Below are 121,896 nucleotides of genomic sequence, written 5' to 3'. Positions count from 1 at the left end.
CTTCTGCTGTAGAAAAAGCCCAGACCACAAAATCTGAAAAAACTTCAGTGCCCCAGATTCACTGGATGACTCAAATGAAAACCAAACTTCACAGACATTCCTTATAAAAAAGGGCATTTCTTAGAAGAAGAACCATTTTTGGTTCCCCAACATTTTAAGAACCATGTAAAAGGTTCTTCACGGAACACCAGATGCCAAAAAAAGAACCCTAAAACCCATTCTAAGAGTGTAGATCTGAAATAAAAAACAACATAGAACCATCTTTAAAATGAGACTTTATTGAAGGACAGAGGAAACGCTGCAGCGATCAACACGCAAGTCCCCCAGTCCCCCAACATCATCCGTCATAGTGCGTAGTGAAATGAGCACAGGTTACAGGTCAGACCGTGTGGAAGAAGCTTTCGAACACTGACTGGCTCACGTGTGTGATGCTCATCTTCAGTACTGTTGAGCCAGCTGTCAGTCTTGTCAATAAGTTAAGATGAATATAAATATTTCTGAGAACCTCAAACATTTTGTTTATTCAAGGGTCTCGGAGCAAAAGGCGGTCATAAAATTACAATACTTTGTGACGGTACATTGGACTTGATTAAAAGTTCTAGCAAAGTATGTGTATATGATTTTATATAAGGCATTATATGTATTATATTCAAAGGCTAATATACATCCTAAATTCAATTTTAAGAGGTAGACAATGCAGTTTTTGTTCTGACAACATACCACACATCTTTTTAAAGGTGTGATCAGCTGCAGTACTACATTTAGCCACAAGGGAACACAATCCAACCGTTTTTTTCTTGGTGTCTTGTGCTACTTACTATGCACATCAGCCAAAAATAAATACAAATAATAATAATCACTGTGCGGGATTGCATATTTCTCATACTTCCAATGGATCCTTTTTGCATAAATGACACTACAACATAATGTAAGCATATTAAGGCAATGAACAGCTTGGACATCACATAATAAATATTAAAAATGGATTTGAAACGATCAGACTATAGTTTTGCAGTCGCCAGTCTCTCACAGCTTTATCAGTCTCTTCCTTACAAGGTGAGTGTTGTCTCTCGAAGGTGGAACAGGTAAGAGCAGTCAACAGTGAGCACAGATGTATATTAGCTGTCTCTGTGTTACCAGAGGACCGGACAGTCAAAGTTACTGAATCCAGGCTCTTTCCTTAACTCCCAGTAAGTGTTGTTGCTCACCCAGGTGTCATCTTTGGACTTTCTGTTGGTGATTAAGCAGACAATAGTTTTAACAACTAACTGGATTTGTTTATGCACTGTATTTTTCTTTAAAAGACATTAAGTAGGGTAGTTTGTTCATACTGGAAGAATCGAGGTTGATGTGTCATGTGGTTGTCCTCCAGGACTCTGCGTCTCTCTCGCTGCAGCTGTTCGATCCTCTGCTTCTGTACCTCTGCAGATTCAACGTCCCCTTCCTCCAGTAACCTGCACACACAAACAGTCTCAAATGAAACGAACCGGTCCTTGAGTAACATGACTGATGCATCTGAGCTGATGGTTCTGTGTGGTTTCATCAGCCGTGTCTCCAACTGTGTATGTCAAAATTACTCGTAGCATGGTTTTTCTACAATATCAGTAGTTTTTGTCTTGCGTCGTTATGCAAGTTGCAAAATTCTTACAATGGCAACAGCTCATCTCATCTCATCTCATCAATATTAATTGGATCATAGTTATTAGTGTGCACTCAAATAACTTAATATTTACGGCATATAATTATTAATAATCACATTTTAGTTTCTTCTGAGATACTGAAATATCAAAGCATTGCTAAGTGTTTCATTGGTATCGATTTTATCTGCTGCAATATTATTAAATCAAACATATATTAAAACGAATACAATTATTTTTATTAATTGAAAAAAACAATTTTAATGAAAAAAAATCATAAAAATTAGAAATGTTGTCTTGGCAACTAACGGAAAAAAAGTTTAAGTACTAAAATTACTAAAACTAAAAAATGAATTAAAGCTAAATAGTGATATTTTGAAAAATAAAAACAAATAAAATGACAAAAGCACAAAGCAAAACTACCCAAAACTTAAACTTACATTTTAAAATTAAAATGTTAAAATAAAAAAATGTAAATAAGAAAATACAAATAAAACATTAGAAATGATAATAAATACTAATATAGTATATAAATAATACAAAAATAACATTGATCTACTTCCCACTGGAAATTCTGACTCTAAATAAATCAAGGTCAAGACAGTTTTTAATATTTAATTTAGTTTTAATTATTTATTTTATTTGGTAAAGGTTTCATTTATTCTAACATTGTTAATTTTAGTTTATTTTAAATTTATTTAGGCCAAAGTTGCACCAACTGGTATAATTTTAAAATGTTTAACAGCATTACAGTGTAATTTTTCATTTCAGCATTTTCATTTTCAAATTGTGTATATATGTATATATTATGCATAAGAAGCTAAAAGTAAATTTAATTGATATATATATATATATATGTATGTATAATATTCAATTCAATTCAAATAATTAGGTCTAATAGTTCTAATTCTGTTATATAAGCTTTCATTGGACCAAACAATCCAATGTAAGTTTTACCTCTGGTCGAGTCGTAGTCTGCTGTCTGTGGGTGGAAGAAGTGGTTTGGTAGGAGGATCGAGCTCATTGAGCTCCATAGCAAACTTAGTGAAACCGTAGTACTGCTCATAGTCAGGAGGCATGGGATCTGTACACATTAACATACACAAATAAAGGCTAAAGCAAAACTGTTTTCATTTAAGTACATTCTGAGTCTGGGAACTACATCAGCCAGCGGGCAGCAGAAAAATGTGGCACATGTGAAAAAGAGGGCAGGCTCTGTGTGTGTGTGTGATTCGTACTCATCCTCCAGATGCAGGTAGCAGAGGGTGGGCTGCCGCAGTACATCCCCTCATGCCATTTCCCAAACAGCTTGTGCACGACTTTCCCTTTATGATCTGTGACAGCTCCCTCCACCTCGTTCATGCTGGAGCTCCAGTACTTCGCCTGTGAAGGACACAAACATGTCTGATCCGAGCACTCCTGAACAAAGAAGTGTTTACATATTTACACGAGACCAGCTGGGTTAATTATAGTGATACTGAACGAATGAGTGAAAACACAGAATTAATTCACCACCAAGGTATCACTAAAGTGGCGTTATAATGAACTTTGCTATTTAACAGCAAGGTCAGATGAAGGAGATCTCCAGCAGATGTCATACTTGAGTCAGTCGGTCTTTTTCCCAATGGACAAAATGGACAAAAAGCAGAGGCAGCTGACCTTGACGAAGGTGACTTTACACTGGCATTTTTCACTGTTGGTGTTTTTGATGGAGATCTCTCCGTAGTGCTCGATCCAGCGCTGCCCACTCAGAATGTTGTGAATACATGATGTCACTTTATTCCATTCATAGTGATCTCCAAAGCTGAAGGTGAGAGGAAAGTGTGAGCGTGTGTCTACCGTAAATGCATATTCACTAGAACCAGCCAGACTGATATATATTGTCATTCTGAGATGACTGGATGATAAACATACTAGGTTATCTGAATAACACAAGGCTTAGTTATTAGTGTTAGTTAACACACACCTGTAGTTTTGTAGGGTTTCAGAAAGTACAGTCATTAGTAATGTAACTAATTAGTAGCACTGACCATTTTTGAAAAATGTATACGTTTTCATTAGAGTTATATAATTAAATGTATAACTGTAGTAATCATATTTTGCAAGTAAAAACAATTGAACTGGATGACACCTGAGACACGGCTGGAGCCTGAAACTGCAGACTGGAATGTGTGTGAATTTAATAAAGCGATAAAATCTTACCCAGGGAGAACCAGATGCGTTGTTCCAACAGGTACGATCTCCATGGACTTTCCCCAAAACTTATTCCTCCACCTCACATCTAAAATCAGTCACATATAACACACTTAGCTTCATATCTGCAGACATTAGCTGGTTTAAACTGACTAAAACTAAGCCTGGTGTGACTTTACCTTGCCAAAAGATGAAGTTTTTCGATTCGGCATGACATGCTGAAATTGGGGGGTGGTGGCTGACCTGAAGGACAAAAGCAGAGCAGCTGTGAGAGCCGTATACACATCTTCATACATCTGCTCACAATTACAGCGTACACAGAGCTTCCTACCTGCTCCGCCACGAAACAAAAGCCTTTGTCTGGACGATCACACTCGTAGGTCTCACCCAACACTGGATTGAAGGGTTTTCCTCCTGCTCTGTAGTAACTGGAAGCATAGCCGGACACAGCAAATGTAGCAATGTACACCTATAAACAGAACACAGCACATCTAGTTAGTTTTGAATGTTGCCCATTTCATGAGACTCCTTATTAAAGGGATAGTAAGTTCATCCAAAAATGTAAATCTGCTGAAAATTTACTCAAAGATGTATAGTGAATAAAGTTGTTTCACATTGGAACAGATTTGGTGAAATTTAGCATTACATCACTTGTTCACCAATGGATCCTCTGCAGTGAATGGGTGCCGTCAGAATGGGAGTCCAAACAACTGATAAAAAACAACTGATAAAAACATCACAACAATCCACAAGTAATCCACACGACTCCAGTCCATCGACTAACATTTTGTGAAGTGAAGGACTGCATGTTTGTGAGAAATAAATCCATCATCAAGTCCATAATCTATAATAAAGCTTCCTCCAGTAAAAATATCCATCCCCTGTTGTCCTCTCACATCAAAATCCAACAAAATATTTGTTTAGGACTGTTTAAGTCTTGTTTAGCTTGTAAACAGTGCGTGATCCCTGCATGTTGCTCTCCGGATTCAGATGAGATGATTGGAGAAAGCAATATTATGAATAGAGGACTTATATTTTAGCCAGAAGCAACATTTTTTATTTAAAAATGTCTTTACTAGAGGATAGTCATGTAGATTACTTTTGAATTATTGTGATGTTTTTATCAGCTGTTTGGACTCTCATTCTGACGGCACCCATTCACTGCAGAGGATCCACTGGTGAGCAAGTGATGTAATGCTACATTACACCAAATCTGTTCTGATGAAGAAACAAACTCATCTACATTTTGAAATGCCTGAGGGTGACTACATTTACATTTTTAGGTGAACTGTTTCTTTAAGGCTTTGTTGAAATGACATTGTCACTGATCTGTCAGGCATGTGAAACTGAATTCATAACTTATGTTATTTACACAATCAGGCATGAAACTAAATATTCATCAAAACATATAGTCTGGACTTGTTTTTGTCTATAGGGAATAGAATGGTTTCTGAAAATTGTAGACCTTAATGTGACTTTACATTTGATAGTGGAGGACAAGTCCTCGTCTGAAACACCTCCAGCACGCCGGAGGCTTTTTGACAGGCATATGAAAGCTGAAAGTCAAGTTCACCCACGAGAGCATCTCAAAATATCCCAATAGTAATGTATTTGCTATTATTGCTGTAACCTTTCTTATATTCATCTTACCTGGCAATAAATGACTGTGATGACCAAAGAGCTCTAGTTCACCTTCATTTCCATTCAATACCAGAAACATTTTCTTTAGTCAATCAACGGAGCGAAAATCTGGCCTATGTGACATCAGCTCAAATTGAAAATCATCGGAGGTGAAGAATGATTTCTGAACATTAATCATGCTCTCATGAGTAACAGTGGATCCCAGGATCATCAGCCTGGATCAGACAGGCTTTCAAAAGAATCACTCTACTCCTAGACAATCACATCACAATCACATCAGGCTAATAAACTCTAACGCACTGTGACATCATAAGTCTGACTGTGTGTGTGTGTCTGTGAATGTTACATTATAAATAGCAAAAAATATAATATACAATGTCATGATAATTGTACCATTAATATAATATTATTGTAAAAATAATATTTTAATAAGGTATTATTATTATTATTTTAACATAATAAAATGCCAACTTGAATATTGAATATGAAAGTGAGAATATCACAACACTAACAATATGCAATACCCAAATTATATATATTAATATAAAAATACAATATAGTATTGTAATATTTTATTATGCATAATTTGATATTTCTTTAATGTTATATTATTGTAACATAATAGGGTTTTAAATTGAACATGACAATATATTTTTGAATATTATTAAGCAATAAGGATATATTTCTCTAATTTCTTCACTTTCATGTGATATTCTAAGGAAGGGCATTTAAAGCTGAGAGCATTTATTTCACATAATGAAATAGTTATTAATTTCTGTTGTGGCCCTTATAGTTTTTATGCTTGCATTATGCTTTTTATGCAGATCTTCAGCTCTCATCTCTTCTTCAGTCATATTTCGTTACATTAGCTTTGTATGGACATGCAAATGTGACCATAAAGTGAAATCAGTACGCTTTGCATTCACAAATGCCTCTTGAGAATTCATATTTGCACCAAAAATGTGCCAAAACACATTTCTTGGCATTTCTAGCATTGACTATTCATAGTTGTTTTTATGTGAAAGTGCATCATTGACTTTGATTAGCTCAGATAACAATGTATGTTTATGCATGTTTGAATCCAAACACTTAACATATGCAGATAGGTTTGTGCAATTTGGTGACCTCTTCCTACCATGCGCTCAAACGGGTCCTGTGTGTGTGCAGCCTTGTCCAGCAGCTCGCTGTACTCCAGTTCCTCACACAGTCTCTGCAGTGTGTTGAGCGGCTCGTTGAGTTGAACAGGCATGGCTACTTTAGACAGGTCCTTCCCGATGTTGTTCTTCAGGATGTTCCACAGGCTGATGTTGCTGGTATTGGGACTGGGGGAGGGAAGACAAGACCGCCGCTGATCTTGAGAACCACCGTTCTCTACACAGCCTAAAAAGAAAAGAAAAAAATGCTTGTGGATCAATTCCAGCCATGTCTCTGGAAGTTTCAGTTCAGGAAAACAGGAAACAGTTTTCCGAACACACCAAATTCCTCATCCAGCTATAAAACAGCTGTCAAATGTAGATTCTCACTGGATCTTTGAAATAACATTGGAATGACTTGAGGAAAAATGTGGCCTACCCACCTGTATTGAGTCTCTCATTCTCCACCTCGTTGCTGAAGTTATCCATAGACACGTTGTCGCTGATGTCACTGATATATGAGTCATCTTCCGAAGGCTAGCAGGAAACCACACATCATCATTACAGGTGTTTGGGCTCTTTGACAATATCAATGTATCATAGCTAGTCTACTGACCATCTCCATGTGCATCTCTCTGCACCCTCTAATAAACCACATGATCAAAACCGTAAAGATAGAGCAGGTTTCAGTGTGCCTGTGTGTCCATCACTCAAATGCAGAAGATGAAGAAGCCTAATTCTGCATTAAGTATTTTTAGAGAGAAGCAGTTATTTCAATTTTCATATTACTTCTGCTACAGGAGACGCTTGAGCAGGTCGGCATCAATGTGAGGCAGAAAGGCAGAAATTAAGTTCGAGTGAGAAAGCATACTAGATCCGTAGCACTTACTACATACTTAGTATAATTAGTCTCTTCCTCTGTCTCTTAACAGGGTGTTCGGTTCAGTGTCTGCCTGAGGTCTATTGGATGATTTGCTAGAGCTAGGTGAAATGTGTCAGTCTGTGGAGCACTTTAAAAACCCTGACACTGTACTATAACCGAACTCTGTTCTACATACTTCCATTGTTCGACTCATGTAGGTCACATCTGGTGCCCAGCTTTACCCCCACTGCATTGACACTTAGAGTAGCACATTTATGGGACTGAAGGAAAAGAGGGGATTTTATTCTCACCTCATTTTCTGAAGAGCTAGCTGACAGCAGCACTTCCTGTGCATCAAAAAACTCTGATAGAGATTCTGTAATGGAAGCTCTGCTCTCATTGGACGCCTGGTGAACAAGAGGACGGGAACCATCGCAGGAGTCTTGCTTCTGTTTGAAGAAAAGGCATGGTTTCAAGACACATAGTGCCGAACATCACAGAAAAAAAAATGTGGACATACTTGACCCCAAAAGAAAAAAAGCAAATTACATTACATTACTTATATAATTAGTTCTATAATTATATATATAATTCAATTTTTTTTAAACATTCAATGTTTTTTTTTCATGACAATTAAGCACACTATCCTACAAACTTGTCATAGCTGTTACATGCAAAAAATACTCCTAACTAATATAACAAAGTAATAACTCTCTCTCTCTCTCTCTCTCTCTATATATATATATATATATATATATATATATATATATATATATATATATATATATATATATAGTGATAACCATTTTTTAAATGTACATTGCAATACTTTATTTGTTTTAAGACAACTTTGAGTCAGGTATCAACTGAGGCTTTACACATGATATTATGGTTTTGTATATATATTTAGCCTTTTTCCCAAATCACACTTTTAACATGGTAAATTGACTATGCATGCATAAATAAACTATGGATAGACAAAAGCTATAACAAATAAACTTGAACTACAGTAATAAAAGTGAATGTAAAACTAAAATGGTAATAACGCAGTAATGATCAATGCATTTAAATGTTTGCACAGTCACTAATTTATGAAGACCGCATCGATCAATTATGTTTTAAAATATGGTTTTAGTTGGAAAAAAAGTTTTGACTGTTTTATTAGATCACGTTCCACTGGGTCAAAACTGATCTGCAAAATCTCTGAGCTGGTTTTGAATTAATTGTGAGGGAATTATTAAATGCCACCATCATGTTTTAGAGTAAGAGTAATGAGAATGAGATTTTAAACACCGCTATAAGAGTTATGATTTTTATACATTACAGTGGGCCATGGAGATCTGTTATTATGCACCAAATTGCATTGACAATCCTAATAGAAATATATCACTGGTCTTAAAATATGCTTAATTTTAATTCTTACTTGTTTATTTTCATGTTGAGATTAAATATTTACCAGATATTTCTTGGCAGCTTTCATGAGAGTCACCTCATTAGCTCATGTATGAAGCAAAAAGGACACAACATCCCAACAGATGATAAAAAAAATGAAGAACGAGGGAGAATATTTCTTATCAGCCCAAGACAAAGTAAAAAAAGAAAAACAATCAGCAAACTTGTTTTTAATCATGACTAGTAATGAAGCAGTCAGACAAAAAGGAAAAGACAGCTTGCAGAGCTTTACAAGCTAATTAGCGTAAAAGCATTATGTTGACTAGAATATCAATTAGGGAAGTTGGTTATTAATGAAGCAATTCCACAGGAACACATCACAGATAGCATGTGAAGTGTGGGTGCTGTATATGCAAGTTTGTTTGAGAGTAAACTATCCAGAGACATGATTAACTGACTCAGCCTCTCTATAGAGTATATGCGTATTCAATTAGCATAAATCAACTTAAGCCATGGGTTTTATCCCGAGGTAACAGCAACTATTCGGTTGACAAATCTTACACTAATTCTTTCTACAATAGTGAATTCTCCACAAGTAAATAATGAGCTATGACTAATGAAAAGTATGGTTTGTGGCAGCTGTAGAAATGATCCCGTCTTGATAAAGGCGCTGATGATAGCACATTTCCCAGACCCACCTGCAGGGGGCCAGGGCTGAGGTTTATATGGACAGAGGGCTCAGAGATGTGCGACTCAGTGTGGATCTTGCACAGACGCTCTTGCAGCTCAGCGTTCTGTATTACAGCCTGCAAAAGCAACCAGCAGATACTCACATGGCATCCACACAGAGCTCCTAACTATTAAAACTGAAAAGAATTATTACAGGTAATTATTTATTCAGGGGCAATTCACAAAGAATGTATTTTTCCATTCCACTGCGCTGACCACTTGCGTCTTTTGCAGCATCTTGTGCATGACATGGCATAAACAAATTTGGGTGATTATGATTTAAAAACTGCGCTTTGAGACATTGCACCCCCCCACCCCATTCCACTGCATTTGGAAATACATTCTTAAATCTCACACTTATTCAAATGTGGTGTGTATATATGTGGCAACATTTTTCATGTAGATTACATTAAATGGGTTTGCTTCTTTAGATTTTCATAACTGATGAGGTTTGTGGATCGTAACTCTCAAGTATGAATAAAGGGTGTTACAATTATATTTATTACTGACGATAACTGTGATTATAAAAAAATCAAGTACTAATATCCCGTTAATATTACACTTACAGTAATACTGTAAATAATCCAGCACCAGTAATTTGGTTCACTCAAAACATAGGTTTGGATATTCTCTCTATCTACTACTGCCGCACAAAATCATGTTGGAGGAGATGACAGGCGAAGGCAAACATGATTCATTGGTCAAACAAAAGAAAACAAAGATGAATTAGATACATTTTCACCCCCCCAAAAAATCTATTGATACACCTAGCAATATGTTTTTTTATTACAGTGAATTGCAGTAATATTGTTATTGTGATTCTCTTAGCCTCAATAAATGTGCATCATAAATCTGATAACATGACAGCCCTGATTTGAATATGTAAAAGTGAATTTGAGATTTAAACAGCCAAAATGAGAATGTCAATGAAGAAGGTTTGATTTTTCAGGTACTACTTTTTGTCTTTTTTAGAGCTTGACAGCCCTGATTTTGCGGTAGACTATTCCTTTAAAATACTTGAGCAAAACATAAAGTTCAGCAGTTCAAAGTTACTACTAGAGACAAAACGTGACCAGTTAGGATGGAGCTGGACTTTGAGTTTCAGACAGATTTCCCTGCAGTTGTGACAGATAACAGATGTTCGTTGGGCGTTTATTCTCAGAAGTGTTAGAGTGGGGGTCTGCTTCACAATAACGTGACTCACTGAGGAAAATTAGTCATAATTCAGTGTTACAGCGCTCGATTTAGCACAGACTGTTATTAGCATGTGCAAATAGTTGCTGGGAGGGTCAACGCTATTGTTCACAAGATTCCTTAGAAGCTCGACAAACTCATTATACTACAATAGCACTTCCACAGGTAATTCTCTGCACTTTATTAGAAGGCACGTCTAAATATTGTCTTTGGCCATTTAATTAATTGATATAGGAGCTGCGTGTTTACAAAAGCACCGAACAAGAGCTCAGGATGCATGCAATGCTTTCAAGTGAAACAGTATTTAGGCAAGAAACTGAAATATTGTTAGTAAATCGTGTTGAGCTTGAGGAAATGCACAGAGAGGAAATGTGTGTGTGTGTTGGTGAGCGTACAGCAGACAGGGCATTCTTCAGTCCCAAAAGCTGGGCCGAGGGGGCAGGACAAGACTCGTGCTCCAGCATCTGTTTAAGTCTCTCTTTCTCTGTCGTCAGCATGCACAGGGCTGATTTCATGGTTGTATGAACTGGAAACAAACACATTAAGAAAAGAGTTAAGCATTATTTAAGGAATATATAAGGACAAATCCTTTTCATGCATGATTTATTCAAACATGATTTATGATACACAATCTGCTTGTTATTAAAGGGAGTTTACATATTCATGCAATGCCTTATAATCTCTGAGTCATCTCTGAGAAGAAAAATGTGTATTGTAGTCTCCACTTTCATTCTAGCAGGAGTGTAAAGGCGGTTTCTCACGGCTTGCAATTGATTACCGTATGTATACACTTGAGTTCAAAAGTTCAGGGTTTAGGTCATTACTTTTGAAAGAAATTAATACATATATTCAGCAAGGATGCATGAAACTGATCACAGTAAAGGATTCATTAAAGTGTCAGTAAAGACTTAAATTTTTACCAAATATTTCAAATAAATGCAGTTCTTTTGAACATTTGTGTCATCAAAATGTTTTAAATATTTGATATAAAATAAAAAAAAATTTAATCACATGCTTTAATGTATATACTTTGATCCAATAAAGAGAAACTGTAAAGTATTCAAAATCTTTACCAAGAGTTGGGCAGTTTTAGTAACTAAAAACGCAGGACATCTCAGACACTGTAATGGTAAACCCTTTCATTTTTATTTAGTTTAGTGTAGATTTCATCACTCCACAAAACCACACATTGGGTCTCATTCATGAAACACGAGCAGAACGAATTTTTGTGTAAATCGCGTGTAAAGTGGCTTAGGCGTAAATTTTCGGATTCATTAAAACGTTCGTATTTTCCAAATGTTAGTTGGTACGAAAGAAATCTACACCTGCTCCCAGCCACTCGTAAATAGTGCGTTTAACATCTGAACATTTTGCTCATTAATACGGCTGCATTTTAATTCACCTTAATCGGGTACATATTTACACAGCATTTTGAAAAAAATATTATCTATATTAATTACATACGGTTTTTCTTTTAACTTTTATTATGAGAGCCAGTAATAGGATCTGTAATATGCTGCCAAACTTCCTTTTTTAGGACCTGATACGCCACTAGTACACTTGAAAATAAAATGTGGCATTTTGAATGAACTTCTGATCATTAAACTTCAATTTCTGCAGCTGAGAAATGTTTCTTTTTCAGTCGCTTTTGAGAAGACATGTTGAAATCCTTCGTTTGGTGTCATAATATGATCATATATAGCTCATATATAGTTGTCAGTCGGATTTAATAGACGGGATTTATGGTAATTGAGAGTGAGCGTGCACGCGCGTCCCATTTACGACTGATTGGAATTCATTAACACACACATTTCACTATCACATCTGACGTTTACGAAGTTTTTGTGAATCAGGAGAAGAGTTTTCGGGAAGTTCTCTTTACGCGCAGATAATTCAGATATTTACTCGTATATTTATGAATGTTTCATGAATGAGACCCATTGATTTAAAGCTGTGTATCATGTGTCTTGTAGTAGTGGTTATATTTCTCTCTAGCCTTAATTGGCAACTTTAGAAACAACATCACAGAGCCACCACTTAAAAACAGGTATATTGTACTGTACAACAGAAGTTTGATTATTTGCATGTCACTGATGTTGCCTAATTTACAATGACCTACCACCTGCAGTAAATAATGGCTTTTCAATTTCAATTCACGCCAGATTTGCAGGTCTGGAGCCACCAAATCCTTTGAATGGATATCAAAAGACTACCATTTGCATGAAACGCTGTGCTGGTATCACTACCACTTATTCACTGGCTTATTCACCTAGATACACAACATTTGGTTATCAGTATTCACTAGAAATACCATATTAATCCATAATGTAGAACAGCACCAAACCAGTAAAATACTCCAGGAACTAGCATGGAAACTCATGCAGATCTAAGTGTTTTAGTATATTATTCTTGCTGGTTGGCTTACCTAGAGAGGTCTTAAAATTGTCCAATCAAACCTTTTGACTACTAAGGGACCAGCTGGGTGATTTCTCTGACAATGACGATACTGATTTTCATGCAGATAAAGTGCATAAAACCATTTGAAATCAACATCTGTCACATTCTCCCGAGTTTTAGCTGTTCCCTCTGCAATTTCCTCCTGATGACATGTATTTTATCCGCAAATAGGACATTCTGAACCAAAAATGTGGGATTTAGGGGTGAATGATGAGGTATAATTTGTCACATAGGATAAATGGTGCAGTGATAAATGGTGGTTCTAGTGATACATCACTAAAAGTACTTTTCTGTAGCAGAACTCACGGTTGTTTGCGACACGGCAGAAGTCTTCCTGCAGTTTGGATACATCTATAGGTGAGTCTAAAGTTTCATGGTATGGCTTCTCATTGGTCAGGTCTGCTAAAGAAAGGTTGGGATTGGACGCATGGAGACGGAAAGAGCCTGCTGAGATACAGCTCGGAACCTTCAAAATATTAGGAGAAAAACCAGGTCAACAGTCAGTGATGGTGCTATTCATTTTGGCATGAGATAAATGGCTTGGGGAAAACATGATAGGTTTCTAAGTTTCTCTTGCATGCAGTAAAACTAACTAATGGTCCTTTGTGTAATACTTAAGAGACAATAAAACGAGGCGTAACTATCATTGTCATCACACTATTCATGCATGTAATACATCAGCAAATCAGCTCTATAAAACATTATGTTAACATTAAAAATGCATGGCGCTCCAGTAATTTGAAGTATTCATGAAGTGATTAATAACTGCCGTGTGAGCTACAAAAAAAAAGCCTTTTTAAAACTGGTTTTATGTTTTAATATCTGCAAGTAGAAGGTCACGGATCACCTGAAGGGTTGTTTTGTTGTCTTTCCCGTAATTCTTGGGACGCCATTTTCTGGGATGTCTCTTCTCTTTTTTGGGGCTGTCGTATGTTGACGCCTATACAGAATGAAAGATACTGAAACTCAGTATTTATTTATTTTTTAATTCCTATCATTCCCCTAAAACATACAGAAAACATTTTAATCAACTAAAATAGATTCGTTGTACACATTCACAATATATATGCACAATGTCTCGGTTTAATGGTTAGAGAGTTAACCCGAAGGTTGTGGGTTTGAGTCTCAGATCGGTGAACCCCCAGCTGCTTCCTAAGTACCACAGCAATATGGCTGTGGCAATATGGCAATATGGAAATGTAATTGTGCAAGCTCGTTTCCCCATATTTTTACATTTAGATAGCTTTGCTATCATCTAACACTCATCTAGCAAATTTATATTTAAACACTAGTAATTTAACAACTAATGTTCTTAAGCAAATCTTGAAATAAATATCAATTTTCATACTATGCAATTTTGTGATGCACAAATTCACGTAACGGTATTAAATACTGGCCATTGGTTATTGGCCATAATATGAAAAGAGTAAAAAGCCAGATGACATGAAAAACAAACCCTGCAAGCTAGCCGAGGACAACATTTACATTCACAGCAGCCAAAGTAAACAGCAGTTGTAATAAAATAAGGCGGGCCATTTGGCAGATGAAAGGACAGCTTTCTGAATCATAGCTCATCTGTAACAGCAGTTATGTGGAATAATTTGATCATGACTATCCTTGTGAAACGGTGGTATCAACTGAATGACTGTTTGTCAGTTAACAGCATCCACAGGCACAGCTGGACCACTGCCTGAGGGACTAAGACTGGCCTTTTCTGAGGGCAGCGGTTTTAAAGTTTTTGTCTAAATTTAAACTTTAGCTCCCTGCATTCTTTCTTATCATGTAGAAGGTTAACTAAAAATATGAATAAGCAATATAGCACATAAATTTATAGTTTTTTTTTTCTAGCTGACTAATGAGTTTATGGATGCAGAATGGTTATTGTGAGGTAAATGTTTGTTATGTTGCATTGTTTCCAGCAGTTTGAAACACTGAATGAGTGGTTACATGAGACGTTTCAGTAAGATGTACTGTATCTTATAACACCTTTTGATGTCCATTCATGTTTATCTCATAATATATTTGTAAACGTTCCACTTGAACAAAGGAGCGAAAGTGAGGGCTCATGCCACATTAAAAAGCACCAATATGTTATGTTTGAATTTAGGTATGAATTTGGCAAAATCTTAAAGCTGATACTTTGTTTATTAAAAGTTAACAGAGCATAAAGCTTACTGTGACTATTGGACAGCAAGTGCGCTACAAATATTATGAAGTTCAGCAATTTACAGAACACAGTATATCTTGATTCAAGTTAAGAAGCCATATCTTCTTGTAATGACAAGAAGCTATATCAGTATCAATTATAAACAAGAATTGTTAATGTCCACGCAGCGGACCTCTTTACTTGATGTAGTTTCAGTTGTGCACAAAATAGACTGCTTTTCTGCACTTTTACTTTGCACGGTGTGCCGTCAACGCTGTTTTTTGCCCGCTAAAACTTTGACGCATCGTCTCAGTTTATTACGTCAACATAACAAAAGATGTGATCACAAAACAAGCAGGGAAAAATGCATTACATGCACATTTTAAAGTTCACTTGCAAATTAATATGTGTGGTCGCAAATGTAACGCCCGTTTCACACATACTCCGTCTGCGGTGCGTATGCGTTGCGTAATTTTTAACGCACCCATGTTAACGGATTCCAGCGTTCACACTGCACGCGTTTTTGTTTTTGCTGTGCTGCATTCGCTGAATTAAAGTGACAGCGCATTGTTCGCGGTAAAAATGAACATGGATTGACACGGAAAAGCAGTCATTTCACAATAAATGTATACTAATCAAAGCCTACTGTGTTTCACAAGCAACACATGAGTTTTGGCTTGATTTAAAACAGGAAAAAGAGCAACTTTAAAGAAACAAGGCAACATTATATATGCACTTTTATAGAGGCAGAAAAACAAAGGTATTTAAGACCTGTTGGATTGCGTGTAATAAAGATTTAAATGCAAAAGGCACGAGAGTCGACTGTTTCTGTAAGTGGTGAGTTTTAATTTTAAATGTTTGTGATATCCTAACAAGAAAAGTAGGCTAATGTTGTGTTTAAATGTGTTGCAGCTTGTTTCAGCAACTTATTATAAAAACCTAGCAGTCAAATGCATGCGTAATACGTTGTTTATATTTGAATTAAAATATGTCTATGAAAGATTGTTACTGTACTGTGATGAAAGAGTATCACAATGCTGAATTTTTTTTTCTTTCTTTTTTTTTACATGCTTTGATATCAAAATAATGGACAGATGTTGTTTTTGTGGCTTAAACCGACGCGGATCAGTAGCGGACTGCAGACGCGTCCTGTGTGAAAGCACAATGAGTCCGTGCTGCTTCAGCACAACATACGTAACACACTCGTACTGCAGACGCACTGCAGATGGATTATATGTGAAACAGGCGTAACTGTTTTAGGCGCAGTCTGATATATGGCTTAACTATAGATTGTTAGCAAAAAGTAAAATATATAATGTACATGTAATTACTTTTATAAGACTGTTATAATTTTGTGTGTGAGTGAGATGTAACCTGCAGAGCGTTGATGGCTGGTGCAGAGTAGGTGCGGTGTAACACCTCCATACTTCTCAACAAGTGATTCAGTTCTAGCAGCTGAGCCTCACATACTGAGAGTTCTGAGAAGACAAAGAACACTGTGCAGTAAAAAGCTGCAGGCACAGCATCTTCAGAGTGAGATGGATTCATAAATTAGTGTGCGTGTACCTTTGGTGCACCTGTCCATGTCATCAGAAGACTGGAGCCAGGCGGTCACCTTGGCCTGGCTGGCAAAAGATGCCGGCCATTGGAGAGAGGACTGCTTTACGAGCGAGGCACGCTACAGAAAATGATTGAGCAGAGAAAGAGAAAGAGAAAATAAATGCAAAAGTACAACCCCAGCTAAGTAAAACAATAATGATATAATAATAATATATGTGGGTGTGTATGTGTAATAAATGGATATACTGTACACTGCTGGACATTGTTAGTGGACAAATTAAACTAGTCACAGTGTGAAACACTTTTTTGAGAGTCTATTTTGTAAAAGTTGCTACAAATTGACAGTTTTTAACATCCTCTCAAAGTTAAAGCACTTGCACAGTCATTATAATTCTTTCTGACATTTATCTTTCCGTCTAAACCCTCTACATGTCCCATGGCATTACCTTTCTGATGGACTGACTGTCAGGTATCGTGGGGGAGGAGGTGAGGGGGTAATGAGGGTGGAAGAGCGTTTTCTCGTGAGGGAACATGGCGATCTCATTCTGCCTGTAAAGTCTGTGGTGACGGAGCTTAGAGACCCATTCATCAAACAGCTCCTGGGACTTGATCTGCAATACACCACAGTTAAAGATTCAGGATAAAGGAAACCTACTCAATCATGATTCAGAAGCTGTTTTCCCTGACGTTGTGCGTGTCTGCACTTTAAAATGGTTTAGATGAAGGTTGACCTCGTGATTTTGTATCCGAAGGACCTGGTTCCCATTCCTGAGATCAAAAGTTCAAAACTCACTTAAATGAGTCTCTTTAAAAGAGGATTCTCTACATGGAAGCAGAATTTCATGTGAGAGTCAAACTCTCTGTTGGGGTTTGTTTCATACTGACATAAAAAATTGCTGCTTCTAGAACTAATATTTGAAGGTTAAGGGTAATACATGCATTGACAATTTGAGTTCAATTCTAAACTGAATTAATGTAATTATTAACTACTGTAATTCTATTTAAATTATAAATACGAGAGCAATTTAAAATGTAAGTGAAATTACACTTCAATTTAATTCAATGCACATTTTGATGCATATACCATCATAATCCTTTCAGTGCTACTTTAAGGCTAAAGCTAACCTTGTGTACCATCATAATGAAACATGTTCCAGTAAAACTGCAGCTAAATTACAGGATGCACCAGTCTCCACTAATGCTTTTCCTGTGACCGCAGAGCATTCTGACTCCGAGGTCAGTCTAATATTATAATTGTTATGATACCTTCAGGTGATAAATGTTTTCTTCGGCGTCCAGATCAATGCACTTGGAATTCTTCTTAATGGCCATAACGGACAACCCCACATCAATGCAGCCATGGAGCTTCCCTTTCTCGACCTGCACACAGCACAGACAGGAGGTTTAACCCATAAATATCACTGCTACCTTGTCAACAGATGCCACTTTGTTGCAACATACTTAAATTACTACTGAGTAAATATGTTTCTCCTGGTTAAGCCTCAAATGAATCTAGATTCAAATTGAATTCTTGGCTCTTGTGCTTTTCCACAAATAAGGAAATCTACTGCATGCTTTCAAAAATACAACAGAGTGAGACAGCCCTAGTCATCTCATCTTACTGTGGCTATTTCACAGGTTTACATGAATGGCATAAAAGTAGGGATGAGAAATGTGAAGAATTTACGGATTTGGTTACATTAATGAAACTTTCAGTATTTATAAGGATAAATATTTAAAAAAGAATGACATTTACATTGCCAGTTACATTTAATAATAAAATTAAATACAATACTTGCAAAAAATACATATAATCAGACTTTTTAACCTGAATAAATGCAATCCAACAATAGTCCTTAATGATATATAAAAAATATATATGTAGTAAATATGCATGTACTATGTGGTTTTAGAAATAGTACTGACAAAACAAATGATGTGTATCTTTAACTACACTGACATATAACTGACCAGTCAATAACTACTGTACACTGATTAGATAAAATATTACATAAAAATAACTTGCTCATAAGAGTCATTTATTCTGTAATCTGACTAAATTCTGAATTTGTAAGCATACAGCGCTCTGTGAGCATACTGTGCATTCAAAACAGTAAATTTGACAATAGGTGACAGGTTTGCAGAACTTTAAAAGCAAGCGGGCTTCAGCTAATTTCGCTAATGCATAACCGTGTCAAATTCAACTAGTGCTTATCATTTAGAGACCAAAAATATATATGGCAGGTTAAATATGTACTTTCATTATAATTTAATACCCTGGCCCCTTCATGACGCTGTTTAGGACGGCAGACTAGTATGAGGAAAGGCAACCACGCAATGTGGTATAATAGTTTCTGTTCTGAAATTACCGCTTTACATTTGCAAACTATCTGCTGTAGATAATGCTTTCAAACCTTGTGGACATTAACTTTTATTTTACATACCCACAGCTTGATGCTTTTATCAGCAGGAAACATATATTGACAGAAAGACGGAGATTTAGGGCCTCTAAAGATGAAGAGCTCTGTGAAGACTTACATGATGGGGAACTGACCACTAAAAGTCCTGAGTGCTTTAGTTCAATAGACTGAGTGTGTGTGTGTGTGTGTGTGTGTGTGTGTGAGGCCTTTTAGACTCACATCAGCTGCACACTTGGCATACTTCAAAATGCCCTTATCCAGGTAGAAGAATCTCTGTGAAGAAAGAAGCACAGAAACTTGGGTCAGATTTATTTGGTAAAAGATGAATGTCCTGAGTGTGTGTGTATCTCTATGCTTCTTTTCTGTCCATTCTTGTATTTACTCTTTTTGGTTGAAGGGTATTTTTGGAGAACAAACCTTTGAATGGCTTACTTTGTATCTGAACGTCAAACTGGCACAGAAGGAAGTATTTTTGTATCAAAAAATGCTCATTTCATCTTTGTGTTTGTGCACTTCAATTGAACAGAATGAGTGCTTTAACTGTCAGACACACCACACTGAAAAATGTCAAATGTGAAATGACTGTGCCGTTTATTTAAAGCGTGGTTTCTGGTTTAATTCAGTTTGGCTAAAAGCAAAAAGTACTCCTCATTAAATCAAAAAAATTTAAAGAAACAACTTGATTTGCAACTTTACTGGCTACAGACATTAGGGTTTTATTATTTTTTCTGGAGTTTTTGTTGCTGTTAGAACATGACAGGCAAGATGATGCATACTTTTTAAAGATATCACAATAAATATTAAGGTCTTTCTTCTTAGTTTTCATATTATAGCTAATTTAGCTTTTGTTTATGGTGAAATAAGTTATAAAAAGCCCTAAAATTATTAAATAGACCCATAAATTAACATGTTGTCTTGTGTATAAAGAAAATTTGATTAAGTGTGATCTTTATGATCAATTATTTCTGTACTCTGTATGAATGTTTTGTCTGTGAAAATATATATTTTCGATTAATATGAAATCAAAATTTGAATAAATATAATTTGTTTTTTTCAGTGCAGGGTTCATCAGAGTTACTGAATGTGTTCAGACAGGTTAGCATGAATCCGCTCAGTTGCTTTGAGATCTGGAAATCTCTGCACTAATCTAATTATTCCACTTTTTCCATTTCTACTAAAACATAGGTAGAGGAATTGATGCATGACTGTTACCTACATACCTTGTGCCAGCCTTTCATGGGCCACTTCCTCTTCTTCAGCATGTAGCCGGCCTGCTTCTCTGGCTCCTGAACATTGGAAAGACCACCACGCAAACCCTCAATGATCTCCCAGCTGTCCTGTACAATCCAGTTCAATACACATGAACACTGTACAATGAAACTTAATTGACCTACATTTAGTGTTTCTAACTCAATGCCTATAAAAAAAACAGGCATTAATAATAAATGTGTCAACTAGAGACACTGCAGTAGATATAATTAGATGTCTATTATTAGATATGACTGCTTTACATTATTTACACACAAGAAGGATGTGAAAACAGAGATTTAACAAGTCAAGACAAAGTGAGGAAATAACCTGACAGATTAATATGGGATAGGCATTACCATATGATTAATACAAATAGTTGTTTTTTCAATTATATTTCATGATATATGACATAAATATAATTAAATAAAAGATATCAAAGATTTTGGTCATACTTTTATTATTTATTTGTATGATGAATAATGCAGAAATTTGTGGATTTTGATGACAATGGAAAACAAATTGTACAGAAAATGTTTTAGAGGAACATGAAAAATGGAGCTGCTGCAAGCTTATGATTCTTCCGGAACAAGGAAAAAAAAGCTCATTCAGCCATTCAACTTAGTTATAGGTTTAATGCTCCTGCACGCAGAGATAGTCATTCTTTATTTTACTGGAAATATTTGTAAACAAAAGCAGAAGCAAAAGTGAAAATCATGGATTATCTATACAATTCAGAACCAACAAAAACCATATCCTGTATTGTACTGTACTGTATTCTATGTGCATACTCTTAACAACCAAGATTAAATTCAGAGAGAAGAGATATTCTCTTTATTATTTACAGTGCTGACAGATGGGAAAAATGTAGGTCTCATTCTTTCTTTAGCATTCTCTGTCTCTTCCTCAAGGCGAGAACCGCACTGCCCAAATACTCACTAACACTCTCAGCAGTTCACTACATCAATGTCAACTTTTAAAGACACATCTCTATAGCCAAGGACAAAATCCAAACATGCATCAAGAACCACAGAGTGAGACTAATGAAACCAACCTCTCTTACACAGCAACTCAAATCAAAGAGCAACACAACCTTCGAGGAATACTGTGTTGACAGAGAAACAGAGCAGATGATCAACCAACCCTCGTGAAAAAGAAGTACACTTTAGATTACTTTCAAAAAGAGTATGCCCACTAATTACATAAATAATATGAATAATATAAATAATACTGATTGTAGTGTTTTCAGAAATCAATTGCATATTAATAGCAATTTGAAAGAAATATATATACATACATATATACAGGTACTTATAAATACATTAGAATGTCGAGGAAAAGTTCATTTATTTCAATTGTGAAACTCATGTATTAAATAAATTCAATGCACACAGACGTTAAGTACGTTAAGTTTCAACAAATTAGAATACTTCATCAAACCAATAATAAAAAATAAAAAACATTTAGTGAATTGTTGGCTTTCTGGAAAGTAGGTTAATTAACTGTTCATTTATGGTAGGGGCTTGGTAGGGGCTTCTTTTGCTTTAATTACTGCTTCAGCTGAGCGTGGCATGGAGGTGATTTCCTCTTTGAAGTAGTACAAACTCTACACGACATAATTCCATGATGTTGGTATAGTAATGTCTGCCACACAAACAGTAAAACATATCTCAGCTTAGAAGGAGTTATGAGCTTTACACTGCCACAACAAACACCAACAAACTTTGAGTCAAAGAGTCTAGTTACACTGAGTCTACAGCGAATGCAACAGTTCACATCCAGTGTAGACAGCATCACTGATTGTAATCAATAGAACTTCTTTGTATTTTGTTGTAGAGATAGTGTAACATCGGGGAAGTCTGACTGGGGAAGAAATGGATGATCCTGTAGCCACAATCAAAACTTTACTGTTATTTAGGGGTGACCCCGAATAGTCAATGAATCGATGCTTTGATTCGAAGAGCCTGATTCAACTACCGCTCTAACAGTCGAATATGGAGTGTTATTGATTATGCTATTTTGACTATTTTAGAATTACTGGTTTTCTCCCAATAAGTTATTATGATAAATTGCCTGTTATGATAAAGCTATAAGAATCTGAAAAGAAAGAAGCTTCAAATTAATATTTGAAAGTGCGTGAATAAATCCCACTACCCCTATAGATTTATGTTTCACTTTCCATAATCCCTTACCGACAGAAGAGCATCTTGGCGGCAGGGATTTAAAACTCAAGACTCAAACTGACACAGCCAGAGACTGGATTTTTTAGATTAGGTAGGGTACAAGTGATTTCAAAACATTTCAGCCGGTGTATATATATCGTGGATATATTATTTACCTGATATAAGATGTCTTTGGTTCAGTCAAGCGCTTCATTGTAGTACAACGGTGATATCTCTTTAGCGCACAGAACGAGCAGGTCAAACTACAATGCAGAATATTAATAACTTTGACTGGGACTGTTATATACATACTATTATGATGAGAAGACCATTATACTAAAACGCTGTGAATTTTTAGAGTTTAGCTGCTGTGTTTCAGCACATTGTTTCGTGAAGAACGCGTCCACAAAAAGAGTTCATTCAGAGCCCCGCAGATATGTTCATGTGCATTCTGGCTCTTTTTGCAGATAGCCTATAAGTCCTAATATTAAAATTATGTTGTATAAATAACGAAGCGTATTCTATATGAAATTATGAGTTTAATCCCATTGATTAAAAACTTGCTTTCAAATGCGTCACTCTACTGGTCATCTTCAAAACAGAAATGCAGAACATTAACTGCTAACGTTTTAGGCTAACGTTATAATGAGAGCACCATTGTAAAAAAAAAAAAAATTATTAATTAAAAGGATTTGTTATGGTTTCGCCGACGTTAAGTGTTAGCTATCTGTTAATCAAAACATAAAACATTATTTACCCTGTTTATATCTGCAAGGTGTTCATTACACATTTTCCCAGTGTTAACAGTAATTATGGCTGTCCAATGTCTGACTTGACTCAATGTATTTTGCCCCGCCCCCAAACATATGATTTGACTATCAGTCGAATATCAGCAAGATTCTAAAATTCGAATGAAAATCCTTAGTCGGGGACACCCCTACTGTTATTATTGTCTTTCTGTGACATTCTTTGCCAGAAAGATGGTGAATAAAACGAAAGAGACCATGGTTGAAGCTCACTTTGAATGAAATATGTGCATCATCGTGGAAACGGTTCATGGCGTTTGTTGCCAATTGTTGGAAAATCATTTCAGACTTCTCAGACATTCCACGACCCAACAAACACAGATTAGGCATGTTCAGTCGGGTGAAAACAAACTTCAACAAATGCCAACAGGGGATGATCCAACAACTCGTGTTTGTCGGTGTGGTGTGAATTGGCCTTATAATGCTACCAAATGATGAGATTAAAGATTATATACTCATAATCAGGTCGGCGTGTTCATTTGAGGAGAAGGACACCCATCCACCCTCCGGAGCTCACAGCATACTAATGCACACACCTGTAGGTGAACGTAATAGTAATAATAATAATAATAATTCCTTAAATAGCACTTTTCTGGGCACTCAAAGAGATTTACATTGTCAGGGGGTATCTCCTTATCCACCACCAGTGTGTAGCATCCACCGAATATGTTAAGTCTATACATAATAGGAACAAATCTGTGAACAATGGCTGAAGACATGTAATTTCATCCAAAGGTCCAATAGCAGACTTCTAAACCCGGCTGTATTTATCCTTCATTTCCACAGAACGTGATTAGTTTTCCACTAATTGCCTTGCACAAAAGCCTCAGGAAGTGTTTCAGAATTGCAATAAATGAAAGGGCCTGATACATTTTTATTCATCTGGTGCTCAAGGCTCATTTCATAGATTTGTTTTATTCATATTTCTTACAGTCATCTGACAGAGAACAGAGATTAATACTGTGTTTCTGCACAGTGGGTAATGTGACTGATGAACATAAAGTGGAAAGGAGTAGCTGAGAAAGTTTTGGGTAAAGTCCAGAAACATTTTGTCTAGTCCACTGCATTCTGCCTCACTGCTTTATCTGTATGTCGGCCAGTTTTCATAAAAGCAACTTAAAGGGGGGGGGGGGTGAAATGCTATTTCATGTATACTGAGTTTTTTACACTGTTAAAGAGTTGGATTCCCATGCTAAACATGGACAAAGTTTCCAAAATTAAGTTGTACGTTTGAAGGAGTATTTCTGTTCCAAAAAAACCTCTTCCGGTTTGTCACAAGTTTTTGACACAAAAGTTTTTTTCGAGTATGGCTCTGTGTGACGTTAGATGGAGCGGAATTTCCTTATATGGGTCCTGAGGCACTTCTGCCGGAAGTATAGCGAGGCTGAGCAGCACAGACATTTCACTGATCAGAGCGATTCACTGATCAGAGCGAGAGCGCCGCGAAATGTCACAAAAGAAGTGTGTTTTTGGTTGCCAGGGCAAGACAACCCTGCACAGATTACCAAAAGAGAAACAGCATTAAGGGACCAGTGGATGGAGTTTATTTTTACAGAGCATCAACGGAGTTGTGCAAGTGTTTTTGTTTGTTCCCTGCATTTCGAAGATGCTTGTTTTACAAACAAGGCCCAGTTTGACGCCGGATTTGCACATCGTTTATTTCTTAAGGATAATGCAGTCCCAACGAAAAAGGGTCACGATCGTGTGTTGGAGCTGCATGCGGTGCTTCAATGCTTCAAATATTGTGTTGTTAACTTAGCTATTGGCGCGTAAGCACATCAAGTAAACACCATGCGATGTTTTCATCAAACTGCACTTTCCACATGTACAGCTTAAAAAAAAAAAAAAAAAAAAAGACGACATAAAGAGGAACTTAGTCATTTTCCAAAACCGCTAAGCAAATATATACAGTTTCAGTACATACCACATAGCATACCGCCTTTGCTGATGCTGCTCTTGTTAAATTTCAGCCTCTGGATCTGTGTCACAGCTTCCAAACGCTCTCAACTCAAAAGCCTACTGGCACTCGTGATTCTTTAGCTCCGCCCACACGTCACGCCTCTAGGCGCTCGTGTTTTTCCGGGAAAAATCGGTACAGACTATCTTTCTCTTATGAATATAATAAAACTAAAGACTTTTTGGAGTTATGAAGGATGCAGTACTACTCTATAGGTACTCAAAATTAACAGGATATTGAGTGAAAATGAGCATTTCACCCCCCCTTTAAAAAAAACCTAAGCACTATAAATATTTGTACTCTTAAGGTCCTTTTTGTATGAAGCAGGCAAGCGTATCATCCTAAGATCTATAAACAGAGCTTCAGCTCTTAGAATAAACATAGCTGTCTTATGTCCCTGAATTTAAACTTAAGCTAATGTTAAGTAGAAGCGTGTATCAACTGAATTTTTATTTGATCAACATCAATATTTTAAGGTTAATAATTTTACATCATGAATATAAAAAGGTATATTTCAGTCAAGACAACCTTTGGAGTAGTTTAAGTATATTAATTTATTTAGTATGTTAATTTGGTCTTAAAATACCTGATCTACTTTTCTGCTGCTATCACTGCAAGAGCAGAGCAAGTAGCCAGACATACACACAGACATGCAGCTGCTGCACAAATATAGATATATAAAATGGCCTATAGCTGATCTAGGCAGGTGTCTCTGAACCAGACTATTTAAATGTTGACAGAGTAAGCTCGGTGGGTGCAGTTACAGCTGAAGCCAATCAGCTTGTGCCATATAGTAAACAATGTGATTGCTAGCAGATTGCATGCAAAAAAAGGTATGCACTGAGCACTTTATTTTATGGTCTCTGAATAAAGACTGACGATTTCTTCTAGATTTTTTCTTGAAGATCATTATGTGTAGGCTTCCATACTTTTTTAATATAAAAACAGTTGTAGATGATGTATTTCATCTTACACCACAGCAGGTCAATTTCCCAGAAGTATTTTACACCAACTACCTATTTACAGTATCAGCAGGACAAATATTAAACCTGAAAAATCAGCTCAAAGGGGCCAATCAAAGGGTGCCATCCCAGTGACCACCTTTGTATTTATTTATTTTATTTTTTTTGAGAGTGTACCAAAGTGATACTTCTGTAAATGCAGTTCATGGTCTTCCAAATCAAATGGATAGACACTTACCTGTCTGCTGTCATGTTTGGAGGAGGAACTGCTATTGCTGTGAGAAGGAGAGGAGATCTTCTGGGACATGGTGGAACTTTTCTCCTCTGAGCTCATCTCCTGCTTTCAGTGAGAGGGAAAATGTAAAAGGAAAGGAAGAGGTGGAACTGGAGGAGAGGAGATGCGGGTGCGAGAACTGACAGCTCAGCCGTTGTGGGTCTCCATTTGCTTGTTCTTCCAAAGCTTGGACACCGTGTTCGAGACTGTGGAGAGATGAAGAGAGAAAGAAAGGGCTGATCAGGAGATGTATGTGAAAGGCAACCTCAACATGATGTCAGGCTTTCAACTGTGCAGGTAATGAACACCACTCACCCACCACAGGATATCAAATAGCAGAATTATCTGAAAGTATAAAGGCTTGGTCAACAGGACACACAATCTGTGGGTTGTGTTGAGGAAAGATGTCAGTGTGAATCACTGGACATACTATAGATGTCATCCCCGGATCGTCTGACTCTCACTCAGCTTCTTCTTATTAAAGTTATGAAAGTGTGGGAGCTACACTGAACAAACACTGTCTCTATGAATCCGTGCTTAATTTATAGCAGCAACAGACATCAGAGTTCACTACTCTGTCTTCCTCAGAGTGTGCTTCTCACATGAATGGAGAACAAAATGCAAATGTCCTCTTGCTTTGTGTCTGTTTAAGTCATGTGTCCCAACAGCACCATATGCATACTTGTGTTACAGCACCTGTGCTGGTTATTAACGCAGGTTACAGGGTGTGAGACATATGTCACACACACACACACACATTTTATCTGCATGAATTTACAAAACTATCACAATAAAGATTCTGCAATAAAGAAATAAATACACATATAATGTGTACTGTGATTTTTCCCGGCATCGTTTGATTTTGGTTCATTCACACCGCAGTGATTTTCCAGAATCTGTTCGTTCACACACCGTAAAGTCATGTGACGTTGGACTTGACATGTGATGTGACGCCTAACGTGTGATATATCACCAAGGCAGATGTACCATATTTTGTATTTCTTTTAAATTAGTTGCACAATTGTTATTCAGGTGTAACTTACATTATCACATACATACGTTTTTTACTTACCATCAGCCACCAAAATATCCAGATTGGTCAATTACGAACAACACAACATTATATTATATACATTATATATTACATACAGTATTTGACCTTTTTGGTTTATGATTTGCAGTAGCGAGTCTTATGTCTAAGGCATTTTTTTGTTTCTAGCATGCCTTTTGATAGCATTTTGAAAAGCATATTCCAGTCTGTCTCTCACTTTTCTTCATTATAAGCAGCAGCACAGGTCCCAATGAGGGACACAGGAATGCAGCAAGGTTAATTAGATTAGTTTTGCACACAGTAAACCAAACACCCCTTCATTTCCATCGGCCTGTGAAGTGAATGTCAGTAAACACACATCCTTTCTTACAAATTTCTCTCTCCCTTTGTCTCTCACTATTTCTTTATTAAGGGAAATTATGCTTCAGTTCAATCTGTCTAAAATGTATCTTCCCTGGGAATAGAATATAACACAGGGAAATGTGAAAATGAGCAATATGTTGACTCTTCAGCTAATGTGCATCAGCATCATGCGTCAGCTGCACATCGACATACTAAGATTTAATCACTTCCCGTGAGGATGGAGTAATCTGAGCTTCTGAATGCAACAGTGTGGATGAATGACCTGAATCAGTGCTCGTGTCTTGTGTTAGGCTCATTTTACCCGACATGCTATGACATGAATGACTAAAAACCTTCATAGACAAGAGGAACACATGCTGATATCCTGTCATTGAAACATGTCCTATGTTATAACATCCTTCTTGCATCCAAAGTGGATAGTCAAAGACAGGTTGTCATTTACACATTATATTGCCTTGCACTGAAATGTTTCTCCAGTCCCCACTTTATCAATGAGAGGGTCTCCTAGTCCTACAAGTCACTACAAGCACAAAAAAATGCTGTTACACCCAAATTGTTTGAATTATTTTCTCACCACAAATGTGATTGGATCACAAAATATATTTCCAATATATTTACACCTGCAATTACAGAAAGGGTGTTTTTTAAGCTCTTTAGTTGGCTAAGTTTTATTATTTACACTTTATACCTTTACAAGGTTCTGTTGCGACCTTGAAAACACCAAGAGAGATTTGTAGTTTAATTGTAGATGTCATTTTAGCTGAAAAAACAACTGGATATTCTTATTTAAGTTTCTCTTTTTACACTGGAGGTTGTGCGATTTGTTTAATCTCAGATGAGTCAAATCAGTTAGCGTGAAGACAATTGTTTGAATTGTACGACATCTTCTCAAACCTCTGACTGAGCGATTGAGGATACAGATATGGCTAATTACGGTCGCAGCATGTAGTCAGTTTAAGTAGCTGTGGTGACTGGTTTGTTCCGGTAAGCAGACTCCTGGGTGTGAGTAAATGGCACTCTCCACTGCTGCCAGTCTCACCTCACCCTGCGCCACTTCAGAAACCAACAGAGAGCAGCTGCCTCCATGTACTGCCCCCATTATTTATTCATTCACTTTCCACTGATCACACTAAACACACACACATACTTATTATGCATACAGCTATACATGTAGACACTTACATACCCACATACATAAATACCTGTATTATGATATACAGTACCCCACCTGAAACCTTTTCAATTGTATTCTTCTAATTGTTTATTAGAATTAATTCTAATACTCATTCTTGATAAAAGATGATAAAAAAACAACTATTTTCAAGGCATAGAGTTTTCTGGAGGTCTACTGTTTTTCATGAGTTCTTTCTCACTTCTTTCAGGAGTTTCTGCTGTGTTCTTTACAGGATGTCCACGTTAGGGAGAGAAGAAAGCAGTCCGGATCTTTAGCAACCCTCAACATTGTGAGTAAATCACTCGCATATGCGACTAAATCTTCACTATGGGCGACTAAATTATGTCTAATATTAGCCAATGGCTTATAAATGATCAGATTTTACTCGCCAATGTGTGAGTTGGAGGCTAAAGGTGGTCGCACACCGGACGAGAAGCGCTGAGTCGCGCCACATGTAGGACAACTCAAGGTATCGCACACCGGACGAGCACATTCTATATGCGCGAGCTCAATTTCGCAGCAAGATGGGTTTAACTTTTAACGTTTTAACTTCATCTATTATTATTATTTTAAATATATGATTTTAATTGATAAAAGCTGAGTTTTGAACGTTAATTAATGAAAAGAATCTGTGTTATAATAAGTCTGTTGTTGTTTTGTTGTATCTGTTGTCTAGGCAACTGTGCAGCCTGACTGAAAACGTAACCAAACACTTTGTAATGTTTTATTTGAATGAAACAAATGTACTGTATTTTAGTTTCAGTTTCAGTTACTAACATCTGCTATGTAGATGGCGCTCTGTGGCGCGGCAGAAATTTGAACAGCATTCTGAGTCGTAGCTGGGCGCCGCGGACAGACGCCGAATGGCGCCGCCGGTGTGTGTGAATAATGTGTTCGAATTTTAAAGACGAGGCGCGACGCGGCACTGCGCTTCTCGTTCGGTGTGCGACCCCCTTCAGTATTAGTTAAGCACAGATATATTTTATTTTCACTCACAGAACACCATGACTAAAGCATTTTTTTCTGCTTAAATTGGTGGGATGATCTTTAGCTGTTATAGTTTGCATGGAAAAACTCTCTGTTCACTAACAGAGACTGCAAAAACGAATCTGAAGTAAACATCGCTCTAAGAGATACATCCACCTGGGATCAGTTAAACATAAAACCAGCCTAATTATACAGCTCAGACAGATTGAGAAACATCAAACGTCTTTTAAATCAAACTGCACAATATTTATATTAGCTAAGACTTTGCTCATCGTTGACAACACTGACTGCCGTCACCACCTTATTTACACATCGAATTTGTTTTGCCTGGAAAAGAAGGAATTTGTGAACGGTCCATACCTTCTTTAAAGTGAACAGAACAGAATTTTGTGAAGAACATTTTCAAATATGCAATCTTTAAATAGATTGCAAAACTCATATAGTGTGCATCAGGCTTAAGACCAATTAGTCAACAAGTCGTTTAGGTAATTCATGAACTAGTTGATTTTGAAAATGTGTATCGCTGTAACCTAAAATCGACATGTTCATCTACATCAAAAAAAAAAAAAAGAAATGGACATGTTATGCATTAACTAACCTTACACAAGCAGAAATGCGCAAACACGTATGCGCACACAACCATATAAAACCATATAAATCATGCAAACACACACACACAATAAGCATCATACAAAGACCAGCAGAAGTGCAATCACATGCACTCTAGCTTTATGAAGCAGGCTGATTGTCTGAAGAAAATCTCTCAGCAATGAGTCACATCCTACTGTCATGTGTACAGCACAGAGACAGTATGATTTCAGTTGTAAGCATAGATGTTGGATATCAATTTAATCTGAGCTATTTCTGCTTTTCCATAGCGTTTCTTAAGTGCTGATTGATGCATAAATAGCACTTCTGTTGTGTATTTGGTTCAAGAGTTCACATTCATCCTGTAAGAACCTTTTCAGTTGCAGCTTGCCTTCTGTAATCAAGGGGCTCAAGCTCTTGACTTTAAAGAAATAGTTGAACCAAAAATAAATATTCTGGCATTTACACCGCCTTATATAATTTCAAACCCATTTAACTTTCTTCCATGCAACACAGAATAGAAATTTTGAAGAGCTTTTTCATATAATAGTATGAGAATAGTCTGTGTGACTCGTAGACTATAGTACATATATTCTGAAGCAAAAAAAGTGTATAATTTTTTTGTTACATAACATTAAAAAAACCTAAAATGTTAAGTGTCACATAAGTCATTCCAGGTACGTCCATTTATGGTTCTCTATCAGCTCAATCCAGAGATTTACACATAGCAAATCAAAAGTTACTTTGATATGTGAATCTCTGGTAGACTAGATAGGGAAACCGGACACATCATATCATAGAGCTCTAACTCACAGCTTATTTACTGCCCGTAACGCCCGAGGCGCACAGGGCACCCACTCACAGACAGCCGTTAAACTGAAAGATTCATTAATGCTGTGGGCAATCCCAGACCCTCTCAGTCACACTACATCAATTATACACACAGTAATAACAGGCAGATACACAGACTCTTCATTTCATTCTTTAATCAAAACTCTGTCGTGGCAGGAAAAGTGGCAGCTGTTGGTAAGCACTATTTATAACTTATTCATTATTCATTAGGGGAGCAGGCGAAAGGAAAATGGACTAACAGACTGTTTTAACAGAATTACAAGAGCAACTTACTCAGTCTTTGCATTATACACATATTCACCATTGCAGAGAGACTCCAGACCCACTTTAGCAACCCACTTAGCAACTGTGTATCTACAGAATTTTATAGTTACTATTTTCAGTAATGTAATGTATATGTATATGTGTATGTATATTTATATATATGTGTATGTACAAAAAAAACTTTGTAGTTACTATACTCATTATTGTAATGAAAATAATGCAATGAAAAAAATAGCATATAAAAATGATATGAACTCCAGTTTTAAAGTAATTAACTAAATTAATTTATCTAGCATTTAAATAAATTATGTTATTTTAAGGGTTCGATTAAAGAATTCTGAAATAAAACCTTTTTTTTTTATTCATTATTCGTTATAAAGTTTTATTATTCATCACTAATAATAAAACATATTTCTTGATCACCAAATCAGCATATTAGACTGATTTCTGAAGGATCATGTGACACTGAAGGCTGAAGTATTGTAATTGTAAATTTTTAGTTTTGCAATTACATAAATAAATAAATTACATTTTAAAAGATATATATATATATATATATATATATATATATATATATATATATATATATATTATATCATATTTTGCAGTAAACTATGTCTATAAAATATCATTGCACTAGTGTTATTTTGCATATAATACATTGTTTAACAATACTTTTGCACACTCATCCAACTGTATTTATTACCACTGTTCTCACGTTGCTGCTGTTCATAATGTGTATATAATACTACATTGCTCTGTTCATAATGTACATACAAATTATCACGATAAACGATAATATTGTCGTTCTAAGACCAGTTTCAAGCCTTGAATTTCAAGACCAGCCTTGATGAGCATAAGAAACTTCTTTCAAAAACATTAAAGAATATTACAATATTACCCCAAAGTTTATAATTCTTTTTAACAAGAGCAAGATTTATTACAGAAATTGTGCAAAAAAAAAGAAAAAATATTTATTGCTTAATCTAATTAATCCAGACTATTACTTACACAGCTTTGAAATATTAGCCATCCTGCTGACATAATAAAACTAATTATCAGCTATACCAATGCATTCCTAATAAATACTACGTATGACAAGAGAGTGACAACTCCCATATAACAATTCTTATTAAATATATACAAGGATACCAAGTGTGACCGAGAAAATGGGCTGCAACACCACCAAACCCACTCAACCCAAATTTTCCCTTAAAGGGGGGGTGAAATGCTATTTCATGCATACTGAGTTTTTTACACTGTTAAAGAGTTGGATTCCCATGCTAAACATGGACAAAGTTTCAAAAATTAAGTTGTACGTTTGAAGAAATATTTCTGTTCCAAAAATACTCCTTCCGGTTTGTCACAAGTTCCGGAAAGTTTTTTTTCAAGTATGGCTCTGTGTGACGTAGATGGAGCGGAAATTCCTTATATGGGTCCTGAGGGCACTTCTGCCGGAAGTAGCAGTATAGTCAGCTGCAAATATGTCTTGACCCCAAAAAAATTCTAACAAAAGGTTTCAGAGAGGTTTACAGTAGTATCAAATGTACTTAAAAACATACTAAAAGTTTACCAAAGTTTGACTCCAAGAAAGGCCCCGTTTTTCAAAATGGCCGCCACCAGGTCCTTAAAATGACCATTACTCCTTTGTATTCCTCCTAGACCAGAAATATTGGTGCCTGATACATGTTTTTGCCATGTAATATTATAGCTAGCATATTTGCATGATAGATAAGTGATTACAAGTCCAGTTATATATAAAAGCAATTGGTTACAAGCATATTTATGGGGAAAATATGTACAATTTCCCTTAAGTACATGCAGGTACATGTAAAAAAAAAATTGAATTTCATGGAAAAGTTATTTATTTTTGTAATTTAATTTAAAAAAGCAAACCTTTTATATTCTACATTTATTGCACACGTACAAACTGAAATATGTAAAGAGTTTTTGTTTGAGTTCTGATGGTTACGACTTACAGGTTCAGTATCTCCAAAGTAGGTTTAATTATGCTATCAATACTTGGTTAGGGCTCCTTTTGCAATTACTGTCTGTGGTACTGCAGGTTGTTTTGATGGGGCCTTCAGCTCCTCTGTATTGTTTTTCAGATATTACTTATCTTCCTCTTCACAATACCCCATAGATTCTCTGTGAGGTTCAGGTCAGGTGAGTTGGCTGGCCAATCAAGCAAAATAATATCATGGTCAGCAAATCACTTGGAAGTGGTTTTGGCACTGTGGGTAGGTTGTGAGGATTTTGCACTTTGTTTTATGTTTTGTTTCTTGTGTCTAGTATCAGCACATGGCTTTGTTAATTGTTTTCTCGGCCATGTGCTCCTTTAGCCCCTCCTCCTTGTTTCCTGTTTACCACACCCCCCTCGTCAGCCTGGTTAGTCTTATTGTGCTCAACTGTCCCTCATGTATTTTCCTCCTTATTTATAGTGCCCCTTACCCTTTTTTGTTTGCCGGTTCATGGTCATTCACACCCTCTCCGTCTCTTTATGTGGCTGAACACGCACCCATGTCTCCTTGTCTGGTTGGTCTTGTGTAATTTGTTTGTTCTTTTGTGGCTTTTATTTGTATCTAGTTTTGTGTTCGAGTTCCTGACCTGTCTCCGTGTGTCCTGCCCTGGTTCTACCTACCTGGCACTTGGTCTGTTTCAGATTCAGTGGTTAACAAGTGTCTGAGATCTGCTCTACGGTGCCTTGTGTGGTCTTCTCCATCAGCCTGGTTTTGCTGCTCCCTTTGTTGCCAAGTATTCTGCCAGTTGTTTCCTGAAGCTTTCCCAGTGGCCTCCCCTAGCTGTTCCTGTTAACTGTTATCCTGTTGTGCTATCTATTGTTCACTTCACTACCCTCTTGTCTCCATCTGTTTTGTCAATAAAACCTTATTACCTTCCAATGAAATTGGGTCTTCCCTCCTAGATCCCTGACATAGGTGCTAAATTCCTGCTGCAAAATTAAATCAGCATCTCCATTAAACTTGTCAGCAGATGGAAGCATAACGTGCTACAAAATCTCCTGGTAGATGGCTGCATTGACTTTGGACTTGATAAAACATAATGAACCAACACCAGCAGACGTCACGGCACTCAAATCATCACTGACTTCAGAAACTTCACACTGGACTTTGGATTCTGTGCCTCTCCAGTCTTCCTCCAGACCTTGAATTCCAAATGAAATGCAAAATTAACTTTCATCTGAAAAGAGGACTGTGAACCACTGAGCAACAGTCCAGTTTAGGGATGTCAACGATTAATCGATGATCGATTAATTGTCGATAAGAGATGCAATCGATTAAGGCTATCGATGGTCGGTTAACCGATTCAATGTTGGGCTGCGTGCGGCTCATGCGCACTCAACACGTGCGAGCAGCTGTGAGTGACGGTGACGATATATAAAAGCATCATCATTCATTCACAATGTAAAAATTAAGCTTTTAATGTGATTTAAACTTTAAAGTACATTAAAATAGAAACAACATAAAAGTTCTTCAACATTAAATGCAATAGAAATGTAGTTACTAATCATTTCATCAGATAACTGTTTTATATCGTGCGCTTTGCAGGGCTGCGGGACACAGTGACAGGACATGTAGTCTATTCATTCCTACAACTTGTTAATTCATTCCTACGAATTATTAATGTGGCAATTGTCCATGTTTCATTAATTTTGTTCCCTAAATAACCCATGATTTAAGTGAAATAAGGGAACAAATTAATAAATCGAACGAATTCTTAATTCATGAAATCTTTAATTTCCCTTCCCATGTTTACCACAGTAAGAGATGCGAAAACAGTTATTAAAAGCGAAAGATAATAAAATAAACCTGGGAAATTAGAGGGTTAGACTATGAAGATTTAGGAAAAGAAACAATGCCTAAATATACTGAATTTGTGGAAATTCGTGACCAACCGGCAAACCAGAACAAAGCCGCGTAAATGAAGACTATGGGGTCCAAAAGCATGGTCGCGATCTAACATTTTCCAGTTAACCTATTATTCCTCTAATAAACAAAGCTTTTATACCACACTTGTCATAATCAGATCTTATCATTTCTAAATAAATAATTGCTGGATTCAAAACAGTGATTAATAGGCGCTGTGACCGACACATTCCTGGAGCATTCAGTTTAAATAGACCGTAGTATACCGGTCCACTCTGCTGTTATGCCAAGGACGTTTTTGCTCATATGAAGAGGATCATCTTTTCCGTCTATATGCGAATGCGTGTTAAGTACAAGCCTAGTTTACATTATAAATAATAGTTTAACATTCAAATACATTGCGAACATGGAAACATTTCGATTTGTGCCGAATGAGACATGAGCAATAACCTCCAAATAAATCTAGCCAAAGCCGCGCTCGCTCATCCTCGTCTGCACGCATGCACTGTCACGATCTAATGCACTGTATGCCGGATTTTTAAAAATCTGACATTTTCTAGAACAGAATCCAGCAGGATCAAATTAATGTGAGCAACTGTGTTTTGGTGCAGCAGCGCCGATGTAGTTCACTTAATGTGCAGCGCAGTCACACGCGCTCCACATTTCGGATAATTTTATACAATAATGTCAGTTGAAAACATTGCAATTGTGCTTTAAAATACAACAACGAGCACCACAAAACCATTTAAAGATGCGCGTTCAGCGTTCTCCGTGCGGGATTGGAAACTGTCAACAAAGTAAAATGACCTCAAAAGTATGGCGCGCTCTCTTCATTTTATCAAATGATCATAATCGCATCTATTCATTTTATAATCCTGCTACTAGCATTTTATTCAGACTAAAACCTCTTTAATTCAAGTGAGAAAGCGTTTTGTGTGTGTGTGTGGCTTTTGCACATCCTGTCATACCGCTGACTGCGTGCCTGCAATAGACGCATTTTGCAGTATTATGGTTAACGATTAATCGATTAATTGATCGTTAATTTAAACGACGATCGATCATGGAAATAATCGAAATTTGACATCCCTAGTCCAGTTCTTTTTCGTCTTATCCCAGGTGAAATGCTTTTTTAGTTCAGGAGTGGCTTGGTTTTAGGAATGTGACTGCTGTAGCCCTTTTCTTGAAGATGTCTGAGCGTGATGACTCTTGATGCACTGACTCTGGCTTCAGTCCACTCCTTGTGAAGCTCTCCCAAGTTCTTGAATCTGCTTTTCCGAACAATCTTCCCAAGGCTGAAGTCATCCCTGTTGCTTATGCACCTTTTCCTACCACACTTTTTCCTTCCAGTCAACTTTCTATAAATAGATTTTGATACAGCACTCTGTGAACAGGCAGCCCTTTCAGCAATGACCTTCTGTGGCTTAACCTCCAAGCAGAGGGTTATGATGATTGTCTTCTGGACAACAGTCAAGTCAGTAGTCTTTCCCATAATTGTGGTTGCATGTTCTGAACTAGCCCAGGAGGTACCCAGTATTTATACTAATAATTAATAAAACTAATCAAGCTCAAAATGGAATATTGAAATTTTTTGAGATACTGAATTTTTTGTTTTCCTAAGCTGTAAGTCGTAACAAACAGAATAAAAAATGAAATAAAAAAGTTTACTTTTTAAATTAAATTACAAAAAATGAAGAACTTTTCTTTTAAGTAGCCAAGGATGAATTTTGTTTAGGGGGTTAAACACCAAGAATACTTGACTAAGTCAAATAATGAAGCAGTTAGGATATTTTAAGGGCTCCCCCTTAAAACAGCTGAGAAACCTTTTGTTAGAATTTTTTTAGGGTTAGGTGTTTTATTTTCATATATGCAGCCGTCTAGTATAGCAGAGCAATGAGAGCACAGACATTCACTCATCAGAGTGAATGTCACAAAAGAAGTGTATTTTTGGTTGCCAGGGCAAGACAACCCTGCACAGATTACCAAAAAAAAACAGCATTAAGGGAACAGTGGATGGAGTTTATTTTTACAGAGCATCAACGGAGTTGTGCAAGTGTTTTTGTTTGTTCCCTGCATTTCGAAGATGCTTGTTCACAAGGCCCAGTTTGACGACGGATTTGCGTATCGTTTATTTCTTAAGGATGATGCAATCCCAACGAAAAAGGGTCACGATCGTGTGTTGGAACCGCAGGCGGTGTGTAAAACTGCTTCAAATATCTCTGCCTTCTTGTTAGTGCGTCCCCTCCCATGCCGGAGACCCGGGTTCGAGCCCCGCTCGGAGCGAGTCGTTGCTGCTGCTGCTCTCGTTCAGTTTCAGCCTCTGGATCTGATTCTGGATCATAAATAAACAGCTGAATCTGACTGTTAGCCATGGTTTGTTTTGGATGTTTTTTTCCTCACGGTAATGTCACAGCTTCCAAACGCTTTCAACACAAAAGCCTACTGGCGCTCGTGATTTTTTAGCTCCGCCCACACGTCACGCCTCCAGCCGGTCATGTTTTTCCGGGAAAAATCGGTACAGACTATCTTTCTCTTATGAATATAATAAAACTAAAGACTTTTTGGAGTTATGAAGGATGCAGTACTACTCTATAGGTACTCAAGATTAACAGGATATTGAGTGAAAACGAGCATTTCACCCCCCCTTTAAGATCATGCATAGATGCAGCTCAGCAGAAAGACAACCACCTCTGCAGGTTGAGACCCCTCGCCTGTTACTGCACAAAGGCACGGGAGTGACGTAAGTCATGAGATAGGATGACTGGCAGCTCTCTCTGTGTCTGCGGCCCTGTAATTTAATCTCTCTGTCACAGGGTGCAGCGTATTGTATGTTGCTTTTGAAAGTGAGCACGGCACAGACATTGCCAAAAATAACCACCACATAAGGCTCTGATGGAAAACGAGTGATAGTGGCCGTACAGGCACGGCAGCCGTTGAAGGATGAAGTGCTAAAATGTTCCAGAAGATAAAAGGGTGATGCCAAGGGGTCTCACTAAACATAGGAAGTCCAAAACGGGATAATCAGGAGGATTTTACAATGGGCTGGAGTAACTGGAAGTATTACAGGAGCAATGGAGCTCGATTAATGAGGTATACACACATTACAGTAGTAAAAAGATGATGGTTTAGCAAACTTGAGTACTTCTGAGGAGGTTGTGACACACAAAGCTTGTTGGATGAATGGCTACAGCGAGGGTTTCTTCACAACTTCGGCCTGCACCAAGTGTTGGCAAACATCAAGCAGGCACTTATTCACCTTAGGGGATAGTGACATGTTAGAGCTTGAATTTATGTATTTCCCTCAAGAGAAGCTGGTTTAAGGAAGGAAATGTAGCTTTATATGGCAATCCGTGCTCTTTGGAGACCTCTAGATTATTTGCATTTTAGGTTTATTACTAACTTGAGATTATATCAAGGTTTTTGGATGCTGAAGTTTTATTTCCTGAGTTCAAAACAACACAAAAAAGAGTTTAAAATATGTATACGTTGTTGAGGTTAACCACTCAAAGTGTCCATGGTCTGAGTGTCTAAAAAACAACTCAACACAATTTGACTGAATCAAGTTATTTGGACATATCTAATTTTATTTCATTTAACTCAGTTTGCATTAGTTCAAACTACATGAAATATTTGAGTACAGATAACATTTCCATCATCTAACCACTGTCCATGCAAGTTCAGACAAAGTGTTATAAATCTGTTCTATAATTCTGCATAATGTTTCAGAATGTTTTTTTTTTACAAATATTATGAATTTACAACCATCATTAAATTTTAGTGTATTGTATTTAGATTTGTATTAGATTTAACTGTTTATTTACAAAATTAAAACAAATTAAACAGTAAATTAATAAATAGTAGGCTATATGCTTTACAGTGTGTCTATATTTACTGAACTGCGTTGAAATCATTGTAGTACAGAAACAATAATTCAATAAGATTCAATAAAAGATTCAATCAAAAATCACAGCTTAATATTACAGTAATGAAAATTATAAATGGACACATTACGTCACACTAAAATGTACTTAATTATCATGAAAATAACAGCATTTTTACCTCATGAAAAAAATGAAAATTTCTTCTTGATTTTGAGGTGAAATAAAGTTCAGCCAAATTATATGGTGTGACGAGTGGGGTGGGGCCGAGGGACGTGGGAGGAGCGAGGCCGGTGGAGTGATTGGAGATGAGCTACACCTGTTCGACCCACCGGTCTCGAGGCCCACGGTGGAGATGGAAGGATATAAAACTGGAGCGATGACAGTGAAGGACGAGAGAAGACCAGGCCTGGGCTTTAATTTATGGTTGCTTTTTATTTGCGCGCATCAGTCGTCCATGAGGGACTGGTGCGCTGTTTTGCATTTATTTTGTGATTATTAAAGTTTCATTTTGATTGTCCGCCGGTTCCCGCATCCTTCTTCCGGATGAATATGAAGGTTTTATTATTACAGTAAATAAAAAGCAACCATAAATTAAAGCCCAGGCCTGGTCCTCTCTCTTCCTTCACTGTCGTCGCTCCAGTTTTATATCCTTCCATCTCCACCGTGGGCCTCGAGACCGGAGGGTCGAACAGGTGTAGCTCATCACCAATCACTCCACCGGCCTCCCTCCTCCCACGTCCCTCGGCCCCACCCCACTCGTCACATATGGTTTATAATGTTTTTTGTTGTTGTTGTTTTTTTGTATTTATTTTTTATTTACCCTTTTAAATCTGAAATAATTAAATAACTTTTTAGTTCGGGATTCTTTTTGGAATTACATGTCAGCTGGTCACACTAATAATCTTCCCCATTTCAGTGGCTCCCAAATATCTTTTGCATGTTTTAAACACATGATATATATGATGATATTTGAGAGCTCTGTCAGAAGGGAATATTAGCAAAGAATAACAGCTTAAATTTTAGTCTTTTTCTGCATACAGAGCTATCATATGGACCAGAGTCATATAAATTACTAATAAAAAATAAAGTAATACTGAGAACAACACGAGGTTGAGAAAATGCTGACCAAATTTTCACATTTGGTGAACTAAACTTCAACATTCCAGTCCCTGTAGTATTACAGTTTCAGTTTACATTATAGATGTCAGTCTGAAGTCTGGCCTCTATTGCTACACGTCAAGTAATATTACACTGGATGACTTGAACAAGACCTTGTTTTGAATCAGACATGGTCTGTTATTTTAAGAGATGATAAAACATGTATGACTTCACAATGCTACTCTATAAAAGTGGTGGTTTCTGGGTGAGTGAACACAGACACATAGGAAATTCGACAGACACAGAACAGAAACTAAGCGAAAGAGAGAAACATCAGCAGAACACACCAAGATAAAAAGAGCATAAAATATAGCCCGATGAAAAAAGAGGGGAAAAGGAAAAGCCAAAAAATCTATCATCGTTATTTAAGAAACATACTCAGCTCAATTTAGTTCAGTGTTATTTCATTTTAATAGTAGTGTTGATGTTGCAAAGTTAATGTCATTGTCCAGCTATATTCAGTTGAATGATTCATAATGTAACTAAATATATTGTCTTTTAAACCCTAGGTGATAACTTCTAGTAAAGCATTTTCATTTTTTTTTACAACAAACAACAAATAGTAATTATTTTAAATAGTGCTTTTTTTAATAAATGGGCATTTTTACAAAATAAAAAAATTAAAATATGTTGGAAAAAAATTCTCAAAGAGGTAGTACCCCCTTCTACAAAACCAAAATCCTGCAGGTAGCACAGCCTTAAAGACAAATCTATACAGCTCATTGTCTTTTAATGTGTTTCCAATAGATTAAGTCAGGAAATCCCCATTTACTCTCCATTAAGAAAGCCCTGCCCAAAGAGGCTTATGCACACCGTGCTACCTCCGCTTGGTAGCCCAGAGTCAAGCCCAGTCTAATCAGCTGCTGGGCCTGAAGACACTCGAAAACAAAGTGTTTAATGGTAAATGCATTTCTCTTTCTCTGCGATGAATTGCATTCTATGAGTGGCTGATAGAGGTTGAGACCTCAGGCCTCACACAATATTGCTGTGCAAGAAACATGGGAGCTCCTCCTTTGGAAGTGCTTTATAGGTGTAATGTTTATCTCTGACTTAACAGCGTTCTTCACACCAACAGATCCAGACTGAGGGAGAAATCTTGTCATTATCAAAACTGTACTTGTAAACTCAGTATAACAAAATTATCAAGCATTAACATACAGTAATTGTGTGACTTGAAGCGATAAATCAACTCTACCTGAAACAACTGTCATCCTTCATGTTCTTCTAAACCAGTAGCCTATAACTTGCTTTCTTCTGTGGATCATGAAAAATATTTTGAAAACTATGTTTTGTTTCTTTTTTTTTTCTCCCTGTCATGCAATGAAAATGTTGTTTTGGTCTGCACTGACCTTTGTTATATGGGTAAAGTATAGTGTTGTCAAAACACCCGGTACTTCGGTACCAAGTCGGTACTAAAAAAATTAAAATGTCACGGTACTAGGTTTCTTTAAGTACCGGTGGTACCGAGTACCCGGTCAACCCGGTTCTTGACGCATACAATGCTATGATTTCCGCGAAGCAGAAAACGTGGACAGAATCAAAAAATCAAGTCAAACTTATATTTTAACATGGACAGTCACCGAATTTGTCAAAGTTAGCATAAATTAATTAAAATTAAATCTCCTTATGGACAAGTATCTGTAAATGTTAAGCTGCAAAACTTGGTTGAAATATGAATCCTGCATGTTCTGCGCGTCTCTGTGTGAATGAATGAATGGTTTGTTTACTACATAGATTGAAGAGCGTGATGCTTGCAGTCATTTCAGCATCTGCGGTCTCAATGAGGACATAAATACATAAACAGCATCACCAGAACTGTTCTGAGTCACTTCACAAGCATTTACCATTTTATTTGAGTAAAACCAGTGTCAAAATAAAAGTAGCATGTCAAAACAAAAGTTCATTTTTACATAAAGGCATTGTGCTAGAAATATTACTTTTATTTAGTAGAATGGATGTGATACTGCGACTACTGTTGAAAAAATGTATAAAACTTTATTTTTTTAAACAAATCACACAATATTTCTTCCATGTTTTAATTTGAATAGCAAATCCCCTTTATTTACCAAAAAATAAAATGTTTAAATTTCATTAATTAAAAGACAAATTAAATGTAGTAGACTAAAGAAACCAAATGTAGTAAACTTGTTTACTGTTTTTCATAATTATATTACATGTAGAAAATTTTTTAACACAATTGTAAATAAGTATAAAGAATGACATTGGTTTTATTTTTAGTGATAAAAAGTGTGTGTTTTTTTTTATTAGCATATTTTTGTTTTGTTTTGCTTTGGTACCGAAATTGATACCGAGAACCGTGGATTTTCACTGGTATCGGTACCGAATACTGAACTGTTGGTACCGTGACAACAGTAAATGGATAAAGACATGAATTTAGATAATCTATATTGATTAAAACATTCTGCAGAAGTGGAAAAGTTAAATCTCCGTAGTATAAGTGCAAAATGCCCCCATCAAACCAAAGAACAGTTAAAGAGCAGTTAAATGAACTAATATACCCAAGACATTGGTTACGTTGTTCTTTTTTATCCACTAAGATGGAAATCCCAACATACTGTACATTTTGTTGGGATTTTCATCTTTGCAGTTAAAAATAAAAACAATACAATACCACCAAGGATGTTCTGCACTTATTGACTTCTTTTTGGCCAAACTATTTTTCACCAAATGCCCCCTGTCCACAGAGTTAAAGTTATTCAAAACGTTCAGCATTTTCTCAGCAAGTTTCTTAGAGGATGTTTTATCTCAGCTGGACATCTGCCTTCATTAACTTTCACTCTTCTCTTAAGACATCTGCTCCAGGTTACTGTCAAACACAGACAATACAGCTGAGTGTAGATCTGGACCATAACAAACTTCACTCTGCAATTCTGTCTGCATTTACATTTGAATTTAAATATGCAGGAGGAATGCAAAGTCTCTTGCTTTTGTGTTTGGTTCATTTTTTATTTTGAAGTTAAGAACAAGGTAAAACTATCTGTCATTAGAACAGAATGAGTTAGCATTCTTTACAAATTAACACTCAAGTTATTGTTCAATACAATGGGGTTTAAAAGTCTGAGAATCTGGAATTCAAAATGTAATTTAAGTCAGGAAATGAACAGAATGTTTTAACAGGGCTCCCACACCTTGATAAGCTTCAAATTCAAGGACCTTTCAAGGACTTTAAATGCAGGGTTGCCAAGTTCTCTTTTTTTATTTCTCCTATGGCTACGTTTAAACTGTTGTAAAGGAGGGCCACATGTAGGAAGCTTTTTAGCTGTGTTTATGATCAATGTGCATAACAGTGATTTTAAAATATGTATTTTGTGTATTGAAAATCGTATGGTCATTTCACTTCACTTTCACTTTTCACTTTCACTTTCACTGGCGATGGTAGAAAGCAAAAGCCGAATTGCCGACATTTTGGGCGATTCAGAAATCTCGGCCACACAAAGTACCTCACCTCACATAAACACTTGTGCGTAATTTATGTAAATCAAGCAAGCTTCTATGCAAAGGCAAAGAATATAACGAAATAACACATTAGCGTACCAGAGGGAATAATATGGATTTTTTTCCAGAAAACTTCTCGCACAAAATAAATTCAAGCACTTTCAAGGACCAACATCAATATATGTTTATTTTCAAAAACCTTCCAGGGCCTTGAAAAAAAAAATGTCAGATTCACAAACTTTCAAGGATTTCAAGGACCCATGGGAAACCTGTTTTAAGATTTTGAAACATTTTAAATATTATAATGAATAGAAGAATCACAAATATTTAATACTCTCAATATATAATCTAATCAAATAATCAAATGTGACACTGAACGTGAACTAATTTGTACAAAAGTTCAGATGTTATTCTGTTAAGGCATTTAATTCTTAGTGGAAAACATGATCATCAGATTTTACACAAAATATGCAGTTAAATTTATGCAGCTCGAGTGCTGCTGTCATATAGACATTCTGAATTGTTGTAATATTTCACTCAAATTATGCTGGTAATTGAATTTGTAAATGACGATGCATAAGAGTAAAATCTAAAAGAGAAAAATTTTGCTGCTAGTTTCAGAATTTCCTTTTGCTATTAATTCTTATAAAAGTTACATTGTTTAAAAAGTTTTATACAATATCTTTTTGCAATGCATTATAAACCACTATTTAAGCACAAGCACGTCCTCAGCTAGAGCTGGAGCACTTCTGGCTAATTTATCACTATAATAAATTAGTCAGCATGTCTCTCAGCAGCTCTACTGAAATCAGTGTTGGTATACTCCATCTGTCTCCTTGCGCAGAACATTAACCTTTCCTATTTCAGATACACCAGTTGATTTACAAACACTTCAAGAAGAGCAAACAAGCTGTGTGGTGTTTCAGTCATGCTTAAACTGAAGGGCTACATCAGGACTACTCAGATTTAATGTGGTTGTTTTAAAATATTAAAACAATTTACTAGATAATTAATAACATTTATTTAAAAAAAGTTACCTTTTTAATTTGAAAAAAAAAAAAAGTATGTTATTTAACTGTTAATGTGTTCATTTCACATGGACGCAATGATTTTTGTGAAGCCTTGACTGTACTGGCTTAAAAAAAAATGCTAATTGAAACATCATGAATTATCACAATATCATAAATGGATTATGAAAGTGGCATGAAATATGATGAACACAACATATACGGAGGCATGGAAGTGGCTCTAAGTCTCAGAGTGCCTAAATGCACACACACAAAAATTATAATTAAAAAAAGAAATTGCTGTATAGTCCTGAAGATCTGTATCTAGACAATGCCATGAGTAAAATATTGCAACACTGCACAGCTCTACAAAAAAATAAAAAAATAAATAGATAATGAGCATAATGTACCTAATGATCTTCAACCTTTTGATAGAAAACCATCTAGATATTAATGCACCAAATTGTGTGTTGCGAAGTGAACTGCATTTACACTTTACACTGGACATGAACGGAGCACCATGACATGTTGAATCTGCAGCCATTGTAATCAACAAAGCTGTCTATACTGAAAGTGTGACACTGAGGTGTATTCGAGGCTGATTTCTCTCTCCAGCATGAGACTGCACAAATGTGCTGTTTTCCTCATGCGATGCTGTAGAGCTCCATCTGAGCACCTGCCAAACTCTGGTGCTTCAGCCTCCAAGAGACAGTGCCAGCCAAACACAGCGCGCTCACATTTACTAATGTACTGCCACTAGTCTTAGCGTTCTGTGCTAATGTAGAATATTGAGAAATAGCTCTTTAGTGAACTGTGAAGATAACTCCTAATGTTTCAGGCAGCGTGCAAGTGTACATGGTAGATGCTACATTTTGGTAAAAATCCCTTCAGACGAGATGGTAGAGAGGAAAATGTGATATTACTTCAGTTTATATGCAAAAGTTAATACAGTCCATGAAGCATTGTGAGAGACTTTTCCGATTGAATGTTTTCTGAACGCACAAGCACTGCTTCCTGTGCCTTCACCCATCCACTCTACATCCCCTCCCTTCCTACAGTAAATCTCTCAACATGATTTCAGACCGTCTGAAAGCCACAAGCCCTGCCTTTCTTCATCTGACGTGACCGTGCCAAACACTGACTCATTAGAGCTGAGGGGAAAGACAGCAATATCAGGGTCGGGGAAAACCATCTTCTTCGACAGACAGCAAAAGGATGTTTGCTCAAGATTTCTTATCAACTTCTTTGATCTATATGGTCAGGTCTCTGAAGAGATAGTGTGAATGACTACTGCAAGTCATGCATATCTTAAAGAAGAGAATATTTTAGAGATGTCTCATGAGATTCAGTGAGAGCAGGACCGTGTAAGAGCAGCAGAAATCTTTCTTCGGGCAAGAAACCAAACAGGGCAGTTCAGTCCCAGCAGGAAAACTCAGATCACACAGAAGCCTTTCTTGTGTCAGCTCTGAGACTGAGTGAGGGCCTGACCCAGTGAAACTACTGCCTTGAAGAAATACAATGGCATCAGCAGACTACACAACCTTGACTCTATACTTGTACTCAAACTATTTTTAAGACAAAATCTCTGAATAATCACTGCATGTTAAAGGTTAGATCGATCCCAGCATTTTGGCTTCAGTACAATACGAAGGTCTTGTACTTCAGTCGTGATATTAAATCAATACAGTAGACAACTGCCTCAAAAGACTGATGAGATGAAACAGAAAATGTTTTATTAACAGCCTTGCTGTAGCAAAAGTTTCTAATTGTTTTTCATAAATTCCAATACAAACTATGTGCCTTTTTGTTTGAATTGATTGGAGCAACAGGACAAAAATATTTTCTCCAAAATGTAAATTAAATCAAAATAAAAACTGAACTTGTAACAATACAAGTTTAAATCCAGTTTGGTTGGATTCCATTTTTTTTAAATGATATATTGCTTTAAAACTGCGGAAACATGTAGCCTAATGAAGTCAGTATCTTCTAAATAACAGGTTGTTAATCTTACCGTGAATGTTTCATTCATGCACATGTTTTATTTTTGTACATTTTGACTTCATAAGTTTTTATTAAAATGTCGTAACTCAATCTTTAGTGAAACTTCTCCATTAATTAATGCTGGACTTCTCCAATAATTCAGTCCACTTAAACCCCGCCACTTTCTTACAATCATCAATCTGCGTCCAACCAATGGTCTGAACCAAGTCCCAATTGTTTTTTTACTCAGATGTGATTTAAAATATTGAAAAGGCAAATGTTGTTTTGTCTGTACAGCGTAAGTCAACTTGTTCTTACTGTATGGACAAAATCAGTTGAAACATTCTTTAAAAACTGTTTCTGCTTTGTCTGTACACAAAGTGATTTTATTTTATTTTGTTTCAATTTAGGCTGACTTTCCAAAGACCGTGCATGGCACTTAAGACATTTCTGGTTAGAAATGCTAGCTGCTTGTGCAGCTGTAGTGCAAGCCTTTAAAATAATAAGGGATTAGTGGATGTTAAGAACAGCTCTGATCTTAATAAATACTGATTCTCCAATTAGAAATCCACATCATCGCATCTTACAAACATCAGCAAAGCAGCACTTCTTCTTTTAGATAATATTTCTATTAAAATGCATGAAAAGTGAATCTGGACACCAAAAGTTCAACTAATTTACATGATGTAGGACGGCTAATTATCACATTGTGATAACACATTTCCTCACGAGTAATGACAGTGAGCCAAACTTTAGCTATTTATTTTCTGTGCAGGCGTCTTTGTTTAGCAGGGCTGGTGCCTGATTCTTTCGCACAAATAAAGTGCATGTAGTGCGAACACTAATGAAAGGTTTCCACTTTGTTGCTAGTATGGATAGATGCTTGAAACAAGGTCTCATGTTTCAGTGGTCTTCTGGAAAAATGTCCACCTCCCTGAAATATTGAGTCTAATCATGTACAATAATGCACAACATGCACAGAGTGAGTTAGCCATTAATGAAACCCAGATAATAGCTTTACCGTACCTTCTCATGCACTCCTGCAAATAACAGGCCAACTCTGATGCTCTAAACTCGGTTAAAGTGAAGTAATCTGAAGCACTCGTGATGATGACATTAAAAACAACTCTTACTGCACTTACAAAGTCCAGTGGATCCAGGGATGCTCCATGAAGCAGAACGCAAAAGCAATACATCTTTTCAATCAGCGTCCATTTGAAACCACCCGATCGCAGCTCAAATTGAATGAAGCACCACTTTAGACTGCAGTCTTGTGCAGAAGAATAGCCTCATATCTTCAGCAGGATGTGTTCAATGAGGCTTCTCTGATCACAAAGGGACCCTAGCCCTTGTCTGGCCACCAGAGGCCTCATTCCACAGGCTGCTGGGATGCAGATGTGCTTTCATCCCTTTCAAGGCAAATCATTTTTTTAATCCAGAGCCATTATTGACAACACAGTGGGAAAGAGTGGGAGGAGCATGCTGAAGCTTTTTGTTATCTTTAATATTTATTTATAAGGCTGAAAAGCCAATTAGTGATGACCTCTGAGCTTGACAACTCACCTGTCTCTGCAAACTGGCTCAAGTCTTTTTTTTTTTTTGGTTTTCTGACCTTTTATGCATTCTATTCACAAGACTTATTAGACCAGAAAATCTGTCCAGTAAGAAACACTTGCCCTCTCTACGACTGACAGGTTTTTTTTTTAATAGTCTCAAATGAACTTGTGTTAAAAAAAACAAAACGATTTACAAAAACATAAAGATTTTGTTTATGGATATGCAAACGATTTACAAAAACTTAAAGATTTTGTTTATGGATATGCAGCAAGACACAAAAGCTAAATTCACAGACATGTGTTATTTGAAGTGATGAATAATTTGTTCTGTGAATGAATCTGTTCAATAATGCAGAGTTGTTGAGATGAAGTAAATATTTAGCAGGTTATGTGATCTCAACCTGGGGCCACCATGTCTCCATGAGGCAACCCATGGCCACTCCATGTAAAACTGTTTTTTAGGCTACCGATATGACTGGAAGTTCATACTCTCAAAAGTTCTATACAATTCTATATCTGTAAAGTTTCCCGTAAGAATGACAGAATATGGTGGTGTTTTGGTAACACAGCATGAATACTGCAGAATTTTTACAGGATTGTAAAATATGTGAAGAATTGTACTACTGGATTGCCATGACTGAGAGACCAATCACGACTACATTATTTAAAATGTTTTGAATTTAAAAGACAATGGAGAAAGCATTATTCAGATGAGCTGAACTCCCTTTGTGAAACTTTTGAGGTGAGAGAATGCAATAATGTCAACTTTGGTTGCATGAACTTGCATCATGTCCTGCTCATAACCTGGTTTCCTGGTTCCTCTTTGGGATAGTTCACCCAAAAATGAAAATACTGTTATTATTTACTTACCCTCACATTATTCCAAACCCATGAAAGTTTCATTCATCTTCAGAACACAAATGAAGATATTTTCATGCAACCTGAGAGATCTGTGTCCCTCCACTGAAAGTACCTTCCAACAAAATGCTGCCACTTCAAAAAGTTCAAATCTTCAAATCTATATGAATCAAGCTGTTTCTGAAGAGATTCAGTACAAAAGCTTTATATGGATAACAAATTTAATTCAGGCTTTTATTTACTTGCAAACACTGATCAACACATACAGAATATCAAATACAGAGGTCAGCCATACGCTTGACAGCTGAGGTTCTTGAGGCAGCTCAAACGTGCTTGAGTGTCATGTGACAACAAACCTAATGGGTTATCAACAACTATTTTGAAGTCAAAATGTGAAATTCTTGCAAGAGGTTTGATTTTTAGACGCATCATGAATAAATAAAATAAAATGAATTTTCTGTGTTTTTATAAAGGAAGAAGATTTCATTGTGGAAATTGCCCTCTTCATACAGCAAAAAGACAACAATTAAATGATGCCAAAGGAAAGTTGAGCTGAGCAATTGGCATTGGCTGTCTACAACTCAGACTGTCTGAACTGAAATGATGAGACAATGTGTCATTAGGTCAAGGCTTAAACACGGTGTTGAAGATATCAGATTTTGCTTCAACTGAGGTGAATGCAGCATGCAAACACAAATTGCTTTAAATAAGCAACATATGAAAATAGTGAAAACCAGAAGAAGTCGTAGTCAGAATGTTGTCTATCCAGCTGTAACCTCACCCTCCTGTTTAGGTTAAGAAATCACATCTTTTATAGATGAGGAAGGCAGACTGAGGCAACACCTGCCTCTGCGCTTGAGCAACCACCGCATCTCCTCTCAATGCCACAAACTCACACTCCATTCACAATACATTTCCTAAACTCATCTGAGATCGAAGAGAAGTTCCCATGAGTTAAGAATGAAAGAATCACATATTCCAACCACTACCAGCCTCCTGATGTCTCATATCAAACTCAGCTTATTTCACCTCACACTGTGACTATGGCAACAGCATGTGTGGTTTCCTAAAGCGGACCTGAGCTCAGGCGGTTGTCCTGATGGGAAAATAAAGATTTGTGTTTTCTTCTTTAAGGACACAACTATGGGAAATGTATTACCTGCAGTCGCAATAGGTGACAGGTGAAACCAAAAAGCCGATAAACATCTACGTGGTTGTCTTCATAGAACTTAAAGCTTCAAATACTTCCTGAGCACTCTGGCCCAGTCGTGTTTCCACACTATATATGGTACATCTAGCAATGTTTTTCACACTCACAGCCACTACCCTGAGAGCTGGACTGCACAGTGGGAAGCAGAGAAGCTGTAGAAAGTACACAAAAGGCTGAAGAAACGGAGAGTGCACCGTAATGGCACCATAATCCAATATTGATGGAAAAGGAAATTACAGCCTCTAATGCATCCTTTAGGCTTGTCCAGACTGGGACATACCTAGCACAGAAATAGAAGTCAGAATGGAGGATATGGAACTTTCCTTCAGGTTATTTTTAAGAGAAAGGGTAGTTGACACATATAGAGGACTATCTCATCCACTTGCAACTAAGGAAGAACTCTGAAACTTGCAGCTATATGAGCAATTTATAAACGTAATTGTTATTTATTTTGAATTATTACCATATTTCATGAAAGGAGACACGGGCTCGCATTAATGTCCATACAATGGCTGTACAATAAACTGGCCAAATGCAACATAAAGTAAAAGGATGCATGAGCTGGAAGAAGGAAATGTGTTTTAAACATATTTCCATGCATTTAGATTATGCTACTCTAAATCACCAAAGAGATGAGGATAAATTAAGTATTTAAAAAATTGGTCTGTTTAGCCCACAGTTACGGGCTAAAATTGTGTAAAAATCAAAATAGCTGATTTAGATTAGCATTATAACAATGTTACAAACACATTTAAATAACAACTAATTGCAAATGCATTAAAGTCCTTGGATGAGTCATGTAAGACATTATTTAGGTACCGGTAGATGCATAAAGATCTATTACAAAAATTGGCAATATACTGTTAGATTTATTTTCATATTGTTAAACTGAAGGCTATGTCTGAAATTATTCCTTTTATTTTTTCTTTATCAATATGCACCAATGCACTATGTGATGCTAATCAGCCAATGTAAAACAAATACACTTTTAAAATCAATTTACTGTACTAATTAACACTAGGTTGCAGGATAGAGGTTTATTCATCATGACATGATGGCACTGATCATAAGACAAGATTAATTCCCATCATTCATAATTTGAGATGTTGTTGAAGACCACTTTCAGATCCATTTTCAGTCCAGGCTGACAGAAACAAGCCTTTTCACACATCGCTGCAAAATTCAACTGTAGTTCAAGCTACGCACAGGGCGATTTGACACCCTGTTCTATCCAATCATGTTTCCAAACACTGACACAAGCTGAAGAAATTTACAAACACTATCACTGGGACTCATTTGGGTCATTTACGCTAATAAAATATTGAGATTTCATTTTGCAATGAATTTCTCTGTGGATACAGTGTGAAGCATTGGTTTTAGAAATCTCTGCAGAAATCCTGTCTGCAATACAGTATATTGGAGTACTGTTTATAGACAGTGAAAGATAAAGATTAAGAAAAAGAGAAAGCATCCCCCTCATAGCTTCTACTCTCAATGGCTGTAAAGGGAGATAAAAGTCAGTCCACCCCTAATTTATTTTGCTGTGAAAAAAAAATCACAAATTAGCCACTGAGGCAGCTTACTATCTCTTTAAATCATGTGGTACCATGAATAAAAAATTACTTCACTGGCACACAGTTCTGGTTGGGACTAGTACATGCAGAGAAAAAAAAACATTTCACAATCTGTTACCATGGTGACTGGGAAATGACAAAAGAGTGCATTTCTAATGGATACAGTGCTTCTTATCAGATTCAGACGCTATTCAGAGTCAAACACCCAGGAGTTCACACACTCAGACCTCTCAAACACATATTTCACATTCATGTTTCTAATCAAACCATCATCACCCTCATTATCTTCACTTCTCAGTAATATGCCATTCTATGAGGCAGTTAGACAAGCTTATATAAGTTGTACACTAGAGTTCTTGTCATTTAATACATGTTGAAGTGCAAGCACCAAATTTCCTACTACAACTTTAATGAGCTATTTGCATCTAAAGAGATGAAGTCATCAGTACAGAACGACTGACACTTGCGCAGTAAGATCTAACATTTAAATAACAGATACACAATAAAGACGTCTTGTGCATTTAAGTAAATACCTTAAATTATATTACATGAATATTGTTTATAAATGACAGCCGAGACAACACAAATTACGCAACTAAAACACATCTGGAAGACTTTAACCTTGTCAAATGGGAATTTTTGTTATAACTAAGTTACATGAATTTCTGTCGTCTACGCCCAGGATCAAATAGTTTCCTAAACGCATAAGAAATTATAGCTCTGAAATTATAGCTGCACTGTCTCGACTTGGCGTTACTTGCACTCATGCACGGGCATGTTTCCGGATTGCACGGCATGCCGACTAATAAAACTGTGGAAAAACTCAAGAATAAACAACAACAAAGACACCGTTATAAACAACAGTTACGCATAAGCGAGGAGGTTTTTTAACTTACCTTTTAAAGAAAAGTTACTAGTGGTACACCAGACTGACCGCCACTTCCGGAGAATAAGAAAGCTGCGAACTTCACAACTACGAGATGTATCCGCGCGGCATCTTGTCATCAGCACACCGTCTCAATCAAAAGATAATAACAAACAGAAGTGTTTCGCGAGACTGTCTTCTCTCGTAAAGTTTAAGTCAGGTATTAACGTAACAGACCTCCAAACAATAAAACTGGATACAAATAAATACTGAAACAAACTGCTATTATTCGACATGAAGAAATACAAAGCTTAAATGAAGCAATCAGTGCTGAGACAAACACGAGTACTGAAGATGCGCTGCCCTCGCGCGCACTGCGAGAATACACGGAGCTGTTGGGCGCGTGGGCTCCGCGAGCGGCTCACAGACGCAACTGAAAGTGGCCTTTACCAATCAGCGGGGGAATTACCATCTACGTCACTCGGAGAGGCGGGGCTACACCAGCTTGGATTTGAGAGCACCAAATTCCGTGACGTCGCAGCATTCTTAGATATTCGCCAAGTGTGTGGAAACAAAGAACATATACTATACATATATGACATTAACAACAGAAAGAACATTTAAATAAATAAGAATAAGAAAAATAATAGTAATACTAATGTGGTATATATCTGGAACGAGGCATAATACAGAAAGCTCCTAACTTAAAAATCTTATCAAATCTGTATGATAACCATCGTAATTACAGTTAGGACCAACTTTATTACAGAACAGCGATTTCTAAGTGTGTTGTCTTATCTTAACTACAGATAGGAAGGGGGTAGGCCTATTACAGAAACCTAAGAAAAAGATGATAAAAACTGTCTTAATTTTAGGACATTTTAGGACTGTCCTAACCTCAAGATTACTTGAAAGCTAATGGAAAAACCGCTTAATGCGCTGTCCAACAATGGAAGACTATTACATTTATTAATAATTAAAAAATGAATAAAGGAGATGTTTAATGTTAGAAAGACTCTTGGAGGACCCCGAAGATGTGTTACAATTTGATGAAAATAAACTTAAAAGTACTTAGCATTTCAGAGACCAACAAGAGCATTACTGGTTATACTATAAGTGATTTCAAAGTAAAGTAGCCTCTGTTATTTTGTTTACCTCGTCAGCAGCTTCCTCAAGTGTTGGTTGCTTGGTACCAGTCCTAGAGTGGATTGTCCATCTTGATAATACAATTTGAGATTTCTTAACTAAAATACGACTTTGTAAGATAGGATTAAGCATCCCAGATCATGATAAAAATCCACCCATTGTTTTTTTTTTTTTTTTATCTAGTTAAATAATTTCCCTTAATTGAGCTGAACTCAGAGGCCTGTCCGTGTGACTTCATACAGAAAGGCCCCTCCCACGACAGTTTGATTGACAGTGGCGTTTCAGCACAGACTGGACTGGTGTTTTACCTTAGACCCTCCCTGAGCCGTCATCATCAGTCCACCATTGTTTCGACTCCAGCTTCACCAACAGAAGAAGTGAGTGTAAGGTTTTTAATAAATCTTTCCAAATCGCCTTGCCTAATAATGAGCTTATTAAGGAAGCAGTCCCTCAGAGAGCAGCTCAGAAGAGAGGGGCGGGGTCAGCAGAGCTCATTTGCATTTAAAGGAAAATGCTACAAAATGCTTGCTCTGAAAAGAGTTGTTTTTGACAGGGTAGAAAAAGTGTTGTTTCACCCTACCATTGAGAAATTTTAACAAAACTATGTTACAGACTTTTCATTAAGGTCTCAGAGAATCATATTAACATCCGATGACACCTTTAAATAGGCTATTTGTTATACACACCAAACTTCTACTTATGTCACTATGACAACAGCAAAAATAAGTCACCAAGAAGAAGTGGCCAAACCTTCAGAGACTTTATTATCAGATAATTAACCTAAACAACTGTAGAGCATTCAAGAGTACTCAAGAGCGTCCAAACCTAATCAGCAGCTGTTAATATAATCCAAATAATACACGAGTAGCGCTTTGCGTCTTTAATCAGTTTGGTGTTGCCTGCAATGGATGCTGAAGTAAAAACAGCAGAGGAACATTGAAGGTATTGTTAGTTAAAGTTGGACATGCTGTGTATTACGGGGGTGTGTTCACCAAGCCGTGCATATTTTTAGCACATTCCTGGGGTAATACACACAACCTCATCATTGAGAGTGCTTACGTGTGTAAGAGGACAGAGTATTAATTCATGTGAAGTGGGTTTGTGCGTGACTGCACTAAAATGTGTGGGCTTCCACCAGATACCAGATGCAAACAGTAATCGTACAGCAATCATCTTACAGCTTGCATCCTCCACCCAAAAAAAGTCTAAACCACACCGTTTGATGAAGCTCTTTATGGAGAAATGTAGTTTTGTGGTGTGTTCATCTAAGCAACATTACACCATTGTTGTTTTTGAAAATATTTATATTTAGCACATTTAATGACACTACATTTTGTAGTTAACTGTATATCAATACAAATTCTTTAAAGCAGTTGCTATCAATGGAGCTGGGTCACACTGATGTGCAGGACTTTGTTTCAGTTGACACAAGATGAAAAGGCAATGCTGCCACCTAGCGGTCAGTTATTTTTAATAAAAACAAAAGTCAAGTTAAATGCAATGGCATTTCTTCACCGTCACCTTGGAAACGACTGAAGGTCAAACAAAATAGATGAGCTCTTTTTATTTTTGCTTCCTTTTTATGAAGTTTGCAATTTTGCCACTCTTTCCCTAAAATGTGGGACGTCTAAATCCAGTTTGTGTAATTGTTAAATTGTTAGCTATAATTAAATTATAAAATAAGTATAAATCATTTATATAAAATTCTTGGAGAATTAATGGGGGGGGGGAGTTGTTTAAAAAGCTTAATCTCATGCTACTCCTAAAACATTGGATTTGTGCCATCTATTGCTTTAGTGGCGTGGATCACCAAGGGATATGTGTAATGCGCCAAATTACTGTCATAAAGCTGCAATCAAAGTTATTCAACCCCCTTTGCACTAGAGTTTAGGGTTCTTTATTCAACCCTCCAACTACAGTCTCAACAGGTCTCCATGACATCCTTCTTAAAGGGGTCATAGGATGTGATTCAAATTTTTCCTTTCTCTTTGGAGTGTTACACACTCTTGGTGCATAAAGAAGATCTGTGAAGTTGCAAAGACTAAAATCTCAAATCCAAAGAGATATTCTTTTTATAAGTTAAAAGTCAACCACTCCTACCTAAAATGGCTCGTTCGAACACCAACCCCCCCCCCCCCCCCCCCCAGATGTCTACATTACTGTTTGGGAAGATTTGCGTTCACACAAAGAAAGAAGGTCTTACTTTTATTCTCTCTGTTGCTGTCGGCGCCATTTCATGGAGAAGCTTTGTGTTTCCTTGTGAAAGTGAAACTACTTTGTTTGGTCTTTCAAAAGAGGACACAACTAGAAATCAGTGGTTAAGTTGTATTTACAACACTGTTCCAGAACAGTCCAACCCAAATATTCAGATGTGTGCAGTGCATTTTACAGAGGACAAGGACTGTTTCCTGGGAGATTACCCTACAATGCCGGGGTCTGTTTCTATAAAGTGGGGCAATTCTAATTTTGCAAGAACATTCTGGCGCTTCTCACAGCCTGTAGGTACATTTTCATATTGAAATATTTTGCCACTGATGATTCAAACATGAGTTTTGAGTGGTTTAGAGTAGCACTTGTTGTTTGCTGTTTCTCTGATCACAAATGTAGACATGATTTTATGTTTATGTGGCATGATACGCAACACGTAAAAAGACAGTATAAGTCATAATCAGTAATTATATCCCCACTGGATGCAGCAAATGCCTCATTTGTAAGCATTTACATATGGTATAACAGTATGGTGAGGGGTGTATCATTTCTGTCACACACTTGAAGTATTCGGCCAATCAAAATGCACTGGATAGCTGGCCAATCAGAGCAAACCTCACTTTCAGAACTATGAGCTTTGTTAAAATTGACATCTTTCAGAAAGACAGGGCAAAGAGGAGAAACAAAAGAAATATACAGTATGTGGAAAGTGTAACCCTGAAATTGAAAAGTAATGTTTTTTCTTTTTTTTTACCTTAAACCGCATAAACTCGTTGCATTACACCAAATACACCAAATAATGATCTTCATCATATGAGCCCTTTAAAATGTCTATAAATGTAACTTTCAAATTATAATAGGCTTTCTACCAGTCGTGTCTTTTTTTTTTAAGTACATGTGTGACCAGCCTTGGCCAACCTAGCTGAGGATTCGTCTCTACTCTTCTCCACTGAGCAAACAAGTGACATACTGAAGTTATAAATTCATACTGGGATAATGCCAAGCTCTGTTATGAAACTCTTATCAAACTGATGATATTCACAGCATTAAACTACTTGCCACAAGCTGATTGGTTCATGTTGCATATGCAGCCAATGAGCTTACTGCTTTACATTTAAATGGCTGGTTAGAATTTTGCAGTGTGCTTTCAGAGTTACTTTATAATCCTCCACCTTCCCCAGCTCCACCTGTATAGATCTGATGCAGATTTTTATTTATAGTATTTGTGCAGCAGTATGTCTTAAATACTCACAGCAGCGTATCAGTGTATGTATTGGCGATAGCATGTTCCTGTAATAGCTTTGCAGCAGCAGCAGTAACCAACAGCAGCAGCAGTGTAGCAGATCTATTCCACCAAGACCAAATTAACACGGTCATATCCATTACCATACTAAAATCTTTCATGATAGTTGTCATGATAGAACTGAATTTATGATCCATATTTTATCAAGTTTTCAATTATTTCTTGGGATTATGCATAAACATGCCTAGAGATTGTATATCATTAGCAGACCAGGTAGATAGATAGAATAATATGAATAAATCATATTTAAAAAAACATAAATAAATAAAAAAGAACACCAATGTGAATTAAAACAAACAATTATTTAAAAAAAGGTTCTTTATAACTCAATTAAAGAGATTAAAGAGGGTAAGTTATTAATGACATACTTTTGCTATTTGGGTGAACTATCCCTTTAGGGTATAGAAATTTCAATTTAAGGAACCTTGTAAAAAAAAGGTTATATCGTTATGATAACAAACCCTTATCTGGTAGGCTACTAGAACAGTTTTCTTAAGAGTGCAGTCATTTAGTATGACAATAAACTATAAAAAGTATATGTCAATGCAACAGTTCAAAGAAGTCAACTAAAGTTATATGCACAGGAAAAATTACTTAGTAACAAGTGGCATGGAAAAACATTCTAGGTAGACTGTCCTGAGAAGGTCACTTAAAATTGAAGTCTCTATCTATAAACGGCCAACAGTGGCTGAAATGCACGTCATTCTTCACCTTTCTGAATGCTGAGGTGTCGCAGACTCTAAAATGAAAGGATTTGTGTAACCAAACGCTCAAGGACAACCAGTGGGCCAACACATGTTCTGCTGTGAGACATGCCTTTCTCGTGTTTGAAAGAGGTTCAGATGAAGAAATGGAAATAGTACTGTTCTCAGTGTAGTGATTTCGTGCAAGAAGTTTATACAACTTCCTTCTTTAGTCAACAAAAAATGCAGCACGTCAATGAATTTGACATGACGCACCTCTGGGCTCGTACACCCCAAAGTGTGAACAGATCCTCAAGGCAGGCATCGCAAAACATATAGGCCTACTGTAAAAAATTACACACACAGTAAGGTGAGTAAGACTGGCAGAATTTGGATCTGTGTGGTGTATAAAGTCTGCGTACAATCCTCTGCCTTTGAAATCTGCCTTCTGGTAGCTTATATTTTATCTCACGTTTTATCCACACTTCTGGTAAGATGGGATGAATTTCCCATTTCTGACAGTAGATGGTGATGTAAGTTTTCTTATTACTTCTCTCATTACTGCTAGTAATAGTGAGTGACCCTACTCCTGCCTTCCCCTGACAAGTTAATTGACTTTTGGTTACAAGTTCTGCATCCACCAAGAGTGCCAATGCACGGCAGACTGCCTTTGTTCCCTTCAGGGAGAAAATAGAGTGTCTGAAACTACTTTTGCTCTTGGGTCTTGTTTCAATGACATAATGTAGCTTAAGTTATTAACTTATAGTGCTATCAACTTTTTGTATGTATTTTTATTGTTCATTTTACATTGTCTACGTCTCATGTTTTTTTTTATTCTTTAAAACAGTCAAAATACAAAATAAAAAAAATGATATTCATGCACTGTGGCGTTATCTTGTGTTCATTTACATTAGTGTGCCCAATACAATCGCATGTTTCAATACTGCAACAAATAAATGCATGTTAGAATTGATCTTATTAATTTATAAAATGTGTATCGATTGATATTTAGGATGTCTGTCATGGCAAGCGTCGATTTGGATACACAGTACGCATAAAAAAATAAGTATAGCCTACTTACTATAGCACAGGAGTAAGGTTGGCTGCCTGTGGTGTAATTTATACATGCATTGTGCAAAATGTCATAATTCTTATATATACATGTAGATAAACATTAAGTTATACATAAACAGTATATTAATACAAAAGTAAACATTTTTAGTGTATAAGAAGAAGAAAACGGCATAATATGGATTCACCGTGAGTATCAGTAAGACATCCTGCAACAGTTACCAAAGAGACAAGAAAAAAAATGTCTTATTGATTGCCCAGAGAAGGTCCCTCTGATAAATTTTCGAAAAACATTTCCCTCTCCCTCTATAAACCTTCAACAATGGCTAAAAAACCCAGATTTCTTTCATTCTTTAGCTTTCTGAATGCAGAGGTGGCGCAGACGCTAGGAGAATGAAAGAATGTGTGTTTGCGAGCACTCAAGGACACATAGCTGCTGTGAGACATGCTTTTCACTTGTCTGAAAAAGATTCAGAAGCAGAAATGAAAGAAAACGATTCTCATCGAAGCTAAGGTCATTCAAGCACCTTTAAAATTGAAAATGAAAGGACAGACTCAGAAATCTGTGAACTATCTGCACCAACAGAGCTTCAGATCAAACATTTTGTTCATAATGATACTGATGTTAATATTTGGAGGACAAAGGTGCACCTATATTTAAAAGGGATGCATGTATTTTGTTTGTGAATGGAGTTGTCTGGATTCCAAAATGCACAAAAACATTTTTATTACATTTTGTTCAATATTTATATCATCTTTAACCATCTTCTTACTGTAAGAACACACAGACACACAGATTATAAGTTGCAGGATTTTTACAGTGAAAAGCTTGTGCTTTCTCGCTGTCCTTGACCCAAACCTGCTTGACTAAAAAATAAGTTACCCAACAGTATGAAAGGCAGAGGACAAGAAGAGAAGAAAAAGCATTTGTGATTCCTATAAGATGCATCCACAGTTTAACCACACCAGAAATTAAAAAAAGAAGAATACATGTAGCATACAAGGTGTACAAAAGAGAACTAGGATAAATTGTGTTCATTAAACTCAAGTGGTTCCTGTCTGAAATGGTGTTAAGATATGTCTTACATTTTAGCAGAACTCACTCAGGCAACACTGATCCACCAAAGCCAAAGTATTGATGTGCCTTAATGACTGCAGGAATATATTTGTTCTGATAACTGAAAATCATCTTTCCATAAGCCTGTTGGCTTTGCTCTTCCTGATGGCTCTTTGGGGAGACTCTGTTGTCCCTTGTGTAAAATTGAAAGTCAAAAAGAGTTTAGGTTACGTACATTTCAATTTCATTATGCTTCATGTACTTAAACAGATAACAAAATAATCTTCTTTATTAAATACGACTCCATTTTAAATGCAGTATACTATTATATTCTCATCTTGAAATAGAGAGTCCAGTGATGCTGAAAGGTTGGCTCAAGATTGGAGGGAGTCTGAGTGCAGAAGGCAAGCTGAAGTGTGGGTATTTGTCTGAGTCCAATTCTGATGCATCAAGGACTGCAGACTCTGGGCAGGTGAATGCTGCTACTGTAGGCTTGGATCCCTACAAACATCCACATGAAACCACAGAATGACACCTTAATCCAAGTCCGAACACCATCACTATGGAAGCTCAGTTTCAGCCTTTGTTGTGTTTAAGGGATTTGGTGATGCGAGATGCTCATTAGACGTGCCTCGCTGACAGATAACACTTAATCCTACTGCTAAGCCCATAAACTCACTTATAAATTCCAAATATAATGCAAAAGTTGTCTTTGTAACAAATTAGGCCGATGTCAGTTCCCAACTGTAGGTTTTAACTCTTATACTCAAAGCTAATTATGCAAATTCAAAAGTAAATGTATTCCTAATGAATAATGCAGGAAATCAATAGCCCCCAGAGAGCAATCAAAGCTCCGAATGTAAAGTCTGCTGTGCTGGGGCTGGGCCTCTGACTGCAGAGAGTGCTGTGCTTGAATTCAATAGACAGACTGAAACCAGAGCAGGCTATCAGAGAAACAGAGATCTAGCTTACTACAGTGAGTGTAAAAACATCTCTGGTTTCAGCAGCTATCTGTGAACTGTGAAATTGACCACATGCTGTGGAAAAGTCGAGTAGTTTACACATAGGGGGTAGTTCACCAAAAAAAAAATGTCATCATTTACATAATCTCATGTTACTCCAAACCCATAAGTATTCCATTCATCTTTGGAACACAATTGAAACAATACTAAATATTTTTTGTTCATCCAAGGTGATGTGAACAATTTCTTTTTCAGTACCTTTTTCAACAGGTTTATTTTTTTTTTATTTTTTTTTTAGCCAAGGTCTGCTGGCTGGGACGGGAGTCTTGAAGTTATTTTTAAAGACAAGTGTAGATTTTACCCTCTGATTCTTATTATACTTTTCAATCTCAGTTAATTACGTTGACTTCTTTAAATATGTGTAAAGTACTTTGATTTATAGACCCCCAAACTTTCAAGGGGATATTATATAAGAGTTTTCTGAAATGTTATCTGTAATTGTCCCCTCTTTTGACAATATTTTAATTTGGGGGGATATTAATATGCATGTGCGCTGCCCTTCAAAACCCCTGGTCAAAGAATTTTTTAATGTACTAGTCATTTGACTTTTTACAGTGTGTTTGACCTCATGAGCATTGTAATACTCTTGTCTTTGTATTATATTTGGGGTTCTCTGTTGGTGTAAAGATTGGTGAAACTTTTTTTTCTGATCATAAGATCATAAGACTCTTTTTAGCTCTAACTTTCCATGTGGTGTTCTGGGAAATTCAGTAATGTTTCTACCTCTGTCGTATCACATGAACTTACTCCTTGCTCAGTGGTTTTTGAGGTCTCCACTTTAATACCCTGTATAGGTTTAGAAGAGTTAGTCAACCAGTTTAACTCTTCCTGTTCAGATATTTTAGACCTTGTGGCTCCTTTCAAATTCAGGAAAAAAAAGATCTAACTGCAACCCTAGTTGAACAGTACAGTAGGAGGGCTAAATATAAATGGCTCAAAGATAAATTACAGGTCTCTTATGAGATTTTGAAAAACGTTTGAAAGAGCTGTTAAATTAGCTATATCGAGTCATTTTCTCCAGAAACTGTCCTAATTCTTGAGTTCTTTTCTCTACTGTAAATGCTGTGCTCCACCCTGTTGCTGCTCCATCACTCACTCCTTCTGTTGACATGTGTAAACAGTTCTTAAACCTATTCATTGTTAAGAATAAATGCTGAAATTAGATATAAAGATATAATTTAAAGAGTTTAAAGGGAATGTAATTCCTTCTTTGTCTAAGCAGGTAACTAATTCCATTGATCCATGTATTTTGTCTATTTAGATTTTTATTTCGACATCTGGTGTTGTGATGGCTAGTTTTAAGCATGCAGTTATTCAGCCCCTTTTCAAAAAAAAAAAAAAAAAAAAAAAAACTGGCTTAGACCCCTTTTGACATGATAAGTCCCCCCCCCCATTTCGAAATGGCCTTTTTTATCTAGGATACACACCCTCTTGTGTGTGGGGTTCCTCAGGGTACCCATTCTGACGGCACCCATTTACTGCAGAGGATCCATTGGAGAGTAAGTGATGTAATGCTGAATTTCTCCTAATCTGTTTTGATGAAGAAACATCTTGGATGGCTCAGGGGGTAAATTTTCAGTGAATTTTCATTTTCGGGTGAACTATTCCTTTAAGAATCTTGCAATAACATTTTTATTTCATTATTTTTAGGCATATTCAAACTAAACAAAAGTTACTTTACATTTGCCTCTACTCAAGATACTCAAATTTTCTGATAGTATGAAAAAACATTGCCTTGTTCTCTCCTTAATTTTCCATCCAGTGTAATATCAGCAGAAATAAGAGAGAAAATTATCTTTTCTCTTGAAAAACAGTCAGCCTAATTCATTTTTTTGTGTGTGTTTCAAGTGATTACAAAGAATGCAGACCTGTGCACAATAGTCACATATTGCATGTTGACATCATAATGAGTAGAAGCTCCACTGTTCATTCAGTTAGCTTTAATTCTAGAAAATTCTTTTTAAAGGCCTGTGTGCTTGTGTGTTTGATACATCCTTAAGTTTTCTAAATGTATTCCCACCTAGTGACTAACTCCTCATCACTGCTTCCCGTTTAAAACAGCAGGAGAGCTGTCCATGGTCCTGAAACGCTTCACTTCCACAATTCAGTCTTTTTTTGAACATCATCTAATTATATCCCGTATCATACATTACATAAAACATACATTTTACCTATCCTGTTGTTTTTGAACATGTACACTCCCAACAAAGAACTCCCACTCACTATCTTTGCATATTTGCCCCGTGTTGTTCAATCAAAATGTGAACGCACCGATCAATATATCAGACCCTGTCCAGATGCACCGCCAACTGCTTGCCAAGCACTTCCACTGACCGGCCTTATTTATAAGGCTGTGTTGAGCAATATATTCAGTATTACACCTTTAATTGGGATCCTCAAGGGACCTTGTCAAAGTTTTCTACAAAAGCTGGGATTTAGCACATATACCAAATTTAAGTTCTGTGACCAATTAACGCCCTCCTCTTCAGAAGGGTTGCTGTATTACATCTTCTACTGTTGTATTATGAATGTAGTGTGGTGATCCCACTCCCTTGGTTGCTTGTTAATACTCAACTATGGAGAACAGGTTTCATTAGCTTGTGTCAAAATACTGCTGAAGGCCATTAGAGGCTGTTTTAAGTGTCAAGGCTGCATGCAATGCCTCATCTCTCTAATGAACATCAACAGGTATAGGCTAAAATGCACAAAAGAAACAATTTAAATGTGCTTAAGTGATTGATTAACCTATCAAGATCAGAGGAACACCATAGAGGCTCTTAGATGGAGCATAAGCAAACCTCTCCAGGCTAATGTATTGCATTTTCACCCCACAATCCCAGAATCTGATAAAATTGTTTATTAAAGACCTTTCTGTGTTACATATCCGTGAGTGAAAATTGGAGTTAACTAAAACATATAAATGCTCTCTGGAAAGATCCCAGACATTTCTAGAGTTAAAGCTGAAGATATATATTATCTCAAAGCAGAACCAGTTCACAGCTGCATTCTTTGTCAGAAAAAAAGTTTTTAACAGCATAAAAACAACAAAGTCAGAAAGAATTCAGTAGGACTGAAAGAAGCTGAACAAGCACGCAATGCCTTATTCGGGGGAAGTGAAGGTCTGTGTGTGTTAGTCAGCGATTGAATTGAAAAGTATAGAAAGAGAAGACATGCAAAGGTGGACAGATGAGAAATTACATAAACCTCATATTCTTATATACAGTACATATATGAACAGGATTTTTGTCATGCTGAAAATATTTTTGTTTGTCTGTTCATCATAGCTCTCTATTCAGAATACTCAAAAATCAAATTAAACTTTTATGATGGTTTTAAATGCTGATTGAATGGTCAGTTGCAAATACAGTATACTGCAGTTATAAAACAGTGCTTTAGAGTAATGTTTTGGGTAAAGTGGGACACTTTTTTAAAACTGTTCAACTGTTCAAGCTGGTTAGGGATGGAAGACCATCTTGAACTTACAATCCAGCTACTATGTTCAAAACAAAAAAACTAAGTGAATATAATTTTCATGCAGGTACATATACTGATTTCTTTGCCACTTTTTATGGAAGAAATTTGCTCTAAATATAATATATTGTATTTTGTACTGACCACCAATTTGCTTTAAATCTACAATTACTGTCCCACTTTTTAGTCAAGTTATTTGATTGGTCCATATACTGCTCTGTAAGGTATTGTTTTATGTCAGATATTGTTTTGTGATGTTTGCATTTCATTTTTTTAATGATTTTTCAGTGTTTATGTAGTTCAAAGAGTATTGCAGTACCAAGCTCACGGGTGTTATTTCCAATGAATACATGAACTCAGGTTGCATTGGCATCTTGCAAATATGTAATGTGGTATGATTATTTACTGCTCTTATTTACTCAAGGATTTGAAGAAGTGTGCGGATGTCTTGTGTATGTGTACAGCATAGAGTCTGAGACAAATTTCCATTCGGTGGCAATAAAGCAAAACAAATTTTAATTCACCCAGGTTTTTGTAATATAACATTCATTATGACTGTGCAAACAGAAAAAAATGACGTTTCATCCTGTTGGAATATACATAATGTGGACAGACTTTAAAGGGATTCTTTAATGACAAATGAAAGCAGTCATAATTCTCAGTCTGTGGCTACTTCAAAAGTGCTTAATACAGGAAGGTATTAAAAAATAATCTCTCTCTCTCTCTCTCTCTCTCACACACACACACACACACGCATACTGTATAAAAGAGAGAGAGATAGAGAGAGAGAGAGAGAAGATTCATGAAACTTCCACCAGAAACAAAAAGAAACATTTATTTTCAGTCACAGACACTGAACAGACGATTCGTTTGCTCTCATGTTTATTTAGCTCCCTCCCGGAGGAAAGCTGCGTCTTATCTGACAATTGCTTGAACAAATTGCTCATTATATACGTCACCGCGCATCAGTCTCATTTAATTATTTATTTCACAGTTCAACTCCACGAGCCTCATAAAAGACTGTGAGAGGAGGAAGGCTGGATGTCAGTGATAATTAAATGGCAGATGGATGTGTAAAGTGTGTGCAGCAGTACAGTGAGCTGAGCATTACTGTAAACGACTCCTGAACACTTTGGCTGCGGCTTTTCGGCTAGCGACATGACAACTTTTGATTTTTCCGACGTTGAGGCATTTTTGGATTGCCATCCGGAACTTTTTGAGGAATATCTCCTCAGGAAGGGAAAATGTGACACCCTGAGCAGATGGCTCAAAGAGCATCAGCCCTCCAAAACCTCTCCGGTGGAGGAGAAACGCGGGGTCGCGAGAGATCCCTTCTGGCCCACGAACCCCGACGGACTGAAGCGCAGATCGTCCCACATGGAGCTCCGCAGGAACTTCGCCCGCTCCAAAGCGATGACGGCGCACCGGACCTACGACGAGCACGTCAGTCTCACGGCTCACGAGTCCCAGTCGAGTATGCGACGGCGCGCGCTCCTGCGGAAAGCCAGCTCGTTGCCGCCGACCACGGCGCACATCTTGAGCGCGCTGCTCGAGTCCCGGGTGAACGTGCCTCAGTATGCCTCCAGCGCCATCGACTTCAAATACAGACTCAAAGAGTCCAACGAGAGGGAGTTCTTCCTCGAGCTGGTTAAGGACATTTCTAACGAACTTGACATGACGAACCTCAGCTACAAGATTCTTATCAATGTGTGCATCATGGTGAACGCAGACAGGTGTTCGCTTTTCCTAGTGGAGGGACCGTCTCATAAGAGGACACTGGTGTCCAAATTTTTTGATGTGCACTCGGGTACGACGGTGCGACCCTCTTCAAGCACTCTGGACTCAAACGAGGTGCAGGTCCCGTGGGGAAAAGGCATCATAGGTTATGTGGCAGAACACGGAGAAACCGTCAACATCCCGAACGCATACGAGGTAGACATGAAACTCTAGCAATCACACAGTCAGGTTACGAATTAATGGGGTGGTTTATGGTTTACAAAAGGCTGAAGGTTAATAGTTATTGGGGAGCCCGGGGTCACAATTTGTAATTTTTACAGTGAATATTTATCGGGTTTATTTTTGAGAATAATGTAGGCACATACAGTAGATCTTGGGTACATAAAAACTACACTGTAAAAAATTTCTTGTTGTTTTTACAAAAACTTTTTGGCAGCTGTGGTTGCCAGAATAATTTTGTAAAAATACAGAAAACTGTAAACACATTTACGTCAAAAACTGTTAATTTTACAATATAAAGCTGTAATTTACAAACAAGAAAATGTGAATATAAACCAGTAAATTCAACAACACACAAAATTAAATCTGTTTTGTACCTTGAAAATACTGACAACCACCATAATAATAAAGATGGTACTGTATAAGAGAAAGCCACATGAAGTATCAAAGCTCATCACAAGTAGCTTCACCACAAGCAGAAGTATATATTAACATATAGAAGGTGCACATTTATGGAAACACAAAACACCATCATGGTAACACACGTGATACTTAAATAATGCAAAAAACTTTCATTAAGCAACAGAAGATGTAACATAAAGCTCAAATGTACATAACTGATAACAAGAACTATTTAAAAACATGATTATTTAAACAAAATACTTTCAAACGTGGAGTGTCACGCAGGGAATTCTGGGAATATCAGTTTACAGTTTTAGACTGTAAATTATACATTGATTTGTTCTTTTTTTACTTCTAAAAGCTGTATAATTAACAGAATTTTACTGTAAATTTACATTAAATGCTTTGTTAGATCTTTTACAGTTTTTCCCTGTATATAGTACGGGAACTTACTGTTAACCTATTATCAGTTTTTTTCCGTAGCGTTTTTACAAAATTTTACAGTTAAAATTACACTTATTTTTTACAGTGTATCGAACATTTCCACCGTTACTGCACATGCAAGAAACAATTCATTTAACCTGCTAGGGGAACATGTTGTCACACTATATTGGGGTAAGATGTCACTATGGAACCTGCCATTAAAAATAGTCTATTATAGACTTTTTAGATACATTTAAGAAGTAAAATAATTATGTAATTACACGATTTTAAGAGTAGACACAAAATCTTAATGTTTTGGACAAGACATAACATTTAAAAGACACATAACTGCTGGCTCCAAGTTCAATTATTCAGGTAAAATCTATCTTCAATATACAGTTTACTCGTTCCTGTATGTCAGTGTGGGTTTTATTGTGTTCTCATGTTTACAGCTATAGCATAAACATGGCACAGTAATGTGGAGGATAGAATAGACATGGTGTGACAAGTGCCTTCAAAGATTTGTGATTTCTAAAGTTTCTGCAGCCAAGGCTTGGAATCGCTGTCTGATTATTCCGATTATGTCAAAAGGTTCAAGAACCTCATTCCTCATGTAAAGATATCTTGATTACGGCATTGACTGTGTCCCCATTTTCAAATACAAACTACCAGTCGTGTGTACACATCATTAGGGGAGAGCGAAAATACAATTTTTCAGAAAAACTTTATTTTAAAAGACAACGTTGTATACAGAGATATATTTCTGCTGTGGACAGAAACTCAGAAGTGTGGTCTAACAATACCAGGTGGTATTTTGTAGAAATGTAGAAAGACTTCAGTATAATTTCACTTTGAACATAAGTTGCACATTGTTACTTTAGACCCCATCGGTTGGGACGAAAGTAACACACAGGTGGGTCAAAAGTAACACAACAATATAAGCTAGATTTTTTGCTGTTAGTCTTATTTTTCTTAAGTATACCTGATTCTGACCTTGTTAATAAGTAACTGCAAACATATTTTGTCCTTTATCTTTGCCAAAAAAAAAATTTTAATTACATTTTCATATTTTCATTTTACATTTAAGTTTAAGTTTCATCAGATGTCTTAAAACCTGACTGTATTTTTTTATTGTAAATTTCAATGTATTTTTATATAATAATAAAAAAATTCTACAGAATGCACAATATAAAAATTTAATCACATTAGCATAATAGAAAAAAAAACTCTAAACATAATGTAACAGTAGGCCTATTTATGTTTCCATCCAGTTGTTTTTATGCATGAATTGAAAATGTGCATTAAAACATCTGGAAACACTGCAAATTCACAGGTGGAGGTGTAAAGGCTAAGATATGGCTAAAACCTAAATATGAATGTAATGTAGCAGCTGCCCAGAGAGAGATGTTCCTCTATGTCCAGAAACACCCTCTCAAAAACATCTGGATAAAACCAGACCTCTGTCTTTCTGACCCTCACTCAGACATATTCTTTTGGTATAATATGACATTAACATTTGTAAGAAATGATGCAAGACACAGAAATTCACAATATAGCTTGCACTGGAACAAAATAAATACTTTTTGTGACTGTAGCGGGACAAAAGTAACAACTGTTACTTTCGTCCCGACAGGAACTCCTGACATTTAAACTTGATTTAATTTAAATAAAAAAAAATTGAAAATGCAAACTTTAGGATGTGTTAAAGCACTAAATAACCTGAAGATTGATCATTACTGTGACACATGAAACAAGAAAAACAACACGGCTAATAAAAAAAATTATCGCTTCAACAATTTACTTTTTGTACTCGAAAACAGTTTTACGGACCTAACTTCCGGAAACGATGAGGAAATCACATGATATTTCTCAGCTCAGTCAAGGATTGCATGCTGAACGTGCTGTCATAGCTGGGAATGCAAATGCAGAAAGAGGCTCGGAGAAAATAGCTTTGTTGCTTTCGTCCCGTGTTACTTTCGCCCTGGTTCTCCCCTATCATGGCCACAGGCAAGCCTTCCCTAGTACACTGTGGTCAGAGCAGATCCATTAATGTAGTGCAATGAATTTGCCACTATCCCATTGCATTCAGTTGGAATTTTAGGCTTTTTACATTAAAGTTAGTGGCAATTAATGTTTATCCCCTACCCAAATAAGTCACTTAATATGCTACAACATTAATCTGAAATACAACAAATATATATATATATATATATATATATATATATATATATATATATATATATATATATATATATATATATATATATATATATAATTTAAGTAGTTTTTCCTCTTACCCATTTCTATAAAGTTAAAGTGAAGTTGGAAAAATTCAAATTTACAGTGTAATTAGATACTGGATAATATCTAATAACAACATACTTAATATAGGGTTGAAATGAGATTTGTTTTAGGGTTAATTGCATGTATTTATATGCAAAATGTACTGTTATTATAGTAAGTACAGGTAACATGTAACAAGAACACTGTAAAAGAGAGTGTTACTGCACTACTTGAGCTATAGATTTGAATAAGGTAAAGCAAATAAGTGGAGCTGGGAGGGATGTTACATTTTTCAGAAGTTGTCTTTAAAAAATAACATTAGAAAATCAATAATAAATCAAAACACCCATTATTTTCTGTTATAATACAGTGATTGATTTTTGCATTGAGCCACATTGTTGTGCCTCCTGTGTGTTGTGTAGGACCATCGGTTCAATGATGAAATTGATAAGCTGACGGGCTATAAGACTCAGTCCATTCTGTGCATGACCATCCGCAACAGTGTCGGTGAAGTCATCGGTGTAGTGCAGGCCATCAACAAGAACCCCAGCGGAACTCCATTCACCGAGGATGATGAGAAGGTACAGTAAGCTTTGCTCTCCTTTTCTTTTGGCTTCATGCTGATATTATATTCTAAAGTATCTGCTCCAGCTGCTGGATTTATAGCCTTTCACATTCTCTAGATGCCTATTACTATATTGCCCAAACTTTAAATGCTAATGAAACTCTAGAGTGTGAATGTAATTGCTGTGCTAAATCAAAAGATGAATTTATGAATTAGCACCTTGGCTAATATCCTGCCATGCAGGAGTACAATAGTTATAGATTTAGAAAATGAGTTATTCATATATGAAGCTTAATTCTTTATTCATAACCTTAGAAACAGGAGCATAACAGGTCATTTTGCACATTTATTGAGTGACTGCATATATAAAAACAAGATCTGATGACATGACGAAAAGGTGTGTAAAATATTGCAATAAAACAAAACATCTGGAATTAATCTGTCTATATGTTAACTGAAGTGACCATCACATATAACTTTTATGAAAGAGCCCTTCGTGAAGGGATTCGGTTGTTTACTTTCATTTGGCACACCCCTAATAATGGCGACCCTTCCTGAAGTGGCCTTCAAGGGCAAATTCACCTGCTGTGTTGCTTTCCTACCAGTAATTTCTCAAAATTGACGTCATCATTGGCTAAAACAGCACATGTGTATGCCATACCTCAGAATCAGCTCTTAAGTTTCAGTACAGCGGATCCAGTTCTGCAGTCTCGGGGCACGAGGCAGTCTGTACCAACACATCTCAACCCTTTCACTTTCATCGCTACTTCAAAACAGCTCTTTATAGATAGTAATTAATAGCAAAGAATTTCTCTTTAGAATTATTTATGCCAAGCAGCTCTGGAAGCAGAAACACAGGCTGTGATGTTATAAATGCCCTAGAAATAAACTGATGAACTGAAGTTATGCCTCCAGTTCTTCTGCCGTTGTTGTTTTTTCCCCCTCTCAATGTCTCACCGTCCTGCATCCATCAGACTGAAGCTTTGAAAGCATCACACTTCTCTCTACAGGTGCTGCAAATGTATCTACCGTTCTGCGGAATATCGATCTCCAATGCCAAACTCTTCTCCGAATCCCGCAAGGAGTACGAGAGGAGCAGGGTGAGTCAAGACCTGCAGAAATGTTGCTGAATAAAACTACATTTTCCAGACTGATTTAAAATCTGCCTCTGGACTTCTAGATGTCTCAGACAGTGTGTTGCTTGATTTTGTGAGCTTGTTTACAATCCTCAGGTCTCAAGGTTTCAAATATTTATTAATCCGCTTGAAGGCCTGTGTTATCTGAATACATTTCGAGCTGTTGCTGTTCCTGAAGGCCCTGCTGGAGGTGGTGAATGATCTGTTTGAGGAGCAGACGGACCTGGAGAAGATCGTGAGAAAGATCATGCAGCGTGCGCTGACATTGCTTCAGTGTGAGCGCTGCTCTGTGCTTCTGCTAGAAGACATCCATTCTCCAGTGAGATCGCTTTTTAGATTTCCGTTCCTTTTTTTCTGGCATGAATTTGGTCCATCCTTATTCTTCAGTGTTTTCTTATCTTTCTCTATGCATTCCACCTTCCACCATTCTTAACTAATTCAGCTTTTCGACAACAATCCAAAAGCTAGTGGAAAAATCCTATTGGGTAATGTTAACTTCTGGACTGGCCTACAAAATACGTCATCACGGTAGGGCTCTACATAGCTAGACTTTATAAAGGAACAGCAGTCTGTGCTTTTTCTTTGCAGGTGACTGTTGTATTCCGTGCAAAGTTGTCACTGACTATACTGTAAATATCATTCATCCAGTAGAGGGCACCATGCTTTAGCACTTGTTAGTCCAGTGTTATCATAGAAGTTGTTGCACACCTGATGAGCAGCAAGGAAAATAGTGTTATACAGGTGATGCTCAGTGTCTGCATGTTGAATATGACATAAAATTAATGCCTAAGCAATGTCCTGAAAATGAAATGTTGAGCAAATGTTTTAAACTACCCACATTTGCTTCAGATATTTAAAATCTAGTTGTTCTCTTGCTGTGTTTATAGGTAGTTAAGTTCTCCCAGACGTTTGAACTCATGTCTCCACTGTGCAACGTTGATCATGACATCAGGTGAGAACAGCAGCACTTTTAATACTATGACAAACTGCTAAATGTGTACTTTTAGCATATGCAATCTAAGAGGGATGTTCAATAATGAATACCAGGCTCAGTATGTGTGTTTGTGTGTATGTGGGTGCATTTGACAAAGTCAGCATGGAGAAGGTGTCTTGCTCGGACTGGCTGATCAATAACAGCATTGCTGAGTTGGTAGCATCAACCGGGCTGCCTGTTAACATCAGTGACGTCTGTCAGGATCCCCGCTTCGATGCTGAGGTGAGCAGAACACCACAATTAAGACCGGTTTCACATTGGTTTGATTGCTTGGTCCGATCGAAAGTGCAGTCTGTCACATTCTAGCAGCAGTAATCTAGTGTGCCAATGCTAAAAGAAGTACACTTGAGCATACTTAAAAAAGTATTAAATATGGAAAAAAACCTTTAAAATAATATACTTAAATTTAAATTTAAATTTATGCATTTAGCAGATGCTTTTGTCCAAAGCGACTTACAGTGCATTCAGGCTATCGATTTTTACATATCATGAAAAATAAAGGGATACTCCACCCCAAAATGAAACACTTACCCCCATATCATTCCAAATGCGTAAAAAATTTCATTAATCTTCGGAACACACTTTAAGATATTTGGATCGTACGCTCGGCGCCACAAGGATACGTTTTTCCGTATATTTACGCTTTGATTTGAAAGAAAACAGCGCAACCTTGTGGCGCGGCCAACACAGAAAAGCATAAACTGCCTGTGTTCAGCTCATAATCTCCAACTAATATTCATGCAATACAGCTTTTTATATACTTTGAATATTTAAAGTACACTGCAATAACACAGTTAATTTAATGTAGTGTACTTCTTTTTCTCAATGGTGTAATCACCTTTAATCATATGTAAGAACCCGTACGTACTCAAAAACACACATGTATCATGCAAGCATTGTGTTTCTTACTCAGGCGGACCAGGCTTCTGGTTTCCATATCAGATCAGTTTTATGTGTCCCTATCTGGAATCGGACACATCAGATTATAGGTGAGTTTCCCTACACAAATGCTTAATTGCTTATATACAATCCCACAAAAACAATTTAAATAACATCCTACTTTCATTAGGTGTTGCCCAGATTCTGAATCGCTTGGACAGGAAGACATTTAATGATGCAGATCAAAGATTATTTGAGGTGTGACTTTATTCAAACATTTGATGTTGGAATAAAAATGACCAATCAGTATTTTACAAGTGAATTAGAGGCTTACATATTTACTTACAGTACTCGTACTTTCATAAATCATACGCACGAGTAATTTTCATTTCCGATGTTCCTCACAGGCATTTGTTATTTTCTGTGGTCTGGGCATTAACAACACAATGATGTACAACCAAGTGAAAAAGACTTGGGCCAAGCAGTCTGTGGCTCTAGATGTGAGTAATATCTCTTACTGCTGTTTTCTTTTTATGTTTTAAACTGCTCATTAACATAACTGCTACATTTGCATGCATATAAATCTGTCAGACCAGTAGAAAGAATTTATTGTGCATGTGTGGTATGGTTATATTATGTGCATAGTTTATTGTTGTTTCTGTCTTTTCCCAGATGCTCTCCTATCACGCTACATGCTCCAAGGCAGAGGTTGATCGACTGAAGGTAAGATAAAATATGGAAATGAAGTCCATACAAACTAGATGCATCAGCACTGGAAATATACTACTGTTTTAAATTCATTATTTATATGTAAAACAATTTGTCACATGCGCTAACATTTTTGACCAGTTATATACTGTATTCTCTGTACCTTTCAGAGAATAATACAGACATTTATAATGTTATAAAGATTTCTATTTCAAATATTGTTCTTTTGAACTTTCTATTAATCAAACAATCTTGAAAAAATGTATCACGGTTTCCCCCAAAACATAAAGCCGCACAACTGTTTCAACATAGTAGTAAGAAATGTTTCTTGAGCAACAAATCTGCATATTGGAAAGATTTCTGAAAAATAATGAGACACTGAAGAATGAAGGAATATAAATAAATAATAAAATAATAATAATAATAATAATAATAAAGAAATAATAAAAATAAAAATAATAATAAAAAAATATTCACAATATAACTATTTTTACTGAATTATTTGTATGCTATTTTACTGTTTTCTTGTTTTTGTTTTTCAAATGCAGCTTTGGTGAGCATAAGAGACTTGAATTGCAGTGTATTTCTTAATAAAAAATGCATCAGAGGAACAACAAAAAATATTATTTCTTTATTTTTGAACAAAAAAAATTGCACAGCAATTAAGCTAACTACAAATATAGCAAAAGTGCAACTTTTTACTAAAAACTATTTGAGCAAAACTACTTACTCTTTTTATAATTTGTAATTTACAATTTGGCAATTTGTTAATTCAATAAGAATTCTTGATTTTTATTAATTTTTTTATAAATATTAGAAATGTTTAGGTAATTTGATGTAATGTAATAAAGCGCATATGAATTGAACATCAACTGCATTACAACTTACTGTATAGAGTAGTGTTGTAAAATGTGATACAACACACCCTTAAAGGGCTGGTATAAGATTCACAGATCAGTAGCATATAGAATGTTTAAACTTTTCCTCCGGAGAGACGTGACGAAAACTTCAAATTAAACTCATACATTAGAGCGATAGATGTGTAAAAAACATCTCAGTCCCCAGTGTTTCCTAGAAATGTATAGATGGTGGGTCTCATAATCTCAGACAGAGAGTTGGAGTATTAATAATTGAAAGGGCAGAGTGTAATATACTCTGTCTGTCTGAGCCCTCAGTGGATCAGGCTCCACACTGGTGTTTAAGTGCCCTGTTACTGGAGTTGCTGAGATTGTCCCCTCTCTTCTCTCAGGCTGCTAAGATTCCCCTAAGCAGTGAGCTCGGGATCGACGAGTTCCACTTTAATGACTTTTCTCTGGACAATGACGCCATGATCACTGCCTCCCTGCGGATGTTCTTGGAGCTTGGTGTCGTACAGAAATTCAAAATTGATTATGAGGTGAGGCAATCACCATGGGTGAAAAGACAACCCTACTGACTGGAAGAGTGAAATGCTGCTTGCTGCTTGCAGACTGGTTCCTGGAACACAGTTGGGAGGGTCTGGAGCTATGGTGTGAATACTATCGTGTGTGTTTTTTTCCCTTGCGCAGGTGCTGTGCCGCTGGCTGCTTACCGTGAGGAAGAACTACCGCACCGTTGCTTATCACAACTGGAGACATGCCTTCAACGTCTCACAGTGCATGTTTGTTATGATCACCGTAAGTCACAGATGATGATCGATTCACTTATGAATGAAAGTCATCATTTAATCGCTCTCATGTTTGGTCAAAACCTGTATGACTTTCTTCTTCTGTGCAGCATAATAGTACAACATAAGCTGTCCTTTTCCACACAGTGAATGACCGTTATTGCAGAACTTTGTGAAAACTGTACACTTTAAATAGTGTACTTCAAATCATATGATAGACAAGTGTAAAGTATATATTTTTAAAACTTGCTTCAATAGAGCTCAAACAGAGTACACTTTCATGTACTGCTTCTTAACACACTTAAAGGGTTAGTTCACCCGAGAATGAAAATCCGTCCATCTTCTACTCACCCTATAAGCATCCTATGTTTATGTGACTTTCATCTTTCAGAATAATCCAATCAGACAGTTCAGAAGACGTGAAATAAAGTGTGCGCATCTGTAATAAAACATCCCTCGCATGGCTCCGGGGGGGTGAATAAAGGGCCCCCTGTAGCAAATCCATGCGTTTTTGTAAGATAAATATCCAGATTTCAAACATCATACAAACTTTTCTCACTTCTTCTGACTGTTGGGAACCGGAAGACGTGCAGGAGGATGGCCAGAAGACCAGTCTCCTCTTTGCTTATTTAGAAATTTTTCTTTACAAATCCTCGTTTTGTGCTTATAATTCGTGATCATTTTGTTTTGTTCTATCTGCGCTCGTCACTAATCACGCAGTGCCGACGAACTACGACATCCACCTTTACGTCTTCTGGTTCCCTACAGTCTGCAGAAGTGAGAAAAAAACTGTTTATTACTTTTGAAATCTGGATATTTATCTTACAAAACCGGGGCCCCCGGAGCCGTGTGAGGGACTCCCCAACAAGGACCTCCCCAGAACAAATTAGCCTAGGCTGAGTTGTTAAGTCCAATGTAGTAAAAAGTAAACCGGCTGCTGTCTGGTTACTGGGTCAGGTACACTAGATCTAGGTCAAGTAACGCACAAAGACAAATTATCCAAAAGCTATCATCAGAAAACAGCACCTTTACATGGACGAGAACAGAACAGAGCTAAGGAAACACAGGCCTTAAATATACAGGGAGTGTAATCAGGGAGAACAGAAACAGGTGCAGGCTAATCAGAAACCATAGAAACGGGATCTGAAATAAAACAAAACAAAACAGGCTATAATCCTACCAGTGTATTCTTTCAAGTACGTTAATTGCATTACAAATTAAAAATAAAAGTAAATTTTAAGTATTTTATTTTTCACAAGGAAAGGGAGTATTTTTTTGTGAATAATGGCTTGAATTGTCGGTTCCACACACAAAGCTATTGTTTGACTATGTTTCACATAGTCAAACAATCACAAGTCAAATACATTACCTTTATAATGGTTTTAATGTGTTTTTTTGGGGGGGCCTTTTTTTGGGCTTCACAGCCCCTGTCCAAATCCACTTCTATACCTCCGGTATTCAACAGAGGAAAGAAAGTCATACAAGTTTGGAACAAGTGTTATTGGCAGTAAATAATAACAAAACTAAACAATTTTGAGGGAACAATGCCTGTAATGATATTCTCAGTTAATGCAACGTAAATCAATAATGATCTTTCAAGCCTTGATTTAATCACTGAATTGGAGGATTTGTAGTAGTAGGTTTCTCTGTTGTGGTCCAGACTGCTGGGTTCCAGGAGATACTGACAGACACAGAGACTCTCGCTCTTATGGTGGGGTGTTTCTGCCATGACCTGGACCATCGTGGCACAAATAACGCCTTTCAGGCAAAGTGAGTGAAAAGTCAGTCAATGTAAACTAGGCTTAGCATGTTTAGCCAACATCAAATGATGACCCAAAACAGTACCAAAACTTGAATCTAAAAGGAAAGTTATTCATGGTGTTCATAAATAAGGCATATCATCTAACCTATTAATGTTGGCATCTGTCTAATACAGGGGTTAGCAACCCATGTGTGCCAACTTTGGCACATAGAGAGATAATCACAGGTACATGAGCAATAGGGAAAACTACATTCTGATGTACATTTTGAGGTAATCATTTCTCATAGTCGCACAGCCTGTTAGGAGCAATAAATACTATTAAAGTGTGCAAACTAACCTGCACTAGTCTACAGATGTGCATACCTCCAGTGAACCAGGCGCAACCGCAGTGTATACGAGCCCTTCAAATCAATGTTGCTTCTTGCATTCACATAGGTTCAGTCATGCTATGCAATTGAGTGCATGATAGCTTACAGTTCATTGTGCATTTGTTGCTCATAGAAATAAATAAATTACCACTACAATTTGTTAAGGTCGGTATACACAGTTCTTAACATTCCATATTTAGCTCCTCCGGTCTTAAACGGGAGGCAGGACTAACAATAACGCTAAAGACCATACAGGGCACAGCACTTTCCCGCTGACTTCTGTTACACTCTCCCACTGAACCTCACTCCCATCCGGGTCACGGCACCAATGTAACTCTCCCAGTACTAACCGCCCGCCTCATTCTTGTTCCTAGTGGGATTTAAACCTGGACCGCCGGCATCAGAGACGGGCACGCTATTGAGAACGCTAAAGAACGCAGACTCTAATGTCTGTCGCTAGTGTGTCTCTTGAGATCAGGGGAGTGAGGTTTACCCACACAGCATTTACCAGCTGACCTCTATTAAACACACACACGAATCACAATGACGGTGTTGTGTGAACAACAACATTCATACATAAAGTGGGTTTCAGTAGGAACACACTGTAAATCTGTTATTCAAAGTCTAATTTAAACATTAAAATAAATTTGGAATAGTTTAAAAAAAACAATTTGTGAAAATATGCATCAGAAATATTTAAGATTCTGCATTTGTATGATAATCAAATTCAGATTTTTAGCCGAACATGGGGGGGTGAGGGGCTCATTGGCACAAAGGTTAACCAGGAAAATAAAAAATTACACGTCATGCCCAAAAGGTTGCCAAACCCTGGTCTAATATGACTTACTTCTACTTACTGACCGATTTGTGGTAATACTGTGAAGTCTTAAACGACAACAATAAAAGATACTGGAAGTGTTTTCTCCTCATTTTTAAAGGATAAAGTCATTTTTTATCTTGCTATTCTAATTATGCAAGTTTACATGACTAGTTTAGCATTTTATTATTTGCATTTAACATTATATTCTTATATCTTAAATCAGTTGTTTGTTTGTTTGTTTTTCAGTAAAAATATTGAAATATTCTAAAAACAATAAATAATTTACCACCATTTTAAAGTTTGGGGTTGGTAAGATTTTTTTTTTATGTTTAAAAAAAAAACACTTTTTATTCTCAGTGCCCCGAGGCTGCACATATTTGATTACAAATAAAGCAACAATAGTAATATTTTGAAATATTATTGCAATTCAAAATAACTGTCTCCTGTTTTAATTTATTTGAAAATGTACTTTATACCTGTGATGTAAAGCTGAATTTTCAGCATCATTACTCCAGCCTTCAGTGTCACACAATCCTTCAGAAACCATTTTAATATGATGATTTGGTGCTTAAGAAATATTTATTTTTATTATCAACGTTAAAGACAAGTGTGCCCTACAGCAATATACTGTCTAATGTGTTTATAGTTCTGTACCTGATCTCTGTTGTGCTCCTCAAGGTCTGGGTCAGCACTAGCGCTGCTGTACGGAACATCTGCTACACTAGAACATCATCATTTCAACCATGCTGTCATGATCCTGCAGAGTGAGGTGAGCAAATAGCATGAACTAGCACGTCTGTCAGGTCAGTTCTCAGCACTGAGCAATACAGAAGTACAAGTCTGATATTTCAGTTTTGATACATAAAAAGCTAAAATTCCAAATCATTTATAAACGTGTAATTAATTGAAGTTTGGGGATTTCTAAAAATAAAAACAGACATTTGAAAAATTGGTAATGAGAATCTCACTAAAAGAGACACTGTCAAGCAATGGAGTCCGTCTCACACATCTCTTGTAATGGATTTGCAGAAATGACCCATTTTACCCCTGCCCACATTTGCATGTCTCAGTGGATGGAAAGATTGCAAGTGGATGTCAGCATTCGAATAAATGGCTGATTTAGCTCTGAGCTGCTTAATCATGACCAAGCTCTGTATCGATTTCATATAGACATCCATTGAGCTTTTTTAACCAACACCAATTAACTGTGCTAAGATTCCACTCTTGGGTCAGCTGCACTGAAGCAAGGAGAGAAAGAAATTGCTTTTTAATCCCAGAGACCGAACGTGCACAGAGAACTTCAGAGAAACAATCTTTATGAATGATACTCAGGAGTATGAAGTGATTATGGTTTCATGATTGGCTTTATAGAAACAGAAAAGACAGGGCTTTGTACTGTTGGACTAATAGAACTTGGAATGAGGGGTGTGATTTCCCCAAACTTCACTTAAAGGGGGGTGGGTGAAATGCTCGTTTTCACTCAATATCCTGTTAATCTTGAGTACCTATAGAGTAGTACTGCATTCTTCATAACTCCAAAAAGTCTTTAGTTTTATTATATTCATAAGAGAAAGATAGTCTGTACCAATTTTTCCCGGAAAAACACGAGCGCCTAGAGGCGTGACGTGTGGGCGGAGCTAAAGAATCACGAGCGCCAGTAGGATTTTGTGTTGAGCGCATCTGGAAGATGTGACACAGATCCAGAGGCTGAAATTTAACAAGAGCAGCATCAGCAAAGGCTTCTCTATGTGGTATGTACTGAAACTGTATATATTTGCTTAGCGGTTTTGGAAAATGACTAAGTTCCACTTTGTTTTTCACTTTTTTTTTTTTAAGCTGTACATGTGGAAAGTGCAGTTTGATAACAACATCGCATGTTGTTTACTTGATGTGCTTACGCGCCGATAGCTAAGTTAACAACACAGAGATATTTGAAGCAGTTTTACTCACCGCATGCGGTTCCAACACACGATCGTGACCCTTTTTCGTTGGGACTGCATTATCCTTAAGAAATAAACAATGTGCAAATCCATCGTCAAACTGGGCCTTGTTTGTAAAACAAGCATCTTCGAAATGCAGGGAACAAACACAAACACTTGCACAACTCCGTTGATGCTCTGTAAAAATAAACTCCATCCACTGGTCCCTTAATGCTGTTTCTCTTTTGGTAATCTGTGCAGGGTTGTCTTGCCCTGGCAACCAAAAACACACTCCTTTTGTGACATTTCGCGACGCTCTCGCTCTGATCAGTGGATGTCTCGTCTCTGCTCTGCTATACGGGAGCGTGCACTCTTCCGGCAGACGCGCCCTTAGCACCCATATAAGGAAATTCCGCTCCATTTAACGTCACACAGAGCCATACTCGAAAAAAACTTTCCGAAACTTGTGACAAACCGGAAGGAGTATTTTTGGAACAGAAATACTCCTTCAAACGTACAACTTAATTTTTGAAACTTTGTCCATGTTTAGCATGGGAATCCAACTCTTTAACAGTGTAAAAAACTCAGTATGCATGAAATAGCATTTCACCCCCCCTTTAATGTAGACCTTAAGAGAGTGGGGTAAGCTGTGCCACATTTTACTTAACCCTATAATGTCTACTCTCTCATGCTGTATTTGACACACAAATATCCTAGCCTGTAAATTATAAACATGGGTTTTTAAGTGCCTTTTGATGTTTGATTGACAGTTTATGTATTTGTTAGCATGTAAAAGGCATTTAAGTATAATTATAAAAAAAAAATTTTTAAGCTTTTTATAAATTAAACATAAGAATAAATGTTTTATGTAAGTAGAACGGTATACTGTCATAAAGATCTCGTTGATTTACATAACAAGCCATCATAATTTAATCTAACTTTTTGGCCATAGAAATATCAGCAACTGCACCTAATTGCATATTTTGCTTAGTTTGGGCCTTTTTTGTTGATGTTGTTTGTTTAGTTTTTTTCCTCATATTCTCCTGTATCATACTAAACTACCCATAAAAGCCTGATGTATCAAATATGATGACAAAAAAAACTTTTGTACTATTATTCCATACAGAATGTCAGGCTTTATAGGTTTAAGCTGTCCTCTAGGAAAGAGTAAAATTAGATAAAGCTAAAATTAATAAATCTAATAATGTTTTATTGTAAGTGTCTGTTATCAACTAAAATTAAGCCCAGGGCCACAGAAATATGTCTTCTTCCCCGCTGAGAGTTTACAAAGATAAGTTGACTCACATTAGAGGTAAGCTGTGCCATTGTACATGATCAAAGACACATGTGGACATAAAAGCACTGATCATAAAGGACAAACCAAATCGTTTTACTCCTAAATAAAAGGGAATATGAAAAGTTATTCCCTTTTCACATTGTCATGATTAATCGAGTGACCCAGTTTTCCAATTTAGACATCTTGCTCCAGTCTCCCCTTACCACTGGAAAGCTTTAATCTGCAATATTTGTCATCTTTTTCTCTTTTTTTCTTCTTTTTTTTTTAGGGTCACAACATTTTTGCTAATCTGTCCTCTAAAGAGTACAGCAACATGATGCAGCTACTGAAACAGGCCATTCTGTCCACAGATCTCACACTGTATTTCAAGTACGTACTAGAATCGGATAGCACATGTGTTTCAATAGTCACAATAAGGGCTTTAAAGCGTTCTAAATATTCTGCAAGATGCATGTAATTTACGTTTAGGCCACAGAGAGGCGCCCTTTGAATAGAGGCAGAAGCGGTGATATTACGCCGCTTTTCTACAGATCATGAAAGCTTGGTGAAGATCTGAAAGATGCCTTAAGGAACATTAAATCAAATGAACATGAACACAGAAACCTTAAACTTGCAATTAAGTAAAATTCATTTTTTGGATCTTTTTTTTTTTCTTCATTATCTTCATTATCCATTGGATATAAAAAAAGAAGAAGAACCCAGTTCTTTGAGTGTGTTCTGTCAGAGCAGTTCAGCTGGAGTAATGAAGAACATAGAGACATGTTCAGGTGGGTGTCTACAACTTTTAAAATACATAACACAAACGCCAGGAGCTGTTGTAAATGTTCTCAATATTTAAACATACTAGGTCTATGCTGATGACTGCGTGTGACTTGGGTGCAGTGACCCGACCGTGGGAAATCTCAAAACAGGTTAGACAGACGATGCAAAAAAAAAAAAAAAAAAAAAAAACATTTTTAAAACAGTTTAACTAAATTAGGCTAAATTATAGTACTGTATATTCTCTGAAACCACTGCAGCATATTGGATCATATCATAGTGGACATTTAAATAATGTCATATCTCTATGTTTCTAATTGCAGGTGGCTGAATTAGTGACCAGTGAATTCTTTGAACAAGGTGACAGGGAGAGATCAGAGCTGAAATTGACACCGGCTGTATGTATTCTCCCACATACTGTTTTACGTTAAATTTGCTGAAATGTCAATCAACTCAATTAAAGTAAAAAAAACAAATCATTTTGCTTATTCAGGCAATTTTTGATCGCAATCGTAAAGATGAGCTTCCTGTGCTTCAGTTGGAATGGATTGATGGAATTTGTAAGCCATTATATGAGGTAAAAGAGTTAAGTGGAAAAAGCTAATGAATTAACTCCAGCTAATTAACTTTTATACAGTGACGGTAATGTATTTTATAGGCTCTTGTGAAGTTGAATAGGAAGCTTCAGCCAATGGTAGATGGAATTGATGCCAACCGTAAGAAGTGGGAGGAGCTTTGTCTGTCCTATCAGCAAAGACGCAGAGCCTCTGAGTGTATCTCCAGTCTGGAGGCAGGAGAGACAGAATCGTCTCAGAGTTCAGACTCCACCCATGAGCCAGAATCAAGTCAGAGTGAGGCGACCAATCAGAGTGAAGACTCCACCCACTGTGTGGAGCCAAATCAAGCCACGGTAGCCAATTACAAATAAGAAGCGTGATGTGACGGTTAAAGGACAGCCCATTGAGTCAGGGGTTCCCAAACTATTCTGTCTGCCGAACCTCTTATATGCTGAGATTTTACGTTAATATTTAAATAATTTACCAACAGATTTGCATATTCACAGTTATCTGATGTTGGTTAATGGTCAAATGGCTTTAACAAAACAGATCAACTATTTTTTCTTTTTTTCTTTTTTAGTTTGATTGTGTTTATTTTAAAATAAGTTATATACTTCATATAATTTTTTTTATATAGTTTTGGACATTTGGACATGGATTTTAAGAGTGATATGACATTTAATTTCATAAGAAAACATTTTATATTGCAGCTGCTGAAACGTACTAAGACCTTGTACAGGGTCTTTATTACTATTATTATAATTTTTTAAATTTTTTTCACACATTATAAAAATTTCATTTTACACATCTTAATTAAATCGCAGCCTTGAATGTGATAATCACACTAAGCCATATCATGATTTCTGTTTAATTTTGATGATGTACTGTACACAACCCAATTTATTTATTTTAGTTTTAGATTTAATTTCATAATTTCCCTTTTTATGTGGGCTGCTTGTGAGATTGACAGTATTTCTACTGAAATTACTTCAGGCATTTACAGGACTCATATTTTTGAGTTTTTATCTCAGAAAAAAAAATATAATAATATGTATGTATATATATATATATATATATATATATTAGGGATGCACGATATTGGATTTTGGCCGATATTCGATATGCCGATATTTTCTAAATAATTTTGGCCGATGCCGATACCGATATCGATATATATACAAATATATACTGATATATTTAAACTTTAATTTTACTGAAGAGAAATCCATGTATCTCTTCTGTACTGATTCTACCATCAATTTATTATTTTACAAATGTAGACAGACATTCACATCTGAAAAACAGGTCAATTATTTCACTTGGAGAATATCGGTTTGGCTCATCGGCAGAAATATTCATATCGGCCGATACCGATAATTGTCATTTTAAGCTTTTATCGGCCGATACCGATGTTGTGCCGATATTATCTTGCATCCCTAATATATATATATATATATATATATGTATATATATGTATATATATTTATATATATATGTATATATATATATATATATATATATATATATATATGTATATATATATATATATATATATATATATATATATATATATATACATATATATATATATATATACATATATATATATATATATATATATATGTATATATATATATATATATATATATACATATATATATATATATATACATATATGTATATGTATATATATATATATATGTATATATATATATATATATATATATATATATATATATATATATATATATATATATATATATATATATATATATATATATATATATATATATATATGTATATATATATATATATATATATATATATATATATATATAGGCATATGTGACAAAACTGTGAATACGTGCAGGAAATTCAGGTGCACAAAGCAGAATAAGCAGTAAAGTGTTTCAAATGCTCAGATGGTGTTCAGTGCTGCTATAAAGCCTGGCATTACATAAATATAAAACAGAGTTGCTGATAGGATTCCTATGCTTGAGAACGGAGTATTGATTTGATGAATGTATAAATTAATATCACTGTGATCTTTTGCTGTTGTTTCATTTGGCCTTGCATGGAAGCAACACTGAACATTGTGCATCCACATTGTTTAATGTTTGTGTATGCATCCTTAGTCTCATGTACCTGTCAGTCTTTTCCTTGTAAAGTATATATTCTCTGCAAAAATACAGTAAATGTAGATTTATTGCACAAGTTTGCACAAACAGAAGATTATCCAGAATGAATGTGAAGTCATCTGTCTTAAACCAGCTATTAGGGATACGTCCTTGTTAGCTGATTCCAAGATGAACCAAAGTCTGTTGTAACAATTCTGAATTTGTTGCATGCAAAACTGAATCCTATTGTTGGCATGTGAGTTTAAGTGTTTAATTTTGTTACATGTTACAATTTAGAATGTGAAATGTATTGTATGTTTAGAATGCTTTACAAATGCCATGAAATGCATGCTGCAGAGCTTTGTCAGCAGCTTTCTGCTTTAAATGGGAGTTATACAGGCGGGTTGCGTTGCAGTCGTGATACTTTTTTTTATGTGCGCACAGATAGATTATGCTCTTTCAGTTCAATCTGTCTGCCTTATTCAAATGAAATGTAATTATTTTTGCATTTATTACGAATTGACATTTTAAAAAAAAAGAAAAGACAAGGAAACCATTTATATTATACACTTTAAAAGAAGGCCTGAAATAGCTTTGTATTTTATTAGCTAACATTAAAATGTTCATACTTGTTTCTGACCTACAGGATTTAAAATAAATAAATATGACTTTTCCTTTCACAATTTGGACTTTTTTATACATCAGAAAAATCACGAAAATCAAAACCGCAAGATATACAATCATATATACACAAAAAATATATATATTCTGAGGAAAAAACTCAGAATTGTGAGATATAAACTACCAATTGTGAGGAAAAAAGTCGTAATTGTATGATTAAAAGAGTAGCAACTTTTTTTTTTTATGCCGTGGCAAAAACTAAAAATAAAAAACTGAATTGCGAGATGTAATTGTGAAATAAAAACCCAGACTTGTGAGAAGTCAGAATTCTGCGTTTATATACACTATATAACAATTCTGAATTTACATCTCATAATTCTGCTTTTGGTTTACACCACAGAATACAAAGTAAACTGTGACTTTTTATTTTTCTCAGAACTGTGAGGAAAAAGTCAGAATTGAGCAGTATAAATTTCCAGTTGCCTTTTTTCTTATTTATTTATTTGGTGGTGACAAAACAGGCTTCCATATATATCATACTTAGTGCCTCAATGTGTCTCTTTTAGAGAGATTCTCATCTTGTATTTCAGTGGATCATCCATCAAATGCCAGATGAATGACTATGACATACTGTGCAGTTTATAAGCGGTACACAGGGTCTTTTCTTGCCTGACTGATTGCTGGTCATTTCCCTCGGGCTGTTTTGTAAATAAAGAACACTGTGATGCAATCGAGTGTGACGATCTGTGATTGGCTGCACACAGATAGTTTTGAAACACTGCTTAAATAATTGAACTTCTCATTTAAATGTCTCACAAGTCAAATACTGTGCTCACATAATCATTCAGAAACATACCATATAGTATGCAAATGACTGATATTAGTTCAGAGCTCATTTCCCAGCCTATCCTCTCATGCATATGAGTTTTGCATAATAGATATGTTGTTATTAGTAACACGCCAAGCACACAAACAGCATATATATAAGACAGCATATGCATAAATATTTGGCCTGGGTGAAAGTGTGATGAAAGCGAGTGTTTGAAGCTGTAGCTGCAGAGAGAGAGAGAAGCTTTTTGCCGGACAAGCCAACTGATACAAAAGCAATGTGGCCAGCTGCATCCAGCTCTGCTCTCTGTAATCTATTATTTAACAGGAACTCAGCTTCCTTCCTGAGGCTTTAAAACCAAGAGAGAACAGGAATGAGGGTGAATAACTTCATTTCTGTGCGTTTCAGCTCACAATCTCTGTATGTACTGTGACTTACGAACATATTCACAACCAGTTCTCTCTTTTACCAAATAACCATTCCTATATCATAAGAAAAAAAAAAACAAGGTTCAATATGACATACATTTTACAAAAATGTTCTGTACTAGAAAGATTCTTTAATATTGTATTTCTGTGCGTTTTTCATTTTGACAATTCACAATTCCAACTCAGTTAAATAAGAATTTTTATATTTTACAATAGCATATTGGAATATCGTCATATTTATATGTAAATGCAGTATATATAAATTAAAAATTTTTAAAAGGGTTTTCAATAAATTTTTAAGATACCATGTATTCAAAAAAAAATCATTAACTTATTTACATTAACTGCAAATACAAAACAGAATATCCTAAACCAGATAAAGATAAATTAGGTGGCCACTTGAATTTAACATACTGTATAGCAACTAACAGTAGCAATGCTCTCTTTAAAAAGTGACGCTGCTTTATTGCAATAGTAATAATGTATTAATACTGCAGTAATACACTCAAGAGAATGCAGTCTTGATGAGTAATTGCATGGGCCTTCATCACAGATGAGAATTATAATGTTATAAGGCTGTTTACATTATAATAACAATTACATTCACCAGAAATTTAGAAAAGCTCCAATTTAATTTGGTAATGGATCAATTTAAAGAAATGAAACCCTCTAAACTAAAGGCAGTACAAAATAGGCTATAGCATGAATGTATGCATATCCGCTTAGAAACTTGACAATGAAAAGGTAGAAATGTTCATTTCTATGTTTAGATTTCTGCCATAATAGCTTTGGGGTTTGCTAGACACATAATACAGAATAGCATTAGCATTAATTATTCATTTTATTTGCTGCAGTGCAACAGTTAATAGGAAGGTTGGCATTCACAAATAAATCTTGATGACAAGCATATGCAGTCTGCTCATGTCTTTAGAATTCTTAATATAACAATGTAATGAAAACAGGTCACGAGTCTGGATTAAAACAAAACAAAACAAGACAGCAGTTAATGCATACTAAATGTATAAATCAAAACAATATTTGAGAAAACTGCAGTGGTTTAATGTTTTAGTGGTTTACCCTTTTATATGTATAAAATACAATTTTTAAGGATGCATCCAAATCGGTTTCATTGTTTGTCAGCCAGTATTGTATTAAAAGTCAAAGGGCTTAAGGACTAAAATCTAAGGTGAAAGGTCAAATCTGATGACATAACTTTGGATCTACAGTTGTAAATTTGTATTCCCAAATCCCAACTGTTTTTAGTTCAACATTTTGCCACAAGTGATTCAAAATGCAACATTAAAGCAACCCCTCTGAGCATACGGGCCTGTAAAAGTCATTTTTATGTGCATCTTCAAACCCCTGTGGTCTGAAAAAATACAATGCACCAAATAAAAACCAGCTCTATGTTTCACAGTCCAAGCTGAGATTTATAACCGCACATATGAAAGTCAAAAAGCAAAGAATTCCCAGTAATGTTCAGCTAGTGTTTTCCAGAGGACGCTACGGCTTCAGCTTGAGTGCTGACAGAGTGTGTCCAACCCTGTGTGCTCCTGAGAGAACTCTATATAAATTGGCCCAAACTGCCAGAGTCAGGTTTGAGTTCAATGATTATTTATATTGAAACAATACAGTCAGATTCTTCTACTGTAGCTTATACAAGTATGTAGCTCGTATACTCTTCCCTTAAGGATGAAAACGTGCTTTAAACCCAGCCTTTGTGTTCTTGGCCAAAAGCACTGTAGAACTTTTTATGAAGATGATCCAGTCCACAGATCAGTTATGCCTATCTCCTATCGCCGTCCTCCAGCTTGTACTGTCTGCATGCCTCCCACTATCAAACAGACCTGGCTTTGACTTGTTGGTGAAAAATTCATGAGTAATTTGGCCCGGGGGTCAAAATTGGGCACAACACCTCAGCAGAACTCCGTTTTGTTTTGCCAATAATGAACAGCATCAGCCAGATTCACTATTGATTGGTTTGTAAAACATTCTTTAGTGGCTACACAAGAAAAGCTTGCGGTGCCATGCCAAAAAAAAAAAGCAGTTTTAAGGTGCAGTGACCAAAAATAAGGTTCATAAAATTATAATTTACAACATAGTACTCTTATCATGCTTGCAGATAGTTCAAAACACCATTTCGATCTGCAACGATAAATCAATTTCATTTGCTGTACAGTAGTGTCCTCCAGTGGTAAAAATGGAAAATTGACAACATAACTTCTGATTTATGTTTTCATTTCTATTCCTCCTGTATGGATGTCCTTGAAGATAAGGAGAAGGAGTGAGATGATTCAGGAAGAGACAGACAAATGAAGCAAACCCCTTTTCTAATGAAAGAACTCATTCCTTTTTAACATTTGTTACGTATTAGATAAGAGCGGTGCAAGAGTTACGCTGGGTTTCAAAATGATCTACTCACGGGATCTTGGAGTTTTCTCTTTCAGGATAATTTAGCGCTGCAGGGCCGTGTCCCCATGACAGCTGACCCCCGCCTCTCTGTCCTGACAGGCTAGTTTGGGATTCTTTCAATAAAAGCCCTTTGATTGCGCACTGGGGCACCTCAGGGTTCCCTGAATGGCTGTCCGAGCCGTCAGAGTGATAGACGGGTGGGTATTTTACCTCAGAAAGTAACAAGCGAGGCGTTAACTCTACAAGTGTAAGACCTCTGCCATTCAAATGGTAACCTCTCCCAGGCAGATATATACACTGCTGAAAACCAGACGGCTGAACAAAAGTAGATTGAGATATACCCATCTATAGCTTCTCTGCAAAACTCCACATAAATGAAAGATTCTTTTATAAGGCATACTCAAAATATTGAAATCCAGGTTGGGTGATCTGGTTAAGCTGATGTATGAGTGGTAAGGAAAGATAATGCATTAGCAGTTAGACAGAAACCATGTTGTTTTGCATGAGAAAAAAAAAACTCATTTTGAGAAAACAGCCCTTAAAGGCACATATCGTAATTGAAATCTACAGATGCAAATAGCTAAAAGTTGAATAAATAAACACATGATGTGAAAAGCCCTAAGTTCTAAATATCAAAAACGATATTTTTGCACGCAGTGTCTTTAAGAATAAACAAAGCCATTCGGAGGAAAAAAGACAAAGGGAAAGTAAAGGGCATAAAAGCCAAAGAGTCTCACAGTCTGCAGATGTCTAGTGGGTCATATTAGAAGCTCAGCTATATGAACAGTGATTGCTCAGATATAGACCCAGGGTCCGGTGATGGTCTGTTTCCTGTCTTCTGTGGAAGATAGTCTTTCTTCTGTTTATGAATATTTTAACAGGGTCAGAAAGATCAAGGGCACTTAATGACCCTAATGCATTTTACTTATTGATCTACATACTGCACAGACAAACATAAGCTAAGCGCTATATTCGTCACATAATAAGAGATTTGTTAAGAGAGAACATTCCCGATAGCTTTCCACTGTGGAATCTATGAAGAAAATTGAGCATACATATATGTCAGTGAACGCATCAGTGGCCAGCTTTATTTCTGTACTGTTCCCACATTAATGCTTTCAGCGGAGGTGAAAAGCACCATTTGGATTTGGGTGAACTCACCACAAAAGAGCGAGCTGTGTGTTTGATTTCCGCCAGCAGCTGCTGCACTGTTTTCAACGCGAGGCATGTCTGTTTTGTGTTTCACACAGAGTCGCAGTTCAAGGTAACATGAAGCGGCCCTCGGCTCCCAGCAGCCTCATTAGTTCTCTAATGCTGTAATCTGTGTGGTTTGTGAGACTGGCCACTCAATAAGGTGGATTTATCTGGGTCTAACATATGGCTTTCCCTGTGCTAACATTTGGACAGAGAAGAGACAAAATGTTTTAGTAGTGCATGTGCTGGATCAAAGAGCAACGCACAATGAAGAAAAATACAGAGCTTACTAAGCATGCATGAAAAGACAGCATTTCTCTTCCATGCTGCAATGTACTGTAGTAGTGCTGCCAAATAACTTTGTATAGAGAACATTAGAAGACCATCTGCATGAAAAGAATAGCTGAAAACAAAAATTCAAATAAAAAAATTATAATAATAATGTAATGAAATTATATATATATGAATACATAATTAAAGGAGTATTCTGGATTCAGTAGGCCCAGGACTTAAGCTCAATTTAAAAAGCATTTGTTGCATTATACTGATTACCACAAAAAAGACAATTTTATAAACATTATAAACCAGTTTTAAAAGTGTGGTCACAAGACAAAAACAATATGTGTGTGAATGTGATCATAGTGTTAAAAAACCCCAGCCTTAGACTTTTTGTGTACAGTAACACATTTAACCCTAAAATCCTACACAAATTATTTTATGGAATTATATATGCTTCACATTTCTCATTCATTTCTTGTGTAAGGGCTGCATAATGTATTAGGACTTGTTTTCATAGACTATATAATTATATCATCTGAGCATTTTGTTTTACTGCACTGATCACTGTTTTCTCTAGAGCAGCCTTATAGATGAATTCATCTCTTTCTTTAACTGATGAACCATAAAGTTGTTGATTCAAATTGGGTCGACAATGAACTGATTTTAGCTGACTGTTTGATATTGTGCTCTTTTTAGAGCTGCTTTACAGCGGAATAGAATACTGTTTGCATCACTGAATCATTATTATCACTGTTATACTGCTTTGAAACCATCTTTATTGCAAAAGGTATTGTATAAATTAAGTTTTTTTTTTTTTTTGACCAAAGGATTTTCTGCAGTGGTGCAGCAGTTAGCATATGAAACATTGAGCTGTGGTGCTGATGTCGGTCAAGTCTGCATTCACTCTGTTCTATATTTGCACAATAAAGCACAAAACCCAAACATAGAACATAAAAAAGAACAGTTTTTATAAGTTTCCCTCCAAAAATGGCCACTTCCTTTGCAAGTGTACCATTCTCAATCTGATCTGTACTGAGGCTTCATCCAAACATGACTTTGAACCGAAAGTATTTCACTGGTGTTTCATCATATCTTTTGCCTGGTAAGGAAACGGAGGGAGAAAGGACATAAAGACATGTCTTCCTCTAGTAAGGGTGGATCTCCACTCCTCAACTGATGTGCCCATGATTAAGAGCTCACCCCAGCACCCCCATTTTTTGTCAAATGGACATCAACATATAACTCACTTTGCTGGACAAACAAGGACCAGATCTAGGCGATCTTAAGATGTTCAATCGCAGGGTTGGGGTGATTGTGGGAGATCACGCTGAAGATTCAGAGTGATTCACGGGAGGTGCAGAGGCTGGAGAATGTGTGGATAGACCAGCGTTATTTACATTAGTGCACCATGTGAGGCATTCACTCGTCCGATCCTCCCTACATTACACTTATCTAGCCTTCAACACACACAAAGAGAGGGCTGTGCAACAAAAGAAAGATGCATTCAAGTGCCTAGACATCTCTTTTCACTCTCTTTGTTTCCTTAGAGATCTTACTTTTATATCTTTACTTTTATTTACCCTTTTAAAATGTTCAGGATTTTAACAGTAAAAGAATGTAACAATGCTTCAGTAAAAGGCTTTTAACTGGTTAACTGAGATGCCTCAGTGTATACTGTATTTATTTTTATTTTTATTCTGTAAAATGTTGTAAAATAGGTAACACTTTCTTTTTAGTCCACTTTAGATGTTGTACTAACTACAAGTAACTACCGGTCTACATGTCAGCTACCAGTCATTAGAGTTTAGCAGAATATCTGCTTTTGATAGTCCCTCAATAGACATTCAACTGACTATTAATAATATATATATATATATATATATATATATATATATATATATATATATATATATATATATATATATATATATTGGGGGAGGAGAAAAATGTTACTAACAGTGTCATACAATCTAGAATGAAAATCCATATTGTATTGAAAAAGATACAAGTACTTTTATGGTTTATGAGTCATCTTATAATTTATGGTGAAAAACAGTAAAAATACATTCACATTCAATTAAATTTGATAGTTTTTTCCTTATTTTGTTATCATTTATGTACAACAGAGTACAATGTGTTATGTTAAGTTGTTTTTTATACCATTTTTTGTGTGTTACGCTGATGGAGTTTTGTGTTTGTTTTATTAACTGTTAGGTATTAGCCAATGTAATGGCCAATTTTTAGCCGTTGCATAATCATGGTGCATGCTGAAAAAAATAAAGGTGCTTCGAAAGGCTCTTCAAGCAATCCCATAGAAGAGCCATTTATGGTTCCACAAAGAACCATTCAGTCAGAGGTTCTTTAAAGGACCACCTCTTTCTAACCTTATTATGATCTGAAGAACCTTGTTTCATCACAAAGAACCTTTTCTGAAACAGAAAGTTTCTTCAGATGTTAAAGGTCCTCTATGGAACCACTTAGACAAAAATGTTCTTATATGGCATCATGAGTGTGGCCATCAGTATTTTTAGATGCATTTCTGAAACAGTTTATGAGATATATGATTTTGAACTTTAAGCATTGCAATATACCACATATATTTCCTTCAGTACAGTGCATTCAGCTGGCTGTGGGCAAAGGACGGGGGATGCCTGAGCTCATTGCATTTCCCTATGCTCTCTCTCTGACCTTAAAACCATCAGAGCACACACACAGAGGCCCCAGAGAGAGCGCAGACCCTTACTGTGTCCTCAAAACATGCACTCTCCAGCGTGCAGCCTTAATCAAACACACTGTCACGCTGTTTACTAGAACACACAGGGGAAGCAAACTGTAGGAGCCCATAAGTCTCAGCATTAACAAGGACCATCTGAGCATGTGTGAGAAAATATCTACATTTTTAGAAGATCACAAACTGCAGTCCGCTGAGTATTTACTGTGTATGCTCGGTAAAAGCATCCTAAATGCTTATGTCTATTTCTTTTCTGTGTAAGATATGTACTTGCGTGTTTGAACAAAAACAGAAGTCTGACTGTGTGTGACTGCTTCATTTCCTGCCGCAGAAAGCCTGTTTCCTGAGCTGTGTGGAGCCCAAATGTGGCTCCTCACAGAGGTAATTCAGAAAAGGATCAGTTGCACTTGTTACATCTTAGGTTTCCCTCTCCCCACCCCCTTTACTTCACTGAATTCTCAGCTGCAAGCAATTACTGCAAGGACTCACTGACTAACAGTTTCCAGATTGCATCTTTATGGCTCCCAAATTGAAAAAGACAGTCTGGAGTATGGACAATGTAAATCCATTTCTGGTTTTGTCAGCTCCAGACAGCTGGTCGGGCAGACCAAAGACTGTGGCTTTGAGAACTCAGTGGCAATCTCAACACGAAGACAAATTTTCATCCCCAGCAACCCTGAATTGCAAATATTGTAGAGTCAAGAAAATATCTGGCAGTTTCTCAAGACAATATGTTCAAGCAGAGGCTGAAAAGTAGAACATATAGCAGTTTTGGCTCCACAGTGCAAGCCTGTAATGTGTCATTCACACTGACTGCATGACATATTAATGAATAAACAAATCCGATTCAAATTTTTAAAAGAGCCTCACAAAAAAAAAACCTGTTTCAAATTCAAAGGTTAAAATCAGAGGATGCCATGCACTATTGTAGTAATTTTCACATTGCTATTCATCTTGATTACATATCCAATGTTTAATATGTTCCCTAAATCTTACTGAAACACTTTTACTCTGATTAGTTTAATCTTTGATGGAATTTTACAGATGTTGAATTTCTCTATGGACTGCTGAACCATTATTATTGTTGGCTTACTTGTTTATGGGGTTCAGAAAGAGCAGAAGTAAGACTATCCATTGACAATGTGATGACTGGAGTCCTGCCATACTGCTGGAAGCAGTCGTGAGGACGGAAAGTTTTCTCAAAACGCATGAGAGAAGGAATGGCCTGCAGCCGATGGCTGTCTCGTTCAGTTAGTGAGTCAGAGTAGAGACTGTCAGAGGAAAAACATGGCGCTGTGGTTTCGTCATGTGCTTAAGACAAAAGAGGGCCAGATGAATATGTGTATTAGTTTTAGCAAAGTGTAAATTTGACATGTTTTCTATAGAGATTTTTCTCTTACTCATTATTTTAAAAGGTAAATGGTGGATTACCATGGTAGCGAGACTGGAAGCAGACTATAAAATACCTGCCGTGTTCACAGTTTATACCCTGCTGGAAAACCAGTGGGAACTGGCTTCTAGATGATCCACATAGGTGATGATTCAAGGTGGACTGTTGTGGGCTGTCTACAATATAAAGCTGGTCATACCATCTTTAGGCGGTCAAGCTCGTTTTTGATGAAACATTGGTCAACTAGCCTAGACTAGCTTAAATAACCAGCTTGGATCAACTAATGACAAATTTAGCCCAACTACTGAACAGCTTGGGCCAGCTAATAACCAGCTATTGTCCAGCTATTTTATGACCAGATTGAAGCATGTAAAAACCAGCTTGGACCAGCTGATGACCAACTGCAGCTTGATTCATCAAATGGCCGGTTTAGATCAGCTAATAACCAGCTTACATCAGTTAATGACCATTTTAAACCAGCTAATGACCAGCATGGACCAACGTATGATCAATGACCTCCTAATGACCAGTTAATGACAAACTTGGATCAGTTAATAAGCAATACAGACTGATTAATAACTACATTGGAACAGCTAATATTTCATTTGGACCAGTTAATGACCAGCTTAAAGGATGTAAAAAAAAACAGCTTTGACCAGCCAATGACCAATTTTAACTAGGTAATAACCAGTTTGCAGAAGTTAATGACAAGTTTATACCTAATAAGCAGTTTAGACCTGTAACCAGTTAGAACCACCTAATGATCAATTGAGACTATGTAAAACCAGCTTAGGTATAAGTTAATGGCTAATGGTCATCATGGCCAGCTAACAACCTGCTAATATTTTAAAAATCATCTTGGTTACTTTAAGGTAAGACCTACTGGTAGTTAATGAACAGTTCAGACCAGCTAATGACCAGCTAATAGTTAGCATAGCCCAGCTAACGACCAGTTAAGACTAACTAATTATCGATTTGGATCAATAGATGACCAGCTAATAAACTAATGACCAGCTAATTGCCATTTGGGACAAGCAAAGGACCATCTTAGACCAGCTAACTGGCTTTAACTAATAATTATATTGGACCACAATGGTTACTGTTACCTTTAATAACTAGCTTGGATCAGCTAATAAGGAGTTTATCCCGACAGCTAATGACTAATGATCATCTTGGACCAGTTAATGACCTGCAATGTTTTATTTTATTACATTTTTTAACAGGTAGTTGATTTGTTGCTGGTCCACAATGGTTTACAAGCTTGGATCAGTCAGAAACTTGCCATCAAATTCCAAAACACATCTACTAGTTTAATCTACATTTTACAGTATGTTACACAGCTGTCAAAGCAATTCTCCAGCATCAAATACATTCTTAGCTTTACATTAAACTCTGTGAGAGCATGAAACCCCTAAACAGCACACTGTATGATAATAAAGCTAATACCTAAAAAAAAAATAACATATACATTTCACATAGGAAGACATTTGAAGAACACAAAACATTTCTCATCTTTAAAGGCATGTTCTTCTTGACACAATAATGAATGCCTGAGAGAGAAAAGAACAACCCATGAAGGCTTTCTGATCAGAGCCAAACCACAAGCTGTCTGTATGATGACTGTTTCTCTAATTCTTGACCAGCATATCCGATCTCATTACCCAGAAAGCCTGAGCACACAGAACAGCTTGTGAGGCCCGAGGGTGAAAGGACTGAAAACAGAGCTTGGCCCTGATTACTTCTAACACACTGATTTCGCGTTCAAAGCGCACAGCTGTGAGAGAGAAACAGAGCCCCGAGCCTGGAAGGTCAACAGACAGTGTATGAGGGGCTGGGACATGAAGCGGTCCACCCGGAGACAGCCAGCAGCTGCGGACTGACACCATGAGCTGGCTGGACCGCACTCTTCTCTCACCGTACAAAGACATCATGCCACATAGCTGTCATAGCTGTCAGCGCACCAACCAGCTCCTTAACAAAGGAAGAGCCAATCAGAGCTCTGTTGCACACAATATTGACAAGAGCGTGAAGACTTTGAGTGCTTAAGTAGCCAATCAACAGAAGTTAATTAACCAGATTTCTGTGAAAAGGGAGAAAGTGATTGTGACATCAACACAAAGGTAAATGAAAGGTTTGGTCGATTGTATCGCTTAATAAGGGATGCAATTTAGTATTCACACAAAGTAGGGAAGTAGCTTATGATGATATCAGACAATCAGCTAATTACAGGTTGCTGGAATTTTGTTTTAAAAATGCTATGTTATTTTTTCATAACTTCATGGGCTAAACACCCAAAATGAAGACATACTGAAGCCTATGTGTGTGTGTTTCACCAATGTGTGTTTCAGAATCCCCACATCTTGCCTTGTTTTCACTGCAAGGGCAATGAGAGTTTAAGCATGCAGTCTTTGAAAAATAAATGTTTGTGTGTTTTCATGCGTTCAGCGTAAAGCTATTTTGCCATTTGCGCAATATTTATTTGTGGAAGGAAAGGGGTCGACATGCTGTGGACGTTCAGCTCATAAAAGGGCTCACTCAGGTCCTGTCCCCGAGTACGTTCCCGTCACACGCTTCTTGACGTAAATTATTCCCGGCAAGTGAAGAAATACTTGAATCAGTTCATGCTAAATATTGCCTCTGGCCTCTGGTTTGTGTACAGTAATAAATTCTGTTTGAACCATGCAATGTTTTTTATCCAAAATGTGGCAGTGACAGTTTAAAGACTCTGAAATTACAGTTAATTGAAGAAATGTTATAGTGTACCTCACTGTGATTGGCAGGAAAAAGTGTGGGCATCGTTTGGTGAGTTTCTGCTTGTCAGAAATGTATTCAAAATCAGTGCAAAGTCATCTGACAGAATCAACAAAAAGATTTCATGATATTTAAAACACAAGAATTTAAAGACTGTAAGTCAACATCATGTTTATAAGTATAAAAAAGTACAGAACTTAGATGTTTTAGTGCTTTGAAATGTAAGTCGTTGCATGTATGAATGGTTGCATGTATCAATCATAAATTGTATGTATAAAAGCATGCTTTTTTGTATAAATTAACAAATCTGTATCCCAAAATAATAATAATAATAATAGTAATAGTAATGTTACTGAACCCTAATGAGAATGTAATAAAGTGAAAGCAAATTTGTCAAATGTTTATATATAATACAGCACACACAAAGCTTCATGCCATCCACTCTGAGCTGATATCTGATTCAGTAAGAGTATTCAGAAAGAGCAGCAAGATCCCTGATTGTGTTCAGAGTCACGCATGTCTCAGGCTGTGAGGGCACACATCTCTCCCATTCCCAGGGTTTATTATTACAAATAACCACTTCCATCTGCACGCTGACTCTCAGTGGGGCACGGAGCCAGAGCAGATGCATACCAGTCTGTCCCTCTCCCAATGAGAGTGGGTCTGTCAGCAAACACTCTCCTCTGATCCTCTCTTTAAAACCACTGTGGACACAGCGATGAAAAATAAGACATGGACTGGTGGAATCCAGAGGTATTTCGTTTTTGATAGCCTTGCTTCTCTCGTTCTCTGTCACTGTCCTCTGTTACTCGCCTGACCCTCACCTTCCACCCTGTTCCTCTTATCTGTCAGTGATCCTTCATTCTCCTGACTGTGATTGGCAGCCTTTAAGGGAAACTCTCCAACCAGAGTGGAGGAGGTCCCGGTACAAAAGAAAGTCAACACAAAACAAACAATCTGATGAGAATGTGCCATCTTGCTAACTCTGCTGAATCCAACAAAGGCATTAGAACAGAGTATGGAAGTGTAAATGCTATCTTAAAGTTACTTACTTTTTTTTTGTTGGATAAAATGCTTTCTTCTATTCCAGTAGACAACCATAAACATGTAAACAAAATGTAAACACTGTGTGCATCTGTGTTGCTATAAAACATTTTCTTTGTTTGCTTAAGCATCACTAGCCTGATATGGGAACACTGGCTCAACCAACGGCATCAGTTTGGGGCAGGACTTGCTGTTCGGTCATCCAATCGCGGATGAGGTGAGTATCCAGAAAACCTGATTTTTGGTTGATGAACTGGAATGTTCTTCACAAGACTTTATGAAGAAAACTAAGCATTTATACACATATTTTACACTCTGCAAAACAAAACTCTATATAAAAAGTACAATTTCTCAGAAATATATACATGAGAATAATATTCAAATGTATTTCTTCCACAAAATGTTTCAAATTTTGCATTGAAAGTGAATTTTGACTAGGTGCTGGCAAGGTACAAAAAGGAGAAAAAGTGCTCCAGATGACATATGGTCCAGTGTGCTATATACCGAACCTTATGGCAATATATATTAAATGTATATTAAATACATGTTGTAAGCAGTGAATTCAATGAAATGTATTTTTGACATTGAAAATATATTTAGTTCCAACCTTCATAAACCAAAACAGAAATACCATTTCTTTTTTACAAAACTCTTTTATGCTACTATAGTTTGTATATAACTCGCTCTTCTAGCTGAACTTTGTATGAGTTATTCTACTATGGGCTGTGAATTCAATAACTCATTTCAGCTTTGTGGAATAGTTGTGAGTGTCCTGCCAGTGACCCTTCGCTCCTGAGGTGAGGTCAGGCTCTCCCAGCTGCCTCTCTCCATACACCCACATGTCCCTCTCCGCTCACCCTCTGATTTCTCTCTCTCCCTCTTCACTCCTCCAGTTTTTCCTCTCCCTCTTCCAGAAGGGTTGACAGCTCCAAACAAAACAGGGCCTGTGAGCTGACTGACACATTCTGCTTCTGAAAGGGGAGCATTTAACACGCCTCACACCCCGCACTGCCCACCACACACACAACCCTTAGCCAGTCGAAACAAAACACCACCACGGAGAAAAGAAAGGATCGGCCAGAGTTTGGGGGGATTTGCACCTTGAAGAAGAGAAAAGGCGAAGAAAAGAGTTGAGAAAGGGAGGAAAAAGAGTTTTTTTCAGGTTCAAAGGCGGTCTATTCTCCCGCCTGCACCCTGTCACTCTTCCTGAGCGGGTTCGCCCCGGAGGATAGCGCTCCATTTTCATTGGTGTCATTCATCCGTCCGTCAGGCTGATGTGCACTCCAATGGGTTTGGTGGAGGGCTGCGGAAACTTCCTGTCAGGGGCCTGCCGTGAGATCAACACCTGCTGGAGTGAGACGGAGGAGTCACCGCTTTCCAGCCCACACACTGAAATCACCCACACACACTAAAGAAACATCGACAAATAATATGATTCCTCAAAACTCGAAAAGCTGTCTGAAATGATAGCTTAGTCTGATGGCTACTGGCATTAAAAGCCATAAATATAAAAGTATAAAACCTCAGTTACTGCATGTAAGGCTTTATACAGATTTATACAGATCTGGCACTGTGCAGTCTAATAATAATAATAATAATAATAATAATAATAATAATAATAATAATAACAATAATAATAATAAAAGGTTTACTATATACTATTTACTTGCCAAAACTAAAGTGTTTATATGGGTTTGATTCAAAAATGAAATGAAAATAATAATAATAATAATAATATTGTTATTAACATTGCACATGACATTGATAACATTACACATAACATTGATAAAAACAATATTACACGCACACACACACACACACACACACACACACACATACATACATACATACATACACATATATATATATATATATATATATATATATATATATATATATATATATATATATTAAATGTGCATAAAATAATAACACAATCTTAATTAGTTTTGAAAAGTTAAAATGAGTAAATTGTTTGGCTTTCAAATGAGTGTTTGGCTTATATTGGTGTTTCATATATATATATGAAACACCTATATATTATCTTGGTCATTATTAACATTGTATCGGTATATAACTAGTATTAACTATTTGAAAAGTAATCAGTCTTTCAAAAACAACATTATTGTACAATATCAAGAGAGCAGAAAATGCATACTTTTTTTTTTTTTATATTGTCATGTTTTATTTATTAATTTTTTTACTTAAAGGTATGTACTTCACGATGATACAGAATACTGCTCTTTAGTCATGATTCTCACAGCTAATCCTTACTTAAACTTAAACTCTTTGAATGCAGGCAGTAGTCCGAGCCGTGTATGTTGTCATGATGCTGGATGCCAGAGGTGCCGTGATGCTAAATGAACTGACCACAGTCCTGCTATCAAGTACATTCTCATGGAGACCATTAGTGCTGCTGTCCCCTGAGGCAGAGCTTTGAATAATACATGAGACCGCTCTTGTTACCTCTCATGGCATATCCTGTCAGAGTCACAGGTCAACATGCCGCCTGCTGGACTGTGTTACACACGGCTCAAACCACTGCTGCCAGATTTTGGTTTCAAAAGCAGAGCAGAGCCGAAAAAGTAATCACAGGCTTTTAAAGAGCTCTTGGAGAAAACGTAATAGGTGCCCTTGGACAATAACTACTTTGTTTCTCCCAAATCTTATTCTATTCAGCATTACCTGAAGGATGGAAGGATCTGAGGTGCTTAAGAGAGGGGTCTGAGAGTTGACTGAGGGTCTGGCCTGTGTCAGGACAGCAGTATCCAGCTTCCAGAGAGCCATGGATCTGCTCTGTAGTTTTTCTTCAGCATTCTTTAATGAATAGAAAGTTCAAAATTAATCATTTATTTGAAACAGAAATCTTTGTTTTAACATTATACATGTCTACTAACAAATTTTAACAAATTTAATGCATCCTTGCTGAATTAAAAGTATTAAGCTGTCTCTTTAGTACATTACCAAACAAATTTTACATTGGACAATATAGTGCCAATATTGTCTATAATGCAAAAGTCTTCAGATCAAAAATGTAATAAGTAATAAATAAATATATAAAATAACATGAACTGGGTTAGAAAAACTGATTATTTTATAAATGCACAGATAACGTTATTGTGAGCATTTGGAATTTTGATGATTTCATCATGGCCATCGATAACATTCAAATCATGAAACACTTGCAAATGTACCTGTATTTATTATACACCTGTTTTTACTTTTGCATAGATTTGTTCATGGTTTTCAAAGATGAAGTCATGTTACGCAAACTCTCCATGTTGACATCTGCTTGTTTTGGCAAACTCCTACCACGTGACGGATACATTTGTGCCAAAATACAGAGGTTGACTGGACACATGACATACACAAGAAAACATATGGGAGGCGTTAATTTGACACAGTTCCAATTAGTTGTTTGTGTTTACTATTGTGTCTTAGCCTTTTTCTTTCCTGATCTCTGGTGAGAAATAAACTTAATCTAAACTAGAACCAACAACTGAATCTTTTCATTTTTGATATAGAAACATCCACACACACACACACACACACACACACACACACACACGTTTGTTTTTGTGAAAAGTGGGGACATCCCATAGGCGTAATGGTTTTTATACTGTAGAAACTGTATATTCTATGGCCCTTTACCAACCCTACACCTAATCCTAACCATCAGAGGGAACTTTGTGCATTTTTACTTTCTCAAAAAAAAAAAAACTCATTCTGTATGATTTATAAGCGTTTTGAAAAACGGGGACATGGGTTATGTCCTCATAAGTCACCCTCTCCTTGTAATGCCTGTGTCATACCCATGTCATTATACAGAGTTGTGTCCTGATATGTCACAAAAACAAGAGCACACACACACACAAACACACACACAGTGTTCAGTCTCAATTAGAGTGAATGAAAGGATTGTGTGTGGGCTGGAGAAGGGAAATGAGTGTAGAGCACTGCTGAAAGTGATCTCTGTCACACACAGGATGTCTGCTCACTTTCTCCTAAACATGTTATATGTCACACACACACACACACACACACACACACGACATGTTAAGGAACGAAGGATCGAGAGAGAAAGACATCACAGTGAGGCAGCTGCCAATCCCCCCCACCCCCACCCCTTCCGCTGGACACAAAAGAAGATATTTTGAAGGATGCGGGCAATCAAACAGTTTCAGTTCCCATTGACTGCGATTGTTTCTTTTTGTTTTTGTTTTTTTTGTTTTTTTTTGCCCATGCAATAGAAGTCAATGGGAACCAAACTGGTCAGTTACCAACATTCGTCTAAATATCTTTTATTTTTCTTAAAAGACAGAAAAACTTGTTTGGAGTGACACAAATGTGAGTAAACGACAGAATTGTGGATGCACTATCCCTTTCATCAAACTACTAAAACAAAAACATTCACACGTGTTTTGGCACTGGTTTAGCACTTACTCAAGACTGTGAAATGGAGCAAGAGGGAGAATGTTTTTCCAGGGTGTTTTTGCACCAGAGGACAGCTCTATGAAAGGTTACCCAGGTGGTCTTTCCTCAACTCCTCCTTCTGTCCCCCAGCATAATGTCAGTTTCCTTTCCCCAGTCCCTTACCCAAATCATCAGATTGCTTGAATATGGGCCTGTGAATCTGATACTCAGTTGGGTTTCGAGTCTTGCCGGAGGTGCTGAGAGCCGGCTGATGAGGGGGCCCAGCCGTCCGCCATATTGCCGCCCAGTATGTCGTGTCTAGTTCTCTGAACAATCGCCCGTGTCCCTCTAGTTGGGTAAACAACAGAGGCTGTCAGCCGGTGTCAGGTTTGGGCTTTTCAAAGCAAAAGAAGGAGAATGACAGATGACTGCTCTGAGTGTAGCCGACACTTTGCTGATAACAGTGATCTGAGTGCTGATAAGGTAAGGCAGAGTGTGATGGGTGAGCGAGATTTACCCGGTAAAACAAACTGAGCCAACAGTTCTGACAAACACACTGCTGGGAAAAACTGCGAGGCGCTTTCAGTGAGATTCCCCGGCTCACTTGATTCTCTGATTGATCCGTGGTGGAATCAGACGTGTTGAGGTTGAATCACATCCACAATAGTGAGTTTGCAATGAAGAGCTGAATTCAAGGCTCTTTCAACCACAAGAAAAATTGATAAAATAAAAATAAAGTATATAAAGTAACTGGATAGAATGGATATAAGCCAAAGTAGGTGTGAGCCAACAGTAAGTAATAACAATAATATTTTTTCAAATAATAAAATGAAAGATGCTTTATTCCTGTGTTAAGATTTTTTTTAGTTAATTTTAAGGTGGTTCCTACTGTATAGTGGTTTATATATAAAAAAAAAAAAATCTGAATTAACTTTTAAAAACTGTAAATATTTGCTCCCGTTTGTCAATTAGGTCAATTAGGTTATTGTTATCATTTATAATAAATAATAACAATAATAATATTTGTTTAAATAAATTCGTTATTCCTGTGTTAAGAAAAATAAATAATTTAAGTAATTTAATTTAAAGGTGGTTCATAAAGATTTACAATATATATAACAAATAAATACAAATCATGTTAACCTTTAAAAAACATTCTTCTATTTGTCCATCAGGTTCACATTTCAGTAATAAATTGTGGAATTAAAGAGAAAACTTTAACTTTAAAGAAAAAAAATTATTTTGTGAAACAAGTAGGAGTGAATGAATAATAAGTAATATTATCAATAATCAATAATATTATTTATTAAAATAAGGTAAAATGTGCTTTTTTTCAGTGTAAAAATATATATATATATATATATATATATATATATATATATATATATATATATATATATATATATATAATTACATTTAATAGCTATCTTTTTTGAAAATGTATTTTAGTAAAATAAGTTTCAGTTCCAGTGTCAAGAATAAAGTATAAAAATTACCGAGAATATTCTGGTAGGGGAAAATTATTCCCTATAAATTTCTATTAATGATAGAAAATCAGGTCAGTGTCAGCTCTGAGATGCACAGATGAAGTGATCGTATTTATTGTCATCTGTTCAGATTCTTTGGTGTAAATCAGCTGACCCTATCACAAATTGTTCAATGAATTAAGATCCACAGAACATTTTCATTCAATCGAACTCAAACTAATCTGTTCAGGGTTCATGGGGTTGACAAGCCACAAAAAAACAACATGTCTGACATGGCCGGCACGAGCGTACCTGTAACCTGAGCCGAGGGATGGGGGTGTGCCAAAACTCGGCAACCCTCACGCTGAGAAAGAGTCCAGTTAGACCGGACCCCCACCCCACACATCAGCTCTCCTCACCCCCTGAGTGCTGGCCGGGCCGGCACAGTGGGGTCCCTCCATCTGGACACATTTCTACCCTGACAGGAGACATGGCTGCATTAAAGAACGTATTCACATACGGCCCACTCAGGACTGTCACTGCTGGAGATGGAGAGCAGACTGGAGGACTGGACTGTGCAAAGAGGGGGTGGGAGGCGGGGGTCTGTGATTTCACTGGAGCACTACAGAACTCTCATTCTATAGTCCATCTGTCAACCATTATGGACCCAAGCCCTAAAACTGAAAAACTGAGCTCCTCCTACACAGGGAATGTGCAAAGAGGATAGTTTTTGTTTTTTAAAAAATAAATAAATAATAAATAAATCTGCATTATATGCAGATGATTCAGGGATGTATTCTGTATTCTGAATGAATAAACAATACAATATTTTTACATATCAATCAGCATGCATATATATACACCAACTATACAACAAATTTAAAATGTAACATAGCATGGTTTACATAACACGCAGTATATTATAAAATGCATTTAAGTGCAGTGCAAAATTCTAGGCTTTAAAATAATAATAATAATAATTGTGCAACAACAACAACAAAAAAGTCGGGTCTGAATTGCCCAGAAAGTCAAAAGGAGTTATAGAGTTAATAAAGAGGTTTGAAAGTAAATAAAGTAAACTTAGCAAAAGTTAAATGTGCTGCAACAAATGTAATGAAACATTTTACTAGCTATCGTAAAAATTCAACTTTATGAGGAACAAAACTAACGCAAATGGCGAAGAGAGAAGAGTTATGACTGGATTACAGCGACCCCATGTGGACGCACTGTAGAAGATAGAAGTGAAAGGGGAAGGTTTAAAAAGTCTGGATTTTATGTCTTCATTTTGATAGATTAAATATTAAGCAAGTAAATGTAAAAGTAATGAACGTAAAATAAACAGAACTATTATAAGGAGAACTTTAAATTGGTAATACACCAAATATGTCTTGATTTTTTTTTTTTGTATCTGTAATGCAACTGGATGAACAACTGAACCAATCCGATTCAAACACCTCTCTGATTGGAAGCTGAAATACTGTCAATCAATTCCAAAATGGGAGGAGCTTCGGTTCTACATCGAAACCAATGGTCAGTTACATTGAAGCGTCCTAAAGGAAAGAGCTCCGTGTTACAACCACTGTAAACCTGCAAAACTACCCTGTGCAAGAGACGTTTAGATGCATTCTTCAAAGAATATTAGCATCATAACAAAATCTATTATTTTTAATGCATTGTGTATAAAAGCATATTTAGTCATTTAACGCAATAAAAGGCCGTAAATAGCTCTGTGATATATTTTTTTTATTAAATAATAAAACAAAATCAAACATAAATACAAACATAATAAAAACAAATCAACATAAATAAACAAACAAAATGAATTAATGACTGATATGATAGAACTGGTTTGTCCATCATCCTTAAAACACGGGTCCAATTATCCGCGTTAATACTCCTTATCGTAATTTAGGCAACTATTAGAGCTTAATCTAAACACGGTGTATATAATTTAAATGATGATGATGATTAATAGTAATGATAATAATTAAATGCACCATAAAAAAACACACAAAATATACGTCTGGCCTATAGTATTTTTTTTTAATTCGAAACTAAAAATAATTTAAGACTTATTTAATGTGTCTACCAACATTTGACACTGAAAAACCTGGATCCCTGAACTCGAGCTGTGGGTAATCCAGCAGATGCACGCGCACCCCGGTGTCCTTCGACGGTATTACACATGTAACATCGAATTTTTCCAGGCTATATTTCCTAAACCGAAGTTTCTATATAATATAAATCATTGTTTTTTTTTTTGTTTTTTTATTTACTTACAAAAAGCTGCCGTCAAAAACCGCGAAGGCTGCCAACGTGAGTGCAAATTATTACAAGTAACGAATTGTTAACTATCCTATAACCCTTCCGAACGCGTTGTGTGCTAAAAGCGTCTGTGTGCGCCGAGAGATTCAGCCATGTCTTGCTCTCGGGATGCGCCTTTAAGGATTCCTCCTCCGGCTTTCCTGAACTGACCTCTTCCCTTTGAAACCACTTCCTACCCTTCTCCCAAACGGCCATGTTTAATTTGACTCATTCATGAAAAGTTATGTAAACACAACACTAAAGTGGTGATCGCGAAAGCTACATAGTGAGCGATGCAGGATTACTGAACTGTTGTGATCGTCCGTGTGGATGCAAATTTGTACAGCAGCAGTGGGAATAAAGAATAGCGCGTGAGAGGCATCGGCAGGTGGGCACGCGCACTTATCAAATTCACATCAGTGGCGTAGAAAGAATAGCATTTAATACAACAACCATTCATAACGTTAGCCTGCTCAATCCGTGACTGAGAAAGTTTAGTGCGTTGGAAATTAAACGGAATGCAGAATTCAGTGTAGAACGTTTTTTTTTCCAATGCATAATATTTTGTACAATGTGATATCAAAGACTATAAATCCTTGCACTGACTAGTTTCCTTACAAAGTCCCTTCATACAAACATTCTCGCAATTTAACGTTTGTAAACATGTCTAATGTAAACTAACATTATTATATGTCTTCTAAACATAACATAAATGCTTCATAATATACTGTGAAATATACTGTACCTTTGAAAACATTATTAAATGCAGTGTTGTTATAGGAGGTCATGAGGAAAAAGCAGAATGTGAAGAACAGGAAGGCAGAAGAGACGACGGTTGTCCAAGAGTTTGCAGTGGAGAAAATCATCCGCCGAAGAGTCACCGGTGGAAAAGTTGAATACTATCTCAAATGGAAAGGCTTCAAAGAGTGAGCCTCTGGAGCAAATGTTGTCTGTGTGTTTATGTTTTTAATATTTACCAGCATATGTCATGCTTCTCACAGTGCAGAGAATACCTGGGAGCCAGAGGACAACCTGGACTGTCCCGAGCTGATAGAGGAGTTTCTCAGAAACTCAGGAGAGACAGAACAAGAGGGGTGTCAGTCCCTAGACCATGAGGTCCAGCCCAAGCAAGAGTTAACTCAACTGGATGCCGATATGGTAAGTGTCTTTATATACTGTTCATATAACTGCTACAGTACTATTACTGCACTACAGTGATTTTAAATAATCTTTTTATACCCCAAATATGCATTAATAAACTGAATTATGTTAGGTTACAAACTACCAAATACTTGTCATAATATTAATAACTGTCAGTGTATTGTATAGCGCAGTGGGGTGCAATCTGCTTCTGCTAGACCAGTTTCCACAGAGTTTAGCCATAATTAGACACTCCTAAACCAGCTAATCAAGGTCTTCAGGTTTGTTGGAGAAGGTGGAGCTAAACTCTACAGAAAGCCGGTCCTCCAGGAGCAGGATTGAACCCCATTGGTGCAGAGTTTTAGTCGTTTACACCCTCTCCAAAAACATCAGGTGTATCGCTCTTGCTGTGTGATATATAATTTAGTCCTCTTGTCAGGCTTAATGATAGTTTAGGTGCGTGTCTGTCTGGAATTCATGCAGGCACACCAGGAGGAGCTCATTAAGATGGGTAATGAAGAGGTTAATGATCACAACGCTGAGATCCCAGTAGATCAGTCAGGCAATCCTGAACCAGACTGCATCATCGGATGCACAGACCAACAAGGAGAGCTCATGTTCCTCATCAAGTGGTAATATTTCTACACTGGACCATATGAGGAGATTCTTGTTATTTTACACTGCTTTGTATAGCTTGAATGCAGTAATGATAATCTTTATTAATAAATTCTGTGATCAATGCATAGGATTTTTTTTCCTTTTTCAGATCATGCATTGATCATGGATTGATACACACCTAATTGTTAATTTAGCTTTTACATTGAACATTGACATTTGTCACATTACATTGAACTGGTGAGCTAAGAATAGCAAAAGCACATTATTGTCAGGTTCTGAAATTTCCACAATATGGGGGTTATAGTAAACCAAAACCAGAAAAACAATTTTCTTGACTTGAAATAAAATAATAACTGAAATAAAATATTTAGTAGTTTAGTTGCCAAAACAACGTATGGCTTTATCCTTTAGTTTATCATGATGTAGCAAAATAACTACAACTGAAAAAAAACAACAACAATGTAGACTAATAAATAAAATACCTAATTAAAAAAAGACCAAAAAACAACAGTTACTAAAACTTGATATGAAAACTAAAACTAATATGAAAAAAATAATAATAATACAAATAATATAAACTATGATAGTATCTCAAATTTGTTTTTATTTTTTATATCTTAATTTATTTATTATTAATAATACATATTATTACTATTATTATTATGTGTTTTTTCTTTTCTTGATTTTTGGTTTTATTAAAAAAATGTATACTTAATTTATGTATGTGTGTATGTATATATATCTCAATTCACACTAATAAGTAGTTGCTTATTAGCATGTCTATTATTAACATATTGGCTGTTTATTAGTTCTTATAAAGTACATATAATGCATGACATCCATAATCCTACCCAATTCCCTAAACTTAACAACTACCTTATAAACTATTAATAAGCAGCAAATAAGGAGTTAATTGAGGCAAAAGTCATAGTTAATGGTTAGTTAATAGTGAGAATTGGACCCTAAAACAAAGTGTGACCATATATATATATAATTGCGTTTCAATTCGATTTACTTAAAATAATTTATAATAGTTTTAGTTAACTAACAATACTGTACTGTTTTAATACTGTTGCCATGACATTCCTTTCCTTTCATGTTTATGCTTTTTTTAACTCCTAAATGGAAAGAAAGATCAAAAGCAACCAAGAGATAGTTTACAATGCTGTTGCCACTAATCCACCACTGCAGCCGGTGATTATGTGCTTTTAATTTTCTGTATTTGTCCATTAGGACTGCTCATTATTTCTTTATTTCATCTCAGGAAAAACACAGACGAGGTAGCTTTACTGTCAGCCGGGGAGACCAGTAAAAGGTGGCCCGAGATGGTAATTCGCTTTTACGAGGACAAGCTGACCTGGCATGGAGAAGACGAGCAGTGAGAGAGAAATATGTAGCAGTGGATACTACTGTACCTCCTGGCAGCTTTAAACATACACAAACACTGTGGCATAAGTTTACTGTTTGATGTAGTGTGTATTCAACTCCACACTCCAGTGTAAAGCTCTTCCCAACACACTAACCTGTAGAAATGTGACTGGAGTATTAGAGCTCTACTGTTTATACAAATCCACATAAGTGGCTATTAATCAGATGTTGTTGTATCTCTCGGTCTGTTGTGTGAAAGTTAATTTGTGATCATTCTGTCATCTTTGTTACTATGATCTGAACTGTGATCTATTACACATAGGAGATGATGACAGATGGTACAATCCCTGCTTGAGAGGGACTGTTTGATGTGTAGATTACTTTCTGTAATATTAACCCCCTGGTTACACAATTACTTAAGTTATACTGTGATGGATCCTGTGATCTGTATGTGGCTCATGCAGGAATAAATCTGTAGATTCGCACAAAACTAATTCTAGAAGGTAGCCTACACAGTCATGTTTTTGTGACTCACTTCATCAGCACTTTTGTGGCAGGTCAGTATCACTTTCTTAGCAGTAGTGTAAATAGGCCACTGATGTTTTGAGGTTTTATGATTAAGGCCTTTACCCTGAAGTTTCGATCGTCTGGTTTCCTGGTTCCTAAAGATCACTGTTAACCTTAAATCTCGAGCGAGCAAACTCTACGTGCTTTTAATAAACATATTATTGCCTCAGGAGTCATTCTTATAGTATGCTAAATTGCAGTTCTTTATAAAAAAGTGTTTTAAATCAAATAAATGTAATTACTGTACCTTTAGTACATTAGAGTGTAGAAATGGATGAAGCAACCTTTCCTTAGTAGATTTTTATTTAAAATGACAAATTTGGTCATAATTAAATTTTATAATAAACAATCATTATTAATTTAGAATTAGAGTTTTATTTTATTTATGTTAGAATATTTAAAATGTATTTTAATATCTTTTTTGTTCTTTTTAAATTCATTTTAGGTTTAGGCGGTAAACATTTCAGTAAACATTTATTTTATTTCAAGTAATGAACGTTTTTTTTTTATGGTTTTCATTTTTTGGTAAATATAATAACCCTGTAAGCTATCTGTAATGTAATATCAAGAGGTTTGAAAAGCTGTACATTAATAACTGTTGAAGTACGGCTAGTGGTTTCAAACATGCGGGTGTTCTGATTATGGCACCCATTTTTTCCTGCTGCTTTTATTTTTATGACCGTGCTCTGGCGGCTGGTAAAAATGAAGCAGCGCTATCAGTCAGAGACACAAAATGAGCTCGGATGTTTTTCCCCAGTCTACAGTTCTAATGAATCAGCCCCAGTTGGTCAACAAGACCAATGTCTCATGAAAATAGTTCCATTTTATTCTTCTCGTTTTTTAAACCTCTGAGTACTGTATGACTGGCTAACGAGAGCCTGTGAGTGAATGCATTAGGTCTTTTCCCCACATTCTTGGACTTATGCAGGAAAGAGGATTTCTGGCATGCCTACATGGATTATGAAATGTGTATATGTAAGTCCAATCAGAACATGTGATATATGCAAAATTGGTCAAAACAGAGGGCAGAAACGTCCTGACCGTTCTTTGTATTTCATATTCAATCAGAGAAACAGTTTGGCCTTCACTAAGAAGAGTTCCTGTGTGCGGCGGAGGTACAGTGAATTTGTTTGGCTAAGAAAAATGCTACAGGAAAATGCCACGCTCATGTATGTAACCATTGCATCTTGTTATTCACTTCAGTAATTGTGCACTGATAGTTTACGGTTTGTAATAGGGTCAATGATGTAAAACGTATTCATGAAAATTGAAAATCAAATTTAAAATGTGCCAGGTTCTTAGACATTAACCTTCTGTATATCAATGTAATTTATATTCTTCCTTATGCATTATAAAATCTGGACAGTCATATCACCCTGACATTTTTGTATTTTGCATTTCGATTTTTCGACCCAAATTTATCAAGATCATCACAGAAGGTTTACTGAAGTCATTGTACACGTGTGAATAAATTTTTTTTTTAAATAAATGAATATGAGCATCACAGCATTGACCCAATTTGTATCCCAGCTAAAATAAATACAAATAGGTACTTATTATTATTTAACAGGGTTGTTTTAGTTTTATATACTATTTTAGTATTTATAAATATTAATTAAATTGTAATTTTTTTGTTTCATTTGAATAATTTTATTCTAGTCGTTTTCTCATAATTTTGATACTTAAACTTAATTTCAGTTAAAGGTTTTCATCTAATATTTTTTTATCCCTTTATTGGTCACACTTTTGTTTGGGGACCAATTCTCAATATTAACTAAATATTAACTATGACATTTGCTTCAATAAGCTCGTAATTACTACAACAAATTCTTAATGCCTATATCTCGAAGGATCATGAGATACAGGCATTATAATGCACTTTATAAGTATTAATAAACAACCAATATGCTTACTAGCTGGAGCAATATGCATGCTAATAAGAAAGTGAGAATCGGTCCCCGAAGTGGTACTATTTTATTTTATTCGGCTTTAGTTTAATAAACAAAAATGTTTTTAATAGCTTTAGTTAGAAATAACTATACTGCTAATTGCCATATAGACATATTACAGTTTCAGTCATTGGGTAATTTTCTATAAGACAAATAATAACTGGACTTTTGTGGTTTTCTCTGAATGGCAAAACACATCTACCCAAGCTTCTTTCAAAAAACCCATTCTTCTGTCTCAACAATGTCAGAGAGATTGGAGCCCATATGGAAGGGCTGAGGACATTTGTACAAGAGTAAGTATCAAAATATGCCTAAATCACATGTTACAATAAAACATAAAACCATGACTTAAAGAACACATTCAGCTTGAGCATGTGACATATCTCAGGAACTGCATATCTTAACTAAAAAATACAGTAACTGAAATGGTTCTGGTTTCTGTGATCAAGTACTGTATATGCTTCCATCCTCAAGGGTGGTTCAGAGCCCCGTGCTGCTTTCGGACGGCTGCTAACATCTCTTCCTTCAGTCCCAACTAAGTGTGAAAAAAATCGAGGCCTGTGCTGAATGCCGAAGTCACTACACAGTGTCTGAGGCCATTCACAGCTCTGGCTCAGGAAACAAACGCTTTGAATCTCAGTCTGAAGAGAAGATGGAAGAAGAAGAAGATATGCACTGTGAATCCGAGTGACTGATTATTTGCTAATCAAATGGAGCCAACTGATGCATAAAGACACTGCGGAGGCAGATAATATTCAACATTGAAGATTTCAGCCCATGTTTGGAGAAAGTCAACGAAACATGAAAAGGTTACTGTCATTTTGTGTTGTTTTGTCTCGTACTGATAAATCTGTATTGATGAAGATAACCTAATAAATGATTTAAACCACATTTGTTTACACATTACTGTCTTCCATGGAAATCAAATGAATGTATAAAAGCATAACGTGGCCTGTGTGGAAGACAGTTTGTTGTTAAAACTACAGATGTGCACTGAGAGGTTTACAATAGGGGATTTATGCTTGCATGTGAAGTCCCTTAAATGCAATAACCCCATCTTAATAAGCAGATACAGAGCGTTAAGACATTATGTGATTTAAACCCAACCTCATAGAGCTAAATCCTAATAATAATCTCTACACAAACAATTTTATTGCCATACTTAGCCATAAAAGATCATTGTCTGGATGTCATACAAATAGTACCTTCTCATAAATATTGAACAATCGTGTGAGGCCAGACATGACCAGTAGATGTCGACACAGCTCTTCTGGCTTTTCATGACTGACTCTCTCATACCTGCAAAATCATAAATATTCATCAAAGAGAAAAAGCCCTCAAAGCAAGCAGTATTTTCCCCTGTTCAAATAACCCACTAGTTTCACTGGCTTTGACTGGGACATCAAATCATCAAGACATTTCTGAACAGGATAAAGGTACTGTATCGCCAAAAGCAAGCAGTTTAAAACAGGCTATAGCCATTAAAACCCGGGCCACGAGCATTATCCAATAACCTCAATTATATCTGAAATCATCAAAGCAAACATATATTTTATGTCACAACAAAGAGTCATGGTGTGGTGGCTGGTTAGCATGGCACCGTCAGAGAAATATAAAGGATTCAATCATATAAATGATTATATCAAGTGAATGGGAGAAACTATAATGCTCAATAGGCCTAGTACCGTGATACAGTTTAAAAAGAATGTATCACATAATCGAAGTATATAGAAGAATAGAAGTGTTTTGTTCTAGATAAAAAATCGTTAAAAGCATAACCTATTACTCTTCAACGCACATGTGGACAGTAAAAATATAAGCAGCCGGTAGAGATTAACATATAAGCAGTCAATAAAACTGTGTAATGGTCCCATTAAGTTAAGAAAACATTATTTTTGAATGTTCTCTTAATGTTCAAAATGTACAGGTTTATTTTTTTTTTAAATGTTTAAACATTTTTGTTGTTGCTTTTACGAATGTTAAGAGAACATTCAAGTTTATCATTTTGCAGATATTATGCAAATGTTACGGTTGAATGTTTTAGTAATAACAAAAAAAAGTTAGATGAATGTAGAATACAAAAAAAAAACGTTTCTCATTGAGAGAACCTCGTCAGAACGTTCTAAGAATGTTATCTGTTAGCCGGGTATCAAGTTACTCATTTTCATTTTAGCAATGTCAAGAGTTTTCTCTCATTTGTTTACAACCAGAACTAGCCATTCGTGAATCAATCAGGTTTGCAAAAATGTCTGAAGTGTTTGATGTTTTTCAATACCCACATATGTTTTTATTTATTTTTTTGTTGGGTTATTTAAATGTGTGAAATTATTAGTAGATTATCATTAAAGCTGCAGTCGGTAACTTTTGACGCTCTAGCGGTTAATAAACAGAACTGCTTGCGTCTTGCGGAAGAACATCGTAGCCGGAACTACTTCTCTCTGTTTATGTCTATGAAGAATCACAAAGGTACTGGGTTACTCCGCTGCAGTACCCCCGAAGCAATCTAAAATAGTCAGAATATAAACATTTATTATAGGAGCACCCTAGTGATTCAGGACAGGTTAAAAACACGGATTGGAAAATGGATTCATGGTGTACTCGCTTATTATATACATTTTTCTACATTTTGAACACAAACAAAGTTAGGGCAGCGGGAGCGATGTATTTTCTGCAAATGGCAATAGGACCACTGGGAGGAGCCAGAGGAGCTTGATTTTTTCACAGATTATCTGTCTCATATTCTACTGTCAGGACATAATGACAGGTTTAACAAATTTGTAAAAAATATATTTTTACAAAAGTTACCTACTGCAGCTTTAATTATTTGAGGATTAATTTAGCCAGATCTGGCAACACCAATGGCATCAATTTGAGGTGGGAAACCTGTTTGGAAATCATCATTATTGCAACCATCATCTATCTGATGACCCTAGAGGCACAAAAATTACACACACTGACACTTTCAATAAAAAGAGATTCCCTTTCCCCGTCTCTCCCTGTCTTACTTGTACCTCTCACACTGCAGGCTAAGACTCATATGTCCAGTGTCGCCCAACAGGTTGAAATGTTCGTCTAATCGCCTGCCCCCTGAACATCACTCGCCACGGCTCCCTTAAGAACCCTGACGGCCAGCTGCTGCTGTCTCTCTAACGATGGAGAGCGTCTTAATAGGCTCTGCACACACTCAGCTGTCTGATAGCAGTGCTGGCAGCACCGGGCCCGAGACTCCCACTGGACACACAAATACTGGAGACTGGAGGTGTGTATGCGTCAAACACACAAGCCACTCTAACGGTTGTATGGGGGCAATACCATGTTGACAGGCAGAGTCCCAGTGCAGGCTGCTGTGTTGGTTAATGTCAGTGGCCTGTCATTCTGTCCACCTTCTGAGATGACGTACTTGGCCCTTGCTGTGACATCTTCATGAGGTGTATTATTTATTCAGCAGGCCAGTCAGAACAACTGAAAGGTGACGTATGAATTATACTGTAACATCTAAAGCATCTGTTTTCCTGTGAGTTCCTTCAGCTGTTTAGTCCAGTTGTGAATCATGTAAGCACCAGATAAGGACACCAGATAATAACCAAAAATGCCAGTTGAGTCGGGTAGAATATATGAAAAAATGTAATACCTTTCCAAAAATGCACTAACACTATTAACACTGTGTGCTGCATGCAAGCAAAAAATGTTGCTCCTTCAAAATAAAAGAGCCAATCATTTATTGAAATGTGAGTTTTGCAAGCAACTTTTTAATTTTTTTTTGTTTGTTTGTTTCTCATTTAATTAGACAGGAGGTGTACTTGCATGAATGAAATTTGCCTAATTTCATTTCCAAGATGGCCGTGTACTGACTTGCCTTGCAAGGGATTTTTCTCTTGTATGAAAAGGTTGCTCAATTGCTTCGAATGTGCATTCGTAGTGTACTTTAAATATTAAAAGTATATGTTTTTAAAACTGTACTTGCACATAATGTAACAGGTTTTACCTTAAATACATTTTAAATCATCTATATATTTTTGCTTTAAATAAGTATGCTTGTTTTGTTGCTAAATAAAAAACTTTTAGCACAAGTACTTTATTCACAAGATATAAAGATGAAAGTTCAGCTAATTGCATTATGTAAACTATAGTACATTTTCATTTAACTGAATTTAACGTGCAGTTAAGTGTCCATTTTATTTCTGTAATAAGTGTTCTTTTTAAAACTATGCAAAAGTGCAATTCTTGTCTCACAAGGGTGTACACACTGAACATGAAAGTATTGTGTGACAACAATATACTACTTATTTGACATACATAGCACAAGGCCTGTTATAACAAAATTCTGGATTGCTACAATGACTAATCAGCACAAAATATCATATTAACATCCTTTTTGGAATAGCTTTAGTAGCTTGTTGCTTTATTGTGTTGTGTGGAAAGTAGGACCCATTATAACAATAAACCTGTTTTAAAGTCAGATTGTTTACCAAAATTCGTCCTCTTTGGAAAAAGCATTACTTAATGAACTCTAAGCCATGCACACCATCTCTAAAGACTGCTTCTACAGACTGCTAAAGGAAGCTATGCTATGCTAATGTCATATGCCTCCAGCTAGAACATGTCTGACACATTTGCTACATTAATTAGATTACTGTGTCATCCTGAGGTGAGGGTGATATTCATTATAAATTCATAATCGGGGAAACAAAGGGCTCCCGACTGCATGAATGACAGGTAAAGTCACCTTTGGACCTCCTCTACTCAGCATAGACCAGCGAGGGGCGGCAGGGAGCACACCAAATTGGGGTTGAGAGGACACACTGCTGAAGCTGTCTTATTAAACCACACAGGGTTTGTCGAGTCGTCTGAGATGTGTGTGAAAGAAAGAGAGAGAGAGAATGAGAGAGAGAGAGAAATTGTGGGTGTGTAGGCAGAAGCACAGTGGGCATGAGTGTACCGTATGCATTACCCCTCCCGTCACTTTCACACAGGGCGTTAATGAAGCTGTCATGGCCGCCAGCATGTGGACATGGCTGATATTCAAATGAGAGCACATTTCTCTTGCTGAATACAGACCAGTCAATTATGGGCTTAGGGCAGCGACCAGGTCGAGGTATAGGGAAGATACACTGTAACACTGCCGTTATTTCCTATCTGGAAAGATTTTTCTGGGAATATCACTTTCCATGATGTCTAGGAAACTAACTATGGTGAACGCATCGTTAAAGCAGACATGAGATGCCCATTTTCCACAAGTTGGTAGGATTCTTTAGGGTCTTCATGAAATATCTTCAATATACTTTGGTAAAAATTCATCAATGGTCATAAATCGATACCTTTTTACCTTGTTGGAAACAGCTCTGTTCGCAGTGACACATTTCGTACCAACAAAAACAAAACTGTTCCACTTCGTCCTCAGTTGCTCTCATGTCAGGGAGAAAATTATATTAACTTTCAACATCCAACTACAAAACACCTGCATTGCTTACGAGACATTGTTGTCGCTCGAGCAAAGAGAAAATGGTGGACAATGTACAAATTGCTGAGGGCGGAAAAATGCTAATATGGGAGAGTACATCAGCGGCCGTGGGCGGAGCCTGGGCAGTGTGATGTCATACTGCTCAGAAAATCAAAATAGCTTGATAATTAAGACTGTTTAGGATTTTTGGGGATGGTTAAAAAAAGGATGAATGGATTTTCTTTTTATCATTGTAGGATGGTTGTGTCCACACTCTTTACCATGTAAAAGTGAATTTTGCATCCAATGTCCCTTTTAAATGAAAATATCTTGATATCTTGAGTATCATTGATACTGAATATCCTTCAGAAAAACAGCAAGTTATTCAATAATACTCTGTTTTAATGTTTACTCTGTAATTTATTTATGTATTTATTGTATTAATTAATTATGTCGCACTTGGTTATAAAACAGGGATCTCATATGTAATACTGACACCCAGTGGTGTGGATGTACAGTAGCCACTTGCAAAAGCAAGTCTTTGCTATTGTATACTCTATTCACAGACAAACTTTTCGGTTGCACTTTATTTTACAGTACGTGTACCAACATGTACTTATAGTGTACTTACAGTGTATTTATCCAAGAAAGTTCTGGTAACACAAGGTAACTACATGGGGTAGGGTTAGGTTTAGGGGTAGGTTCAGGGTTAGTACCTAGTTATTACATAGTTATTGTAATTACTATAATAAGTACATAGTATGTACATGAGGAACAGGACTGTAAAATAAAGTGCTACCAACTTTTCACCCATGAATGATTTGTTTTCGCAACTGACAGTTTCTGATAACAGGAAGTGTTGGCGAAATATTGTTAGTAGTATTCAGCTTGTGGTGTGATCTCAAAATGGCGGCCTCCGTGAGATGACTTGCTACATTTTAAATAAAATAGCTTTTTCTAGATCACTGATATAACTAGAGTATTCATCTCATGTGAGTGTACACCATTTTACACATCTTTCAAAAGTACAATGTATTTCACAATGTATATGAGGAAAAAATGACTGATTGCACCTTTAAGGAATAGTCAATGCCAGACCCAATGGGCCTCTTTTGCCATCTCCTAAATGAGGGGAGCATTGTAATAGTAAATTTCTTTTTAGCCATACAGCTAATAGGATGCCATTTCAGATGCTGCTATTGACTTCAGCTGTATACTATAGTGCTCCACTCTGAGAGAGCTATTGACTAGTCTGTAATTGTCTGTTTCCCTCTTCTACAGACTGTTAACCTTGAGCTGCCACAGGGGGAAGAGGAGCAGGAATGGCCACTGTCATGACAGCACTAAAAACTGAGCAGACCTTCACCTTCACCAAGTTTGAAGTGAACACTGTCTTACATCTGATGCCAGGGTTTTAAACAAAGGGTCCTCTACAGGGTGTGGGGATAAAACTGAATGTTCTACATTTTCTAAATCATGACATTTCTGAATTAACTGAACTGTGGATCTGTGGAAGGAATTGTTGCCTACTGTGTAGCAATGTTAGTTTATGTTTTCATAGATGTTAACGAAGCATATTTATTTGTTATTTACATATTGCAATACAATAAATCAATACAATCTTTTCCTAGATCATAGGGCCTGTTTAAATAAAAATCAAGAGTTATTTGGGGTTCAAAATGCCACTGAAAGGGACAAAATGTGCACCTAATTTCTGCATTGTTTTTTTATATATATATATATATATATATATATATATATATATGATATTTCTTAATATTCTGTTTCAGGCTTAATTATTTATACAGAATTATTGCAAATTATGGCATAATTCTGATTAAAGATATTGCTAGGTGAGAAATTTACATTACATTTGGCAGATTCTTTTATCCAAAACAACTTACAGCACATTCCGACTAATTTTTTTTTATATCAGTATGTGTGTTTCCTAGGAATTGAACCCACAACCTTTTGTACTGCTAATGCAATGTGCAACCACTGAGCCACAGGAACACATTCTCAAGCTAATTTATCAGATTGGGAATTTATGTGAATGAACTGAGTACAAAGAAGTACTAGACATACAATTATGTTTTATATTGTTATTATAATAAATCAAGCAGAGACTAAACATTGTCCTTAAATGTAGAAGTTTAGTCATTTCTGACACTGCTAATTATTCTGTTTTGTGTGTGGCGGGCATCTGTTCATTCTGTATGTTCCCAAACTGTATGTTCCCAAACAGAAACTACAAAAGGTAATGAATGACTCCACGGGGGACACCACCATCTGCTTCAAGGCTTGTCAGCTCTGTTTATGATACCAACTGCATATCGTCTCACAACATAAACATGCATCAGATTTTAATCTTGTTGACATTTATTGTGTTTATATGCATGTACAATTGGATCAATATCAAAACTGACCATTTCCATACAGCCCGGTAATCACATCATATACGTACAGAAAATGTTTGTTATTTTCTAATAGAGCAAGTCAATGTTCAGTTACACTTCTGAGAAATATATTTTCAATTTGAGTATGAACAATAAACACAAAATATGCAGCATATAGTAAAAACAATTGTACAAATTGTCTTCAACAATACAGTGCAATTGATTCACAAACTATACAAAATGAGTGAGATATATTCAGAGTGCAACATAAATAATATGCGTAAACTATATAACTATATATAACTACATAATATAACTATATATTTATATAATTATTTAAACATAACAGACATCATATATATGCGAGATCCGCTGCCAGTAATGGGTCAGAATCGATTTTACGATTTTGCCTAGTGATTCAATGAAGAAATCCCTGTGCTTTGTCAGCTATGTACCACTGTTTCAACCTTGGTTTTGATTTGGTTTATGTCAAAGTTCTCAGTCGTGTGTTTTTTTGTGCTTTTTCG

General features: G+C 36.4%; 3 protein-coding genes and 1 pseudogene across 6 annotated transcripts; 3 read left to right on the top strand and 1 right to left on the bottom strand.

Moving 5' to 3' along the window:
* Positions 1-262: 262 nt before the first annotated feature.
* On the bottom strand, positions 263-53,903 carry LOC128031049 (oxysterol-binding protein-related protein 3). 4 transcript variants are annotated; one of them, XM_052619260.1, is made up of 24 exons: positions 53,510-53,903; positions 26,918-26,979; positions 26,738-26,836; positions 20,585-20,701; positions 19,584-19,637; positions 18,211-18,324; positions 17,391-17,555; positions 16,951-17,062; positions 16,759-16,862; positions 14,086-14,178; positions 13,545-13,704; positions 11,177-11,307; positions 9,557-9,664; positions 7,778-7,915; positions 7,048-7,141; positions 6,607-6,851; positions 4,162-4,299; positions 4,010-4,073; positions 3,840-3,918; positions 3,297-3,441; positions 2,876-3,020; positions 2,595-2,721; positions 1,332-1,454; positions 263-1,230 (listed from the first exon to the last, which is right to left on the bottom strand). In XM_052619260.1, the coding sequence occupies exons 3-24, from the start codon at positions 26,831-26,833 to the stop codon at positions 1,134-1,136; spliced, it is 2,649 nt and encodes an 882-aa protein (XP_052475220.1). In that variant the 5' UTR covers positions 26,834-26,836; positions 26,918-26,979; positions 53,510-53,903; the 3' UTR covers positions 263-1,133. The 4 variants fall into 4 exon arrangements, with proteins under 4 accessions (XP_052475220.1, XP_052475222.1, XP_052475221.1 ...); XM_052619262.1 differs by having other exon boundaries at positions 20,585-20,696; XM_052619261.1 differs by having other exon boundaries at positions 20,585-20,696; positions 26,738-26,979.
* Positions 53,904-66,549: 12,646 nt separating this feature from the next.
* On the top strand, positions 66,550-84,576 carry LOC128030232 (dual 3',5'-cyclic-AMP and -GMP phosphodiesterase 11A-like). The gene is made up of 20 exons (XM_052617698.1): positions 66,550-67,371; positions 70,926-71,084; positions 72,079-72,168; positions 72,383-72,523; positions 73,092-73,156; positions 73,300-73,420; positions 74,112-74,187; positions 74,268-74,335; positions 74,485-74,577; positions 74,750-74,800; positions 76,035-76,181; positions 76,333-76,440; positions 78,091-78,200; positions 80,059-80,149; positions 82,865-82,965; positions 83,286-83,363; positions 83,444-83,507; positions 83,679-83,753; positions 83,849-83,932; positions 84,014-84,576. The coding sequence occupies exons 1-20, from the start codon at positions 66,598-66,600 to the stop codon at positions 84,281-84,283; spliced, it is 2,766 nt and encodes a 921-aa protein (XP_052473658.1). The 5' UTR covers positions 66,550-66,597; the 3' UTR covers positions 84,284-84,576.
* A 23,430-nt stretch (positions 84,577-108,006) lies between these two features.
* Positions 108,007-111,756, top strand: LOC128030163 (chromobox protein homolog 3). Its single transcript, XM_052617647.1, has 5 exons — positions 108,007-108,279; positions 108,672-108,817; positions 108,893-109,049; positions 109,515-109,663; positions 110,914-111,756. Exons 2-5 carry the CDS (start codon positions 108,678-108,680, stop codon positions 111,029-111,031), a joined length of 564 nt encoding a protein of 187 aa, XP_052473607.1. The 5' UTR covers positions 108,007-108,279; positions 108,672-108,677; the 3' UTR covers positions 111,032-111,756.
* A 530-nt stretch (positions 111,757-112,286) lies between these two features.
* LOC128030220 (sorting nexin-10B-like) lies at positions 112,287-114,335 on the top strand (annotated as a pseudogene).
* The last annotated feature ends 7,561 nt before the right edge of the window (positions 114,336-121,896 follow it).

Source organism: Carassius gibelio, chromosome A16, assembly GCF_023724105.1.
Source record: "Carassius gibelio isolate Cgi1373 ecotype wild population from Czech Republic chromosome A16, carGib1.2-hapl.c, whole genome shotgun sequence".
NCBI lineage: Eukaryota > Metazoa > Chordata > Actinopteri > Cypriniformes > Cyprinidae > Carassius > Carassius gibelio.
Note: the sequence above shows the minus strand (reverse complement) of the source record. Positions and strands in the feature narration are given on the sequence as shown.

Excerpts from the sequence above, each read along its gene's own strand:
- LOC128030232 (XM_052617698.1), top strand. The coding sequence starts at position 66,598 with ATGACAACTTTTGATTTTTCCGACGTTGAGGCATTTTTGGATTGCCAT. Across the intron at positions 74,578-74,749 it reads AGCAGTCTGTGGCTCTAGAT|ATGCTCTCCTATCACGCTAC; the intron begins GTGAGTAATATC and ends GTCTTTTCCCAG. Across the intron at positions 83,933-84,013 it reads TTTGTAAGCCATTATATGAG|GCTCTTGTGAAGTTGAATAG; the intron begins GTAAAAGAGTTA and ends TGTATTTTATAG.
- LOC128031049 (XM_052619260.1), bottom strand. The coding sequence starts at position 26,833 with ATGAGCTCAGAGGAGAAAAGTTCCACCATGTCCCAGAAGATCTCCTCT. Across the intron at positions 17,063-17,390 it reads ACAGTCAGTCCATCAGAAAG|CGTGCCTCGCTCGTAAAGCA; the intron begins GTAATGCCATGG and ends CATTTTCTGTAG. Across the intron at positions 14,179-16,758 it reads CAGCCATCAACGCTCTGCAG|GCGTCAACATACGACAGCCC; the intron begins GTTACATCTCAC and ends CATTCTGTATAG.
- LOC128030163 (XM_052617647.1), top strand. The coding sequence starts at position 108,678 with ATGAGGAAAAAGCAGAATGTGAAGAACAGGAAGGCAGAAGAGACGACG. Across the intron at positions 108,818-108,892 it reads AAATGGAAAGGCTTCAAAGA|TGCAGAGAATACCTGGGAGC; the intron begins GTGAGCCTCTGG and ends TGCTTCTCACAG. Across the intron at positions 109,050-109,514 it reads CTCAACTGGATGCCGATATG|GCACACCAGGAGGAGCTCAT; the intron begins GTAAGTGTCTTT and ends GAATTCATGCAG.